Raw genomic sequence first — 127,234 nt, 5'->3', positions numbered from 1 at the left:
TAGGCAGACAGACAGACAGACAGACGGTTTCCCACCAGAAGTTCTCCCCAGATGTTTGACCAGATAATGCTCCCTTTGCCCATTGCTGCCATTTGCCCAGCGGGTAGGGGCCAGAGGAAGCGCCAGTTTCTGATAACGTGTAAATACCAGTTCCTGGGTGCAGGAGGAACAGAAGGAGGATGGGCAAGGAGGGCACCATTTTCTCACTTTTTGGGATCTGGCCCTGGAGTGTCTCTTGTTTTCCTGCCGAAGTGGTCTAGTTTGGCACTCACGTGGACGTTTGTGCCCTCGTGTGTATATCTTCTACATTTAACAAATGTAATCGAGCTGTCTTTGTGCCAAGCAGCGTGCCAGGCTTGGGGATATAGAGACCTTGTCATTGCCCTAAAGGCATATCTAGTTGGGGGGGGGGTGGGCAAAGGGAGAAGACAGATATAGAAACAGATATTGTATTTAAATAAGTATTTAACGTGTGTAGTGTGTCCCAGGGGTGCACACCCAGGATTTGGTGGGTTTTGGAGAAGGTGCTGACTTCAGCCTGGGGTGGGATGGGGATCAGGAAAGGCTTCTGGGGAGCAGCGACACAGGGGCTGGTGAGTCATCTGGTAGACATGTACTGGAGTGGGGAGGCATTGAGGAGATTGGATTTAAGGTTGGGGGAGGTCCGTGTAAGGAAAGTCATGAAGACCAGCAATAATTGGGGGAGTAGGACCCACGAACTGGTTGTAGCCTGAGCCTAAGACTTGGGGGAGGCCTGTGGGTCTGTGAATGTCTGGGGGACCACCAGGAGGTGGTGGCCCAGTCCGATGGTAGCTACCTCCTCTCTGGCCCGGAAGTGCTTTAAGGGCCAGGGCTCAGTTGGTTCATTGCTGTGGTCTGAGACTCTGCCTGGCGTATTGTAGGAGACGAATGGGTGGCTTTGAGAGGGTCATTCCAGATGCACCAGTACCCACCAGTGCCCTGTGCATGTTCTCCCGCCTCTTCATCCTTGGCTAAGGCTTCTCTGATCTGCTCTCAAATGAGCTTCCAGAGAGGGTGTGTCTGGGGGTTAGCATGGCTGTCTGGGGATGGGGTTGGGTGGAAAAGAAGAAGACAAGTAAATGAGATAGTATGGTCATTCATTCATCACCTTTAAACAGACCCTGAAATATGCAAAGCACCAAATAGGTGACTTGTGTGTGTGTGTGTGTGTGTGTGTGTGTGTGTGTGTGTGTGTGTGTACTGGGTTACAGGGGACAGATAAGAGAGCCAGGGGAGGCACAGAGGAAAATAAGATAGAGATTGTTTACTCAGAGAGTAAACAGATGTCTTTTTGAGTGTCTACTGTGCTAGGAACTGACGGGACGAAAGTGCACAGCCAAGGCCTTAACTCAAATAAGTATATTATAGCATGGAAGCTGGTCACGGCCGAAGACCGCCCCCCAAACACAGCCACCTAGAGGGAGGAGTGAGTGCTTCTCATTGTGGAGAACAGGGAAGGCTTCTGGAAGAGGTGTCCTTTGTTTGAGGCTCCGAAAGGTGGATCAGATTTGGACCAAGGGGGACCGAGGAGAGAACTTTGGTGGAGGGAACAGCTTGTACAAGCACATGGACGTGGGAGAGGTTGGGGCCCTGTGGGGGAACGACCGACAGTGCAGTTTTGTTTGTTTGTTTGTTTGGAGGTTTTTTTTGTTTGTTTTTTTGTTGTTTTGCTTTTTATGTTTTTTCTTTTCTTTTCTTTTCTTTTTTTTTTTTTTTTTTTGCATTCTGGGGATGTGTAAGAGAAAGGGACAGAAAATTGCAGCCAGATTTCAAAAGGTCTGAAAGGGCTCCTTCGGTGGCAGGAAGGAGCACAGGACCACGTGGTAGGAGGCTAGACTCTGGTCCCTCCTCTTAAGCTGGAAGCCCAGGAGTCATCCACTGCTGCTGCTTTGTCTTCAACCAGCATATTCTAATCCAAAAGCAAACACTGTTCATTCTACCTCCAGCATTATCTTAAGTCTAAGTGACTTTGCTCCATTTCTACTGTTAGCACACTATCCACGTGCTCATCAGCAGTATAGACAGTGCACCCCGAGGGGAGGGAGTAAAATGGTCCAGCACATGGGACTCTGGAGTTAGACTGCCTGGATTTGAAACCTTAAACCCCTGCCCTGCCATGCAGTAGCTGTGTGCCCTTGGGCAAGTGACTTCACCTCTCTGGGCCTGGGTTCCTCCCCTGTAAAATGAGGGGGAAATACTAGCGCCTACTTCCCGGACTTGTTGTGAGGATCAGATGGGTTGGACAACATGAAGTCCTTGGAACAGTGTCTGGGATACATAAAGAACAGTGTGTGTTAGCCGTGAGTGTAACCGTAATCTCTCTCCCCACACCAGTTTGGCTCTTCTCTGCCCTGGTGCTAGAGGGATACGTGAATTGTTAAAACATTGATTTTCAAGTGATTTGGAATCTACAGAAGAGTGGCAAAGGTGGAACAGAGTTTCCAGGTGTCCTTCATCCAGCTTCCTTTCATGTTGATACCTGATGCGCCCATGGAGTATTTGTCAAAACCAGGAAATTAGCATTGGCATAATACTATTAGCTACAGAATTTGTCTGGATTTCTCAGTTTTCTACTAATGTCTGCTCGGTGTGCCAGGCTCCAATCCACAATTCTACACTGCATTTAGTTTTTCTTTTTGTTTTTTAGGTTTATTTATTTGGAGAGAGAGCAAGTGGGGAGGGGCAGAGAGAGAGGGAGGGAGAGAGAGAGAGAGAGAGAGAGAGAGAGAGAGGGAGAGAATCCCAAGCCAGTTCCACACCGTCAGGGCAGAGACCCACGTGGGGCTTGAAACGTGAGATCATGACCTGAGCCAAAGTCAGATGCTTAACCGACTGAGCCACCCAGGTGCCCCAATACTACATTGCATTTAGCAGTGGATTGTGTTCTAATGCAAATGAGCAGGACCCCATACGAGAGACCCCTTCCTTGGCCTGCCAGCCTCGGAGGCCTGTGTCAAATTCTCTACAAGGCCTGTGGGGCTGCATGTTTCCTCTGCCCGGTCTTACCTAGCTCCAGGGCTTTGAGTAGGAGCCACTGGGCTTTCCTGAAGTTTCTTGAGGCCATCTAGTTCGCCTCCTTGGCCTTTACTCATCTGCACCAATGCTCTTTGTCTTCCTTTCAGCCAGCCACTTATTTCTTATGGCTCAGTTTACATGTGTCGTTTCCCCAGAATGGTCCACTCTACCCTTTAGATCAGGCGAGTCCCCTTCTATATGTTCTCACAGCTCCCTCGCATGCTTGTAACCCTTCAGCAAGTGTTTATAATACGTGATTCTTTCCCCACTGGGTTCTCAGCCTCTCCAGGGCAGACCTTGTGGGTCTCATCTGCTCTATCCCTAGCATCCGGAATGTGCCTGCCACTTGGTCCGCACTCAGCGAAAACATGTTGCTTGACTAACTCACACCCTGTGCCACTTGCTAGCAGTTGCTTCTCCTTTCTGGGCTTCAGTTGTCTTCTCTGCAGCCTGAGGAATAGAATTTGTTCAGTGGTTTTCCAATTGCGCTTTGAAAGCCCTACATTTTCCTGGGTTCCCCACTTCCTGCTTCAATTAGGAGCCATGTTTAAAGAGCACCTTGTTTTACGCTCTTTAAACATGGGGCTTTTTGAGGAAGTTTCTTCCTAATGGATTCTGCTGCTTAAAACGTTTGACCCCCCCAACCCGACATATTATTGCATTATGTATTCTGTATCACATAGACGGTTGACTCTTGAACAACGCAGAGGTTAGGGGCACCAGCTTCCCGCACAGTTGAAAATCTGCATGTGACTTTTGACTTCTCTCAAACTTAACTACTAACAGCCTACTGCTAAGACTGGAAGGCTTATTAATAACATAAGCAGTCGGTTAACACATTTTGTATATTCTACGTATTATATACTGTATTCTTACGATAAAGTGAACTAGGGGAATGAAAGTGTTATTAAGAAAATCATGGGGCGCCTGGGTGGCTCCGTCGGTTAAGCGTCAGTCGGTTGGCTCAGGTCACGATCTCACAGTTCGTGGGTTTGAGCCCCGCATTGGGATCTGTGCTGACAGCTTGGAGCCTGCAGCCTGCTTCGGATTCTGTGTCTCCCTCTCTCTCTGCCCTCCCCTGCTCACGCTCTGTCTCTCTCTCTCTCTCTCAAAAAGAAAAAAAGAAAAAGAAAAAAATCATAAGGAAGAGGAAATACATTTGTAGCACTGGACTGTATTTACTGCCAAAAAAAAAAAAAAAAAAAAGCCACGTGTAACTGGACCCGTGTAGTTCAAACACGTATTTTTTCCAAGGGTTAACTGTAGTCACATTATTTTAGAACTCCTTGATTTATTTTTTCTGCAGGCAGCAGTGAGCCATGGAAGGTCTCTGAGCAGAGAAGCATTTATTGGGGGCTGCCGGGACTGTGGTTCAGGAGATGAATCTGGCAATATCACCGGCACAATGGTCAGAGGCGGACTGGTCAGTGAGGGAGGAGGGGAGTGTGGAGACAGGGTTGTCATGGAAGCCAAGCGAGGAGAGAATTTATTGGAGGAGGAGGTGGCCAGTAGTGTCTGATGTTGCAGAAAGCAGGTAGGGATCAGAAGGGGGTCTTTGGAAACAGGGGCAGAAACACCAGTGGCCCGTTGGAGTCATGGTGATGGCCCAGTCGGGGCAGAAGCAAATGGAAGGTGAGCCAGCAGAAGCAGCAGGCGTCCACCCCCCTCCTGAGAAGTTTGGTAGTGGTCGGAATGAGCGAAATGGCTCAGAAGCTTGGAGAGACTTGGCGCGACAGAGACCAGGGGGCTTATGTTCCCCTCTTTGCTGGGAAATCAGAAGCTACTCTGAGCCACTTGCAGGCAGTGAGAAAAGAGCTAGTGAACAGTGAGATCTGGGAAACAGGTGTAAGGTGTGAAAAAGGGTGCACTTCATGGAGTGGGCCCTGGGCGAGGCACGGGTGGTGGCACCTGGGTGGAGGAGGGATCAGCCTTAGAAAAGAAGGGACTTCTCTTCTTCTGAGCCTGGAGGGAATGTGAAGAGGGCAGTGAAGACGGAAGTTTTGGGGTGGCGATCGGGGAAGTGAATGATAAGGCCGTTGCAGTGAGGTAGGAGATGGAGTTACCTGCCCAGAGATGAGAGAGGTGGCTTCAGACCTCACAAAGGAGAAGGGCCAGAGGAGGGGGAAGGGAGGTGTGGTTAGCGGTCTTCCAAAACCCAAAGGGAAAAGGAACAAACGTGGTCTGCGTGCCTTCGTAGAGAAGAATCAGGACCAGTGGGCATATGTGGGGGGGGAAGTAGATTTTGGTTTCTTCTGGGAAGACTGTTTAGGGAACTGAAAATGGAATAAATTCCCTGTCTCTTTTCCCACTCAGGCCTCAGGTCCGTGTACCGGCATTGCTTGCTGTATACGGGAACCTTGCCCCGGGGTGGAGAGTGGCCCATATGAATTCCATGTTCTCTCCTGGCTCTGAGACTGATGGCCGCAGGAATAACACTCAAAGGACAGGCACGTGAATTCACCTGTCTCACCAACCCCGTGTCTGGGGCCAGTGATCACACAGAGATCAGCTCCGAGGAAGGTGCCATCACCAGGAAACTGTCCCAAGGTCCCCCGCCCCCCCTCAGCCTCCACAGGCTCTTTCATAGAGACAGCTGTTGGGCTTGGAAAAGACCCAAAGTCAACACAATAATGACTTCCCCTCCCGGCCATATTCCAGGCCCCTCTGTGTCATTTAGTAATTGGCTAATAAAGCTCACTTTGATGTGCGGGGAGCCCTCTTAAGAAGTCCCCAAGATTCCCCAATACCCCAAAATCTGTTGACAGAAGATAAGCTTGAACATATATTAGAATGGTATGCCGAATGGGGGTCACCCTTCCCTGTGACCCTGGTCCCAGGTCTAGGGTCAATGGAGGCTGAGGGCAAGGGGAGAGGAGAGGAGGAGGGGAACCCCGTAGAGGAAGTATGGCTAAGCCCTAGCCAGCCCCAGAGAGGACCCACTGGCGTGGGTGCCCCCTTCCCTAACCTGACAGGCCAACCTCACCCCAGGCAGTGGGAAACCACAGCACCTAATTACTGTTATCACTACCTTGGTAGCTGTGGTGATTATGATGGTGCCTGTGTATCCCACAGTGCTTAGAAACGTTTAATTATTGTTATTCTTACAGAAATCGTTGCAGAGCCTCCCTATTGCCACGACTGCCATTGCTCTTGGGGACGACAGATCAGCTGAACACAGCTCTGCCCCAGGTACAATGATGACCAGGTCAGAGCGGTACCAAGATGGCTGACAGACAGCCAGCCTCTCCCTTGTGGGCCATGCTGTCCCAGGGATCTCCACACCTTTGGGAGCGAGAGCTCTGAGCAATGATAGAAGGCCCCAGTTTCACCTCGAACCACCCAATTCTCCGGAAGGAAAGGGCCCAGAAGGCAAATTGGTCTACACCCTGGCTCTGGTTAGAAGGCCCTCAGTGCATTGCTGTGAATCACCATGTCCAAAGTCCTAGGGGATTCTATTTATTTTGAGAGAGAAAGAGAGAGAGAGAAAGAGAGAGAGAGAGAGAGAGACCCCAAAGGATTCTAGATGTGAGTGGAGGCACCATTTCTGATTTGGGAATACCTAAAACTCAACAGTGGTACGAAGAAGAAGCTTCTGCTGAGGACCTGCATGGGCCAGGGAGCTTCGACCAAGACATGGGAAGGGGCTGAGAAGGTTTCCACCTGCAGCATACCTGATGGGGAAGGCCAGAGGGAGGAGAGCGAGGACGAAGACCCTCGGCCTCCCACCCACACTCCCTTTTCTTCACTGGTGCCTTCAGATCGGGGGCAGGTGGGGGTTGTGGTCAGGATAATGATCAGGATGTACTACTTGTCTAGAGGAACCAGATTTTTTTATTTTTTATTTTTTTGAGAGCCATGTGGAAGTCAAGAAGTGGACTTGATCTTAAGGGAGGAACAGAGATCCTGGGTCAACCCAAGCCTCGTAGAGAAAGCGCGTGGTGGACATTCGCCCTGGGAGCCGGGGGATGAGGCTGTTTGTTCTTCTCCGGAGCACTGTGGAGTGTGGCTCTTGAGCTCTTTGGGCCTCAGACCTCTTCAGGATCCGGCAGAAGCTGTCTCCCTCTGCCCTGCCGGCCGCACACATGCACGGGACAGCGATTACACGGCAGCCCCTCAGAAGCCCAGCTGGGCCCTGCGTTAGGAAGGAGTCCTTCAGGAAGGGGACAGCCCTGAGCCCAGGCTCCCTGGTATCTGGGCTAATGAGGGATGTTAATGACACGGAGGGTCCAGAATGAGGAAAATCGAAACCAGATTTCTATCGCGTGAGCTAAAAAGAAGCACGACACACGTCCCGCGTTGCAATTTTGTAAAAAAGATACACCGGTAAAGAGAGAACGGTGAAGGCCGTGTGGAGAAATGAAAACGATTTGCAGGTAAAGTGGTGTTTTTTTTTTAACTTTAAAATTTACTTTAACATCATTATAAAGTTATTTTATGCTAGATTTACTTTTTTTTTTCCCTTCTGTATCAGGTACAGTGCTTTTCCTCCAGAAATGAGGTTCTGAATTATATTTGATTTAGGTTAATATTAATGCCCTGTATTCCTTGAGTACATGCTTCTGGGCACAGCTCCTCCAGGAGCGTGTCAAGTGGCCTGGATGTGACATCCGAAGACAATGCCCACGCGAAGTCACTGAACTTGGAGGTGGCCTGGGAGGCAGCTGAGCGGGGAGGGGTGTGTGTATGATTCAGAGTCAGGAGTCCCAGGTTTGCGTCCTGGATCTGCCACTTGAGGACCGTGGACAAGAAGGGGGACGAACTGTCCCAGTTTTCCCGGGACCGAAGGGGTTTCCCAGGACATGGGGCTCTCGGTGCTACCACGGGGAAAGTTCTGGGCAAACTGGGGGATGGTCATCCTGTTCACGAGCCCTTTACCTCTCTGCGTCTCAGTTTGCCCAATCGTAAGATCGTGTTGTTGACTTCCATTTGTAGAAGTCGGGGATGGGGATTATTGCCGTTAAAATGGGATGAAGGAGAGGGACTGGGGAGAGGCCACAGTTCTCAGCCCGGAGATCTGAGACACCCAAAGCCGTACAGATGCACGCTGTGATGAAACGTGGAGAACTCAAGGGAGCCACTCTCTCACAAAAGGCTTTAGCAGCGATTCGTTAACAAGTATTTATGGACCACCTATGACCGGGTACCACGCTAAGCGTTGGAATAAAGCCATGAACCACTAAGGCATGCTCTGCCCCTTCCCGGGGCCCGAGTCAATGGGAGAAGAGAGGGCGAATAAGGAAGCGGGATACTAGGGGAATCTAGGGGCCTACAGGAATGTCGGGGGTGTGGGGACTCTTCCCTAATCCGGGTGGTCAGAAAGGGCGAGGGAAGCATTCCTGTGGAGGTGAGCTGAACCTCATGGGAGCCAGGACTGGCCAGCCAGGGATGTTGCATGGAGAAATCAGACAGGGGAAAGGCAGCGAAAAGACCCATGGGTCCCAGCGCATCTTAGGACCGCGAGTAGTCTAGTCTGCCTGGTGCGGTGCAAGGAGGGGTGGGGCGAGAAGGGGCTGGGAGGTAAGTGCCAGGTGTGGGCCTTGTGCGCTGCCTGAGGGAGTTTGGACTTAATCCCGAGAGCAGCGATGAGCCACGGTGGGCGTGCAGCAGAGCAAGGATGTTTCACTCCTGGCCACTGGGCAGCCACGACCGGTATTATGCTAAGGTGGTAGTCTCGGGCCGGGCCCTGGGTTCAGCTTGTTAGAGCCAGGTCGTCTGGACCTAAAGGTGCCAGCTCTGTCTGTCCTGCTCCCAGGGCCCCTGAGCCTGACCCATCTGCTGAGCACTCCTGCGGCTCCAAGTCTGGTGTCGTCAATCTGTGCAGTTCCCCGGCAGGGGCCCTGCTGCCTGGCACAGAGTGTGGCTCCAGAGAGCAGAGTGGCGCCCCCCTCCCAAGCAGGCTGCTGTCACCACAATGTGTGTGTGGGCTTGATGGCTGCGTGGCAGCGAGCTCAGGGCAAGCAGGGGGCTCACGTAGCCCAGGCAGCTGATAAATAACGAACAATTGCACCAATCCGTCCGGGAACAGGGAGGTGGGTGTGCACCCGTGTGCACGCGCGTGCAGACACGTGCATGCGCACATACACTCAGATTCACTGACATTTAGGCCCACACCATCACTGACCCCCGGGCAAGCACATGGAGGGATTCCCCGCTGCCGGTATGCCACGAATAGTCACACGTTCCGTTGCATTCCTCCAACACTGACATGCGTATGTTGCAAATGCTCTGCACACCTATGCGGACCCACACCCCTGTATCAAGTGCTTAGCACAATGCCCGGCACTCAAGATTATTGTGTTATTATGTATCAACGTGGTATTCTATGAAGATACCGGAATGTGTGCACATGTCCCCATATACTCATAGACACCCATACCTTGCCCCGTACATTCCTGTATTTTTTAAAAAATGTTCTTAAAGTTTGTTTATTTAATTTGAGAGAGAGAGACAGAGCATGGTGAGCAGGGGAGGGGTGAGAGAGAATCCCAAGCAGGCAGATGCAGCGCTCGAACCCACAAACCGCAAGATCATGACCTGAGCCAAAACCAAGAGTCAGACGCTTAAGCGACTGAGCCACCCAGGCGTCCCTGCCCCATACACTCCTTTAAATGCAGGTGCAGGGGCGCCTGGGTGGCTCAGTCGGTTAAGCGTCCCACTTCGGCTCAGGTCATGATCTCGCGGTTCGTGAGTTGGAGCCCCTGCATCTGGCTCTGTGTTAACAGCTCAGAGCCTAGGGCCCCTTCAGATTCTGTGTCTCCCTCTCTCTCTGCCCCGTTCCCACTCATGCTCTCTCTCCTTCAAAAATAAGTAAACATTAACAAAAAAAAAGGCAGGTGCAAACACTAGAACTCCATCCTTCCACAACACAGGTACGTACACTCCCGTGTGCAAAAACAGGCTTTACTCTCAAAGATGTACAGGTTGCTATCATTTGCTCTCCCAGCCGCACCTACACAAAATCACAACAGCAATAATAATAATAGCAAAACTGGCTTGGGTGATTGCTTTATATTTTTCAAAGGGTTTTCAAGCCTATAATCTCATTTGATTCTCACAGTGGCCTGGTGAGGCGGGTGGGTGGAGCAGGCTTTATTACCCCAGGTTTATGGTTGAAGAAGCAGAAGCCAGGAGAGGTGAAATACACCATCTGGGAGGCGGCCTGGAACCCAGATCTGACTTCTCCGCAGCGAGCTTCCACGGGGGGGCCCCCAGGCCTGTTTGACAACTTCCAGCATGCACTGTGGAAAGCAGCAAGCGGGGCACTGGCTTGCTGCTGGATTCTGGATTCCTGGTCAAAACATTTCCCCGAGTCAACCCTGGCTGAGAAGTGGGAATTGGAGGCTGATAAAGGGAAACCGCCATCATTAGGAATCCCATAAAGTCTCATTTACAACTCCAGTCAGATGAAAGGAGCAATTGACTGCGTTGGAGGGAAAAGCAAATACCGAGCTCCTCGAGGACGAGGACGGTGGCCTCAGACAGCTGATCCTGGGGAGGGCACGGAGGTCCTGGGGTGGGCGGAGCCTGTCCCATCTGGGCGCTCCCCTACTCTGTGCACTTCCTCTCCCCTCTGTCTGGGCTGGCCTCGGGGGTCCTTGAGCTCTGGTTCTTGGAGAAGGGGACAAAAGGACAATAAAAGGTCTCTCCCTCCCCCAGAGCCCCTCTCCCCCACGCCACTGCAGAAGCCTCCCTCTTTTGCTCAGTCCTGAGCCTTCGGGGCATCCAGCACCGTGCCTTCTATTGGCTGGGGCAGAAATGCGGAACAGGCTGCCAGTCCCCTTACACCTGGCCTGCCACAGCCACGGGGGCCAGACCCTTAGGCTTGAGATCCAATTACTCGGAAAGGTGACATAGACAGTTTTCTTCAGAGGCCTGGGCTCTGTGGGGAGGTGGCCTGATGGTAAAAGGACAGCCAGTGTGATCATCCTTTGCTTCTGCCGCTGCTGCTTCACTCTGGTTTCATCATCACTGGTGCCTCAGTTTCTGCGTCTGCAAAATGGGGATATTAAGACCACCCTTACACTGCTGTGGTGAGGGCCAGATGAGATGAGGTGTATAAAGCCCCCTGCACAGTGCCTGGTGTGCTGCTGGGCTCCATGGTGTCAGTCTCCCGGGGAGGGCCTCCGTGGCCAGGACTGGAGGGGTGGTGTGGCAAGAGGCGCTCCCCCAGCCTCCTGGGTGTGCCGGCTCTGGCTGGGAGGGAGGGAGGGGCAGGGAGGGGACATCTGTTTGACACTCTTGTCAGCATCCGTTACCTGGTGTGTATTTTCCCAGGAGCTGATTACATTACAGCATGTGTTGATAAACATTGGGAGTCGGAGCGGAGTGGAAACTGAGCGGAATGTTAAGCGGGTGGAGGTTTGGTCAGGAGATGCCGAGAAAGGGCTGGCTGTGAAGAATGGGAGGTGGTGATGGGGGGGGGGGGCGGCAATCTGGTGACTTTTTAGCCTGCCCTGCCCCTTTCTCGTTCTCTCGCTCCCCTTCTCTGTTCCCTGCCTCGGCTTCCAGCAGGGCATCCAGACAGGGTCCCAGAGGCAGTGCTTTATAGAAGAGGTGTGGGATTTGGACCCAGGCAGTTGTGGGTTCGAAGCCCAGCTCTGCCACAGGCTGGCTCTTGGCACCCCGGGCTAGTCCCTTAACTTCCCCAAGCTCAATCTTTTCCTCTGTAAAGTGGGCTTAACCTACACTCCACAGAGTGAAGATTGAGAAGTGAGGACAAGAGACACCCCAGCCCTGAGTTTGCTTCGGATGTTAGGCAACTTTTTCTTAAGTCTACTTTGGACCAAGGGGAAGGGGGCCCGTGTCTTCCATAGGACAACTTCCCCACCTCTGACCCTGGTTAGGACTGGTCAGATGACCCGGGGTGACTGGAACATTCCACCCTAAATCTTTATATACCTGTGTACTTAACAACAGCTGCAGTTAATTATTTGTTTAGTTATCTCCCTGATGTCTTTCTCCCTCACTGGTCCACAAACTCTCTGAGGGCAGGGATTGTCACCTGGTCACAAGTGAATGCTCAGAGCCTCAGTGGGTGCCTGGCACCAGAAGGAATGGGCGACTCTCATCCGTCCCATTGGTTCGTAGCAGAATGTCAAGGTAACCCCTCTCAGAGGTCTGTGGTGCCTTATTCTGTGGTTGTTTCTAGACGGAAAGCACTGGCTGTACTTCTCACTTGGCCTTTGTAATAACTTTTCCCATGGGTATCTCTTGTCGCTGAGGCTGTGTGAGCTTCCCCAGGACTGGGGTGTTTAGACTTTTAAGATTCAAGAGGACAGGCAACTGAGTGCGGCAGAAATCCCACAGACACGTCTCAATGGAGGATGCTGCTCCTATCCCCCTCCCCCACCCCTGCGGGTCCCTGCCTCGACACCTGCCACTCCAGCCCACTTCCAGGTGCCCCAAGCCGCCTGGCGCCTCCGAGGCTGCTGGGGCTGCCGCAGACACGGGTCGGAGGAGCACGACTGCCCAGCGCCACCTAGCGGGCGCGGGGCCGGGGGAGAGCGCGTCCGGGTCTTCCCAGGCCTGCGGGAGAGCGACCGCCCCCCAGCGCAGAGTAGGGAGGCCAGGGCCACCGCCCCGCTAGACCCCTTTCTCTACGTCCAGAGAGTGCAGGCCCTCCGGGAAAGCGCGCTCGTCCCAGGTTCCGGGGAGCCCTGGCCCCGACGGCAGCAGTTGGGGTCCTGCGCGTCCTGCCGTCCTCAGGACGGCCTTCCACCCCTCCCCCCGCACTTCGCGTCGTCGTTCCCGTCTTTCGGCAGCCACAAAGAGGCCATTGATTGGGAAGAGTAGCCGGGTTGTGGTAGAAAAGCTGGAGGGGACGCGCGCGCGGACACACACACACACACACACACACACACACACACACACGCCCTGCCTCCTGCAGCGCCCAGCACTCTTGCTGGGGGCGGGGGTGGGGGCCGCGGCGGCATGGGGCTGGACGACAGGGCCTGGGGAGAGCTCTGCGCCTCGCCCACTTCTCCTTCTCTGCCCTCTGCGGTCCTTCCCCGCCCCCCCCCCCCCCCCCCCATCGCACCTCATTTCTGCACCCATGATCCACCTCTGGACGAATCCGCAGCGAATGGTTCATCCCCAGAGGCTGGCCTAGCTCCCCATCCTCCCCATCGGCCCCCCAGATGTGGTCTCCTCTCCCAGATGTTCGGGGCACTTAGGGGCCCTTTTTAATACCAGGCGAAGCCAGTATTGTTAGGAACCAGGAACCGCTGTCGCTGCTGCTGCGAAGACAAATAACATGCAGTAATGCATCCCGGGCTGATAGGAAGGTTTGACCATGCTGCCGCTCTGGTTTATCAGCACTCGGTCCTCTCTGTAGAATGGCTAATAGAGGGCACGCAGCACCCAGAGGAAGTGTTGGGGGCGGGGGGCGGGGGATGGGGGATGTGCCAGGCGGGGTAGGAGACCGGAGAGGGCAGGGGCAGGAATAGTTCTGGAGCAAGGATTCCCTGAGTCTCTCTTATCCTACTCCTCGAGGGCGGAACTACGTTTGAGCCTTGGCGTGAGGCAGGACTTCTGACCCTTCTACAAACTCCTGCTTTATCAACGTCTGTGAAAAGGAAACCGCCTCCGAATTCTGGGCACCTTGACCCTTTATAAAGAGGCCAGGGCTGTCCCAGGTTCCCTACCTTGCGAGGCTCCTGGTCCCTGCCCCCATCCTGTCTTAGAGCTGGGTGCAGTGGAGATGGGGAGGGGGGGATGCTGGCAGTTGGTGCCTGGAAATACAGAACTGGGAGTGGCAGGAAACAGGCTCCTTGAAATCCCACTTGGTGCCTCCCTCAAAGCTTCTGCTTGCCACCTGGATACCTGTGTGCACACAGGAATTGGCTGGGTGCTGGGGGAGGGGCTGGCTGGGGGTGCTGGCTTGCCTGCTTTGCAACACTCCTTCCTAGTCCTCAAAGCTGATGTGGAGGCTGTGCCCTTGTATCTGTGCCCCCATTTGTTGGCGAGGCTGTGCCCACACGGGTGCCTAGAGATGTGGGTTTTTTTCACATATTCACAGTCTATCTGGGTTTGAAGGGACTTTGGAAGAGCTCACTCTCTGCCCCACCCCCTGCCCCATTCTGCCCCCACTATGCCGAGCGCTCATCTGTATTCTGCTTGATTGCTCCCACTGACAGGGAGCTCACTACTCTCCAAGGCAGTCCATCCCTGCTCTGGCAGTTGGAATACTGAGATGGAGACTCTGCCAGGCAGCCTAGACAATGTCCTTTCCCACCCCCACCCCTGACTGCAGGAAAACAGGACCAGGACAAGGTGTGAAGAGACAGCAACCCAATATATTTACAGCCAGTGTTTACTGAGTGCTGGCTATCAGCCAGGCCCCGTGCTAAGTATTGCACATATATTGACTCTCCTAATCTTCATAAAAATCTATGAAGTTATGTCTGTTGTTACCTAATTGAATGGAAGAGGAACCTGAGGCACAGAGTAGTTAAGGCACTTGCCTGAAATCTCATAGCCAAGAAGTCGGAAAACCAGGTCTCAAAACCAGAAAGTCTGGTTCTGCCTGAGCTTAATCACCATATTATAATGGTAGGCACCACCCAGAGAGAGAGAGAGAGAGAGAGAGAGAGAGAGAGAGAGAGAGAATGTGTGTGTGTGTGTGTGTGTGTGTGTGTGTGTGTATGTATCTTCACCTTCATTTCAGGTTTAGCAGTATTAGAGGTTCGCGGTAATCCTGGACAAGAAATTAAGGCATCAAGAATTGCCTTTCTTTCTTTCTTTCTTTCTTTCTTTCTTTCTTTCTTTCTTTCTTTCTTTCTTTCTTTCTTTCTTTCTTTTTCTTTCTTTCTCTCTCTCTCAATGTTTATTTGTCTTAGAGAGAGAGAGAGAGAGAGACAGAGGGGGAGGGGCAGAGAGAGAGGGAGACAGAAGATCTGAAACAGGCTCTACATTGAGAGCAGAGAGCCCGATGTGGGGCTCGAACCCACGAGCTGCAAGATCATGACCTGAGCTGATGTCAGCTGTTTAACAGAGTGAGCTGCCCAGATGCCCCAAATTGCCCTTCTTTCCTTTCCTCTCCTTCCCTCTCACCCTTCCCCCCACCCCCCACTTCTTCTTCATCACCATCACCCTCCCCTTTGTCTAAATTAAAAGCCATCTTCTGAGCACTTGTGTGTTCAGGGATTCTCCTGAGGCAGTAAGCATGGTCTGAGAGTCTCCAGGCCAAGACAGATGTACGGGCCTAGAGAGACATAGGGGACATACTCACAGTGAAGAGGTGTGGGATAAATGTGGTTGGTGGACAGGAAACAAATGGGGACGATCTGTATTTATGTTCCACACCAGCCAAGGGTTAGGTGGTACTCAGTTCAGAGAGTTTTATGTTCAATTTTATGTCTAGACAGAGTTTGGGATGAGGTTATCACTTTTCTTCTAATTAGTGCAGGAAGGCTTCCCCAGGCACCGCTTTCAGGAGCTCTCTGGCTGTCTTGGCTTTGCCATCTGTCCCCAAGAGCGAGGCATGGGTAGAGTAGCCGAGGGAATAAGCAGCAGATTGGGAGTCAGGGCACCTGGATCTTTGGCCTTGGGTCTGCCCCCAGCTTGGTGTATGACCTTGGATAAATTACCCTGCCCTTCTCCCCGTTCTCATTTCTAAAATGAGGGGTCTATCAGACCCCTAAAATGTGGGTCTATCAGACCCCTACAGTGGGTATATTCTGCAGCTGTTCAAACGGGGCTGCTGTGCACAGGTGGGCAGGTTGTGCATCGTGCAAGGACACTTGGCCAAGGGGTGGATGGGGGCTGAAATCTGCCCTAGGCTGTTCTCACCAGGCTATGCATGGGTGGGGCCTACGTCCACCTGGGGAAAGAGGCCCTTTTCCTAATTTGCACAGAGGTACCACATGGGTCCTCGGCAGTGACCCTGCAAGGTCCCCACGCAGATTGGGCCCCTGTGGTTGGTCAGAGTTGGGGTGGTGGTGGTAAAGGGAATTTCTGTATCAGAAGGTGAGGTTATGGGCTGGGGGGCTGGAGAGAGGAACAAAGAGAGGTTCCGTGGCCCATGAACTGCCCGCCAGGAAGGGGTGGGCAAGTGTCTGTAGGAAGCTAATCTTTAGACAGAAAGGGAGTTTGAGGGGCTGGGGGTGTAGGGAAGCAGGTCTCAGCCGGCAGTAGGTGACCACATGGGATGGGCTCCTTGGTGAAGGGAACGGGTGTCCCTGGGAGCAGTGGCTCTCCCTGTCCCCTCAGCCTGCCTCACTCCCGTCTCCAGTTACCTCCAAAGCAGCTGGTCTCTTTGAGGTGGCTCTTTGTGCTGAGTTCCCCTGGTGAGCGAGATGGAAAGGGGTAAGGTTTTTTTCCAGGGCCTTCTGAGAGGGCTGTACATTTTTAGACGTGTTCCCTTACCCAACAAACGGAGGTCCACTCCGGGCCAGGCCCTATGGCAGATTGACAGCGTGAACCCTGTCCTCAGGGAACTTCCAGTCTAACGGTGATTTGCCCATGAGTCTAAGAGGAAATGGCCTTTGTCCCGAGAGGCCTGTCGACATCATTGGGCAGTCTGGTACCTGCACTGGGCTTAGTCTGGTCGGAGGCTGAAGGCTCTGAGAGGGATCACAGGGCCTCACTGACTTCCTGAGAAGAAGGAGATCTAGTGGGGACAGATCTCTGAGGTCTCTCAGTATCCGGGGAGAATGTGCGGTGTCACTGAGGAGGAAAACTGGGGGTGAAGGAGGAAAGGGAGGTACATAGGCTTGGGGGGTGTGTCTGTCGGGGGAAAGCCTCACTTTCGCTTGGCTGGGGGAGTGACTGCGAATGAGGGGTGTGAGCCCTGAGGGGAGCTTGTTCTGTGAGGGCGACCACTGCTGATCACAGACCAGGCCTCTGGAGACCATCCGTCTCCCTCCCCCATCCCGCCTCCATCACACAGCTGCTCGGAAGGATCCCGGCAGATGCTGCGGTACCTGGCGTTGATTCGCGGGAGAAAGTCCCCCCTTCCGTCTGGCGAAGTCATTCCTATTGTGGGTCCTGCCATATTCCCACACGCACAGCAGGTGCAAGTTTTGGGTGCCAAGCCGCTGGAGTGGCCAGGCCTCTCCCGCTGTGCGTGGTTGGAATGGGGAGCAGTTAAGCCCCGGAGCTGTCATCTCTCCAGTGACAATGTCGGGGTCAGGCAGGCCCACCCCCCTCTCCCAGGGGGCCCCCCACGGCTCTTCTTTAAAACAAAGGGATCACAGGGAGGCCAGTCATCTGCCTCTTGCTCACAGGGAGTGCGCCAAGGGACATTGTTTTGAGGATGTTCCCTACTCCCTGACTGCCTTGTACTTACTCTCCAGTGCTTAGCTGAGTGTGAGTCCGGCTTGGAGAAGCTCACACTGGACAGGCGGCTGCCGGGGGCGGGGTGGAGGCAGCAGGGTGTCTCTGCCCTGGGCCATAACAATGGTGGTGGTGATGACAGACAGAGCCGACATCGAGTTCTGACTATGTGCTTACACACCAGTATGTGTGAGTTTCCTGTTGAAGCTGTGACAAGTGACCACAAACGTAGTGGTTTAAGGCAACGCGAATTAATCTTGTGGTTCTCTGTGGGTTAGAGGTCTGACGCAGGTCTCACGGGGCTGAAAGTCAAGGTGCAGGGAGGGTCGTGTTCCTTTCTGGTGATTCTAGGGGTGCTTCCATTTTCTTACCTTTTATAGCTTCCATAAGCCTGCATTCCTTGGCTTGTGGCCCTTCCTCCGTCTTCAAAGCCAGCAATGCTGCCTCTCTCTGGTGCTTCCTCCAGTCGCACGTCTCTCCCTAACCCAGCCAGGAGAGATTCTCTGCTCTTAAGGACGCATGTGATTAGGCTGGGCCCACCTGGATAATCCAGGATCATCTCTCCATCTCAAGGGCCGTACTTTAAATGCCTCCACAAAGGCCCTTTGCCGCGTAAGGTGACATTTTCATAGGTCCCAGGGATTAGAGCGTGGGCATCTTTGGGATCCATTATTCTGCTATCTCGGCATACTCGTGCCTTTTCATATAATGGACCCGTGAGGTAGGTAGTGCTGTTACCCCCATTTTAAACATAAGGAAACGGAGGCACAGAGAAGCTCAGTAGTTGCCCAAGATTACCTTGCCTGTGCTAATCTACTTGGGATTCAAACTGGGGCAGCCTGACTCCAGAGTTGTACTTTAGTTACTGTCACAAAAGCAGAACCAGAGAGCAGGAGGCAGAAGATGTCCAAGCTTCCAATGGCATAAGGCCAGGTCTCCTTAGGTCAGCCAAGCTGTGGAGCAACATGTGTTTATTGAGCATCTACTACGGGCCGGGCCCTGGGAGGGGCTCCTAGGAGGATGCCACAGGTCTCTAGCCTGAGCCCTGGTTTAAGCCCCTCCTCTTTCCACTTCCTATTGCCGTGTGAAGGGATGGGCCCTGTCCTGCAGAGGTTAACTGGGAGAAAGGATGGTGTTCTAGTGGGCTCGGGCCCCGGGGGCTCTGGGTGAGCCCTGGTGGAGGACTAGGTTGCCCTGCACCCCACAGGACCCTGCTGGATCACGGGAGCTGGCTCACCAGGCCCACTATTCCTGCCCATCCATCACGAGGGAGACCGGGCCCTCGGTGAGCCTGGGACCTGCAAATCATGGAAATTAAGACCAATTAGAGGGGGAACCAGCAGCCCCTTGGCAGGCCTTCCGGCCTCAGAGGCGGCTCGGGAACTTTATGGATGTTTCCTTCTATTTTGTGGTCCAGCTGGGAGGCAGAAACATGCCAGCTCAGCACAAGGCCTTGTCTAGATGCTTCTGAGCAACTGGGAGGGAGGGCGCCACCTCGCCAGGGTCCGTGGCTCCCTCTCCAGCTCCCCGAGGGTTGTGCTCTGCCAGCCCCAGGGAGGCGAGAGCCGGCGTCTAGTCTGTGGGGCCTTCTTCGCTGCGCACCAGGCTCCTTTCTCTACTCGGCTCTGTCCTCCACACAAGGCCTCTGGAGAATCAAGCCCCGGGAGCTGGAGGAGGGAGAGCGACAACGACAGGTCACCTTGCTGGGCAAGCGGTGTGCTGCCGGGCCCTGCCCCTGCTCCCCCCTCCCCTCCCTCCATGCTCCCACGTCTCCCAGCTAAAGGCAAGGACTTCCCCTCCCCTGCCACGGGCCCCTCCCGAACAAACCCTTCCCCTTGGTTTTTTCCCCAGCAAAAAGGAGACTGAGCTCTTGGCAGGTGTGCAGACTGAAGTAGCAGGGACCTCATGGTCCCCGGGAGCAGCAGCAGGATGGCGCTATAGGCATGGAGACACAAGCAAAATTAATTCTCCAGCTTCCCCGGTCCTTTTTGGGCTTTAACTCCTGCCCCCTTGCCCTGGCCCCTCACCCCGTGCCCTGTGATGAAGGCAGAGACAGACCTGTGCACTGTGGGGAGGGCCGGCCCTGAAGGGGCCCAAGGAAGGGGGGCAGGGTTGTCCGGTACAGAGGTGACACTGCAAGGGGCACCCCTTGTCCCCACCCTGCCCTGAGGTCTGTCTTATTAAAAAAATTTTTGTTTTTAATGTTTATTTAATTTTGAGAGAGAGAGAGAGACACAGGGTGCAAGTGGGGGGGGGCAGAGAGAGAGGGAGATAGAACCGGAAGCAGGCTCCAGGCTTTGAGCTGTCGGCACAGAGCCCCACACAGGGCTCGAACTCACGGACTGTGAGATCGTGACCTGAGCCGAAGTCGGACGCTTAACTGACTGAGCCACCCAGGTGTCCTGAGTCTGGGTTTTTAGGATAGGCCCATTGTGCTGGGTTGAGGCCATCTTCTGGAAGAAAACCCAAGCGGAAAGGAGGGGCCACCTTGCCCCAAGGCCTCTGAGCCGGCCATCAGCTGACCCTCTTCCTTCACTGGCTCAGCTATAGAGGGAGCCTCGCGAGAGGGTCGGCAGGACCTGGGGGTCACGGGGAGACAGAGCCGGACAAGGCAGATAAGGCGGTGCCTAGGCCGTGGCCAGCACGGCGAGCCAGAGGGGGTTGTGGAGGGCAAGTTCCCAAGGGAAGCGGAGGCCCCTGGATACCTGGAGACAGATGGGGGAGAGAGGCAGCACGGGGAGCGTCAGGGGATGTGGCCGGGCACGGAGTGGCTCCACTACGACGTCCGTCCCTTCCTCTGGGCCTCCAGCTGGGGGCTGCCGAGGTCATGCTCAGCCCCACTGTTCTGTGACTCTCATCTTGGTGACTGTCCCTCAGGACTCATCCAACTGGCCTTGGGCCCCTGGCTTCACTTAACCTCTCTGTGCCTCAGTTTCCTGACCCGTACCACGAGATTAACAATAGCATCTCCCTCAGAGGGTTATTTTTTTTATGGGGGTTGAGTGATTTCAAATCACAGTGGGACCTGCCCCATAGAAAGTGTTGTAAATATTAGCCATTACAGGGGCACCTGGGTGGCTCAGTTGGTTAAGTGTCCGACTTTGGCTCGGGTCATGATCTCGCAGTCCATGGGTTCGAGCCCCGTATCGGGCTCTGTGCTAACAGCTCAGAGCCTGGAGCCTGTTTCAGATTCTGTGTCTCCCTCTCTCTCTGACTCTCCCCTGTTCATGCTCTCTGTCTCAAAAATAAATAAATGTTAAAAAAAATATATTAGCCATTACACGAATTATCGTTCCTCATGTTATTAAAAAGATCATACGATGTCGCTGTAGGGTCTGGAGTCGAGCAGGCCTAGGTTGGAGTCCTAGCTGTTCCACTACTCCTAACGTATGACTTTGGGAAAGTGGCTTAACCTTTCGGAGCCTCAGTTTCTTGATCTACAGAATAGGTATGAACAATGAGAGCGACACCGACTTCACAGTGTTGCCGCGGTGATTAAACAAGACGGCTGAATAAATCTGCGATATAAACTGTAAAGTACCTAGCACAGTACGTTGCTTTGTCTTCCTGGCTGAAGACCAGATTTAGGACAGCCTGGAAGGGAGAAGGTAGGACTCCTGACAAATGGCCGTGACCTTCAGAGTGGCCGGATTGTGCCGGGAAATTCCGCAGGAAGAGTGCCTCCTCTTGGTTGGACGGAATGAGGGATCAGAGCAGGACTTCTGGTTCTATTCCCAGGCCACCCTAGGTCCCGAAGTGGGGTGGCAGTGGCAGGCCAGGCGAGGGGGACTCGGCCCTGCCTGGGCTTCTCACACGGAGGGGGAGCAGATACTCCGCTGCCGCCAGACCCGTGAAGGGCACAGATGGGCTTTGTCCTTGGTGGGTGCCGGCTGCCGGGCATGGCGTACCCGGGGTGGTCAGACTCAGCAGGGAGGAGTGAGATAAGCATCACACCTGAAAGAGCCTTCCCTGACCCAAGAATCTGTCGGGTCCCCTGTGGTATGCTCCGAGTTCTCTATTTTTTGCCTTTATTGTCTCTCATTACAATTTGTAAGTAGACTTTTTTTTTTTTTTAATTTTAGTGATTATTGACTGTCTCCTTCACTAAAATGTCAGCTCCCTGAGAGTAGAGACCACATCTGGACGGCTTGCCTGGGGTTTGAAAGAGCACCTACAATGTAGTCAGTGCTCAGTAACATTTTGATGACTGAATAAGTAATAACGACAGCAAATACTTACCCGGTTTTTTAAAATGTGCCAGCCATTAGCCCAAGCACTTGCCATATATTAACCTATTTAAACCTCACAAGACTCTTATGAGCTAGTTATTCACATCATCCCTATTTTACAGGTGAGGAAACTGAGATACAGAGAGGTTAAGTGACTTCCCCAAGGCCACACAGCCATCAGCTGGTGGAGCTAGGATTTAAGCCATCCGGTTTGGCCCCAGAGTCCACACTCTTAGTGACAGCGCTGTGCTGCCTTTCAGAAGGCGCGGGTGAGGGAGCCACGTTCCACGTTTATCATGTGTGCTGCATGTGGGCAAGAGGGTTTTCGGGGAGGGAGCGAACGGTGTGATTCCTATAGACTGGGCCATGTGGTCCTGAGGAGCAGGATACAACCGGCCCCCGTTTATCTGCAGAGGGACAGGAGGTCCTGGGGGGGACTGTGGGCCCATCGTCCGCCCCCTCCCCAGTCAGGTGCTGAGTGCATTCAGGGCCCCCTGACTTGCTGTAGTTCCGGGTTCCCTCTGCCTAGCATTACGGAAGTGCAGGGAGACCAGCACGGATGTGTGAACCCCTGAATTCCCTGTCCTGGTGTCTGCCTCCTCCCAGGCCTCCTGTGTCCCTGGAAGCCCCGTGGACAGAGTGGCGGTCAGGGGGCTGCTTCGTTCCTGTCTTCCAGGAGGGGATCTGTTTTGGCACAATCCCGCCAGCCCTAGCACTAGGTGATCCTGTTGGCCAGGACAGAGGTGTATTAAGGACACAGAGCCAGAATAAAGGGCCAGATTTCTAGGCTCCTTGGCACTGGTCTGTGCCACAGAAATATCATGGGATGGAGAAGCCTGCAATAACTTGAGATCCTTTCCTTTAGGGAGAGGGTGGCGTGTGGTTGGGGGAAATCCTTTGATCACTTACAATCGGTGGGGGCTAACCCACCGATGGGGGACGCATGAGAGGGGCCACAGATGGGCACTAACCTGCCTTCGAGCGACAGTGGGGTGGGGTGGGGGAGCAGGGAGGATCCAGTTCTCTGCAGAGCTTTTGGCTTTGCTAAGTGGGAATGCAAGTCGGGGGCCAGAGCAGAATTGCACAGAACTCTGGAAGGAGTCATGGCTCTGTCCTGCCGCGTCCTCCTCCCCTGCCCTCTGCCCGGCCCACACCCCAGGACTCAGTCTTACCTCCAGACCAGTGGGAACAAACCTTCCAAGAATGGCACGGTGAAATCCTCTGGCTCTGGCTGAAGGCAGAAAGCTGAAGGCTGATGGTAGTAAAGTGGGAGAAATGTATTCTGGTCTTGCCTCCAGTATTAACACAAGTTACACCTCTGTGAGCCTCACGTCTTCACCTACAACACGGGCATGTGGTGGTGCTTGGACCTCCTGACTTCTAAGGTCACTTCCAGCTTTAGGATTTTAAGGAGGTGGTGCAACTTGGGAAGCCCCTGGGGCTCTGAGACAAAAACCTACCCATGGGGGCTTGAAGCAGAGAGACTGGAAAATACTAGTAACTACTTTATGGTTGGCACAGTGCCAGGGGCTTCAAGAAATATCTTATTTATTTCTCACAGGAACTCTATTCTCTTTTTTTTTTTTTTTAAACGGAAGAAACTAGGGCTTAGAAAGGCCTGAGTAACTTGTCCAAGGTCACACAAATAGAAGAGGGAGAGACAAAATCTGAAGGTGGGTTGTGCAACTCAGGGCCTGTGTTTGGTGCTCTGCTCAGGACAGAAGCGGTTGTGGGGGCGGGCAGGTGTTTTGTGGCTTCTGGAGACTGTCACATGCCAGGGACATGCAACCCTGGGGAGGAAGGAGGAGACTCCTGGGCAGAGGGGCGGGGTGGCAAGTGTGGGAGGTGAAGGCAGGAGAGGGTCCAAGTGGCAGCAGAAGGAGGCTGTCCGAGGAAGGGGACCCTGGGGGCCAGCCTGGCCCCCAGAAGGGTGAGTGCACATCCACGAGTGGGCATCTGGTCCTGGGGGCTGCTGGCTGTGGGACACCGTGGCCTGCCTTCCTCATTCTCCCCCCGGGCCCCTGCGGCAAGCCCCAGTTGCACACGTGCACCGACACGCTCTGTTGTCCTTTGTCACACACCCATCAGACACAAACAGGCCTGCACCCTGGCTTGTTCTGACGGTGCTTCACTTCCTGGCACTCACCTTGGCTCTCCTGTTCCCAGCCTCGCCCACATCCGGGGTGTGTGTGTGTGTGTGTGTGTGTGTGTGTGTGTGTGTGTGTATGTTCATCCGCAGTGGCTTCTCTTGGGTTTGTGCAGACATATGCACAGTGTCATAATCCCTCTGTTGTGTCTCCTTCACACACACACACACACACACACACACACACACACACACACACACACTTCTGTCTATCCCCCTGCTTCTCCGCTGATCTTTGTTTCTCTCCAATCCGGGCACATCCCTGGGTCCCAGAGAACCCCATTAATCTTTAACGGGTCCGGGCTCTTCCTCGTCTTGTTTTTCTTCTCGCTGCTATCTTTGCAGGCTCCTCCAGCAGGACTGCAGGGCCGGGCGGGCCCCCTCCTCGAAGTGGCATCCACAGGAACAGCTGGCCAAGGAATGGCTATGTGGGTGGGGGCAGGCAGGGCCGGGAAGGGATTTATTTGCCTTGGATGCTTTTCTGCGAACATTTTTGTCCATTTGCCACGATGTTTCATGGGTTTCAGCTGATGTCATTCTGGTGCGTGGGAGAGGCTTTGACACCCACATGGTGGAGGGTGAGCCCTGACACAGGAGTCGGGAAACCTGCTTCTAGCTCCAGAGGAACCTCGGTTTTCTCATCAGATGGACGAGGGCTTTGGAACGGATGACCTTTAGTTTCATTCCAAAACATTGACATTCTAGGAGACTTCTGCCCTATTTAGAACCTGTCTGCACCCTGATCATTTCAATTACAATCTCTCTTTCTCTTTCTCTTGAACTCATTTGTATGCACAGACATCATACATGCACGCATGAAGACACACACACATGCACACATCCGAAGGAAGCTTTGCTACTGTATGTTTTCCAGGAACTTCTCCAACTCATCTGGGCCCCAGGCCCTTTTCCAGGGTGGGGGCTGCAAGCACAGGTGTGTGTGTGTGTGTGTGTGTGTGTGTGTGTGTGTGCGTGCACACGGGTCCCACGTCACCCAGAGGTGCATCTCTGAGTTGAAATGTACCTCCCGATGGCGATGACCCAGGAACTCATCCGCTTCTCCACCTAGTCTCACAGCCCCTCCTAAGAGTCGGGACCCGAATCCTCAGCCGTGTTCTTGCTGCCCCCATCCCTGACTGTGAAGGAGAAACGGGATGAGCAGGGGACCCTGCAACGTCCGAGCTGGAAGGGCTAATCTGGTTGACAGGTTTTCAAACACTTCACCTAAAGCATGGGACCTCGGTTCTGACCAACTCTTACCTGGGCACGAGAACAAACAGCCAACCTGCTGGGGGTAGGGTGGGTGGGGGCTGGGGGCTGGGGGCCAGCCAACTCAGCATCCCCCAGCCCCCATTACCACTCCCACATGCCCCTTGAGGGAGCGAGCTTGCTGCAACCCCTTGGAGCTTTGACAAATACAGCTTAAAATCCAGCCAGCCAGCCCTTGAGTTCTCCACTGTGGTCCCGGAAGCAGCAGCACCACCTGCAAACTTATTAGAAATGCAAAGTCTCAGGAGGCCCCTCCCCAGTCCGGCTGAATCCGAAATCAGAGGGTGGGGCTAGTGATCTGTGCTTAAGCCTTCCAGGTGATTCTGATGCGTGTGCCAGTTTGAGAAGCGCTGGGCCGGTCCAACCCCCGTGCTTTACAGATTTGGAACTGAGGCCCGGAGAGGGGCGTGTCTTACCCAAGATCTCAGCAAGCGGCATTAGGTTCAGGCGATGACTCTAGGTGACCTGTCTGTAAACATCTATATGATGTTCCTGCCTCTTGCCTCTCCTTCTCCTGGGCTCCTGGGCTGGCATAAATACTCAGGGACAGGTTAGTTTGGAGCACTTTTTCTTTAGGGAGGCTGCTCTGAGTGGTGGGCAGTAAGGGCAGCCCCCTGGGCCGGTATGAATGAGGGGGGCTGCGTATTCGGGCCCCGCTGAGGACAAAGACTTAGGGTGTGTGGTTGGTCATCCCCCGCGTGGTGCATCTAGGGAGTCTTCTTGGAAGAGGCACACAAGACTTTAGGAACCAGAGGTGGTGGTTTTGCACAGGCCAGTGTGAGGGAGTGGGAGGGGTGGCAAGGTTGGCCCAGAGGATGAGACCCAGGACGGCCCCGGGCTGGGAGCGTGCTGGCAGGGGAGGGGCTGGCACCGGATGGAGGGGCTAGGAGGAGTGAAAGAACTCAGTTTGCCAGCCCTGCTGCCAGTCCCCCAGAAGCCCGGGGACTTCACCGAGGAATTAGGGAGCGTTTAACATCTCTGGCTAATTAGCTGCCGCCTGCTACCGAGGAAGGAGGAGAGGGGAGTTGGAGCCAGGCAGCTTTGAAAGGCAATGCTGCTCCTTGACAAAGCCGGCCTGGGGAGGTTTCAAAGACAACTTCTGAGCAGCCTGCACGTTTCATGTTCATTAGATCCTCGCTTCCCAGGCTCCAAAGACAAACAGTGGGATTTAAGGGTTTTCTTCCCTTTTTGGAGACATTTCATTCTGAGCTGTGAGCTTTCAGCTGGGGAGGAGGCCGAGCCGGCTGAGCTCCTGCTCCTCCAAATCCACAGCCTAAGCAGAGCCCGGCTTCACCTACTCTGCACACTAGAAGCTTCCCAGGGGCCCCCCAAAGCTCGACACCAACCCCCCTACCGAGGCTAGTTGAGCAGGTGCCGTGGGCACTGAGGGGTACTGCTGGACTTTATGCTCAGTGAGGACAGGACCCAGAATTTTTGTTTGTCTTTATCTCCCCAGCACTTGGGTGCTCAGTCAATGTTGGCCGAAGGAGTGAGTGAGTGAACGAATGAATGAGTGTGCTGGTCCTTTGTTGCTCCCAGGTCCATTTCCTGCCTTGCTCGGTCTTGTTTGGTGGCACAGGGAACTACATTTCCCAGGCTCCCTTACCTATGGGCAGGTCCAGACAATCAGAGGCAGTGGAAGAAGGTGGAGGGTGGGAGGAGGGGAAAGGCCAGGGTATTTCTTGCCTCGCTCAGTTTCCAGCCAGGTCTCTGCAGAGTCTGTGTCTGCTCTTTGGCTCCTGCTGAGCAGCCGGCACGGCCCAGCTCCCTCTGGCAGGCCTGCAGTGGTTCCCACTTCTGTCTGGTGGCCTGAGCTCCCGGGACCCTAGAACACAGCCTTCCCCTTGCAGCCCCAAGGAGGTGGTGGCTAATCTCTGGGTTGTCCCGCCTCTTCCGTTACCTTACAACCAAATCCCTGATGTAAATCCCTCCAGTTGAAAGGCCTAGAGTGGTTTGTGTTTTCTCCGTGGGCTTCATGAAATGAATGACTAAATTGCTGCTTATTCTGTTCAGAAAGAAGGCTCTGTGAGACCAGCCAGGTTTGATGTGCCTGGGACCTGTTGGCCTACAGAGCTGGCAGCCTTTCTTCACTGCCAGGGCACATGTCTTGAGGACACAGGTGCAGCTCTAAGCCCAGGAGACGCCTCCCTCCTGTCCCCCCCATTGTTCTTTCCCTCTGAACTTGGCTCTGCTGCGTGATGCCCTAGTGGAAACCTATGGCGTAAAAGGACAGTAAGGTGGAGAGGAAAAAGCTGCCTACTGCCAGTGGGACCCTGTGCAGCCCTTTATAGTCTCTGACTCCTTGGAGGCTCACAGTGACGCTGCTGGGTAGACCATCTTGTCCCCATCTTAGGTGGGCAGAGCCCGAGACCCTTAAGAGCTTATGTGGCATCGCTCCTCTTTCACAACCGCATGGCCACTTAGTTCTGTGCATTCAGGGTCACTTTTGTCCCTCTTCTCACCCACCTGCCCGTCCTTGCTGTTTCTGCTCCCCTTAAACACTCAGGGTCCGTCGCCAGCCTCCTAGCTGGTCTGCCTGCCCCCAGCTCACCGTCTTCCATGCAACCTCCATAGCCCTGCCAGGGCCATTTTCTACAACACAAAAAATACCCCCTTAAGCACCCCACTGTTTAAACCCTGTTATATAGCTCCTTATTGCTTAAGGAGTAAGGTCCAATCTCCTCAGGTGGTAGCAAGGCCCTCTGAGATGTGGTCCAGCCCCTCCCCAGCTGTGTCTCTGGGGTCACCTAGAGCTTTTCTAATAGAGCTGGTGGTTCACACCAGGGCCACGCTCTCAGCGCCGAGGACCCCCATCTTCTTGGGAAGCTCCTGCTCTTTCTCCAAGATCTGTCTGTGGCATCCCCCTCTCTGGGACACCGTGCCCAGCTCCCCTGCTCCGGGCGGATCCCTTCCCCCATGACCCGCGTCTTCTTGTTCCTGCTGTGCTCATCACACTGAATTGCAACCATCTATCCATGCCTCAATTCCCCCTCCTAGGCTGCAAGTTCCTGGAGGGTGGGACTATGTTTCATTGACTCACTTATTTAAAAATGCTTACTGAGGGGCGCCTGGGTGGCTCAGTCGGTCGAGCGCCCGACTTCAGCTCAGGTCGTGATCTCGTGGTCCGTGAGTTCGAGCCCCGCGTCGGGCTCTGTGCTGACAGCTCGGAGCCTGGAGCCCGCTTCGGATTCCGTGTCTGCCCCTCCCCTGCTCATGCTCTGTCTCTGTCCCAAAAATAAATTAAAAAAAAAAAAACATTAAAAAAAATTTTTTTTAAAGCCTACCGAGCACGGACTTTACACCCAGCACTGTGGCAGATGCTGGGATACTTGGTTTGTATCTTGGAGTATATGGTCTAGCGTGGAGTAATCGCTCATGCCAGGGACACCAGCGATAGAGGGTCACACTAACATGTATACGATTATAGGTCAGGAAGGAAAAGGAAGGAGTGTGACAGCTTTGGTATCTGGTACCGGGAGGTGTTCCCTAAAGGCTACTTTTCTTCCCCGGCCTCAGCCCCAGGCACCAGGATGTGCATTTATGGCTGTATTTATCGTGCTGTCCCCACAGTGGACTGGGTACTAACCCCTGGTCTGTGAGCTCCCTGTGGGAGGGATTCGGTCCCTTTAACTCCTCTCTCCAAGGCCTGATGGCATGTAGTGGCCATATGACGAATGTGAGTTGAGTTAGAAATAGAGTTGCATCCCTGTATATGAGTCGGGATGGAGCCGAGGCCACCGGGCAGTGGGGTCAGTGCTCTGGACGTGATCGCCCTTCCTCTCCCTGAATATGGACCACAGGAAAAGGGGAGTCCTTCCACCTCTGTGACTTCCTAGCTGTGCGACCTCGGACAAGTCACGTAGCTTCTCGGAGCCTCATTTCCTTCACCTGTAAAATGGACGTGATGATAGTACCCATCATGAGCTCACTATGAGGAAGCTTAAACACACAGAAAGTGTTAGAGTCAGGCCGGGCACAGAGTAGGTGCTCTGTTAGTCTGCGGCATTATTATCACGATTATTATTGTTACTACCATTTCTACGGCCGGTTCCCAGTGAATGACCTACTGTCTTCTGCACGCGTCTCCCCAGCAATCCCACACCCGGCCCAGCCCCCTCTGGGTCTGGCACGCGACTGGAGTCCCATCTTTCCTCTTGCTAGGAAGCTGTGGGTAACTGGGGCTTAATTAAGCATGCTTGACTGGGGTGCGATTAGCAGCTGCTGTGAGTCAGCAGAGGCCTGAGCTGGGGGGGCGGGGGGAGGACAGAGGAGGGTGCAGAAAGCTTCTGGTGCGTGGGGCTGTGTTTCCAGGCCCAGTCAGCCCACGTTGTTTGACAAGTGAGGGGGACAGGGTGAGCAATCCTTCAGTCTCTCCGATTCCTCTGGTAGCTCTCACCAGCCAGCTGGCCCTTGCTAGAGCTCTGTGGTTGTTATCATTCATTCATTCATTCATTCATGCGTTCATTCAGCAAATACTGCTTGCTTCCTATCTGCCAGGCATTGTCGTAGGTGCTGAGTATGATGCAGTGAAGATCATGGGCGTAGGTCATTGCCCCCATGTGACATGCAGACAGGAATAGAGATTAAAATATGTTGTGGAAGGGGTGCCCATATGGCCCAGTCGGTGAAGCGTCAACTTTGGTTCAGGTCATGATCTCGTGGTTCTTGAGTTCAAGCCCCCACACTGGGCTCTGTGTTCTGAGCACAGAGCCAGCTTTGGATCCTCTGTCCCCTCTCTCTCTCTTTCTGATCCTCCCCCACTTGTGCTCTCTCTCTCAAAAATAAATAAACATTAAAAAAAATAATAAAATAGGATGTGACATCTGCCTCCGTGGGGTGGGGAGGCAGCACACAGGAAACCCAGGAAGAGCTGGGGTCTCCCTGCTCTGGATGCCCTGTCCTGCACAGCCTCCCATCCAGTGGCATTACTTCCTTATCTGACTATCTTGCCCACCTACTGTTGGCAATCTTAAGCCACGGCCTAGGTGACATTCTCGGTCCCTCCAGTTCACAGCACAGTGCTTGGGACATAGCAGGTGCTCAAAGAATTGGCTGGTTTGTTGGCCGAATGAACCCCAGCTTAGGAAGCAACTTAGGTTGTGTGACCCCACCCCTCCCCAGAACAGGGGTTGGCAAACTGTAGCCTGCGGGCTCTATGCCCCCTGCAGCCAGCCTATTTTGTAGAGCCCTCGAGCTGAGAATGGTGCACACATTTTCGAAGGGGTGGGTTGTAAAAACATAAAAAAATTATCAAAGGATAATATGTTGCAGAGATGTATGTGGCCACAAGGTGTAAAATATTTACTCTTTGGTGTTTTACAGAAAATGTTTGCTGATCCCTGGTCTAGAAGCCCGGCTCTGCACCTTGCTCTCCTCGTCTGTGTAATGTGGAATCCGAGTTAAGTACCGCGAAAGCTCCTTCCTGGCGTGTGGTGGAGTCATTCTGCATCCCACGGTTCTCGCTCTGCCCTTGAGGGCCCGCGTTGCACACATCTTTGTGTCACTAGCAGCCCCGTGATGCCTGCACCGAGCAGGTGCTCAGGCAGCATCAGCTGACTGGTGTTAATGGTGGCAGGAGAGGGAGCTCAGAGCCTGGCCCTGTTGCCGCACGGCTGTGTGAGCTTAGGCAGCACTTTGAGTCTCTGAGCCTCAGTTTCCTCACTTGAAAAATGGGCATAATGACTTAGCACCGACTTGCTAGGGTTGCGATGAGAATGAAGGAGATAAGTACCCGGGAAGGTGCCTTGGGAAGTCTTCGGTGCTGTCCAAATGCTAGTCACTGTTGTTCCTGGGCATGTCACACGTACTCGGCTTTGTTGCCTAGTTCCATTTGGCGTGCTTTAACTCATAGGATGGTTTCCCTAAGGATGGTTGGGTTCTTGAGGGTCAAGGTGATTCTAAAGCTGCCCATCAGAAAGGTCCCAGGTGAGTGGTCTCAGTGATGCGATGTGTGTGGCCCTGGGGCACCCCCTGCCTGACCACTGCTTGCCCCTTTAGTGGTGAGGGCAGAGAAGGACTGGGAAGGGATAGTTTATTAAGACTTGGGGAGGGTGGACCCCCCGAGTCTCGGTCCCTGACCATTCCCAGGGCGGGGGAGGGAGCCAGACCTGCACAGTGGGCTCAGTCCTGCCGCCACAGCCACCTCTGTTCATTGAGACAGAGGATTGGGCCCTCCCGCCCAGGCTGCCTGCCCCCTGCCCGGCGGATCGTCCTGCCACAGAATCTAGCTTCATCTCTTGATAACCTTGACCGGCCTTTGTTTAGCATTTTCTTTTCAATGAGCTCTCCCACAGACATCATTTTGTCTTCCATAAGGATCCCATGTGGTAGGGATCCTCCTATCTGCCCCCCTTAGAAGTGAAGATGCTGAGGTGCAGGGAGGTTAAGAGGCTTGCTCGCGGTGAGTGTCCCAGCTGGGATGGGATCTGCATCCCTTAATGCCAGGGCTCTTTCTATCACACCAAGTTGCCTCTCTTCACCTGCCTCAGTTGTACCAATGAACCTGTCTTCTCCCAGTCCCTCTCCCACTCCTGCATGGCTTTGTCCCCCAGGCCTGGGAGAGTCCCCTTCAGCCCCATGCTGGTATGGAGGCTGGCCCCCTCCTGCAATGGAAGCCTAGTGTGACAGCAGGGGTTCTGGAACTCCCCTCGCCCGGTCCTGACCCCTGGGTCTGGCAGGGGGGTAGAGATGGCTAGGGAAGGCGCACACTGGGGGTGCCAGGGAAGACATGTCAGATTCAGTTACCATGACGCGGAATATTTATGCTGCCATGGGGCCCTGGGTGTCATACTGCATTAAGTGGGCACTCAGTGCCCACTCCCTCCAGCCACGAGATCAGCTGCCTGCCCCTCTCTCCCTTCTTCCTGCTGGATGCCATAGTCGGCGGCATTCCTGACCCCTGGGGATACAGTCAGGGCCTCCTGGGTGCCCAGCCTTTGGGAGGCGCCACTTCCTAGGGACTGAGGGTTTGACTGGGGGAAGGAAGCTTTGACCCCTTAACACATCATTCTGGTGTCTCCAGGGGGGCAGGCTCCTATTTCACGCTTTGGTGGGGAGAGTTCAGGCTCCGAGGACCCATCAGACCCTCTCTGTAAACTCAGCGCAGAGGCGATGCCCAACGAAGCCTGGATACAAGGGGAAGGTGGATACAAGCCGGGATGTCACGGGGAAGAAACTCCGACCTTGCCTCCCGAAAGGAGAAGACCCTGTTAGTCCTGTAGGGACACCCAGCAGGCCCCCGCCATCAATGTGGTTTCCCTTCTGCTTTGCTCAACTTCAGCTTTGTCTCTGCAACTCCCCCCCCCGCCCCTCCCCCCCCCCCCCCCCCCCCCCCGCTTTCCTCTGTACAGCCTGAGGTTGAAGGGCAGGGCTGGGCAGCAGAGGGAGAGCAGACAGGGCACGTAACCACACCCCCGAGGAAGAAAGCGGTTCGGGGGGTGGGTACAAGGCTCTGTGGGGTACCCAGAATAAGGAGCGAAGGGGGAAGGGGTAGAGAGCGTGAGCCTGGTGCAAGCTGAGCCCCAGGGTGCAGGGTGCATCCTCCCCTTCCCCCCAGGCCTTCCTAGCTACCCCCTCGGGGTCTGGCCTGAGCTGCCCTCTCCAGGTCTGTTACCCCAGACCTTGTCACTGTTTATCCAGACTCGAGGCCACTCTACAGCCTTAACCGGCCGCCATTGCATCCACCAGGCTAATGCTGACCGTTATCGCCTTCCTACCCTCGATCCTGCAGTAACTTCCCATCGCTGACAGCACCACATCTAACTTTTGAGCCTGGCGCCTGTGGTCCATCCATGGTTTAGCCCTGCTTTGCCCTGCAGCCTGCTTCTCCCTACTCCATACTCCAAGGCTGTCCTCTGGCCCTGGGAACGCGCACAGCCCCAGACACAGCGTGCTCGCTCCCATCTTGAACGCTGGGACGCGCTGACACTCTGCCGGGTTGGACCGTGACCCGACTTCATCCTCTAGAGAGATGCTCCCCGCCCTTTGTGTCTCCTCTCAAGATCCACCTCCACCGTGAGGCTTCCCTTGGCCTCTCCTTCCACGGAAATGCCACCCAGTGAGGCACACATCTCCGTTGTAACAACTATCTGCTTTTACTTTGGTTATTCACGGATGTTTCTCCCTGACTCTTGACAGGGAGTAACTGAGGGTTGAGACAGTGTCTGAATCACCTTGGGGCCCTCGGCAATCGCTCTGCGTTTGACCTACGTTGCCGATGTGTAGTAAACGGAAAACGCACCAAAAAACGTTTGGAAAATGCTTAGATTAGTAAACTAATCTGTGCCACGAGGAGTCCTCCCCGCTCCCTGTTCCTTTAGCAACGTCCCTCACGCCTCCCCGTGGGACAGGACGAGACGGGGCTCCGAGCCCATCGTGTTCTGTCCAAATTTCTGGCATGCAAAGCCGAATCCGGCTTCAGAGCCCAACACGCTAAGCCCATCTGATGAGCTGCATGTATTGTGGCAAATGTCAGCCTCGGCCAGCTCCAAACTAGGTCAGGCCCGGCTGCCAGGCACCAGGCGTCGGCCAGCACTGACTGCCCAGTGGTCTGGCCACGTGGTTGCAGCTTCTGGGTAGAGAGAGCAGGCGGGGATGCTGCTGAAATAGGAGGGTGGTAGCTGGGGGTGCCCTTGACCTGGAGTGGAGGAGAGGATCCGACACTGAGGCCAAGGCAGATTGAAATGTTTCCCTTGCTCCGCATTCATGATTTAATTAGTGAATTCGCCATTCATTCCTTCACTTATTTACTCAACATACATTTACTGTACCTGCCTGGTGCCAGGTACTGTGCTAGGTGCTGGGGTAGGAGGAAGAGATCTTCGGGCAGAGAAGGGAGGCAGGAATAACCAACCACAGTAAGTTGAGCTGGAGAGACACCACGGTTTGTACTGGACACACTGGGCTGCCCAGGGGAGGGTCTGTGGAGATCCGAGAGCCACCATGTCCCGAGGGCCAGCTGCTTGCACGGATGCAGGAGCCGGCCTTGACCTCACACCCGGCCCGTGAGCATGCACTCTCCACCCCCGCCCCTTGCCTGGGTGGCCACTGCCCGGACTTGAGCCCTCTTTTGCCTTTCACCATGAAATAGGATGTCCGCTGCATTATTGTGATTATGCATTTTTGTAGGTTCCCTTCATCGGTTTGAGGAAGTTCCTTCCTTTTCTCTGGTTTGCGGAGAGTTTTTCTCAAGAATGGATGTTGGATTTTTGTCCAATGCCTTTTCTGCGTCTTTTGAGAGGAGCATTATGGCTTTTCTTTTGGAGTCTATTAACACGGTGAGTTACATCAATTGATTTTTGAATTTTAAACCAACTCTGTATTCCTGAGATGTGCTCCCCTTAGTTGTGATGTGTTGTCCTTTTACTATATTGTTGGGATACATTTCTTGAAAGTTGGTTCGGAAGTTTTGCATCTATCTGTCAGCATGAAACATATTGGTCTGTAGTTTTCTTTAAAAAAATTTTTTTTTAATGTTTATTTATTTTGAGAGAGACAGAACACTATTGGGGGGGGGGCAGAGAGAGAGGGAGACACAGAATCAGAAGCAGGTTCCAGGCTCTGAGCTGTCAGCACAGAACCCAACATGGCGCTCGACCTCATGGACCGTGAGATCGTGACCTGAGCTAGAGTCGGACACAATCGACTGAGCCACCCAGGCACCCTCGTAGTTTTCTTAGAGTGTCTTTGTCTGGTTTTGGTATCAGAGTAATGCTGGCCTCATAAGATGAGTTTTGAATGATTCCTCATTGTAATTTTCTGGAAGAGTTTATATAGATCTGGTAATATTCGTTTCTCCAATGTTTGGTAGAATTTACCAGGGAAGCCTGCTGGGCCTGGAGTTTTCTTTGTGGGAAGATTTTTAACTGCAACTCCAATTTCTTTCATAAATACAGGGGAATTCAGTTCACTTCGTCTTAAATGAGTTTTGGTAGTTTGCCATTGCTCTATTCTTTGCACAGCCCTTTACACTGTATGATACGTTCTTGTTTATTTCCTTGATTTTTATATGTTGTTTCTGCTTTTCCCCTATAAAACTGAGCTCTGGGAGGATAGAGACTATGATTTTGCTTTTGTACTGGGCAGAGGATAAGCTCAATGAGTCCTTGTGGAATGAGTGGAGGTTAATTTTAGCCTAAGAATACTGTAACCTGGGTATTCCCATTCTACACCTGTGAAAGCTGAGGCTGAAAAGAGGTTAAGTAAATTGTCCTGTAGCCACCGCATCACCTAACAAGTGGATCAAACATCTGATCTTGCTTCTAGATGGTTTTCTTTCTGGGTAAGTATTGACTTGGTAGCAAAGCGTGAGAGTAACATCCACAGAGAAACTAGACAGCGGGTCTCAAACTTCCGTGCATGAGAGTCACTTGAAGAACGTGCTAACCGGGCAGGGAATCCGTATCCTCACCAGCTTCCCATGTGACTCTGGTGTGCATCACCAAGAGGCCACGCTTTGCGGGGCTCTGGCTCAGCCCGTGCAAATGTGGGGGAAGTGTAAGGTCTGCTCTGCTCAGAGAAGGAGGAGATGCTTGGTGCGGAGCCCTAGAAGCACGGGGGGTGGGGTGGGGTGGGGAGGGTGGGTTGTGAATTCTGAGCGTCTGGGATCCCTGTCTCCGAGGGTGGGGCACTTGTAGCTGCTTACATACAAGCAGCGAAGGTGCTAAGTCAACTTCAGCAAGTCCTTTTGCAGAGCCGGTGGCTTGGGATCCAATTCCTTTCCACTCGTGTGTTTCTCCAGTGCCCAGAGATAGGACCAGTGCTATGTCTCTGCTTTCAATAAAAGAATAAACTCTAGGGGTCTTCCAGGCTCTTCTTGGATGAGGTCCCAGAAACCTCACTGCCCATCTAGCCCTTGGGGAAGTGAGGACCAGGATGGGAAGGGAGACAGGGAAACAGAGGAGTCCTGGGCTACTTACTAGGGAGAACTTAAGTGTCAGATGCCTCTCTCAGGGGCTTGGGGACAGCTGTCCTCTTGGCAGATTCAGGGGAGGGGCACGGGATGGATGAAAAGATTCTAGGCCCTAGGAATGTGCCATAGGATTTGCTCATCACTGGAAGGTCTCCTGGCTCACTATCGACCTGTGTGAGTCAGGGAAGGAGTGGGGTACACGTGGGGATGTGAGAGGGTTGGGAGGGGTGCTGAGACAAGGGGGGATGGGGCCTGTCCTCCACGCTCATGCCTTCCTAGGGCCCATTCCAAAACCTCAGCTGAGTTCCCTGTCCCCTTGCCCTCCGATGTCACATTGGATGAGGCTTCTGCTGCAGTAAGGCAGAAGTGGCAGGCAGAGGCACTAGGGGCTGGTGCCCCATGGGGCAGGCAGAGAGGAGGGCAGGAGGGAGAACACGGAAGGAGGAAGGGCAGAGGGCCGGCGACTGCACTAGGTGCCAAGGTGTTGTGTTACGGGGGGGTGGGAGTGGGCACCCTCCTGGAGGCAATTTATCTAACGCATGGCTTGGCTGTCAATTGGCCTGGAAGCTAATGGAGTCATTTGCATGCCATTACCAGATTGGCTGGGAGAAATAGAAGGGCACTTGTCCCCTGGGGTGGCCTCTGCCATCCCGTGTCGGCACTGGTCTGAACAGATGTCATCGCCTTCACGTGGGAGGAGGCAGCACCTCCCTGGGTAGAGTAGCCCTTTGTCTTTGCGGCCTAGTCTCAGTGACTGGGGTCAGAGGGAGGGCTCTTAGGCAATTCCAAAACAGCCGAGGGGGCAGGCCACTTGTGCTTGGCATTGGAGTGGCATCCAGGCAACACCCTGTTAGGAGATGCTGGTGTGATGTTTTACCATCTGGTTAGATATTTCTGTTCACTTTCTATAGCTCGGTAACAGATGACCGCGAACCTGCCAGCCTAAAACGACCATGAGATTTTATCATCTCGTGGTTTCTGCGAGGCAGGAGTCCAAGCCACCCTAGCTTGGTCCTTTGCTCGGGGTCTCACAGAGCTGAAAGCCAGCCGTGGGCTGGTCTGTGGTCCTTTCTGGAGCGCAGGATCCTCTTCCAAGCTCATATGTTGGAATTCGGTTCCTTGTGGCTATAAGACTGAAGTCCCATTCTCTTGCTGGCTGTCATCCAAGGGACTCTCTTGGCCTCCAGAAGCTGCTCACAGTTTTCCTGACCTGTAGCACTGACACGGGCCCACTCACTTCACAGTGGCTTACTTCCGCGAGGTCTCTCTCTTCCTGGAAAGGGCCCCTCCCTCTATTATGTGCTTTCACCTAATTAAGTCAGGCCCACCCAGGACAATCTTCCTTTTACGTAACTCAAAATCAACTTATTTGAAACCTCAATTGTCTCATGATAATCATGATACAGGAGGAGGCAGGAATCTCGGGGCCACCCTAAAATTCTACCCATGACAATATTTAATGGGAGGGGGCGCTGAGAGATGGAGACAGAGAGGTATTTAGAGGTTTATAGATGAGAGGGAATGATGAATATAGAACACAGGAGTCCTAAAGAGCCCACCTGCAATTCTGTTCTGCTGTGCTCTGCCCTCCCCTTCCTTACTTATAATGAAAACAGTTGATAATTCAGAATTTTAATTATAAACAGTGGCTGTTGCATGGATAGGAACCAAAAAGAGCATTTGCTGTATGTGCTCACTTCTTACAGGGAATTGGTGGGAGCCAGCTCAACCAATGACTATTGCTATTGGCCATCTGCTGGGACGTGCGGATAGCTTATAGAATCTGAGAGTCACAGCCTACTGGAGCCAGAGGGGACTTTGGGGATCTTGTCATCCAACCTAGTCATCGTGCAGATGATGGAACCGAGGCCCAGAGAGGGGATGTGAGTTGCGTGCGGTCACACAGCTAGTTGGTCGCAAGGTTTGCCAGGAACCAGCTGATGCCCATTCGTTCAGCAAGCAGGTCTTGGGGGAGGATTGGAGAAGGCAGATGGGTCCTCGGTCACCTCGTGCACTTTCCACTACGCCAGTTTGCCTCATTACATAGTCCCTGCCCTTCTAATGCACCTGGCTTCATAGAATTCTTAATGTGTAAAATATTCAATAGTGGTTGCCTTCCTTGTCCTGGTTGGCCATGGGGAGCAGGCAGAGGGGGCTGCAGCCTGAGCACAGATGGGGTGGCAGCAGGAGGAGGGGGTTCTGCAGGCTGCAGAATGGCAGTGTGTGTGTGTGTGTGTGTGTGTGTGTGTGTGTGTGTGTGTATGTGTTTGTGTGTGTGTCTCCAACTGAGCTTAAACCCTGAAAGCAGGACTCAACCTTGCCTCTCCCTCCCCCATGCAATCACATCCCGCCTGTGACTTTGTCATCTCCATCCCTCCAGCCTTTATCAGTGTCACAGGTGCTGAGTCACCAGACACAGGTTACCAGGGAAGGTGATTAATGATGGCAGCTGTGGTCCTTCCTACTCTCCCAGCCTCCCTGACCTTGTCCTTCCCCTCTTCTTTCTAGTTTCTCTTACCCCCACCATCCTCTAAGAAAAGAGATACACATTCAGTATCTGAGAGGGGAAGGAAGGGACATTGGACCCTTCTGGAACAGCCACTCTGGGTCAGGCACCGTGCCAGGCTCTTTCATTTGTTCTCACTGCACAGTGTACGTGGAGAGATGCTGCGGGGCGTCCTGGGATGCAGGGGAGGGCTGTGTTCTTCCCACGTCACCAGAGAAGGCAGTGCCAGGCTGATTTCCTGTAGACGCATTTGCCACCCTTTGGCACATATGTTGCTCATGTGGGCTCTGATGTGCATAGTTGTCAGCTTGCCAGGATCCAGAGGACAAGCCCATGGAACCCCGGAGCCTTCAATGTCAAAGCTGTCAGGGACCTTAGCAATCGCTGACTTCCCTGGAAGGGTGAGACGGAGGCCCAGAGGAGAAATGACTCGCTCAAGGTCAAAGCCGGTCTTTCCCGATTCCCGTTCCAGAGTTTGTTCTTGCATCCAGCTTTCATTTCCCCTGCTGTACTTGTCTTCTCCGGAAGCAGGGACATGGTCACTGAGAGGTTCAGAGCTGTAGGGTGAAGGGTGAGGCAGGGTAAAGGTCTCTAGTGAAGGATATTTAAGGCATGAGGATGGCCTCCTCCAACACCCAGCTCTGAGCAGCTTCACGCAGCTCCCTCCTTGAGTGATGGGTCCTGTTGTCACAGTGACTGGACCGGACGGCCTGCCCACTGACAGGGCCTGGGATGTGACGGAGCCTCTTACACTGAGGCCATCTCCATGCAATGTTCTCTGTCCTTAGTCCTTGCCATTGTACCCGTGTATGTAAGTGTGTGTGTGGGGGGGGTGCCTGGGGGGGCGTTGCAGGTAGAGGGCTGCAGACTGTATAGGGAGGGCTATAGTACTAATACACATACAGAACCCCAAGTCCAATTTCTGATTTGTGGAATACGAGAGTGGGTCTTCACGTCCCCTTACGTTCTTGGGAGTCCTGAGGAGTCAAGCAAGTGGCTGACAGAGTACAACTCAGGAGGGCCTGGGGTGCTTTTCCTGCTTCCGTTGGCTTCCTCTGGGTCAGGCTGGGAGGGTCCGAGAGGGGGCTGGGCCCAGCCCCCACCTTTCTGCCCTCTGCAAGCTGGTCCTTCGGTGAACTTGGCTGAGGGAGAAATGAGATCAGAGGAGACAGGACTGGGAACTCAGGTCTGGCCGATCGGGGAACACGAGCTAAACTCCAAGGGCCCTGTTTTCTTGAGAAGCGTCTGGGTGGGTAGTTGACTCAAGTGGTATCTTCCCCCTTGGGAGGAGCCAGGCCTCTCTGTGAATGCAGAACCTCGGACGGGATCCATGACGGGGCCTGTGAAGGTAGGAAGGTCCTTCATACCTTTTGGTGCCCCTACTAGGCCTGTGGGCCTGGTGGTCATGGGTGTCAGACACCCTTGGCTCCTAGCAGATCAGGATCTGGGTCCCCAGGCTACTTACGGGGTAGGCTGGGCTTTCATGACTGGACCCTCAGAAGACTGGACTGCCTAGGAGTCACGGAGCTGGGGCTGTTCCTTCGGGTGGGGCGGGAGCGAGGGGGGTCATGGACCCGCGGCCAGGATAGTAGTTGCTAGAACTGGATTTGGGGAGGTTAGTGCACAAGCACTGGTACATTTTTATCTCTTTGCCTTCTCAACGTTGTGAACTCAACGTTCTCCGTCGTTGTAAACTCAACGATAGGAACCGAGTAGGTCTGGTCCATTGCTGTGCCCCCAACACCTCACAGAGTGCCTGGCACACGGTAGGCGCTCTTCAGCGATTGGTTACTGAATGCGTTTTAAGGAAAGAGGCCACGGAAAGTGAAGTCTGGATTGGGAGCTCAAGAGGAACAAAGACAGGACCTGGGGTGGGCCTCTGTGGGGAGACATCGTCCCTGCCCTGATTCATTTTCTACTGCTGTCACCAGGAAACGCCTTCCTCAACCTCCCAGTCTCCCCAGTGCACCCGACTCCCTATACCACGAATGCCTCTTTGCTCTCGATATTGGCCCACTTTGGACCTATCCTTCAGGGCTCTTCCCAAGGCCACCAGCCATTCCTTCCTGACCCTTCCCTCACACTGCAGAGGGCTCTCTCACTCCTGAACCCCCAAGGTTCTGACTCTCTGGACCCCTAGCACTAATAGGGAATTTGCGTTCTGCCCATGCGTGCCTTCGTTCTGTGCTGGGATGCCGTGGTTTAAACAGTTGTTTTAAATTTAATCATATATTTTATATAACCCAATAGGATCATTTCAACGTGTGCTCAATATTACAAAATTATTAACGAGATGTTTTACACTCTTTTTTTTTTAACTTTTTTTTTTAACGTTTATTTATTTTTGATACAGGGAGAGACAGAGCATGAATGGGGGAGGGTCAGAGAGAGAGGGAGACACAGAATCCGAAACAGGCTCCAGGCTCTGAGCTGTCAGCACAGAGCCTGACGTGGGGCTCGAACTCACGGACCGCGAGATCATGACCCGAGCCGAAGCCGGCTGCCTAACCGACTGAGCCACCCAGGCGCCCCTACACTCTTCTTTTCAAATCCCATGGTGTGTTCTGTACCTGGAGCCCTTCTCATGTCCCCTGGCCGCATTTCCAGTGCTCCGTGGTCCCAGGTAGGGTGGACAGCACATCTAAACAACTTTTGGCACTGGGAACGGGCCACCGGAGTGCATGTGGCATGAAGCACCAGCCGGGCCTCTTCCATGGGGGCCAACAGGTCAGAGAGCCCCCCGCAAGCCAGGATCTTGGGTTCCCGCTCCATCCTTCCTGTTCTTTGCTCTGTAACTGTCAGCAGGGGCTGGTCCTCTGTGCTTCTGTCACCTGCTCCTGTAAACGTGGGGGATCATTTCTGCTTCCTCTCTGCAGCACCCGAAGGCTGTAACTTGTTATCTCAGGTTTCCCACAAATAGAAGGTGCTATATTTCCTTCCGCAGAAAAGATTTCAGCCTATATGGCCCTACATTCTATTTTGTATCACCTCTTCCTCTCCCTGCCCACCCCCCCCCCCAAGCTGTCCTAGAATATTGAGAAGCTCTCATTCTAATGGACTTGCCCACTTACCGCTGGCATAGGTGACTTGACTGGTCCTGAGCTCCCCATTACTGAAGGTGACCAAGACTGTATACTCTTCCCTTGGGCTAATGTGAATTCTGCAGGAGCGAGAAGTCAAGCAGGAGAACTTCAGGGAGCCACTTCTCACGTCGAGATGCCACAATTCTATCAAATACGTGGCACAAGTGCCCTAGAGGACTGGATAATGGGAGAACAGAGGGGCCTGTGAATAGCATAGTGTGGAGGTGAGCGTGAAGGGTGAGGAGTAGTGTTGCCTCCACAACACTCGCTGATGCCCAGGCTGCTGTCCGGGTCCCCCAGCGCTGACCCTGCACACTCCCTGCACAGTAGGCAGCCCCACCGCCTGCCACTCTAGAGCCTTCTCCTCTGTGGGTTAAGGATCCCTGCTCCTTCTCAGCTGTCTGTGTGCGGGAGGCAGCGGCGGTGGGGTTAGAGCACGATTCTGGAGCCAGATCTCCTGGGTTTGAGTCCTGACTGCATGAGGTGCCTGGGGGTTGACCTTGAGCAAGTTAATTAAGCTCTCTGCACTTCAGTTTCCTCATCCCTGCCAGAGGGCTGGAAATAGTGCCCGCCTCACACGGTCATCATGAGGATGCAGGGAGTTAGCAGTGTGCAGGGATACAGCATTATAGAAGCATTTGTAAAATTAACTACAGGACATGGCTCCCTCCACCCCTCCCTCTTATTGTCCCCCTGTGGAGGTGACTTGGTTGTCAGTGACCCTTCATGATGGGAGACCCAGGACTGAGCACAGAATGTCAGGAGCATGAGACCCTGACCTCCCTCCTCTGGCCACTGTTCTATCGGCACAGCTCTGCCGAAGGTACGCACGTTGAGATGGGTCAGTGGACCCATCGTGTTCTGGTCTCATCTCAAGCTGGTTTTCAGCTACACCCGGAGTCTATTTTCCACATTCTGCTGCAAAGTGGGTTCCACCCCATCTTGTACTTGTGCAGCCAGACTTTGCCTCTAAGACCAGAAACTTCCCTTTCCCCTCTATCTGCTATTGTCCCAGGCTTTTCCAGGTCCTTTGGGGGTCTGAGTCCTTGTACTGGACATATGCATGCTATCTCTCTGCTCAGGAGCACTTGAGGCCACTGCACTCGCCATGGTCTCCGATAGGGAGAGGCCTCTGGGATGGGGGGACACTGAGAAAACAGACCTGGGTCTTGCGCCTTCCCTTTGGCCTTGGCGGTCTGACTCTTCCTTTGCCTTTGACCTGAGCCTTTGCTGGAAGGCCGAATGTTCTTGTGCGTATGCCTGGTCCCCTCGAAGTCTTTACGGCAGGTGCTAACCCTCATCTGCTTGTCTGCCCTCCCTCTTCCCAGCTGCTGGGACTTATCTCTGGGCCCGATGCCAGTCTGAGCTTCCTCTTCGCTTTCTGGATGGTTCTTGTCTCTGCCATTAAAAAAAGGAGGTCCCTGAGGGCAGCAGGCACGTCGCCTTCTCTTTTCTCACTATCACTCTTTGCGCACAGCACCAGTGACCAGCTTTGTCCTCTCTACCGAACAGATTACCAGTTCTTAGACAGTGTTTCGGAACTGTGGGTGCTCCCTTCCTTGGATCCATGAAGGGTGTCCCTACACAGGACCCTCAGTTGGAGTGATGCCACCAGAGAGAGGCAGATACAAGCAGGGAGATGCAGGGGAAGACAGAGAAAGACCGAGAAATACGCAGGGCCTCTCACCGTCGTGCAAACCAAAGAATGGAGCACGAGACAGAGAGGGCCAGGGGGAGAGGTCAGGGATAGAGTCATGGAGTAGTGTTCTTCCTTTCCAGATTCACAGAGTCCGAGCTGGGAGGGACCTCAGGGATCTCCTAGTCCCATCGCCTCGCTTTGTAGATGAAGAAACTGAGGCTTGGTGGGGAGTTGACTCCAGTCCACGCAGCTAAATTTTCCCCTTGTGTTGTCCTGAGCAAGATTGTGCATGGATGGAGCCCAGGATCGCCTCCCGCTGTCTTTCCTACGGACTTTCCAAGATGCCTTCACACCGAGGGCTAGCAGCCCAGGGCATTTCACCGCAGAGGATGGGCAGCAGAGGGGGCAATTCTTCACCCACAGAAACCACCTGAGAGCGCCTACCCCACTGTCTGTGAGCCTGGCTGAGGGTGGTTGCCGTTCAGGGCTCTGGGGGAATACAGGGCACGAACTCATGGCCTAGGGGGACTGATGGTTTCACGTCCAAGTTCAGAATGGGGTTTCCTTCTGGGTCTCAATGCGAGCCGTGTGATGGTGGCCCAGTCACTCAACTTCTCGGAGGCTCAGTTTTCCCGTCTAATAGGCGGAGATAGTACTTCTCTCCTCCTAGGAAGAGTGCTTGGGGTTTCTACGTCGCGGCGGAAAAGGGGGGCAATATCGCTACTCTCTCCTCCCCGTTCCTTTTTGTCGCACTGCCTGACTCTCAGCTCTGAACGCTTCCTCGGGTTGGAGCATGGCCGCCGCTGCGGCCCCTTGGAAGAAGCCGCTGTCCCCTTGGCTGGTTGTGGAGAGACGCCAATCTTCCCGTGCCTCTTCATTGGCGCAGTTTCTTTCTTTCTACCCTCTGCTGAGTCCCAACCAGCCCTTCTCTTGATCTTCCACAGCCAGCAGCTTTTGGGGGGGTGGTGGTGGGAGGGAGGCTTTGAGCCCCCAGCCGAGAGCCTCCCCACACCAAGAGAGGGCAGTGGCCGTGCCCGTCACCGTCCAGCAGGCCAGCCCGGGCACAGAGGCAGCGCAGCTCTTCTCTTGCTGTCCCCGGAGGTGGGCATCGTCGCGTCTCTCAGACCGAGTGGCCGCAGCAGTGCACGCAGAGAGAGCCGACCACCTGCTCCCCGCTGATGCCGACGCGCGGCCCAGCCATCTGCAGAGCTAGGTGCGTGACTGAGCCCTCAGCAGGCTGCGGTGCCCGAGGCTGTCAGACGGCAGATTCTCATCTGGCCTCCTGAGGTGTTGAGGAAGCACGAGATGCGCCACCCAGCCCACACCGTGGTGGCGAACGTGGCTCTGCCATATGCCAGCCTGGGGGCGCTCCTGTCCGTGCACCCTGGGTGTGGTACCCACCTTCCAGGTGGGAAGACGCGATGCCCGCAGGGCAGCCGGAGATGGGCGGGGACACCTGGACGCTTCCTCCTGCCCCTGGCTCCAGGAGCCCGGGCTCAGGGAAGGCAGCAGGGCCTCTCCCATGCCCGGGGGTGGGGGGAGGGACACGTCCAGATGCCAAACATCTGCAGGGCCAAGCGGCTACGGAGCACAGTTGTCCAGGGCATGCTGTTAAGGAGACGCTGACTCGGCATGATTGTGGCCTGGTGCGGGGAGTGGGGGGCGGTGCGGCAGGGGGATGGAAGGAATGACCTGTCAGGGCACCTCCTTGAGCGAGGCACCCAGCTGGTGGGGCCTGGATCTGCCCTGCTTGGGGACTAAAGGGTTGTGGGACAGACAGCGAAGCATCTTCCTAGGACAGCACGTCTGCCAGCTGAACACTGTTCAGAGGCAAGTTGACACGGATTTATGCTCCTACACGAATTCAATAAACTCTACAACCCCCGCGCTCCTGCATGCAGGCTGGCAGATGGCTGCGGAGCCCCACGGCCTGTCTGCGAGGCTGAGGGCTCAGTTGGGGTGAATCGGGGTTCTGGAGACCCCGATGGAAGGGGTCGTTTGAAGGACCCAGGACGCAGCGGGGAGGGGGCATTGGCTCCTGCCTTTGGGCGTCCCATGCGTGCCTCCCCCCGGGCGCGTGTCTGGCGGGGTCACCGGTGCTCTTGCCTTCTCCTGACTTCAGTGCCAGGGTTTGTACAGTGAGGGGGTGGGACAGCGTGGCCTCTAGGCACTACTTTGATAGGCGCCCTGGGTCCCTGAGTTCCGCATCCACTTCCTTGTCCTCTCTGCACCCTCGCAGCCTTCTCTGCTCCTGGCTGGGCAGGACAATGATGTCCCAACCATGCCAGGAAGCCCATCCTCTGGGCTTCTGTTCTGGAAGGGGACACTGAGTACCGTCCCTCTTTTGGGGCCCGGCTCCGCCCCAGCCAGGAGTCCTCTGCTCTGGGATGGAGGGGAGAGGCTGTGGCCAGGGCCTCCAAAGCATCCATCACTGCACCTGGCCTGCTGCTACCCCAGTGTTGTCATTTTACATAGAGCCACCAAGGCCAGAGAGGGAAGGTCACTTGCTGGAGGCCCCAAAGGTGCCGCAGAGTGATACAAATGGCTTAGAAGGCAGGCCTCCTGGGTCTCAGCGTAGTACAGGTGCACTGTCCCAGGCCGCCTACTATAGTTCCCACCCTGGAAGGGACACAGGGAGCTCTCGGTGCAGCTCTGCTTTCTACCAGAACAGAGAAGTGGGGGACAGTAGAGGCGACAACCGTCGGTTCCCCGATTTCAGTGGGCGGGATGGGCCATCTGTGTCCTGCTCTTTCCAGCTCTTCGGTGCTCACCACCCTCTAGCCCGGGGCAGCACTGGTCTGTAGTCCCTCCCCTTTTCACTGGGCCCCCCACCCCCCAACATCCGAAGTTGGCCACTTACAGAAAGGCCTGCAGGGAAAGGAAAGAGTGTGGATGCTAACGGTGGGGTTTGTGGCACAGTAAGAAGCAGGTGTGGAGGCAGTGCTTTGGGGAAGGGGCCTGACTCCCGGATGCTTCTGGGGCACCATGGGTTTGGGACGGCATGACCTCAGGCTCCAGCGTGCTCCCGGAAGCTGCTCTCCCCATGCCCCTGCCGGGCTCCCCTCCGCCAGCTCGAGGGCCAATAGCTTCCGATGTCACAGCTGCTGCCCCTCCGGTGCCCCTCGTCCGCCACAACTGATTGCAGTGTGTGCCCTTCCATTTTTAACAGCTCTGCTCGGCCCAGGCTGCCTGAACCGATCCAGAGGCGGGCCCACTGTTGATTGCAGTACTAAAAATACCAGCATGGCTTCTGATGAGAGCAGGGGGCTTGGCTACCCCTTCACCCAGCACCTTGGCTCTTGGCTGCCTTCCTGAAGAGTACTTAGTGGGGCGAGTCTGGAGCCTGGGGGTAGAGAGGCCCTGTTACTCCCATGCCCTTTGCAAGCATCCAGACAAAAAGCAAAACGGCTTTCCAGATATTTGGGGGCCAGATGGCATCTGGGGGCTTTCTGAAGTTTTCAGTGGTTGTGCTGTGTAGACAAGAGTCCTTAAGGTCTTTTGTGATTCTAGGTGTGTGATTTGCTGCATCTATGCTGGGGAGGAAAGCTGGATGTTTCCCAGGCTTCTGTCCCTTTGTTCTCTCTGCTTCCTACTTCCAGTCAGTGGCCAAGTCCTATGGGTTCCTCCTCCTGTATAATCCCTCCCATTTCCCCCCCTCCTGCTCCTTTCCATGACCACCCTCTCTGTAGGGTTCAGGGCCTCCCCCAAGCCTTCTCAGGGCCACTAGGAGTCCCCTCTCACCCCCTTGCATGGTCCGGGCCACCCACTGCTGTCAGGATACCTTCCTAAGCTTATGGCTCATCAACCAGTCCTCTGCTCTGAAAGCTAACTTCTTGGCCCAGCAAGTAACATCGTCCACAATCTAACTTCGACGGGTCACTCTAGTCTTGTTTTCCTCTGAGGCACCCTCAGTACGGGTCACACTGGGCTATCCTCTGTTCCTGGCACGACTCACAAGGTTAGCTTGCCTGTGTTTCCCTAGGGTGGTCTGACCGTGGGAGGCTGAACCCAAACCATTTCAGGGAAATCGCAGGTTAACATAGTCACAAAGTTTTATTGGCCCCTTTGCTGAGAAGTAGACTTTGGAACAGAACAGTAGAGCCTGTTCTGGGAGCCTGGTCTTTTAGAACATGGTGATGTGGCCTACTGGTGTCTTCGTCTTTCCTTCCTTCCTTCCTTCCTTCCTTCCTTCCTTCCTTCCTTCCATCCATTTATTTATTCTTGAGAGAGACAGAGACACAGAGTCCGAGCAGGGGAGGGGCAGAGAGAGCAGAGACACAGAACCCGAAGCAGGCTCCAGGCTCTGAGCTGTCAGCACAGAGCCCGCCGTGGGGCTCGAACTCACAAACCATGAGATCATGACCTGAGCTGAAGTCAGACGCTCAACCGACTGAGCCAACGTGGCGTCCCTCTTCTTGCTTTCAAATCTAAGTAAGCGACCTCACTGGAAACGAGGATGTTCTCCCTGAGGGCACCGTGGGCCTTGCCAATGTATTTAAAGTTCTTGGTCACAGTGTATGCTGTCATTTTACTCCTGGACCCCTGTCTGAAGGTCTGGCACCCAGGATTAACAGAACATTCACAGAAAGACAAAATGAGACTGAGTCTTACCAGATGGGGCTCCCCTGGGCTGGTCTAGGGGCAGTTGCCCATCTGGCCCAGGCAAGCTGTTGGGGAAACCACTGAATGCTATCAAGCTGTGTAAAAACTTCACTCCCCAACCTTCCCCTCCCCCCAGCACCTGCCACCATAGACTCTCTAATGCCAAAGCTGCTAAGTCAACCTCCCTCGTTGACAGATGGGAAACTGAGGTCCAGCAAGGGGAAGGGGATATTCTGAATTAATGACAGAATCAGAACTACAACCCAGGCCTCCTGGATTCTTGTCCAAGCGTTTTCCCACCAAAGTCTGCTGTCTCCTTCATTCCCTCATCCAGAATGTCCTTCTTTTGTGTGGGAATTCTGCCCATCTTTCCCATGAGCTACTAAGGGCCTCTTCCTATGTGTCATTGGATGAGTGTCTTCTATGGAAGAACTTTTAAAGCTCCAAGAACTTTTAAAGCTCCCCAAGGACAGGGATTGGGTTGGATTCAAGTGTGTACCCAGTTCAGGACCTGGTATATAGAAAGGGCTCAGTGAATGTTTGTTGGAGGAACTGATGCATAATTCAAAAGTCCATTCTACTGAACTTGCATTTGAAGGTGGATGTGGTTACTGTTGTCGGAATCGACATTGCTTTAAAACCAAATAATGCCCTCTCTCAGGGCGGCAGGAGCCCATGAACGAGTGAATTAGCTCTCCATCCAGATGCTGTCCTTCCCCTCTCCTTCCTACTTGCTGTTAGCGTCACTGCCCAGGCCAGAGCCAACATCAGCCTACGAAGCCACCCCCCTTTCTGTAAGCCTACTGTCTTTCCTGCTCACCTCTGCCCAGAGGGATTGAGAGAAAAACCATCCGCCGTGGTGTCAGACTTTTCGTTCTCATTGCTGCTGGGTACCAGCCACAGGAAGAGTAATAACGATGCCGGAAGCAAACAACAGTGCGTAAGTTGACTAAGTGTCTCGTTTTGTTTGTCTGGATTCCGCGGACTTAACAAGTGTGCGGTGAATGTGACAGTCTTGCCCAAAGGCTCTTCCTGGTAGGGTTGCAACAGGGACACGGCCCCTCTGTCTCCTCCTCCACCTTCAGGTCTTAGGCAGGATGGTCTGCCTAGAAAAGAACCACTCAAGCTTGCTTCAGGAATGGGGTTTACCATGAGGATGCAAGGGTGCCTCACGGGGACCCCCTCACCCCCGCCAAGAAGAACATCGGGCCTCGGGAGAGCTGAGAGGCACCCAGAACCCTGCGAACTGCCCTTCCCACCTGTTTCCCCCGCTTTGATGCCACGCCGGGTCGCATCCCTGCTGCCCTCCGAGCTCCATTTTCCTGCCTTACTCTGCAGATCAGCTTTCTTCGCTTGCTCATCAACACAGGGTCCTAAAATAGCTGCTCCCGCCCCAGCCTGCCTGGACCGCGTAACCTCCAGCTCCCAGCCGGCCCCACCTGACTCCCAGGCTCTGGACACCTTGGTGCCAAAAAAAATCTTAAGAGAGAGGATCTGATTGGCTGTTGGTCAGCCAATGACTTCTCTCCTGCTGGGTCAGGTGTCCACTTGTGATCCAATTGCATGAGGCCAGCAGGCAGGGGTAGGCGGTACTGGATGCTGCCTTCCCAGGATGGTGAGTGGGCAGGTATGTTGAGAAGGGGTAGCTGGGCAAGCCAGCCTTCACCTCTACAGTTTGAGTTTTGCCCCGAGGCCAGTCGTTCTCCAGGAGAAGGCAGTTTTCCTTTCCAAACCCATGACCATTGTTAAGGGTGTGCCCAGACATTTTCTGCAAGCCCTGCAGGAAGAAAGGAGGGCTCCTTCCCCTCTGCTGTAGGCGGGGGGAGGGGGGGGGATGCAGCACCCCAATCTCTCCTTTCTGCATGCGCTTAGGCTTGAGTGTAGGCAGCCTCCACCACACCCTGGCAGGTCACTCCTTCCTCCAACTCAGCTACTGCCCCAAAGCATCTGGTTCCCTTGGTTCTTGGTAGCCCAAGCCCTTGCGGGATGAGGGCAGGAGTCAGGGACTCTGGCTGGGGTGAGGGGGACTCTCTGGTGCCACGGCAGGGGCCTCTCGCATGCTGGTCCTGACCCCGTAGGTTGTCTCCTGAGTCTGTTCTGAGCACGCTCTGCCAGTCTGAGGGTGTTTAATCCCTCGTGGTGGCTTCAGATAGAGCCACGGATTCTTTAAAAGGTGGAGTCTAACTCTCCTTCCTTGAGCAACTTACAGGTTTGTTGCTGATAAATAGACTAAGACAGCAGTGACAGAATGTGAGTCCTAAGACTCGGTCAAAAAAGTGTTGTGACTTTCTCCTGGCTCTCCGGGGCCAGCTGCCATGCCATGAAGATACTCAAGCAGCGTAGGAAGCCCGCATGGGGAGGAACTGAGGCCTCCTGCCCAGGGCACATGAGCGAGCCACCTTGCAGGTGGGTCTTCCGGCCCCAGTCGAGCCTTTAGGTGGCCTCACCCCTTGACTGTAGCCGCACGTGGGAACTGGAGTCAGAGTCACCCCACCAAGCTTCTCTCAAATTCCTAACCCACACAAACTGTGACATAATATTTATGTGTTTAAAACACTGAGGTTGGGGATTATTTGTTACACGGCAACGGATAACTAATGCACCCCTGTGTTGGTCTTCCTCGGGTATTTGACATTTTGCAGGAAGAACTTTAATTCATGTTCCCATTTCTGCTATGGGAAGAACCAATGCCCAAGGTCATTCTTGGGTCCCCCTGCCATTCATCTGCTGTCACCCGGGAGGCTGGGATTGGGGCCTCATGTTACCATCTTGCCTCCAGTGGGTGTTATCTTCCTCCTCTCTACTCCCAGGAGCCTGTCTCCCAAACTTCTTTGGGGGAAAATTCTTTGCCTCAAGTCCAGTACCAGCTTTGGCCTCACCCCCATCTCCCAGGCTTGTGCGTAGTGTGACGACCGTCAGCCGTGTCCACCCAAATCCTGTCCTTCAGTTGAAAGAAATGGGCCTCAGCTCTTGAAGCCCCCACAAAGTCTTCGAAGTTTCTTGGGCTGCCAGGCCCCACGGTGGACCCAATAGATCCCATGAGGCAGGGATTTGCATGACAAAGCAGAAGTCCAGTGGCGGGGGCGGGGAATTCAGGCTCGAAGTCAGGAGGTTTTAATTCTGGTTTTGCATACTCGTGAAGTCTTGTGGGATTTGCACAGCTTTCTTTTACCCTTTTGGGGTGCTGTCATCGCGTCTGTAAAACGGGGCTAAAAGAATTTTTCCTGTATACTTAAGTGATTGTTATAAGGATGACAGGAGATCATAAATGCGGGAGGCTTTCGTACACAATAAAACCCTTTACCAAAGTGAAGACTAAAATGTGAGGAGTAAAGACAAACTGATCGAATGTAAGGTTTATCCATCATACGAGCTCGCATTTTTTGGGTACTTACCTTATTTAATCCCGAGGTTGGTATTCCTGTCACCGTTTTGGGATCAGGAAAGCGAGGCACAGCGAGTGGACCCCACTGGCCAGAAACCCACTCGTCCGCTATCTGCTGACAGTCCTCACGCCTGGGCCCCGACGTGACTACGCACTGAAGCATCCAGAGAACTGGTGAGACCCACAAATAGCCCTGGCTCTGGCCCCTGATTTCCTTTCACTGCCTCGTTCATCTATCTGCCCAGCTGCTCCTCGAAGGCCCTGGCAGCTCAGAAGGTCAAGATCCTGACTGCTTCCGCTAGGACATGACCCAGCCGAATGTGCTTGTTCTTGGGTGTATACTAGGGGGATGGGTGTATTCTCTACTTGGGCAGGGGATCCTGGTAGCAAACTGACTCAGATCCTCTCAGGAACAATGAACTGATGCCTGCGTGAAGGAGAAAAGGTTACAGAACCACAGGGGGAGGTTTGATCAGTGAGAAGTTAAAAGCTAGATTCGCTACAGATAAACTCTGGGTGACGACCCCGGAGGGAGGTCCGCGTCCATTAGCACTGGTGGCCCTGCAAAGCCTTCACCGTGTTTCCATTAGGCTGAAAGCCCGCCCCCCCTCTTTCCACCGCCCTGGGTTTCTTGTTTAGGCCGTGCTCCCTCTGAGGGCTCCAGGGGTGTGGACAGGGGAAGTACTTCAGTGAGTCAGGCCACGCGGTCCAGCGTCAAGAGGCCATGCTGCCTCAGTTAGCCCCTTACGTTCACGTCCCGCCTGTAAAGGAGCCCTCCCCCAGGAGATCCTGTGTTCACCCTCTCTCCCCTGTGTGGGCCTGACTTCTACACGCATGAGAAAGGATTTCTGAGAATTTCTCCCAGGCGTGCTTTACTCATGACCACAGTGCCCCCATCTCCAGCCTTGCCCTAGTGCTTTGTCTGCGGTCAGTGAGCCCATGTTCTTTTGGCCTTTTGAAAAGGAAGGTTTCTTTGCTTCTGCGCTGTCCTTCTGGGTGAAAACCACGCTTCTCTCCTGGCCTCAGAGGCTGCACACGGCCTCTGGGATGGGGTAACAACAGCCACTGTTGGGGAGCTTGGGGATGAGTGGCAAAGACGGGGGGTGGGGAGAGCATCATGTCTTTTCTCTGAGCCTGAGAAATCTCTTTTGCTGCTGCTTGTGGGCCAAAGCACAATGTTTTCCCTGGCTCTGGAAGTACCTAATTGCCACCCCTGCTCGCTGGGGCTGGAGCATTTGTCCCCACACAAAGGAAAGGTCAAGAAGCTGCTGAATTGCATTTTCCTCTCTCCTTGCCATGTGTCTCTGAAAATGAGTCATTCTCTTTCCTCTCCTGCCTTCCCGCCTCCCTCCCTCCCTTCCTCCCTCCCTCCCTCCCTCCCCCACCAGTCAGTCATTGGATCTGGGGTGGAATCACTGCCCAGCCTGGCTGCCTGGGCCTCTCTGTCAGGGCTGGGCTCCTCGGTTCCTCAGCAGGGCATGGGAGCCCCGTCCTAGGCCTGGGGGCCTTGGAGCTCAGCCTCCTTTATTTAATCTTCTGAAGTATCTGTTGAGCAACTTCTATAGGCCAGGTACTGTACCAGGCACACAGGAGAGATGAAGGGCGTGATTCCTGTACTCATAGGCCTACAGTTGAGTAGAGGAGAGGAATGTTACACACGAAATCGTGCAACATACACATAATCATATGTAATTCACACCGATATGGGTATTGAGGGAAAAAGTACAGAAGGCTTTGAGAGGGCAGGAGGAGAACCACATATAGATGAGGTAGGGAAGCCTCCCTGAGGAATGAAAACGAAGATAGCGCTTGAAGAACAGAGTGGGGAAAGCATTTCAGCACATACAAAGGTCCTGCGGTCCAAAGAAGCTTGGTACCGTAAGGCAATAGTAAGAAAGAGTGAGGTTGACATACAGTAAGCACAAGTAAAGGGAGGGGAAAAGACTGAAAAGAAGGGAGGGAACAGAGCATGTAGGGCCTTGAAGATCAGGCTAAGAAGCTCAAAATGTATCCTAAGGGCCAGTTTGGCACTTTCTTGTGATGTTAACTCCGTACTTACTAGGAATACTTACATACAGTATTTCTAGCGGCTTTACTCATAATAGCCCCCAAATTGGAAACAACCCAAACATCCATTATCTGGTGTTTGGGTCAACAAACAGCGGTACGTCTTTGTAATAGTAAACTATAGAACCGTGAAAAAGAACCAACTACTGAGAGATGCACGCATGGTATATGTAGCAATGGGGGTGAATTCTAAAACCGCTATTTTGAGTGAAAGAAGCCAGAAACCAAAGAGTACATAGCATGACTCCACTTCGTGAAATTCTAGAAAAGGCAAAACTAATTTACAGTGATTGAAATCAGATCAGTGATTGCCTGGGCGGGAGATGGGGGTGTAGGGTGTTGACTGGGTGGGGGGTACGACGGAACTTTCTGGGATGATGGAAGTGGAACGGGCTGATGGTTACATAGGTGTCTATATTTGTCAACACTCGTTATCTAGACACTTACAAGGGACGCGTTTGGTTTTACGTAAGCTGTATCAATAAAGTCGATTTTTGAAAAGAGCGCTTTGAAACGAGTATGGTTTCTGTTACCCAGCTAAAGGAACACAACACTTGCACAAACAAAACAAGACAAAAACGGGTTATGACGATTAGATCTGAGTGTTTCTTAAAGCCCTCTGGCTTCTGGAAGGAGACAGAACCGGAAGGGAGCAGGTGAGGAGGTAGGGAATTACTGCCTGGGTTCAGGCGAGTCAGGATGTCGGTGCTGGGGGGTGGGGGGGAGCAGCAGGAGACACATTGGGACGTGGTGCTTCCTCGGCAAGGTCGGCGGGCTCTGTTGGCCGCTGTCAGCTGGGCCTGGCCCTGGGGCAGAGATGCTGTCTAGGGTGAGAGGACCCGCCTGGCTGGCTCACAGACGCTCAGGTCCTGAGTTTTTCCCTGCTGTCACGCTCACGAACTCATATTTGGACTCACGCTCATTGACCCAAGCCCCATGCACACCCCAGGCCACGCACCCCAGAGCTTTGCATCCTGGAGGACCGGGTTTGAATCTCGCTTCCCTCAACTTGTCAGGTGTGTGATCTCAGCCCTGCGGCGGCCCCTCTGGGCCTCGTTTTCCTCATCTGTAATGTGGCAACGACAGCAAACGCGGCTGCTTTCGAGGTGGCTGTGAAGACCTGGCCAGATGAAGGACAGAAGGCGGTCTGGGCCGTTCCTGCGTGTCCTGAATGCCCTGCGATGATGATTCGTATTTCGCATTCACGCCTACTTCCGTTCACACTCCAAATTTAGCAGAAGGCGCGGCAGGAAAGGGAAATTCATTTCTCCATGGAATCGTTCACTAGTCCCCGGCACCCCCTTCCCGTCCTGGGGTCCCTGCATCTGCTGCAGCCCTGCTGCCCCTTCGGACAGCTTTCCTGGATCTGCCCAAGCGTCTAAGCTCACCTTGCTCGAGTGGGCTCGGCCTATCCTCCCTCCTGAGCCTGGGCAGGCGGGCGGGCCTGGCGGTGCAGAGTATGGCCTCCACCCCCTGGGGCCTGGCTCCCCCTCAGCCCATCCTGCCGCCTCACACCTGGTCTCCAGGAGCCAGGCCTGCTCCCAGCCCTCCTGGGAGGCTGAGGTAATTGGCTCAATTAATCAGTTCAATTAGCACCTTCCGGGTGAGCAGATCAGCTCAAGTCCCACCCAGCCTCTATCCAGTGGGCTCATCTGTGCCAGCCCCGAGCTAGGGACAATGGCGGTGGCCAAGGGGGCCTGGATGTCTCGTGCTTCCTTGGAGAGGCCCTGGGGCGAGGAAGGAGGAGTGCAGGGCTGGGGAGAGGGAGGAAGACGGAGAATGCTCCAGCTTTCATCCCTGTTGCAAACTCCATCCGTTTGCTAAGGAACACTACAACAGGGTCTTGAATAAGATGATCGTAGTGGGTCTGAATGAGTGGCCCCCAAAAGATATGTCCGTGTCCTAATCACCAGAACCTATGATTGTGCCCTGATTTGGGAGAAGAGTCTTTGCAGGTGTGACTAAGGTAGAGGCTCTCGAGGTGAAATCATCCTGGGTTATCTGGGAGGGCCCTAAATCCAATGACAAGGGTTCTTATCAGAGACACACGAAGGGCAGAGGTGGAGAAGGCCTGGTCAAGGCAGAGGCAGGGATTGGAGTCACGCAGCCCCAAGCCGAGGAAAGCCTGGAGCCACAGAAGCAGGAAGAGGCCAGAAAGGATTCTCTTCCTGAGCCTTAGGGAGACAGCATGGGTCTGCTGACACCTTGATTTTGGACTTTTGGCCTCAAACACCGTGAGAAAACACATTTCTGTTGTAAGCCACCTCATCTGTGGCAATTTGTGGTGGGTAGACAGCTAATGAAGTCATTTTTTTTTATAAGAGTTCCAATACAAAAAAAAAAAAAAATGATAAGAAATTCAAAGTGGCCTGTCCCAACAGATCCCAAGGGGTGAGTCTGTCACCGAAGGGAGGCAGTGGCAGAGGTGGGACCAGAACTGTGCCTCCCCCCCCCCCCCACAAAGCTGCCGCACCCAGTACTGATATTGTCAAAAGTCCCCTCTGTGGTCCGGCTGGGGGATCTTTATTCATTTCCCTCCGGGGTGGGGGGCAACTTATCATTTTCTTCTTCTTCTTCTTTTTTTTTTTTTTTTTTTACTGTTTATTTGAGAGAGAGAGACAGTGTGAGCAGGGGAAGGGCAGAGAAAGAGGGGGACAGAGGATCCGAAGCAGGCTCTGCATTGACAGCAGAGAGCCTGATGTGGGGCTCGAACTCAGCAGCTATGAGATCATGACCTGAGCTGAAGTTAGATGCTCAGCCAACCGAGCCACCCAGGTGCCCCCCCAACTTACCATTTTCTAAGTGTGCCTGGCTGGTGAAGAGGCTGGGAGGCCCTCCTCGGAGTCCTGACTGGACCAGTGCTGTAACTGGGCCCAGGCCCCAGGCCCCAGGTCCTCCCTCTGGTGCCCCGCATCCTTCTGGGGCCATTGGAGATGGGCCAGGGCTGGGAGAGAAACTCAGAGCCTTGGGGGGATTAGGGGGTGGGTAGAAAGAAGGGGTGGGATAGAGGACCACCTCTCTTCTGGTGGTCTTCTCAGAGACGTTTAGGGTCTTTCCGGACTCCACATACGTAGCAAGTACCCTAGAGACCTTGCTCTCTGCATTGTGGCACACAGCTTCCTGCTCAATAACGTGTGCAAGATAGGGTGTGGGGGGGGGTAGGGGGAAGCTGGAGGGGGGCAGACTGGTGGCTAGAACGTCCCAGACCCAGGTGGAAGCTGCCGGGATCTCTGGTCAGCACCGGGCACTGAGTGCTACCCACCCTCCCCGTGAAAAGGGGCTCGGAGAAAGGGGGAGCCAGGGTCCGCGCCCGGGGCGAGGGGGGAGACAGGGCACATAAGGGGAGAAACAGGGGGACAGGAGGCACTTCGGGGCGCCTCACCTGGGAAGCCTTTGCTGGCTGCAGCAGCCCTGGGGGCCCCTCCATTCGCCACAGTCACATGTGATGAACCCAGAAATGGCCACAGTGGCTTCTGCTTGGCAAAACCTCCTCTTCCTTCTGAGCAGGGTGCCCTGGACAGGAGGTCAACAGACACTGATTCTGGTCACCCCTCTCTCTGGTCTCAGTTTTCCCACCCACGAAGCCCAGATGACTTCTCAGCCCCCCTAGTTCATGACAGACACATCAGAGTACACATCGGCCGGGCTGTCCAAAGGTGCAGGCCTTGGTTCCCGACTCTCCCCACTCCGTGGCGCCGTCTTTCCTTTTCCAGAAGAGGGGCCCAGGACCCCCGACTTGCTGAAGGGCTATGACTGGGCAGGGGTGAAGCCGGCAGTGGGGAGATGCCGGGGGGAAGCACACAGCTCCTGGGCGAGAGCCAATGTTGGAGGGGCCTGCAGTAACACGGGCCCAGGAGACACCTGGGACACCCACGGGAACGGTCCCGATGTGTCTCTTCTCTCCCAGACGTGTCCTCCACCCTCAAATTGATGGCCCTTCCCAAACTCCAGAGATCCGTTCAAGCCTCAGGATCCAGAGGCAGCGCCGTGAGGATTTCTGGCTCCTTCTTCTTTTTCTTTTTCTTGGGGGTGGTAGTGTGGGGGCTGCTTCGGGTGAGTTATTTTTCATCTCCCGTGTCCCCAGGGCCCCGGTGCCCGGGTGCCTGTGGGATGTTTATGGCTCCCTTGGTTGCAGAGGGGGTCAGGTTGAGCTCACGGGCACCGGGGAGCGGGGGACGGAAGGGGTCCCCGCACAGAGCCTCGTTTCCTGACTGACTGACTGACTGATAGGAGCGACGGCATCTCTCCCAGCCCTCCCGGGGGGCCTGCTTACAGAGGAGTTCAGCCGGAGTCATCTCCGCCGTCAGACGCACCTCTCTGTCCTGTGGAGATAAACCCATCACTCTCAAAGGCAGGCCGGGAGGGCTGTCGAGGCAGGCGTGCTGAGCCTGTGCGGCCGCACACGCGTGTGCCCGCTTCTTGGCCCTGCTCCCATGCTTGGTGACTGGAGGGGTGGAGGCCTTGCCGGGAGGGCTTTCTTCTCCTCTGCCCTTCACGAAAGGCCGGCAGGATGGCTGGTGGGGGAGCTCCCCACTGCCTGAGGGTGCATGAGTGTGTTGGGGGGGGGAGTAGGAAGATGGGGTAAAGGCTGTCACTGTAGAAAGGCAGAGAGAAGTGGGGATCAGCTCAGCTCTGTGTGGGGCCACTGGTCTACCCCACTGGCCTTCTCCGCCTCCCCGGCTGAAGGTCTCGGCCTGTCCTCAGGACGGAGAGATGACCTTTCGGGGGTTCCCCTTCCCCAAACTGCAGACGGAACCAGGAATGTGTAGGATAGCAGTTCTCAGCTTTTTGGGGGGTCACAGACCCTTTGAAAATCTGAAGCAGACCCTCTCCCTCTCCAAAGGCACACGTGTGCGTGCCTGGACGTGAGCGTGTGTGCACATGCATAGACTCCTGCCTACTGTTTGTGGGAATTCACAGACCCCCCCTCCCAGCGCCCTGCCAAATGTCCCACGGGCCACATGGCATGCATTTGTGGGGTGAGGGGCCGCCAGGGACCTGCCGGAGCCATTTGCTGTGTGCTCTGCACGAGCAGGGGCTCTCTGTGGGAGCTGGAACAAACTGGCACGGAGACTGTCACTGTCCTAGGCATGTCCCAAATCTTGGCAAGACAGAGCCCACCCGGGCTTCTCCTGTCCTGCCCTGAGTTAGCAGATGACATTGCCTGGATGGACTGGATATTTAGGGGGGAAAAAAACCCTCCTGATTTCTTGAGCTAGAATCTGCATCATCTCCTGAATCCTTTACAAAGGGACAGTAATGAAAATGACCGGGACCGAATGCCATGATCTCATTTAATTCTTACAACATGTCCTGAGGTAGCTCCTACAGTGTCCCATAGACAGAAGAGGCTGGAGGGACGGGCCCCAGATCTCATGGCTAGAAGTTGTCAGGCAGAAGAGACCCAGGCTGTCTACCCTCTGTGCCCTTAATCACACACTGTCCCGGGAGCCTGTGTGTGGACGCCAGGGAATGACTGAGGCCACACTTGGTCACCCCACAAAGTAGCGCCCTCACACTGATGCTGACACGTCAGCAGAATCACGGCATCAGACTGAAGCCACATCCTAAGGACAGAAGGCAGAGCACTCTGTGTGTATGTGTGTGTGTGTGTGTGTGTGTGTGTGTGCACATGTAGGAAGGGACTGGACTTAGGACAGACACATGTGTGGGTACTCTGGCTTCCAAGTTCATAGGGGTTCCCTCCCTTGGGGCCCTCAAGGACATATGTGTGGACAGCAGTCGGAGCCCCCTGCTTGGTCCTGTCCAGACCCTGCCAGCCCTCCGACAGCCAGAGTCTGCATGTCCCCCACTGGGACAGTATGGGGGACAGCACATGGAGCTCTGGATTGCAGGCCACTGTCCCAACATCTGCCCACCTCACCCCCTGGGCACCCTCGATCCCCAGCAGGGCCCACCCCTGTTCCCTGGGCAGCAACCAGCTTCCCACTTTACCATGTAAAGGCTTCCTCCCCCTCCTCATGAAGGCATGGAGCTGTGTGTGTGTGTGTGTGTGTGTGTGTGTGTGTAAAGGGGAGAGGGAGATCAGAAGGGTTTGAGAGCTGCTCAGTGTGGGGACGCACCAGGAGAAAAGATCTGTGGATGCACGTGGTGGCCGGCGTGGGGGCTGGAGTGGCTCCCTTCTGTTTTCCCTGTCCCTTTCCCTGGTCTGGACTGGGTGCCCATGGGAGCCCTGCTTGGCCGCACGCGTGGAGGTCAGCCTGGCCCTGAGAAGCTAACTCTCACAGCCCCAGCCACTGGACAGCGCTTCAAGCCCCGCCCAGTGGTCCGAAATGCACCGATGCCCCATCCTCCTGCCTGGTGGCATGGACTGATGCTCCATAACCTGCCTGGATGCATCTGTAGCAGACTGAGGGGGCAGGAGGCCTGTGCGGAGCTGAGTGAAATCCCACAGGCCACAGCCCGGGACGGCCTTTCCCGCGGAGGTTCCAGGGCCTCGGAACCAGGAGCAAGAGTGGTGGGTCTCCTTCGTCCCAGGCCCTCTGCGCTGGAGGCTGGGGCTGGGATGGCTTCCCAGCTCAGTGGGTGGCTAGGAGTTACTCATCTTCATAACCGAGAGCAAACAGCAGCGGCTCAGCAGGGAGGGTGGAAGGGGCCTGGCCCACCCGGAGCTTGTGTTGCCAAATTTGTTTGTGTTTCTTTTGGTTCCTCTGCACAACGTGGAAACAAATGTGCGTGATACCGCTGCTGTTCCGTCTCTGCTTTTCATGGGGTGGTGACAAGCTGGGGGTGGGGGTGGGGGTGGGGTGGCTTGGCTCAGGCCTGCCCTTCCCTCCATGAAGAGACCCCCTTTCTCCTGCCCTGGGGCCAGTTCTTCAAGGGAAGTTGGGGGGGGGGCTGGGGTGCAGGGCTGAGAGGTGGGCAGGGGGAGAGAAGCCACGCAGTGGCTGGCACCAGGAGTTGGGAGACCTGGGTCTCCTGTTGCCTTGGCCATGATCATGGGTAACGGGGCTAGCGTTTAATGGGCACGTACTAATTACCTACATTCTTTCACTTCAAAGATACCCTTACTATCAAAAATACCTACTCTAAAATGATAATCATGTACTACCATGGGAGTGCTAATTATCACTACAATGGCAATCATATTACAATATATAACTGTATCAAATTAACATGCTGTACAACTTAAATCTATCTAATGTTGTATGTCAAATATATTTCAATTTAAAAAAAACCCCTACTCTCTCCTTCCTGGCACTGGGAGTACCGTAGGAACAGAAAAGGAAACATCCTCATCCCCACGGAGTGTACCTTCTGTTAGCTCTACGACATACATATTCTTTCCTCATTTTGCAGATAAGGAACCTGAGGTTCAGAAAAGATAAGTGCTTTCTTTGCCTGAGATCCCTTCACTTGCTCAGCAGTTCCCGTACCCTCCGAGGCCTCAGTTTCCTCCTCTGTAAAGATGAGGAGTCAGATTGGAGGCCCTCCAAGGCCTTCCGTCCCTGATGGTCTAGGCCAAGGGCATGGGATTTGGAGGGAGAACTTCCCTGGGGTACACACGCATGCCCGGTGCTTGCAGGGAAACTGAGGAAAGGCTTGGCCTGATTTGAAGTGGGTGGACGAGAGGCCGTAGGGAGAGGGCAGCAGTGTGTTGGGTCTGGGACGCTGCTTAGCGGCTTGCCCTCTGCGGGGGGGGTGGGCGGTGGGGGTCAGGCTCTGCGGCTCCGAAAAGGTTCTCTCATCCTCGGGTTAACAACAAAATGCTCCAGGAGAAAAGTGCCATGTGCATTCGGTCGTCTATATTAAATCCTGCAGACTACCTGACCGTTCAGCCGTGAGGGTCCAGGCCCCAAATTTACGGTGCTAGACCCAGAGGGATGAGCAATTTTCAGGACGTTCCCTGCTGGGGACGCTCGGCTTCCTCCTCCCAGCCCCGGCCTCCAGCCTGCAGTCGAATTGCCAGGGCATCTTTGACCTGAATTGACCTGACATGAGGGAACGGGCAGTGGGGGAGACACCTTGCTTGGAACCTGCAAGGCAATGAGTGTGTACGAGTTCCAGGTGCCCTGAGAACACGCAGGGAGGGCTGTGTCCACCAGGGCCCCGCCGCTGAGCCGCCGTGAGGGGACCCCGAGGGCTTGGGGAGGGCTGGCTACAGTGGCCCTCGGAGGCTGTGAAGGTCCAGAGCTCCTGTCTGAGGAGGAGAAAGCTGGGAGCTGGTGGGAGGTGTATGAGCTGGTGGGAGGCCCTGGAAGGTGAAGCCTTCGCTGATGTGCTCCTCAGGATCAGAGCAGTAGTTTGAGGCTATGGTGGCAAAGTCAGGCCGGATAAAGGACTTCCTAACCGAAATGCCTGTCGTGGCTGAACTGGGGGTGCTGCTTTCTCTGGAAGGAAGACTGCCTAACCTCTTGACACCTGCAATGACGAGAGGGCAGCACGGCCAGGGGCAGAGGGCTGGAATCAATGACCCCTTCCCTGCCCTCCTCCGGGATGCTATCAATCCCCCAAGTCCTAGGACCTTAGCCTGCCTGATATCAGAAAGGAGCCATGTTGGGGGAGATGCTCCTGTAGTGACGGGGTGCGATGGCCCTTCCTGACCCCCTTCCGTGGAGAGGCGCCCGAAGGGACCTTCTCATACCCCTCCTGCCTCTGCCTTCCCTGCCCTCCCAGGCAGCCCAACCTTATCTCAGCCCCTCTCCTATCCGGCCTTGCATGGGAAAGTTCTTCTTCAGGTCTGCCCTGCAGCCTGTGCTGACTGGTGGGGAGTCCCCCGGTAACAGCCTGCCCCCCACCTGCGGGGACCTGGGGAAATGTATTGCTTGTGGCAGCGTGTCAGTAGGCTCCGCGTGGCGCGGCTGGGCAGGGCTGACAGCGGAAATTGGAAGCTGGCTGCTGTTTGACAGGTATATTATTCCCGCTGCCCTCGATTTATTTACCAAACAGCATGCAAGAGCCCCAGAAAGCTCCCAGAAAGAGGGAGGGAGTTGAGGCCAGGGAGGCTTTGAAAGGGTGAGGTGGCCTCGGTGTGCCGACGTTGGCACTGTGTGGAGAGGGGAGTGGGGAGCCAGGCCGATGTGGGTGGCGGAGGCCCCAGGGTCTTTGGGCCGTCTGTGGAAACTTCCTCCACGGCCCCAGCAAGAGGGGCTTCCTAAGCATCCTGGGGGATGCTTAGTGGTTTGGGGTCAAAGTCAAATGAGAGCCCATGCCTCACAGGTGGTTTGGGGAGGGGTCCCTGCCTTGCCTGGCACACAGGGGGAAAAAGAGGGCTACGTTGAAGAGGGGGGCCCCTCAGGGGCTGGGTGGGTGGAGCAGGGCTGCCCCGTGTGGTTGTCCGGCTGCCCATCAGTACACAGGCGCCCAGGCCTGGGGGGAGTGGGTTCTGACCTTGAACCCACGCCGAAGGAGGCACCCTGCTACAGGGTCATGTCTGCCCGGAGGGGGCACCTTTCCCTACTTTGCTCAAGGGTGCCCCGGAGGCCCAGTGACAAGTCTATGAAGGGAAGCAGGATGTTTGGAATCAGACAGACTGGGATCCTGGCCCATCTGGGCCACACACAACCCACGTGACCCGGGGAAGGTCCCAGCTCCTTGCGTTCCTGCAACAAATGGTAGGAGTAAGAATGCCACTTCTGGGGGCTGCGGTGAGGAATAAATAAAATAATCCACACGAGTGCTTTGTAAGCTGTGAAACATACACGCGGTTTTTCAGGGTTTCTAAATGAAGAGAGGGAAAAGGCAGGGGGAGCGATTCCCGCGTGCGTCCCAAACGTGGAATGGTGAGTCACGGGGACGGGAATGTCTGCAGCGTGTTCGGGGTGGGGTGGATGTCGGAATGTGGGTGTGCCCGTGTGGATGTGCTCTGCACAAGATGAGGAAGCTCAGCCCAGGAGCCCTTGGCTGCCGCCTGCGAGTCTGTGCTCCGCGCCTGCGACCGCGTGCTGGTCTGTTACCCGTGTGCCGGGTAGGGTGTGGGGACGTGTGTGTGTGGCTCTGTGAGAGGCTTTTCTGCAATTCTGACGGAGCTCTGCACGGATGCACGGGGTGTGGCTGTGCACGAGGGTTAAGGTGCCGGGGTCGGCGCGCACAGGAGCGTGTGCAACTTGGCGTGCGTACACGCCCCTCCCCCCGCCCCCGCACAACGTGAAAGGAGGCTTGCGGTGTCTGCCGTACGTCTCCCGCTTCTGAACCTGATGCAAGATTCATGAAGCATCGGTTTCTAGAAAGGAGGAGATGGCGGTGGAGCGGGGATGACATCCCATCCTGAATGGTGAGTCACAGAACAGAGCGGGGCTGGATGTAAGATTCCTCCCTCTCTGGGGGACGCAGATGCCTGTGCGTCTATTTTTTTTTTTTTTTTCCCCTGGCTTCTGGTCTGGGAACTTCCCTTCCTTGGCTTGTGATAATGATGATCCCACCCCCCCCCCCCCCCACACACCGCCCCCACCACCCAGCACGCTGACTGTGGTCCCAGAGGTTGGCGGGTGCAGGCAGGAAAGCGAGGAGTGCTGGGGTCCTAATTCATGCGAGCCTCCTGTGCCCCATCAGATCGGGCGTCTCTGGAAGAGCGGGCAGCTGATGATCTGGGGACCACAGGTGGTAACTGGGAAGCAGCATCTCTGAGGCGGGCAGTCTCCCGGAAACCCCAGTCAAGTCTCCGTGTTGGTCCAGCTCCTTCTTCTCCAGGGTCACCAGACTGGAACTGAGACTCCCTGCAGCGGGTTCATTCGCATCTGCAATGTGCCCCTTGCACCCCATGAGGGGGAGGGGTTCCTGGTCTTCATAGGGCAGCAAGGTTTTCAGGCTTCTTATGCTGGGCCCTGGGTGGAGTGGGACTGGAAAGGCTGCAGAGCACCCATCCTTGCTCTGATGCTGGCACCCAGTTTCTGGTGATGGATATGGCTGTGATGTGGGGTGGGCTGGAAGGGTCCTAAGAGGAGCCCGGCGTGCTGACCCCTGTGGAGGAAGGTGCTGTGGAGGCTGGCAGGGGTGCAGATGCGTATAGCCGGGAACGAGACAGGGAGTCCAGAGGGGCAGGGACCTGTCATGTCCATTTATGCTTTGTGTACTGGAACTCGGCCCTCTGGGGAAGGAGGAGTGTGGGCAGGGGAAGGCAGTGCCAGAGAGGCTGGGGGGCCCTCTGTCCCCCAGTCCAGGCCAGGACATGCTCGTCGCCGACAGCCACACGGCCCTGCTCCTCCTGGGTCCCAGACCCGACTGTTTCCTGTGTCCTCTCCCTTGGGCCCCTGCCCCGCCACCAGGGAAGCACATGTTTGTGCCTCTGACCCTGCCTGTCAGCCTCGCCCCCTCTTTCTCTCTGCTTCTCAGCATCCCTACCCCCTTGTTTCTTGCTCCTAGTTCTGCACTTGACCTGCTTTCTCCTGAAATCCCATTCCCCATCCTTTCTTTGGATGCCCTCGCTCAGAGGGCTGGTAAATACAGAAAGAGCAGGCCGGGCTGGAGAGAGGCAGCGGAGCCTCAAACGCCCTCTGCCCTGCCGTCCCCAGATGGGTGTCATCACCCCAGAGAGGAGGGGCTCCTTTGCGACGTGCTGTTGTGCACACACGTGTGCGTATGCTCATGCGTGGGCACACACATGGCTCACACACAGCTCCATGCCTTCATGAGGAGGGGAAGGAGGCCTCTAGGCAGGAAAAGAAAGAAGTCAGAGTGACATTGGTGCTTCAAATGTATCAGGGCTCTGAAAAGAGAGTGAGCAAATGAGGGGAAGTGGGCAGGAGGCATGCACGCTGGCCTTGGCTTCTCTGGGCCTTGAGCTTCCCGCTAGACCCCTCTAGTGAGTGTGGCTGTCTACCTCCAGGCCTGCCGGCTGCCGCCCGGGACTCATCTGGGCATGTGTCCGAGGAGGTCAGCCCTCGAACTCCTGGGGGCTCCGTGCTGATCCTGTGGCCACCAGCCTGAGACGAAGTGTCGGGACCCCAGGAGACCCTGCGTGGGACCCTGCCCCAAACCCCAGACTCCTTGGCTGAGGACTCAAGACCCTTCACAGCCAGCCCCGCCTTTCTAGTTACCCACCTCCCCGTGCCCTGTGTGGCTTCTCATCAACTCCCTGGCGTAGGATACAGCATTAAAAACCCCAGCAATTGGGCGCCAGCGTGGCTCAGACGGTTAAGCGTCTGACTCTTGGTTTTGGCTCAGGTCATGATCTCACGGTTTCGTGGGTTCAAGGCCTGCATTGGGTTCTGTGTGCTGACCTTGCTAAGCCTGCTTGGGATTCTCTCTCTCCCTATCTCTCTGCCCCTCCCTTGCTCGTGCTCTCTCTAAATAAAGAAGAAATAAACATTAAAAAAAAAACAAACCACCCAGCAATACGCACTAACAACAACAACAACAACAACAACAACACAATAAAAAGAATTTGGAAGTTGGACCATCAGATTGGTCCCTGGGAGGGCTGCTTGATCTTGCTGTTTCTGGAGGCCCCACCACCTTCTTTGCTTCGGGTAGTCAGCTTTCTGGGTTTTTCCTTTTCCCAGTCTTTTCTCAGCTGTGTCTCTGAAGAGCTCAGATCACCCTGGCCACAGGGATTGGTCCAGAGATGGGGAAGTCAGCCTTAGGACGTTTGTTGGAAATTCTGGAAGGGGTTCTCTTTCCCCTGGCATGGCCAAGCTGATAGAAGTATACCCAAAGATGCTTCGTCTGTGCTCGGGGAGACTCTTCTGGAGAATAAAGCCACACAGGAGAGCAGAGTGCAGTGATGGAGAACCCATGTACTCAGTAACCTCAGTAGAGTGCCTGGATACAGCCACACCTGAAACACTGAAACCATACCTCCTCCCGCACAGTTCACTTCCAAGAGCCGGTTCCTTTTTTCTCTTGCTTGCTGAAGCCAGTTTGACTTGGGTTTCTGTCTCTCACAAAGCGAGGGGTTGGCCAGTATGGGGAGGGGACTTAACCTCTCTGAACCGGAGTCTCTTCATCTGTCAAATGATCTCCTTAGGAAACCTGAAAGGACTCGCCCTGAAGGGTGGGGCCCCGCAGGCCCGCCGGCAAGAGTGGGAATGGTCTTGCTACAAAAGCTCTTGCCACGGTTATCTCACCTGGTCCTTTGGAGAACTCTGTGAGGTGCTTAGCGACTGTAATGGTCGTGCTCCACTTGGAGGGGAGGACTCTCGCAGTCAGGGAGGTAGCAGGTACCAGATCGCTTTCGTTTCATCCTCGCCACCCCCCCCAAAAGAAATAAATAAAAACTTAAAAAGAAATCCCCCCCATTGGTGTAGGTGTCAGCCTCCACTGAGTGCAGGGTGGGAGCAGACCCTGGCTAACCGCTGGGGTCCTTGGCAGGTGGTCGTTGGGATAAGGCTGCCTGGGAGGGCGGGCAGCGTTTGCCCTAAGAGCAGGAGGACACTGTGGTTGTGAATCGTCCCGAGAAGAGGAGGGTCCCCGGACAGGTGGAAGCAGGAAGCCCTCCCTTGAACAGGGAAGTGCTCCCCAGGCACCAGGGACAACTTGTAAGGATCAGCAGGATCCTGGGGGTCTGGGAAGGGTTCCTGGACAGCGGGGGTTGAAGATGGCACGCGCCTCGTGGAGAACAGCAAAGGCCATCAGAAACTGAGCGTGAACCACGTACTCAGGCCCGGGCTTGGGGTTTCGATCCCGTCGCGCCGGTACGACCAGGTATTGTCCTCCCATCGCTCGGAGGAAGGACCAAGCGCTACGGGGATAACAGCTTTCTCAGATCACGCAGTTAGGAGGAACCTGGGTTTGGATTCAAGCCTGGGTCGAAAGTTCGTGACTGTAGCTCAAGTGGAGGCAGAGGGGACCAGAGGGGGGGAGCTTTGTGGTGGTCCCCACTTTGGCAATGAGCCACACCATGCCGTGGGAGTCCAACTCCTGTGACTCGGGCGGTGAGTCTTCCCCGGCTATCCCTGCACCCTTGGGCCCCTATGTGATTGAGCCATCGGGACCTACGGGCAGGGTCAGATGGGCCGCAGTGACAGGCAGCAGACCTGGCCTGCAGCCTGAGTATGGGTCAGCCGGAGACCCCAAGGGGAAGGTAAAGCTTGGGCACAGAGTCTGGCACAGGGTCAGCTGGGCACTGGCGTCCATGTGGCCCGCTTCTCCCACGGTCATTCCGGCACCTGACAGCCCCGGGCTGGGAAGGGAAGGCTCAGAGTGCCTGGGCTCGACGTGGAGCTGGCAGGACCCGATTCTCCATGTTCTCATCACAGAACTACACCTGGGCGAAGCTTCCAAAGGAGCCACCCAGGCTAGGCTTCCCTCCCCAGGGCTTTGGATGCCGGCACCCTCCCAGCCTCCTGTGCTCGCAGCGCTGGAGAAAAGAAAACGCGTGCCCCTGAGCCAGCTGCATGAAGGCGAAGGGTCTGTCCTTTGCTCCCAGACCATGTCAAACTACAGAGTTATAAACGAAATGGAAATACATTTCTAAAGTATCTGCTGCTTTAGCTCTTCTGTTCCAGGTTGAGCTGCCCGCTGGTTCCGGAGAAAGGACAAGAAAGCCCAGGGCTGTCCGGAAGCAGAGGCTGAGACTGAGCCTGGGGTCCCACCTTCCCTCCCTGGGGCCCTGCAAAGACTCCAGGTAAGGCAGGAGCAGCTCTTTCTCTTACTCTCTCTCTCTCTTTCCCTCTCTCTCTCTGTCTCTCTCCCTCCCTCTGTCTCCCTCCTTCTCTCTCCACCCACCCCGGTAGCCCAAGGGAGAGACTCTGGGTCCCAATGGGTGATGTGGCTTTCTGTCTTCTCAATCAGCAGCTCAGTGCACAACAGATCCATTTGTAGTCATAGCAGCTTTCCAGCCCCAGCACTGCCACCAGTGCTAACTCAAGGCTGGTGCGGGGACGGCCACCAACCCGCTTTCCTTCCCGCCTTCCTCAACTAGAGCTCAACGCGAGGCAGGGAGCAGGTGGGAGCCTGGGACCCAGGGGTCAACCGGCCCAAGGTCTCCTGGGCCACACCCGCTATGCAGGGCCCTCTCCCAGGGCCCTCTCCCATGGGCAGGGGGTGGTCCAGCCATGTAGAGGAGCATGAGGGTCGGGGATGCCAGGAAACAGACAAAAGGCCGGTGCGAGGGGCACGTGAAAGGCACAGGCGAACCGCGGGTCCTCCGCGTGGCAGGGACCCCAGAAGCCATCCAGCCTGGCGGTTCCTGACCGCTGCGGCACACAGAACATAGCAGGTGACGCTCCCCTGCTCCTCACACATCCAGCTCCTTCCATGTCACACTCACCCTCTCTCCACCCCACACTGCACAAGTGGGGTGATGCCCTGTGCACACAGAGAGCAGAGCTTCGGCAACCCCCGAGGCCACCCAGCGTGCCGTGGCTCCTGTCCATGCTGGGCTTCCCAGTTGGACAGACATCCAATAAATATTGGTTGAATGAAAACCTGCGTGCTTTCCACAATGCAGATGACCAGGCCTCACCCCAGCGCCACTGAATCAGAATCTCAGGAGTGGGAGCCTTGCATTTTAATAGTCTACAGAGCTTCTGGGTGGTTCCAACGAGGTGCATAGGTGAGAAACCGAGGGTAGAAACGACTTGCCCAGGCCGCTGCGCTCAGTGGTGAGATCAGAAGCCCGGCCTCCGAGGCCGAGTGGTAGGTGATGGTGGTCAGGTGGGCTTGGGCTCCCTGGAGGTAGTGTGCCTGAGCAGGGGTCACAGGTAGAAGGGAAGAGAGGAGGCCCGGTGGAGGGAAGGGGCAGGGGAGTTCTGGAAGGCTGGTGGTGACACTGAGCACATTCATTCCTTTCTGGAGAGAACCTGGAGCCGTGGAGAGAGAGGGAGCAGTCGCCCCGCAGCAAGTCTAAGAAGGCTTCCTTGAAAAGGAGCAAGTTGGGTTTCTGTGGCAGCCCAGCCCAGGAGAGGTCACACGGGGGGTGGATTTGGCATGAGAGAAGCAGCAGTCAGCAGACCTAGCCTGGAGTCCGGGTTCTGCCCTCTCCAGCCGCGTCCCCACACCACGCCTCAGTTTCCCCTGTGACCCCCTGATTGAAAAATAGGGGATAATAGCACCAATTCGCTTGTAGTGAGCGTAAAGGGACGACGAGAACACGGGGGTGAAACCACTTCTCAACGGGGACTTGCCAGACACACAGAAAGAGCTGGGGTCCGGAGTTTCACAGACAAGGGTCTGAATCCGGTGCTGCCACTTCCTAGCTGTGCCACCGGGAGACAAGTGACTTAAGTGTCGTCTTCTGTAAAATGAGGATAATGAACCTCTGCATCACAAGATAAATATGAGCTGTCAGCGAGGGAATGTGTCCCTGGCACATAGCGGCTCAATTAGCGTCTCTGTTCCTTTTGCTGGGGGGGAGCGGTGTGGCCTGGCAGAAAAGTGACATTCAGGTCTGGCCCCTCCCCTGCCCAAGTGGCCTGACCTCGCCTCACCTCTGTGAGCCTCAGTTTCTGCACGCACGGGGGGAAGTGGAGTGTCATCCGAACCTCACCGGAGGACTTTGCAGAGGAGGAGTTTACTGGAGGGGTTCCCTAAACGAGGGGGACCTGCTGTCAGCCAGAACGACCAGATAAAAGCAGCCATGAATAATCAAGGGCCACAGAGCAAAGGGGCCGGGAGAGGAGGGAGGTGATGGGGGTCACAGGTGGCCAGCACCCAGCCCCGCCTCGCAGCGCCCAGCGCACCCGGCCTCGCTCCAGCCAGAGAGCAGCTCCTGGCGCGCTCCGGTCTGGCCCGGCCCGAGGCCAGTCTGCCGCCCGCCCTGCCTGGCATTGATGGATGCTGGGGCTGCAACAGCGGGCTGGAGCCAGGATCAATACTCTAATCAACACCACACGGAACCGCCAGTGCTTTTCCCCTCCCCGAACTTGGTGTGCGTGGGGTGGGGGGGACGTTGGGGGTTGCTGAGAAGGGGGAGAGATGAACTCCAACGCTGAGAACTCGCTAGATGAATAATTGAATCAGTGGGAGAGGAGGAGGGTCGGGCAGCCGCACCGGAGCTACCCCGGCTGCAGTTGGGGGCCCGGAGGCGGGGGCCTCGTGGACCCCCCTCCCCTGGCCAGGGGAAGGGATTTGGGACAAAGGTGCAGGCTCGGGTGGGGGATGACACGGTCATCTGCTGCTTTGCAGCCCGTCTGCTGCGTGCCCCCACCCCTGGGATGTGCCAGCTTATTATCCTCACCCTGTCCCCTTCTCCTTTCAGGCATCCTGCAGGACCCGGGATCTGAGGCTCCCACACAGACTCCAGAATGGCCTTTCCTTCCACGTCTGAGTTCCCTTCTGCGTGGGGTCCCAGGTCTTCCTCCACCCCATGGGCCAGAACCTTTTATCTGGGAGCCCAGGGCTCTTTTCCCGGCCTTGCCTTGGGGGAGGCGTCTGAGTCCCGGAAGCTCACCTGCCGTCATAGCTTTTGTCCACTTGCTTCCGAGGCACCACGCCTCGCTCTCCTGAGCGCCCAGTGCCGTGATGAGTGTCGAGGGTGAGTTGAGGCCTTTGCGGTCCCCCTCCAGCCCCTGGTGCCCTGCTCCACTGCCTCTGTGGTCATCCTAGGGCCTGTGCACCCCACTGCCCTCCAGGGAGGAGGTCTGGGCATCTCCCACTTGCCCACCCGCCCCCCACCCTCTACCCGGCGTCGAGAGCCTTGCAGGTGTAACATCTGAGCCCCACGGGAGGCTCACGGGGGAAAGGACTCGGTCCTAGTTTATGGCTCTGCCAGGGTTTAGCTGTGTGACCTTGGAAGCATCACTTCATCTCATTGAGCCCCACTTCACTCAGCTATACAAGGAGGATAATCGTCTCTGCCCTCCCGGCCCTGTGAGGTTTCTGAGGGGAGAAAATGCAATAATGCTTCTTAATGGCCCAGGAAGGCTCAGCCAGGAAGGGGCAGGACGGGGCTCAGGCCGACGCTGCTGACTCCACACCCCGTGATATCAATTGGCCAAAGCCGGCCGTTTCCTGGTGGGGACACAGTACAGGAATGCAAGCATCGGATGCATGTGGGTGGACCTTGTGAGCAGTTGGGGGGTCAGGGATAGGACCCCACACCTCATCTTTTGTCATCTGTCACCGGTTCCTGCGTACCAGTCCCAGGGGTCCACGGAGATCTGTGCTCAGGGTCAGGGCTCTGGGAAAAGGAAATGTGACCCCAAAGCCTGGCTGAACCAGGGAGGGTCTATGGTCAGCAATACTGTCCCTGGCTGGCCCCCTTTATTCCTCTCCCCAAATCACCTAGAATGTCACAGCCAGGAGAGACCTCCGAGACTTTACAGAGGAGATCCCTGAACTGACTCCAAGGCCACTGCTCCTTGCGGGGAGATTAGTGGTTTGCAAACTGGGTTCCTGGGGGACCCCGGGCCTGTGGAGATTGCCGTGGAGGCGCCGCGATGGGGGTGGGTAATGGAGGTTGAGTAAAAAGGGCTTTGCCTCCTCTCCTCTAGCTCCATTTGAGAGCCACTCCCTCCTCTTTGATCTGTATGTCACTTCCTTGAAAAACGTATGAAAAACAGTGTGAATCTTCTACCTGGCGTCAGTCTCCTGTGCCCAGACTGTGCACCACCCCCCCCCCCCCCGCTCTGTCCCTCCCCTGCGGACTGCCCTCATCTGTCCCTGTGTGATTCTGTGCTTTTTTTCCAGACCATGATCCTCTTCACCTCTGTGTGCCTCTCTAAAATCAAAGCCAGTCCTCTAACCAACCAACCCGGCCTCTGCTAAACAGACCATAGCAGAGCCCTCCCACGTATCGATGTGTATTTCAACCGGGGTCTTCTGAAGATGATGCCTCCGTTCGCTTTAAAGATCTCGGGGTAAGCCAGCCGAGGAGACGCTTCTAGTCAAGGAGGTCTTTCGGGGCTTCTTCCCCCACAGCGAAACCAAATCCCTGCCCTGCTGCCTGGCCGCCCAAGGTGCTCCTCGGGGCACAAAGCTGAGTCTTGCTGCTGAGACCGGGCAGCCAGCGGGAGCGGCAGAGTCTGTGGTGGGGCGGAGGGAAGGAGCACAGGGTCCGGAGCCTTCTAAGCCTGGCTCTGCCCTGATCTGGGGCAAGCACTGTGCTTCCATTCCCTGCTCAGAACTGGGGGTGATGGCCAGAGCATCACCTCCTAGGGTGGGCATGAGAATGCCAGGATGGAATTCACGGGGAGCCCTAGAACGGTGCCAGGCGCAGAGTGCCCTTTGACCTTGTGTTTGCTGTTATGGGTAAGGGCGGGAGCAGAGGCAGACCCAGCTGCCCTGCAGGTGATTCATACCTCTGAAGTCCTTCCATGCCCCACACTCCAGCTCACGTCATCCCCACGATCATCCCAGTGCCATGTCCCTATTTTGCAGATGTTGAAATGGAGGCTCAGAGCAGGTCTGTAAACCTTCCCCCAGGGCCCCGCATTATGAGGGGGCTGACTCCCAACCCATCCACCTCCCTGCATTGCACTTAAACTGCTGACGGCTGCCCGAGTCTGCCTGTTCCAACATTACATTCGCACCCAGGGCCCCCTCCAGTGTGCACTGCACTGGCCGCTTCCTGAAACTGTCCCATCTTCCCAGGCAGCCACACCCACCCTGTCCCCTCTCCATCTCTCCCCTCCATCCCCTTCTCCCAAGATTTGGTCTGCTGAGCCGCTGCATCCCTCCATCCGTTCTGTTCATCCTCACTTTGGCTCGAGGGCCTGACCTAATTTACGGGTGGCTGGTTAGGGGAGGTTGTGTGTGTGTGTGTGTGCACATGTGTGCATTTGCATGCGTACATGCGTGCATATCTGGGGGACTGCAAAACAGAGGAAGCGTGTAGTGGGGGGGTAAAGAGTACCAGGCTGGGGGAGCCGAGCTGGGGAACTTCAGCTGGGCTCTGCAGATTGCTGGCCAAGTATATGACCGGCAATAGGTACTTAATAAATGCCCACCAAAGGGATGCATGTGTCCCCAGCACAGACTCTGGAGGGCAGTATCCAGAGCAGGGCTGCAGTGAGGCTTTCTCCTCCCAGGGCAAAGTGTCTGTCATCTGTCCGTGGCTGCCCTCTGTGGCCTGGGTGTGTGGGGAGGGACCTCGAGCTCCCCCGTTCATTGTCCAGTGTGTAGATTCCATCCTGGACGTAGAAGCCCCCTCCCCTTGCCCCTGCCCCCTGCTACAGAAGCCGTGGTGGAAACGAGCAAGCGGGACCTTGGGGACAAGTCCGGCACCGACCGGCGCTTGTCAATGCTAGGAGACCTCCGGCAAGTTGCCTAAGCTCTCTGAGCCTCACTTCCCTTTGGTGAATGGAGGCTCCTCCTCTCTGCTGTGATGGTCTCTGGGAGTTAAGTGGATGCAAGGAGACTGCAGGGGCGTTCTCACGTGAGGACTTTCTCTTGTCTATACAATAGGGATATTTGGCTCTGTGTCACAGGGCCAGTGTGCAGGTTCCTCAAGATGGCTCATGTAGAGCTCTTTGCACACTGCATGGCATGTAGCAGGGGGTCGACAAAAGCAGCTACTTCTAGGAAATAAGCGGCCAGCTCTCCCCCCAGGCGGGTCAACCCCCAGCTTACTTCTTCCCCTGGCAATGCAATGCAGATGCCAGCAGCCAAGCCCAGGAACTCTCTGGGTGTTCCATCTTCCAGGGATTTTTTTTTTTTTGTCCCAGGCAAACCAACCACTGATGAACTTCCTGCCTCTGGGACAAAGTGGTCCCCAGCATGACTGTCTGGGGGTCCTGGTGGGGCTGTGTTCCTGGGCTGGAAGAGGGACTGTATGACCTTTGGCTCTGGGGGTTTAAACTCAGCCCTGGTCTCCACCTGCCCTCTGGCGTGGGCAAGAGGAGGCAGGGTTCTGGGCCCAAGAGGCCTGGTGGGAAACACATAGCTCGCTTGGCTGCTGGTTGGGAAGGGAGGAAAGCTCAGGGAGCAGGGGCTTGGCCTGGGGGAGCCCCATCTTATTCTCTCCCTGGCGGCAAGAGCTGGAGCCCAGGCTGGAGGGCAGGCTGTGGGTCAGGACACCTGAGCTCCATCCCTGACCTTTCTGGTAATCCGTGGGCACGGTGTGAGGTCAGTCTGGGCATGGGCTTCCCCACTTGTGGACTGCGGTGCCCCACAGCACTCTTTCCAGCATCATCAAGGGACTGATAAGATACCGGAGACAGCAGACCCCTCTGTGAACGGCAGGTGCCACCTTGTGTGTCCTCTGGGCAGGCTTCTAGCCCTCTCCCTGCCACCCTCCCTCCTCCAGCCTGTCCGGACAGCAGCCGGTGGCCCATGGGCAGAGCCTCTCCCCAAGCTCCCCGTGGCCTGGCCGTGGCCTCACTAGAGAGCACATTTCTGCTCCATTAGCCGGCCATGAAATGTGTTCAGAGTTTCCTGACGGGCACAGAAGCTGCCACCACATAAAACAGGCAGAAAATGAAACGCTCATCTTCCTCCCGGACCTGGTATAGGCGGGTCAGTTCTGTATGATCAGCCCTCAGACCGTGGGCTGGAAAGACGCAAGATCCCAGCTCTGCTCACCACCCTGAAGAAACAACCTGCTTGTGGCAAAAAAAAAAAAAAAAAAAAAAGGAAAGTTGAAATACAATCACAGTTTAGTTCAAGTTGGATATTAATAGCTTCAGGGGCAGGGCTCAGAAAGAAAGAGGGGAGGGCAAGGAGAAGGGGAGAGGGGGCTGTGAACACCATCAACATCCAATTTCCTTGGAGAATCAGGAACCTGCAAGGCTCTGGTCTGGGGTAGGGGAGGATGGGGTGCTGCTGCCTGGGCACCGTGGGGGCCCCCAGCCTCTGGCCCGCCGCCTCACCGGCCCGGACACCTGTCTCCAGCTCCAGCTGCCCCCTTTCCATGACTCGGTGCGCAGTGCTCTCTGGCCGGTCCATACATGCCCGGGGCTGTGGGCTCTCACATCTGTCGGAGGCGGGGCTGGGGCCACACCTGTGGGGATGCTGCTGTGACTTACCCATCCCTGGCTGCGTGAGCGTGGGCTGCTGACGGCTCATAGCTGCCCCTTCTGCAGAGATCTGCCCTCTGGGCAGTGGGTTACCTCTAGCGGCTCCTCAGGGCACCCACCAGCCAGCCAATGACGGGCTAACGCAGGGAACAGTGGGCTGAGCGCCTTGCCAGGAGTGGAGGTAATATTCTTGGCTGATTTATGTTCCAGGGTGACCCATGCAGTGACTTGCCCTGAGACCCTCATGCCCTTCCCTCTGCTGCTTCTCTTACTTTTTTACGTGTTTTGGCTGAAGGGGACTCCCTCAAGAAATCATGAATCCCGAACCCCTGCCTCAGGCTCTGCTGTTAAGAAACCCACGCTTGGGGCGCCTGGGTGGCTTGGTCGGTTAAGCGTCCGACTTCGGCTCAGGTCATGATCTCACGGTCCTTGGGTTCAAGCCCCGCGTCGGGCTCTGTGCTGACCGCTCAGAGCCTGGAGCCTGTTTCAGATTCTGTGTCTCCCTCTCTCTGTGACCCTCCCCTGTTCATGCTCTGTCTCTCTGTCTCAAAAATAAATAAACGTTAAAAAAAAAAAAAAAAAAGAAACCCACGCTTAAGAGCAGCTGGGTGGCCTGGAGCAGGTCATCGGACAATCTGAGCCTCAGCGCCCTCAACCAATCCCTCGGGAGGTGTTGCAGGTAGGTAGGTAACTTTCAAATTCGGTGACATACAACACACACTTATCATCATCCCACAGTTCTTGGGGGCAGAAGCCCGACTGGGGTCTCACGGGGCTAAAATCAAGGTGTCGGTGGGACTGCATTCCTCTCTGGAGGCTCAGGAGAGGGGCTGTTCTGCTTCTGGAGGCCTCTCCATTTCCTTGACTTCGTGGCTCCTACTCCCCATCGTCAAAGCCGGAAGTGGCCAGTGAAGTCTCCCTTGTGCTCTGTCACTCTGAGTCCAACTCTCCTGGCCCCCTCTTTTACTAACAGGGACCCTTGTGATCGTGTTGGGCCCACCCAGATAATCCAGGATAATCTCTCCATCTCAAGATCCTTAGCCTAATCATCTCTGCAGAGTCTCTTTTGCCATGGAACGGAGTATATTCACGGGGAAGAGGAGGGAGACACTTGGGGGGCATTATTCTATGTACTGTATACCCGGTGGATCTCAATCAATATCTCCTCATTTCCTCTCCGTAGGCATGTTATCGCACCCCTATGAGACTATTCCTACATCCTTAATTTAAAGATCATGGTGGGGGTTAATAGGGATCAACGGGGTGTGTGGGGGGGATTGCAGACGGGCATAGAGAAGTAGAGGCTAGTCCTATGGACTTATTTTTTTTTTTTAATTTTTAAAAGTTTATTTATTTATTTTGCAAAGGGGGAAAGGGCAGAGAGAGAGGGAGGGAGAGAATCCCAATCAGTTTCTTCGCTGTCAGTGCAGAGCCCACGTCGGGGCTTGAACTCACCAACTGCAAGATCGTGACCTGAGCCGAAATCAAGAGTTGGACACTTGACCAGCTGAGTCCAGGTGCCCCAGTCCCACGGACTTAGTGATCTCCCGTTATGGTCCCCACTCCAGACTCCGTGCCCTGTGTGTTCTCCTCTGAAGGAAGGTCTCCTTGCCTTCCTGGGTGCTAAGTTTTCTGGGGATACCTCTGTAGGAGAAGAACCCCGAGTTGCTCTTGAGAATGGGATAGAGAGGGGAGGGCTTCTGAGCCTGTTGTGGAGAGGGGAGAGAGGAGGGAGTGCTAAGCCCATTTCTTACCCACCGTTTGCCCGGAGCGTGACTTCTTGGTGTTGGATATTCGAGAAGGGACGGGCATCAAGATAGAGAGTGAGGAACGGCTGCAAATGGACGGGGTTCTGTGAGATATGCAGGCACTTGGGATTCAGTTGACGGTCATCGCAGGACCAGGATCAGAAATCGGGCCTGTCGCAGCCAGACTGCTGGTAATTTCCCTTATTTATGCTCTTTAACTTCCGGTGAAGTTCCTTATGAAAAGGCCACCTGGGTCAGTTGTGTTGAGGAGAAGAAAAGGAAGGGGTTGTGCTTGAGGAATGCTTGGGGGTGGGAGAAGGCCCCCAGTTGGTGGGGCAGCAGAGGTGGATGTGGGGACCTCCAAGAGGAGGCAAAGGCATTCAGGGGCATCACCTCCTCCGGGAAGCCCTGCCCGGGCTGGGTTGAGAACCCTCGACTTGTCTTGCTGCTCCATTGTAATGATCTGGTTAGGGGTCCATACACCATGCTGGACTAAGCTACTAGGGGATGGGGGCCCTGCCCTGTTCTTCCTGAATCCCAGAATCCCGCTGTCAATCACCACTCACTGAGTCAAGGGACCAAGGCAGGAGCAAGTGACTGCCCACCCCCATCACACCTGCCCCGACGGCAAGTCTGTCATGGCAAAGAAGCCCGGTCAAGATGGGGGCCGAGTCTCCCTAACGCTCTGTAGACCAAGTCCAGCCTTTCTTTTTCTTTTTAAATTTTTTTTTAATGTTTATTTATTTTTGAGATAGAGAGAAACAGAGCATAAACAGGGGAGGGTCAGAGAGAGGGAGACACAGGATCTGAAACTGGCTCCGGGCTGTGAGCTGTCAGCACAGAGCCCGACACGGGGCTCGAACTCACGGACCGTGAGATCATGACCTGAGCCGAAGTCGGACGCTTAACCGACGGAGCCACCCAGGCGCCCCAAGTCCAGCCTTTCTCTGGCCAATTATATACTAAGAACAGAAGCTGCTTGAAATGTTTTCACTCGGCTTGACAACCATGGTGTGAGTTCTGGCCACGAAGACAGATGTGAGATCAGTTCTCTAGTCTGTTAGAATTCTCTGACAGACCTTGGGCAAGTCACTTTCCTCTCGTGGACTTCCTTCTCTCTCCCGCCCCCCTCAGTCTCTCCAGGGGTAACTGACAAGTAAAATTGGAAGATATTTAAAGTGTACATCATGGTGATTTGATATATGTATACATTGGGCTAGGATCCCCCCATCTAGTTAATTTTTGCAAATGCATCTCTTGTTTGTTTGAAATGTGAGAACATTTCAGTTCTACTCGCTTAGCAAATTTCAGTGATGCGATACACAGTGCTCTCAACTATGGTCACCATGCCATATGTTCGATCTTCACATCTCACTCACCGTATAGCTGAAAGTTTGCATCCTTTTACCAACGTCTCCCTATTTCTCCCCAGCCCCAACTTCTACTCTTTGTTTCTGTATTTGACCTTTTTAAATGTTTTAATGTTTTATTTATTTTTGAGAGAGAGAGAGAGAGAGAGCAGGGGGAAGGGCAGAGAGAGAGAGAGAGAGAGAGAAAACGAGGATCCAAAGCATGCTGTGCTCTGACAGCAGAGAACTCGATGTGGGACTCAAACTCATGAACCTCAAGATCATGACCTGAGCTGAAGTTGGTGCTTACCTGACGGAGCCACCCAGGCACCCCTCTATGTTTGACCTTTTTTTTATTAAAATTTTTTTAAAACGTTTATTTACTTTTGAGAGACAGAGCACAAGGGGGGAAGGGGCAGAGAGAGAGAGAGGGAGACACAGAATCCGAAGCGGGCTCCAGGCTCTGAGCTGTCAGCACAGAGCCTGACGCGGGGCTCAAACTCACGGACCGTGAGATCATGACCTGAGCGGAAGTCGGATGCTTAACCGACTGAGTCACTCAGGTGCCCCTGCTTAATAATTATTTTGATCTCGAGGCACTTGAGAAACAGCAGATGCAGGAAGGGCTCTCTGACCTCCCCTCTCTACCTAAAAGCAGGTCCCAACGTTTCCCGGGAGAAAGATGCCCTCCTTGTACCAGGAAGAAGAGAACGTTCTCATCACCAGAAACTGAGAGTCAATACCGAGAGGGTTCTGTGCAGACAGACTCCCCAAAGTAACTCTGATCTCCCATCACTAATCACTGTGCCACAGTTACTGGCCCTGGTCTAAGCACGTCTGTCTTGTCACGTCCCCACAATTTATCATTCTTTATTTAAAAAGGATATGAACTTGGGGCGCCTGGGTGGCTCCGTCGGTTAAGTGCCCGACTTTGGCTCAGGTCATGATCTCATGGCTCGTGGGTTTGAGCCCCGTGTTGGACTCTGCACTGACAGCTCAGAGCCTGGAGCCTTCAGATTCTGTGTGTGTGTGTGTGTGTGTGTGTGTGTCTGCACCTCCTCTGCTTGTTCTCTCTCTCTCTCAAAAATAAATAAGTAAACATTTAAAAAATAACAAAAAATAAAAAGGACATAGGGGCACCTGGGTGGCTCAGTCAGTTAAGCATCCAACTTTGGCTCAGGTCATGATCTCACAGTTTTTGAGTTCGAGCCCCACGTCAGGCTCCATGCTGACAGCTCAGAGCCTGGAGCCTGCTTCGGTTTCTGTTTCTCCTTCTCTCTCTGCCCCTCTCTCCCCCTCTCAAAAATGAATAAACATTAAAAAAATTTTTTAAGTGATAAAAACAAAAAGGATATACACTCTGGAACCTAATGGTTTCTTTGGGTCTTCATTTTCCTTTTGAAGATTCTTGTGTACAAGTACAAATATTAAATAAGGTGTGTATACTTTTTTCCTGTTTTTTTTTTTTTCATGTCTTATGTCAATTTAATTCTTAGGCCCAGCCATGGAACCTACGAGGGTAGAAGGAAGTTTTTCCTCCTCTGCATCATATCCATCACGCCCTAAAGTTTCTTCCTGCCCATTGGGAATCCCTCCTTCCTGCTCCTCCCCTCTTTAAAGCCTGTGGTTCTAAAGTGAGTAGACGGCTTCCATTCTGATGGCAGGAATGAGGGTTTACAAACTGAGAGGGTTCCCTTCTCAGACTAGGGAGAAGAGGTGTATACAGCTAGGTAGTTTCTCTGCAGGGCTGGCGTGGTGGGGGTTTGGGGAGAGGGCTGGAGAGGTGGCTTAATTGGCAGGGCTGGGAGCTCTGTCAGGTGACAATGTCACGGGTGCTGATAAAGATGAAAATTCTAATGCATAAGAAAGGCCCCTCCTCCCCTTCACCCAGGTGCATGGACCTGGAGGACAAAGAATGGGAGAAGAAAGGAGGGATTGGTGCTGAGCCTCAGTGGAGCAAGGAAAAAGGGACCTGAGAAGAGGAGGAGGGTGTATCCAGGAGAGACAGGTGGAAATAGGGTTTTCTGGACCCAAGGGTGGGCCGGGGCAGAATAGAAAGTAGAATTCTCCTGGCAAAGGTGGGGCTGTCAGCTCTGGTTCCTTCCATTCAAGTTGGTTTAAAAAAAGAAAAAAACATATATTAAGCACCTACTATGTTCCACAATATGGATGGACCTGGAAGGTATTGTGCTAAATGCAGTAAGTCAGGCAAGACAAATACCGTACGAGCTCTCTTACAGGTGTAAACCAAAAAGCAATAAACGACAAACAACAATCCAGAAATCTCAACCCATGGATACAGCGGACAGATTGGTGTGGTGGTTGCGAAAGGTAGGGGAGAGGGTGGGGGAAATAGGTAAACTGTTTTTTTTTTTTAAATCTATTTTAAATAAATTTGAATTAAATTTAAAATTGAATAAAAAATTCCTAAAAAGCAGATTTGGGACCTGTTCACCTCCCACTCACCCCACTCCTTACCTCCTGATTTGGAATTTTAGAGGGGCCATGCGTGATTCTAGAATCCCAACTTAATAAGTATCCAGGTATCTCTTTTTTAATGTAAACCCTTAATTAAAGAATGCATGCGTAAACGTGCAAAGTCATAAATGTGCAACTTGGTGAACACAGCACGTCTGGAAACGGAACCTCACCAGCCCCTAGAAGTCCCCTTTGCCCTATTCCAGCCTCACCGCTCCCTCCACCAAGGGTAAGCCCCAATCTGGCTTCTAGCTAAACTAAATTTGCCCTTACCTTTCCGACTTCCCAGAAATGAGACCATAAATATGTACTCATTTGCGTCTGGCACAATTTCCCCGAGCAGTAGGTGAATCTGGGTAAAGGCTTTCTTCCCTCTGCACTACTTTAGAGATTGATTTCTATTGCCTATGGCCGTCACTCGTTCGTTCTTATTGATGTCTCGCATTCCTTTGTATGATTATGCACGATTTATTTATCCGTCCTTCTGTTGATGGGCATGTGGATTGTTTTCAGGCGTGCTGTTGCGAACGGCGCTGCTGTGAACATTCTTGTACGAGACTTTGGCGCCCGTCTGCGCACACTTCCGCTGGCGTGGACTGCTAGGCCAGCGTGCGTGCTTGTGCTCAGCCTCTGGAAATAGTGCCCGTGGCAGCAGCTCCCAGGATGGTCCCATTGATCCCTGCTTCTCGGTGTTCACGCTTGTTCTGGACCGAGCGTTTGGGTCCCGCCCAAATTCGTATGTTGAAGCCTTAGGGCTTCCCGGGGTGGCTGTATTCGGAGATGGGGCCTCTGTGGAAGTAACGAAGATTAACTGACGTCCTAAGAGGGGGGCCCTGATCTGATAGGATCGGTGTCCTTATAAGAAGAGATCAGGGAACTAGCCTGCTCTCTCTTATTTGCTTTATCGTGTGTACTCTCTCACCACGCTGCCCCACTCCACGCGCACACACACACACACACACACACAACGCTTTTCTGAACCTTGAGAGTAAGTTGTGTACATGATGACCTTTCACTCCCAAATGATTCTGTCTGTATTTCTTAGGAACATTCCCGTCCATGATCACCCTGCAGCTACCAACTTCAGTCTGCTTAACGTTGCCATAATACTTCTATCTACCTTACTATCTGTATTTCCATTTTTGAAGTTGATCTAATAATGCCCTTTGTGGCGTCTTCCCTCTTCCAGTACAGAATCCTGTCTAGAGTCAAGCATTGTTCTTACTGTCACGTCTTTTCAGTTTCTTTCAATCAGGAACATTTCCATGGCCTTTCTTTGTCTTTTATGACATTGACATTTTCAACAATACAGTCCCTCCCCCTCTTCCCTCTCAGATGGAACGTTCCTCATTTTGTTTGTCTGATACTTTCTTATGATTAGAGGAAATATTGCTTTGCCGGCTGGCATCCCGTGCGAGTGGTCGCCGGGTCTCGCATCTGGGGCCACACAGTTTCTCTCTGCTCCTCGTTAAGGATGCTAATTTTGATCACCTACCTGGTCCAGGTGGGGTTCAGTGATATTTTTTCCCTGAAACTGATAAGCGACCTGTGAGGACATTATACTGTGAACAGGAACCCTCTTTTTGAAGGTAGCTTAATTCAATGTAGTCTAACTTACTGGCTTTTTCCTTTATAGTGGATGTCTTTTGTGTCCAGTCAAAAAAAAAAAATTTTTTTTTTTCTTTGCCTAGCTCAGCATCTAAAGGTATTTTTCTGGTTTCTCCTAAAAGCTTTATTATTACTAGACCTTCGACATTTAGATCTGTGATCCATCTGGAATGGAGGTTTTTTGTGCCTGATGTAAGCTAGCGGTCAAGATGTGGAAATCCAAGTAATCCAGATGTTTTTATTTACTTATTTATTCTTTTTTTTTAATGTTTCGTTCATTTTTAATGTTTTGAGGGAGACAGAGTGTAAGTGGGGGGAGGGGCCGAGAGAGAGAGGGAGACACAGAATCTGAGGCAGGCTCCAGGCTCCGAGCTGTCAGCACAGAGCCCGACGCGGGGCTCGAACTCAAGGACCGCGAGATCATGACCTGGGCGAAAATCGGGCACGTAACTGACTGAGCCACCCAGGCGCTCCAATCCAGAGGTTTTTATTAATAATTTTTAGTTCCACAAGAAATGCATGACTATGTACCCTCCCCCTAAAAAATTACAGATAATGCTAACATCCTCTTTCCCCCACCCTCCCTAAATCTTTTCCCTGCTCCAGAGCAGGGACCATGAAAGTAACCCTTGTTATCAGTTTATTACATCCTTCTGGAGTTTTTTCCCTAAAAAATAAAATACCTGTTAATTACACACTATTTTCTTCTTTCCTCCCATAGCTCACCTTGTATGATCATTCTGCAACTTGCTTTTTTTCACTCAGCAACATGTCTTGGATGTCTTTCTGTGTCGACACGTCCAGATCTCCACGATGCTTTTAAACGGCTGCGCTGGATTATATGCTATATATGACACATGTCATAAGCTGTCAAAGTACAGCCTGTCTAGTCATGGGATTGGTTCGTCATGGATTTTTAAGTCGGCCGTAATACTTTGTTTTGCTTCCACGATTTTTATTCATACTGTGTCTGTATCATACTCTATTTTTATTCCTACTGGATTCAAAGTCTACAAAGTACTCATCGAGTAGTGCTGCCCTGAAAATTGAGGCATCCCAAAGGGGCGCTGCTGTCCCAACCCCCCTGAGAAGTAGATGAGGTTAGACCTGGGGTCTGGAAGGCACTGGGCTCGTCCCGGATTCAGGACAAGCGAAAGAGCTCAGGCAGGGTCTGGTGACCGGCCCGGGCTCGTACACAGCAGACCCCCCAGGCCTGCTCCTGGGGCCGCCCTGTTCTCTCCCTGCTTCACCTGCCTTCAGAGCTGGACTCTGACACAGGCCACCGTGCGGGTGTCTGTGGGGGTCTGCTCCCTTCCCACCCCTGATGCCCGGGGGTCTCCCCTGCTCTCCCCCTACACCTGGGCTCTAGAGCCCTCCCTCCTCTGAACGTCCATTTGTCGAAAATCCTCTGCCTTCCAGGATGGCCTTGCGGGACAGGTGCGAACACATTTCGAATCTAGAGAAGCTCCACAGCCGTTAAATCCCATGTTGGGTAAAATAATCAAAGAATCTCCCCCAAATTTGTCAACGGCGGCGCTGGGCCTAGCGGTTCCGTAATGACTCCCACTTGATGACAGATCTCGAGAAAATGCGTTTTGGAAGCAATCAGTATATGCTGAATAGAATCCTATTTTACAAGCGTTTTATCTACTCTTAAGGACATGGGAGATGAGGAAAACAGATAAGCCTCTCTATTAATATTGATTAGACCATTATATATCTGAAAAAGAGATTTTAGTCAGAGATGATTGCACCTTACCAGTACAGCCTCCCGTCTTGAATGGAGTCATTTAATCCGCCGCTCAGCGCTGGGGGCGGGGGGGAGGGGAGGGAGGGGCTCGCAGGCTTTGCTGCCTCACGCTGGGCACAGGAGGCAGGACAGGGACGCTGGTGAGAGGACCGCGAGGGCACTTGCACACTTTCTTACCAATCCCACAAGGGCCCGATAAGAGGAAGATAAAAACAGCAGCGGCAGGAAGGATCGAGGTCAGCCTTCAGCAACAACGGTTCCGTTTTTTGGTTTTTTTCTCTAGAAGAGTCCAGAAGTTGGAGCTAGAACACCTTCTTTTCCCGAATAGCTTTAAGAATAAAGACAATCACCACAGGTTAGAAATGGGTCTTTTACTATGGACTACACGAGGAGCCTGATAAACACGACGTCACTACGTCACCAGTAATCAGATTTAAACAATGAGATATTACTTAAAATTTTTTTCAATATTTATTTTAGAGAGAGAGAGAGAGAGAGAGCAGGGGAGGAGCAGAGAGAGAGGGAAACACAGAATCTGAAGCCGGCTCCAGGCTCTGAGCTGTCGGCACAGAGCCTGACGCAGGGCTCAAACTCACCAGCCGTGAGATCATGACCTGAGCCGAAGTCAGATGCTTAACCGACTGAGCCACCCAGGCGCCCCATTTTTGCCGTCATGTTAGCAAAGATTCCTATTTTGCAAAAAAGGGCATAATTCTCAGTGTTGGTGAGGATGTGGTGACCTCCGCTTTCATGCATTACTGGTGGAAGGGTAGGGGAGTACGACCTTTTTGGAAGACGACACGATGATATTTATACAGAGACCAACTTTCTGTTAAGTTGGATAGGTTAGGAACTGGGTTAGGAACTGGGTGGATAGTAGTGAGTGAAACTAAGTCCTTGCCTTCACAGAGCGTACCGTTTAGTGCAGGGAAAGTAAAAACTAATAAGTAAAAAATACAATTAAATACAGTAAGACCTTGGATTGCCAGTAACTTGTTCTGCGAGTGTTCTGTAAGGCAAGCAAAAATGTATAATAAATTTTAACTTGATAAAGGAGCGACGTGTGGCCCTACGAGTAGTACGTGGCACTGAATGTCACATGACCACCACTGAGCCAATGGTTCTTGAAATTTACTTTGATGTACAAGTGCTTTGGACGACAAGCGTGTTTCCAGAATGAACTATGCTCGCAAACCAAAGCTTTACTGCATTTACACACGTGAAGGACCTTGAAGGAAATCAAAAGGGAGCTGGAGACAAAGGAGGGGAGGTTAGTGAAGGCATTTCCAAGGAGGCAGAGCCGGGCGGAGTCACGGCTGGTAAGAAGACGTGAGCCATCAGAAGAGGGACTTCATGTGCAAAGGTCCTGTGGTGGGAGAGATCTTTGATGAACCGAGAAGAGACCAGACAGGACACAGTGGGAAGGGCAGCTGGAGAAGTAATGCCCGCAAAGCATGAGGGGAGTCCTGTTTTCAGGGGAGGTGATACCACCTGCCATTACTGTTTCACGAAGAGGTTCTGGCCGCCGTGACAATGGTTTGGGTTGAGTAAGAGGAAGCAGGAAGGACACTTAGGAGCTTCTGGAAGCAGTGTGGGCGGTAGGTCGTGGTGCTATTCCGAGCGCCTTGGCAGGGGGGTGGGTATCAGACCTCACAAAGTTTAAACGCTGTGGACCAGCAGTGCCCCATGGGAATTCATCCCAAGGAAATAATCAGATGCGCACAGAGATTTACATACAAATAAGTTCATTATGATTTTAGTTACAAAGACAAACACTGGAAACAGCATAAATACCCCCCACGATAGGTTAAGTGGTGGTACATCCACACAGGGCAGCCACGCAGCTATGAAAATCCTTGTTTGAGAAGAATATTTAATGTGCAAAAAAAAAAAATCAGGATACAAAACAATGTATGTTAAGGTGCCGGTTTTTAAACAAACTGCCTTTTATCTTTCTTTCCTTCTAAAATAAGTGTCCAACCTCTACAGACGACTCTCTGGGTGACCTATGAGTGAGTTTAAACTTTTTCTACCTTTCAGTGTAATGTCTGATAATAAGCATATGCTTGTACGGTTTAAAACGCACAAACAATATTTGGAAATGAAAAGGTAAGTCTTTCGAAGAGGCGCAGGCAGGTGTGCAAATGTGAAAGGGAGGGGTGTGGGTTGGGGCAGAGCTAAGGGGAGCCTTCAGCGAAGGGTGAGTGCAAACCCAAGTGACCTGTGCGGCATTCAACCACTGCCCCCTCGTCACCTGGGGCCCCCCTGTCCCTGAAGGTGCCCTCCTAAAGCCTGCTCAACTCTTCCGTCATCCACCTCCTTGCGGATTTCCTGAAGGTCTCACTTGTCCAGCCATAATGCACAGCCTTCCCGGGGTCAGGTCCTCTGGGGGCTGAAGCCGCGTCCCCTCCTGAGATGCTCCCTTCTCCCCCTCCCGTCCCCCTCCCCTCTACCCCAGTCTTCTCTGCCTCCCTAACCCGCTCCACCTTCCTCAACAGAGGCTGTGAGCCTGTCTTCCAGGAGTGTGGACTCCGGGTTGGAATCCTGGCTCTAGCTCTTTTCTGTGCCTTCAGCTGTAAATGGGGATTATCCCAGGACCTACTTGACAGAGCTGAGGAGACTGAGTGACTGAAAATATGTCTAACCTTGAGAACGGTGCCTGTCACACAGTCGGCACTATGTAACTATCATCTTTCCAGTTAATCAGGCCCCAAACTTAAGAATCATTCGGGATTCCTCCTTCCCCTCATTCTATCATTTTCAGCCACCAGCAAATGCAGAGTCGGTCTGTTTCCCAACCCCTGCACGACTGCCCCAGCCCAGGTATATGCCCCGCTAGGACGGCTACAGTAGCCTCGCTGTGGTCTCCCTGCCTCCGTTCTTGTCTGCCTCCAGCCCGGCATCCTCGCACCAGCAAGCCAAACTTCTTGAAATGAAAATCGGATGATATGACTCCTCTGTTGGGGTTTAGGATAAAACCCGAACTCCTTACTATGGACTACGAGGCCCTACAGAATCTTCCACTAGAAAAGACATGGAAGTGTAAACAATAAAATTGTTTTGGCCATTGGATTAGAAAAGATTTTAAAAATAAGAATAACACCCAGCGTGTGTGTGTGTGTGTGTGTGTGTGGAGTGAAACTTTACTCTTAGCCTTGGAACCTCCTGTTGGTTCAGCATTTTGAGGGAAGAGAATGTTTCAAGAAGGAAGGTGGCCTTTGGGTCAAAGGCTACTGAAAGATCAAATAAAGTGAGGACAGAGAGCTGACTGTAGCTTTGGCCAGAATGGTTCCAGGGGAGTGATGAGTAGGGCAGCCATATTGCAAAAGAAGGCAGAGAGTGAACCCGGTGAGTGGCAATAGCAGAGAGAGAGGGTGGTGGAGAGAGAGAGAGAGAGATGGACAGTGAGGAGACATGAGCCTAAAGAAAACTCTGGAAGAAGCAGAGAGCTCTCTGGGGTGGGAGGGGCGCTGGCTGACTGGGGGGGTCCTGAAAGCCCAGCTGAGGAGCCAGTAGGCAGCAGGAAGTGGGAGAGAAGGAACTTCAGGAAGCCTGATATTTGCTAAATGTCCCAAGGGGATGGGCCCCAGCTTAAAACTCATTAGAAAAAAAACACAGCAAAGCACCTGAGTTTGAGGAGTTTGGTTCTCCGTGGCAATTCCTGCTGGAGCCTTCTTAATTTCCTTGGTAAGTCAGATTGCTTTGATGACTGCCTTAGAGGAAACGCCATTCTGATAAGGGATGTCTGGTTGTGTATCTGTGTGGGGATTTTCCACAGGAAAATGAGCCGGTGATGCCAGGGCCCACAAAGGAGAAGACGAACACCTGTGTGTGTGTGTGTGTGTGTGTGTGTGCGCGCGCGCGCGCGTGGGTGCATGAACGTGTGTGTCCTTTTCCAATTCCAGTTGGGAAGGTAGGAAGGGAGCCTAGGCACTTGTTTTTGAGCCTCTTGGATAGGAGAGCTGGGTAGGATCGGGTTGGGACTATTGTTTGGGGCTCAAAGAAAGCACAGATACTTTGAGTGCTGCTGTTTCAAAGCGTGGGCATGTGGGGACCATATATAAGAAAACCTCTCTTTCTGCCGATCTGTGTTCCACTATTCCACTATTCCCCCACCGGCGGGAGTTCTTCCTAGTGGGACTTGGGGAAGGTAAAGTTTTCGTTTGTTTCCTTCATGAACTTCTTCATTCATTCATTTTTTAAAAATTGATTTATTCATTAATTCAACCCTGACTTATTGACTACTCAGCCTGAGTCACTATAATTGGCATTTGGTCAGAAAATGGGAAAGTCTTAGCTCTAAGAGTGATGTTCGACCTGTTGGGATGAGCACTGGGTGTTCCACTATTCCACTATCCCACCGATACTGTGTTCCACATCCTGCTTAGAGCCCGCTGCACTTGCAAAGCCTTCTCTCTCACCCTTACTCCTGGTACGACCAGTCCCTGCTTTCAGCCAGATTTGTGTCACTGGACCGAGGATAGATGCTCACACTCCAGCATCTAGAGCAACCTCACTTCTCTGGGCCTCGGTTCCATCATCCCTACATCAGAGAGGATGAGGGCAAGCCTGACTCTTGGGGTGTCCTGGTCCTAAGTGTCCACAGGGAGCATAAGGGTGGGCGGGGCAGACAGGGTAAGCAGACAGCCCTGATATCTGCAAACATTTGTTATCCGCAGGATGTTATGATCTGCCCTTTTCATGCATGGCCTCCTTCAATTTCACAATCCTATCAAGTCAGGAACTACTCATATCCCTATTTTGGCAGAGGAGGAATTGGAGGCTTCCAAGGTGTCAAATGAGTTGCCCAAGGTTGGTGTGGCAGGCAGTGGCAGAGCTGAGTGGGAGATTGCCACCTGGCCTGGGCAGGGGGCCTGGCCAGAATCGGGGCAGGGGGCCAGGCAGAGCTGTGGCCATTCTCCAGGCGTTAGCAGGGACTCTAGAGGTCACCTTGCCTCACAGATCTCTCGCTCTGCTGCCCCTGTGTTCTCTAGTTCTCCTAGCCTTGGAAACTCCGGGGATCAGAATTGCACACCACCTTTTCTCTAGGTCAAGGACTGAAAAATTAAATTCCTAAGGGCCAGGCGGTGATCACGCGAAGTGGCACATGGCTGGAGTAAGTGCAAATGTCAACTGTAGCCCCTAAGGGGAAGATCTTGCTTTTCGGGAGCTCCTCAGCTCCAGCTGTCTCTTACCTCCTGGCATCAGGGCTCAGTGTCGTCAGAACCTCCGATCCTTCAAGAGGAGCTAAAACCTCTCGACTCTTAAAAGTTGGTTCAAACCTGTTCTGAGCAGTATCTTAAAATAAGTCAATAAACAGACAACATGCATTTAAAGATAGAATGGAGCTCTGTCAGGTGGCGGAAGTCTGATCGCACCCGTGCCTTGCTCCGGGCAGGCTCGTGGTTGGTGAGTTTTCCATGTGGTGGGATAGAAGTCTCTCCGAGGAGTCTTCTTCCTTACACCTTCTCCCTTCCCCCTCGCCCCAGCACACGTCAGCACATTCCAGGAGTGGAGCAGACATTGACAGGAATGAGTCCCAATTTCCGCTCTGTTGGAGGAGTTTTCTCCCTGGACTTTGGATAATAATGTGAGCTGACACCGTGCTGGCAACAGCAATCCCTTGAATTCTCATCCTTCACTCTCAAGTTTCTGTGAGAGGTTTGGAAACATGGTAGCTGGGGCAAAATGAATGTCCAACAGACATTCAAAGATGACCAACACACGGGGGAATAAGACACCATGAGCAAGAACCAGGAGAAACAGAGGCAACACAGAGTCACATGGACTCCAGATGTTGGAAGTATTGTCAAAGACTATAAAACAGTTGTACTTACAGTGTTCAAAGAAATAAAAATCCAGCTCAAACACTTCAGCAGAGAATTGGAAACCATAAAGCATACAACATTTTTGAAAAAGGAATTCTAGAATGACAAATTCAACATCTGAAATTAAGAACCTGATGGATGGGTTTAATGACAGATTAGATACAGCTAAGAAGAGAATGAATCAATTGGAATTTAAGTCAGAGGAAATGGTTTAGAATATAGCACGGAGGGGCAGAAAGATGGAGGTACAGAAAGGACAACCAAAGAACAGGGGCACAAAGTGACAAGCTCTAATATATGTCTCCCTGGTGTCTCAGAAGGACATGGGGAAGAGGAGAGAGGGAACACAGAAGAAATGTTTGGATTATCCATTACTGAGGTCCATTACTGAGGAGAGACATCAGCCTGTAGATTCAAGAAGCCTCCAGAGACAGCTGGTTTGTACCAGACACAGGAGGGCTCAGGCACTCACTCGCTCAGAGGGGTCGGGAACCAATACATGGCAAATCCCTGAGCCTAGATGGGAATGGGGCCCGAGGACCGCCCCCACCCCCCACCCGTGGGAGTTCTTCCTAGTGGGACTTGGGGGGGGAAAGTAAAGTTTTCGTTTGTTTCCTTCATGAACTTCTTCATTCATCCACTTTTTAAAAATTGACTTATTCATTAATTCAATCCTGATTTATTGACTGCTCACCCTGAGTCACTATAATTTGGCATTTGGTCAGAAAATGGGAAAGTCTTAGCTTTAAGAGTGATGTTCGACCTGTTGGGATGAGCCCTGGGTGTTGTATGGAGACCAATTTGACAATAAATTTCATGTTAAAAAAAAAGAGTGATGTTCGTGCTTGGATGAAGCAAGATGTTTAAGGCAATTAGCGTCTGGGTGCTGGAAGAAAGATGGCTCCTGGAGGTCTATGATGATGGGGATCAGAGGCTGGTTTTGGGAAGAGAGGCGGTGCTATGGGAAATAATCCAAACTAGTGCCTAGGAAGTTTTTGGACCATCTGTGAAGACAGGAGTTATTTCAGGAAGAGATAATTTGGGCCCCAAATAAATTCTCTGATACTGTGAGTGAAATTTGTAGGGTTTTTGAGAACCCGACCAACTTAATGTTATTTGCAGCGTATTTATTCTCCTTTGTCGGTAAAATTTGTTGTAATCTAAGGAGCCTGTGTAAACTCTACTAAAAGGAAGAAACGGGTTTGCGTGCTGGTGTGACCCATGGAGGAAGGAGGCCCTGAAGCCACCCCTCAGACGTACTGGTGGCAGTGAGCACGAGCGGGGGCAAGCCACGGTAACCCTTTCGGGGGGCAAGGCAGGACTATTTGAACAGCTCTCCCACCTGGAGGTTTGGGAAGGCTGAGAGCACTTAAGCCACGTGCAGACTTGAACATTGGCTCCCTCTATGGCTCTCAACTCTTTTGGGGTCACAGGCCACTTTGCGAACATGACAAAGCCCAGTCCCAGAAAAGTGCACACACAGGCAACATTCCCTGTGCAGCTTCAGGGGATTCGTGGATTCAAGTCAGAAATCCTTTGGTCTATCCACTCCTTCATCGTAATTTGGGGAAACTGGGGTCTACCTTGGGGAAGGGATTTGTCCAAATTCACACAGAGAGTGGCAGAGCAGGGACTCTATCCCAAGCGTCTGGACCTTGGTCTGGTGCTGGTCCTGACTCACCCCCCAGCAACCTCCAGGCTGTGCAGGGTGGCACTGTACGTGTATGGGGGCAGCTCTCTCTCTCTCTCTCTCTCTCTCTCTCTCTCTCTCTTTCTCATGGCATTGTGGGGGGGCAGGGAGCTTGTCTGATTGCTTGGGGTGGAATCAGGGTCATGGGAGGGGTCTTGGAGGTCAGTACTAGCTGCTTCTTTTTTTTTTTTTAATTTTTAAAAATGTTTATTTATTTAAGAGAGAGACAGACAGAGTGTGAGTAGGGAAGGGGCAGAGAGAGAGAGAGGGAGACACAGAATCCAAAGCAGGCTCCTGGCTCTAAGATGTCAGCACAGACCCCGATGGGGGGGCTCAAACCCACGGACCGCGAGATCATGACCTGAGCTGAAGTCGGACACTTAACCGACCGAGCCACCCAGGCACCCCAGTACAAGCCGCTTCTTAACCCAGAAGGCACTGGGCAGGAGCAAAGGCTCATGGATAGAATGACATGGTGATTTAAGTGTTACCGGAGGAAGGGATTCCTACAGTCTATTCTCTCCTCTCTCATATCAGTCTCTGGAGCGACCCAGTGCTCTGGAAACAGCTCGAAATTCCCAGGGTGACCTCTGCCTGGGCTCGCCCTTCCTCGAATCCACCAGAGCACCGCTTGGAGCCTGACTCCAGCCTCATGGGGCTAAGTCCCGTCTGTTTTTCTCTCCTCTCTCTGCTGTATTTCCCTCCCTCTCGCCTTCTTCCCCCTCCGCTGCAGGGACAGAGGAGGGAGGGCACAAGCACCACGCACTAAATTCTCATTTTCTTTCAAGAAAAAATTATGATTATTGAAGATTTAATCTTTGAGTCTAAAAATACCTCCATGCAAATGCCTCTGTTCCCCCAATCCTCTTTCCTCCCCTCCCGTTATCGTTCCCTTTGTTAATCGGGCCCGGTGAGAGTTGCACTGGGGCCAGGTGTGGACGCCCCTGGTATCTCCACGGCACAGCCGAGAAGTGGGGGGCCTGGAGGGTTGTGGGGAGGTGCGGTCAGCGCTAGTGAGGCTGCAGGAGAGGGGTGCTGGGGTCTGTGATGTGTGCTGCTTGCTCTAGTCCTTGTGTGCTGTGGGTGGGGCAGTGAACCAGCCTCAGCCTCTCCCTCCTGAATCGGTGAGCAGTTTCCAAAAACACCGAAGCTCTGAGGCAGACTTCTCCCTCTTCCCGGCGAATGTGTGATTTGGAGCCTATTGATTCCATTTGCCAGAGCATTTTCCTTAAATATTTTTTGAGTCTAATGCACACCGTCCGTGCGCCCGTGATGGCCCTAGCTAGCCTTGTTTTTCTGCGGAACCAATAAAGCAATTTGGACGAGCTGAAATTGAACTCCGAGGCATCAGGAGAGGGTAGCTGGAGATGTGGGCAGGGAGAGAGGAATGGGCTCGAGGTAGAGGAAGGGCCAGGAGGGGGGGGAGGCAGGACTGAGGACACAGACGGGGGATCCCCTGTGGATACAGATAGATGGGCAAGAACGGAAAAGTGGAAGGAAATTAGACAAGGAAGCGGATAAGGAAACACAGCAGGGAAAGAGGGAGAAAGGAAGGCAGAGGAAAGATGAAAAAAGGTATTATGACCAGCTTGCAACTTTGTGTGACCTTGGGGACTGGGTGAGTTAAGTCCACGGATGACTCAAATTACTGCGGAGTTTCCAGTTCTAATCTCTTCCGGCTCTCAGGCAACCTTTCATGAAAAAGCAAAATGGGCATGTGTGGGACAGTGCTGTCTGCTCCTCCAGCATCCTGTCACCCCTCTTGCACTGTGTACAGCCTGTCACTCAGGTAGGACGGAACTCCTGAGTTGGTAGGGACCAACTGGCTTAAGCCAACCACAGTATTCCTGCCAATCCCCAGGACTGGCTGAGGAACAGGCATGCCACCCAGGACCACGCCCATCAATGCATAGCATTCTCCTGGCCTTGGTGATTGGCTCAAGGGCTATCTTGTCATTGAAGTGGGTCCAATCAGAGAGAAAGTTGGAAGTTTCGTTAAAAAGTAGGGTAGGAAAAGCCTTTCATCTCCTCCTGGTTTATGAAAAGGGAAGCATGGCATCCCAGAGCTGTTGGCAACCATTTCACCACCATGAAAGGATTCAGTCTGGGAATGAAGCGGCTATATTAGGAGGGCAGAGTGGAAGGAATCCCAAAGAGATGGACATCCCATGGGCCATCACAGACCTCTGGATCAAACTCGTCCTGGAGCCAACATTCCCTCTGGACACTCCAATAACCCGAGCCCATAGCTCCTTATTGGTTCAGTGACTTTGAGCTGGATTGTCTGTTACATAGAGTTGAAAGTATACTAACCAATGTAACAACTGAATTTGATCCCTTCTGTTCTTCCAACTCATGAAAAGAATAGAGACTCCACCTCCTGGATGATCAGGTCCTTCCTACTCAGCAAGGGAAACACATCCTCTCCTGATGAGCCCTAAGAGCAGCTTTCGGCTGCAAGTACAGGTTCCCCAGCTTGGCAACCCAGACTCACCTTCCACTGCCTCCCTCTGTGTCCCCCACTGCTAGCCAGACTCAGCCCCTCGCCATTCTCTGAGCGTGCCCACACCTCTCCTTATCTGCACGCCCGCTTTTAGATGTCCTCTTTGCTTACAACACCCCCTCTCACTTTGATCTGTTTGTGTGTCACTCATTTTTCAAGCCCTGCTTCCGGGCCACCCATAGAGCGTTCCCTGACTTTAACAAACCATTGGACCCATTCCTGGTAAGGCTTCATCGGAATCTACACGACGTAGGAGTGGGAAGTGGCCAGGGAGAACGGGTGGTTTGAAAAAATCATAACCCGCGAGCGGGCCAACGTTTCTGTACATAAAACCGCCGAGAGTGAAGTTGAAAAACTGTTCTTGACTGGCGGAATTATATGGTGGGTAGCAAGAGAAAGCATTGTTGGGGTCACGGGTTAAAAATTATGTTGAGAACTAGCAGGCTAATTGATGAGTCTTCTTTCTTGGTTGACCTTCCAAGGGCCTTCGTACCTTTCTTGTGGCACTCTCTGGGTCCTGCCTCAGGCTGCAGTTATTTGTATATTGACCTCGTTCCCCTGCTGGGTCATAGACCCGTTGGCTGCCCGGGACCCTGGGATGTCGCGGGCCGCAGAGATTTACCACTTCTCCATGGAGAGGCACACCAGCGATGGGGTTCGTCTATACAGTGCGGTTCCAAGATTATTTTTAAAAATCTGGCTTGGAGAGCTGTCGCCCCTCACCTTTCTTTTCTACTCAGGAAAACGCAGAAGGAAAGGAATGACTTGGAGCAAAGAGGTCATCGCATGGCTTTTTACAGACCTTAGTAAACTGTGGTCTTGGCCGCCTCGTCTGTAGAGATAAAACGCTCCTCTCCATTTACGAAGCAACTCTTTACATTTTAAGAACAAAGCTTGGAGGTCTGCGCGTGCACAGAGTTTAGCACAGGGTGCGGTGGGGAGACATACAAGAGGGACCTCCCTGCCCCATAGGAGGGAGACAAGGAAGGCTCTCTGGGCTCTGTAGGAGGGGCGCAGGGAGCCGTGAGCATCCCTCATTCTCCACGTCACTCTCCCTGGGGTCAAATCCAGAGCAGGATGGGTGACGGAGAGATGTTCCTGAGAAAGTGTGGGGAGCCTGAAAATACCAGGGTTCATGCCCTGCTTTCCAAGTGCAGCCCGAGGAGAGGACCAGCCTTCCAGAGTCTGGCTGCAGCTTCCGTCCAGGGAGGTGTCCGGGGTGGGTTTGAGTCAGTGCTCCCGGTTGGGCGTCCTGTGTCCGGTAGAGGGTCTCAAAGCAGCGCGTTGCAGAAGTGCAGAAAGGATTGATGGTAGGAGGCCTGAGGTCGGGATGAGGTGGTCACATGCCTGGAGGTCATGGCAGCAGCCTGGGCCTTCATCGGGGAGTGCAGCTGGGATGTCAGGAAAGGTCAGGTGGGGCCAGGGGACACTTGGTTGAAACCAAGGACAGGTGGCCTGGAGGTTATCTCACGAGGCTGGCAATGACCCAGAGGACAGCAGGTGTGTACTAGGAGCCCCTCCCCCAAGGCCATCTAAGGAAGGAGGATGGAACGTGGAGGCTCTTTGAAGCAAAAGAAATGGTTCTAAAAGGGGCTTTGGTTCTCGATGGACTATTTAAAAGAGAAAGTTTTAAAGACTTAATTTTTTTATTATCTGTTTAATGTTTATTGATGTAAACATTTTTAATTTTATTTAATTTTTAATTTTGGATGTTTATTTTTGAGAGAGAGAGACAGAGCGCACGCGGGGGAGGGGCAGAGAGAGAGGGAGACACAGAATCCAAGGCAGGCTCCAGGCTCTGAGCTGTCAGCACAGAGCCTGACTCGGAGCTTGAACTTGTGAATTGCGATGTCATGACCTGAGCCGAAGTCGGGCGCTGAGCCACCCAGGCGCCCCTTAAAAGAGAAAGTGTTAAAAGTAGTTACTACTTCCTGGTATGTTGATCTCTTCTACCGCCCCTCCGTCTCACCCCCCAACCCCCAGCCCTCCAACTACCAACAAGAATGGAGAACGTGGATCAAGAAGCAATTGGGGAGGAGTAACAGAGTTACTTGGTTTTGCCCATTGAGTTGTTATAAACACCACACTTTGCTGCCGTAATCACAGTTTTGGGAAGAGATATGCAAGAGAAAGTCGGGGTGCTCAGGGAATGTGTGTTGAGAGATCTGACCTAGTTTGGGACATCAAAGAGGGCTGCCTGGAGGAGGTGAAACTGCCCGGAGTTAAAAGTGAAACTCCGGGGGCGGAGGTTTGGTAGGAGTTAGTGGGTTGCAAAAGGAGGGCAGTGTTCCAGGAAGCGGGTGTCCCTGGCTTCTTCACCCCATGTGAGGGCTCCACCACTCCCCTGGGGCCGGCTGCCTTAGTCAGTTGTCTCCGCCTCCTGGCCACAGCCTGGAGAAACGGGATGTCTCCCAAAGACCCAGGGGCCTGCTTGAAGGCCCTTTGCCAGAAAGGCACTCAGGTGCAGAGAGAGCCTAGGTCTGAGCCTCTGGCCAAGCAGCCTGACTGCTTGTCCTCCTGGAGACTTTGGCCCCAGCGTCTCAGCCGGCCACAGCCCCCAGCACCCTGAGGGGGCTCCCAGGTGCCTTTGCTTTCTGAGCAGGGCTGGGGCCGGGCACCTCGCAGCCTCCACACCCCCTCTGCCAGTCCATATGCAGGGCTGCTCAGCCGGGAGCCAGTGCGTGGTGTTGGCTGCTCCACTTAATGGTCAGGGAAGGAGGCAATCGTGTACCCATCTGCCAGCTGGGAGCTTGTGTGGAGGAAACCCATTAGTGGCCGCTGCTCAGGTGCCAGCCTCAATTAGCCCGAGTAGGAACAAAAGGCAGCAGGCAGAGTGGAGCTAAGGCTTCCTTTCCATGGCCCCGGGGGGATAGATAGCGATTTGGGGGGGGGGGGGGCGGCGGTCCATGAATAAGACAAAGAGAAAGGCAGGTATTCAGCCTTCTCCTTGCTCCTGGTTTGAAGGGAAATGTTCTAGATCAGAATCAAAACCACAGGACAGGAAGTTCTCTTTCACTGAAAGCATCTGGACCGAGGCTGAGAGCAAATGGACTGTCGTTAAAGAGGTTAGAGGAGGGCTTACCAGGAAGCTGATTCTCAGAACGGTAGGGTAGGGGTGGGGTGGGAAGATGGCTGAGGCCTGGACTGGCCTCAAACCTTCAGGGGCCAGTCCTGCTAGTGAGCCTGGCTGGGAGAGCAGGGGGAGGGAGTTCTGGAGAGGGAGCCGCCATGCTGATGCCTCGTGTAGGGTGTGTGGGAGTCAAAGCCATGGCCCAGGCTTTCCTGGAAGAACAGAGACCCCTAAACAGACCTTCCAGAGCCCCGTGGGCACGTTAGAAACAGCAGGCTGGGTCCTGGCTGCTGGGGACTAATTTCCCCCTAGATTAGCATCCTTTTCAGGATGCCTACCCCTCATAGAAGGTCCAGGGACAGGGCTGCCAGACAAAACGTAGGATGCCTGGTTAAGTGGGAATTGCAGATAAGCAATAAATAATTGCTTAATGTAAGTCTATCCCAGCAATGTGTGGGACAGACTTATACTCAACCATTATTCATCCTTTATCTGAAATTCAAATCCCACTGGGTTTTTTGTGTTTCTATTTGCCAGATCTGGCAGACTTTTAAGGGGTTTTGTGTGTTTGGTTGGTTTTTTTTCCAGAGAGTGATGTGAGGGTCTGCACCCAGTCTTAGGGAAGCAGGCAACAGTGTTCTGACTCCCAGTTCTCTCCCTGGGCCTATCCTGGGGGCATGTGGACTGTGGGATGTAACCCAGGACCCTGGCTGTGGTCACTGTGGGGAAATGGCTTCATCAGCTATATGTTCTGAGCTCAGGCTGGCAAAGGAGGTTTGGGGGAGGAGACGCTGAGGCAGGAGTAGGGGAGAGGCCCAGGCCCCTTCCCCAACCCGGCAGAAAGGGAGTCAGAGCACCTTTTGGATTCCTCCGGCTCCTTGCTGGGCGGCTCTCCCCTCCATTAGCTTGTCTAGCCTCCCTGAGTCGGAGAGAGAGGAGGTATTATTCCCAATCAGACTCCTTTTTACTCTGATGAGGGGAACACTCAGCATCTCTCACTGGGCTCTTATAAGCTCTTATAAGCAGTGGCGTTGGCCTTCCTGGCATGGGGGCCCTGGCCTCCAGCTTCTAAATCTTACTTCCTGGAAGCCCGGGAGCCTTGTGGAGCAGGAGTGAGACAGGATAAAAGGAAACATCAATATTCCAGTGCTCTGCCCCTGACACATTTCGAATGGGGAGCTGAGTGTTTCTGAGTGCCCTGGCTGGGGCACTCTGGAAACTTGTTCTTTCTCCTTGGCCCCCCATCTCCCTAGGGCAAAGGCTGCAATTCATGAAAATAGGCCACGGGGCTGGAGACATGGGGTTGGAGTCGGGCAGCTCCTCATCAGGCCTCTGGAGGAGACCCCTCAAGAGGGCTGATGATGCCAGGAAATCACAGACCTGCAGAGTTCATTATACATCCCATCGGGGTCTGCCCCAGACGCACTTAAACACATGTCTCTCCCTGGGGCCGCTCCCTACGGTTCATGCTCTGGGCTCTGGCCCATCTGGTTTTAAATGAACAAAACGATGGGACCACAGAATCTTCCTCGGGAGAAGATTCTGGAGGCAAACCGCCCTCAGCAGGATAGGTTTGCTCCTGACCACCAGCAGCCACTCTTTGTGATTTTCTTTCTTTTTTTTTTTTTTTTTTGGATCCTACTTATCCTTTCCTGTCCCCAACCTGGATAAGCCTCCTCTGCCTCTGGGCCAATTCCTAATCCCCAATTTCCTCCAAACTGCTAAAAATAGATGTCTTTTGTTGCAATTGTTTGAGGTTAGCTACACTTGGCTGGGGGGGGGGGGGGGGCGCCCCTGCCCCTTCCACCCCACCTCCCTCAGCCCTCCGACCCCGGGCCTGTGGATGTTTCGGGTTTCCTGGGTGTGTCTGCTGTTCCCCTGGACTGCAAGTTCTCCCTGGAGCAGACCAGCCACTTCCTTCCTTTTCCCTTTGTGCTCACCACACGGCTCCTTTCTCAGAGGGCATTTGTCGTTCCTACAAGATGTCTTACGGTCTTTTGATTTGACAATCTTTCTTCAGTGCATGCCCTCAGCTCCACTTTCTGCCCATTTCCATATCCTAACTCAAATGGCCAGGTTGCTCCGGGCAGCCCCGGGGAGTATCACTCATTCATCGTGACCACACGTTCTCCGAGAACCAGCCGATTGGAGGGGCCCTAGGTTTATCGACACTCAGGGTGGGTCTGGATGGAACAGAGAAGTCAAATTGTAGCGGCCACCCCCACCCTCGTGTTACCGATCCTGGGGCGTCAGCCTAAACTGGGTGCTACTGGAAATGCGTGGGCTACACAGAGCTTCACCGACTGAGCCACCCAGGCGCCCCGGGCTACCGAGAACCGTCTGGAGCTGACAAGTACACCCTGTAGGCAGTAGAAGCCCATGGCCACATACACTGATCAGCTGCTTGGGGTCTCGGGTGAGGCCTCAAAAGGGTATGTTCAAGCAGCAACTGCTGACCGATCCCTCGGTCACCTTTTGGGGAGGATGCCCAATTAGCTGCTGGCCTCTGGCTTTGCTATGTGGGGATGGAGTGTGCATTTGGGGCGGGAGCTAGAGGAGAGGCCAGGCCGTGCCCTGGCCTTAGCTCTCAGTTCCTCCCCCACGCAGCCCTTGCCGTTACCTCTAAGTGCGTCAGGAGCACATATCCGTTGGAATGAGTGACAAATGATGACTGCCTGGGGCACCTGCAGATTTCTGCAGATCTCTGGGGATTCCAGTGCCCCACTTCCTTACTGTGTAATCTCGGGCACCCCTTTTTCCTCTGTTGTCTCTGCTAGGTCCAGGAGTCAGGCAGGCTTCAAGAGAGAAAATCCTCCCGTGCCTGGACACCCTCACCCGCCTGCCCCCCCGAGACACGCCCCCACGCATGCCTCCCTCCCAGCCAGCCACAGCAGCCCCCAAGAGCCGCCTGCCAGGGCTGCTCTCCCCAGGTCCTTGTAACCCTCTCCGGTTAAGGGCAGTGGGTGCCCTGGGGCCCTCATGAGGTCTCTCTGGAAGCATGGGACGTGGTGGCCCGTCCCTCCACTTAAAACCTCTTGTTGAATAAACGTGTCTTTTGATTCTCTTCTTCCTTCTGTGGCTGGACTCTCTCTTGTTGACTCTACTGTCTATCCCTTGTGCGCTCCAAGCATCAGACATCGTTTTATACCCATTTACTCATTTGTTTATTCATTTGGCAGATAACTGAGGGTCACCGACGATGGGCACGTCCTCTTCTGGGGCCCGGCTGTAATGGTGAGCAGACCCCGGCTCTCACGGAGCTTACGTCTAGTGCGCGGGTGCGTGGGAGGAGTGTGGGAGGCGTGCAAGGAGCAAACTGATGTGCGCGAAAAACGCGGATAGCCAACAGCATTAAAATGCGGCAGCGCGATAGGCTGCCGAGGGGCTGCTGTCGAGGGTGCTCGGGGAGGCCTCTCCACCGAGTGACACTCCCATGGAGAGCCACAGGGCGAGAAGGGTGAAACCTGGGGCCGTCAGGGCGCAGGAGGTTCTGAGACCAGAGACCAGCAAGTTCCAAGGCTCGGAGTGGGGAGCTGGGGAGGCCGTCAGAGAAGCAGAGAGAAGGCCAGAGTAGAGCAGGGCAAGGGGGCGGCAGGGAGGTGTGCTGAGCAGGGGGTGCTCACACAGAGCTTTGCAAGCCGGGCGAGGGGTGGGCATTCGATCCTGGTGGGGAAGAAGAGGCACTGGAGGGTTTGCTGCTCTGTAGAAACGGGGTCTGGTCACTGCGGGGCGGGCAACGTGCTGTGGGAAACGGGGAGCGGGCAGGAGCGGGAAGGAAGCAGGCTGCTTCTGGAGAGACAGCCAAGGGGCTCCGAGCAGGTGGAGAGGAGAGGGCACCCGGGCCTGCCTGGCGTGGAGACAGGGCCCGCAGGCTGACCTGGATGGCCTGGATGGCCTGGAGGTCTCGCAGGGGAGGGAAGATTTGGGATTTGCCGTAAGTCACAGGACAAGTGGCTAGGCCACTTGTGAGCCCAGAGGAGGGAGGGGGAGGCAGGGAGGGGGAGTGGCCTCAGTCTATCTTCACCCTGAAAACTGGACGCACCTCCAGCCTGTCGCTTCATCCTCGCCATGCCCCTGACCTCCGCATTCGTCTCTCCAGCCACCCCTGGCCTTCTTGAAGCGCCTTGTCCACAAGACCCTCAAGTTCAACCTCCAGTGGCGGAGCAGGAAATCACTTTGGGATCCAACTTCACTTCCTCCATCTGACCCCCCTTCCCACACCCAGGGAGTCCCTGCTTCCTGTCTATTTGAGCATCTAAGTGCTCCTGGGTTTTGAGCCCACTCCCCAGCTGCCCCGCCCACTCCCACCAATTCCCTTGCCGGGTCACAGGCCAAGGGATTCCTTTTTTTTCAGAGCACAAGCCTGACCATGCCATTTTCCTTCTCAAAACTCATCAGTGACTCTCCTTGACCTTCAGGATGGAGTCCAAACTCTTCAGATTCCCTGCCCCATGCCTGGCTCTCCATCCCCACTCCTCACCTCGCTTGTGGCCCACCGCGCCCCAGCCAAGCCCAGCTACACAAGTAACCTAAGCCAGCTGCCTTGTGCCTGCCAGACTTCGCCCAGGACCACGGCCCTTCCCCGGAGCTCTCCTCAACTAACTGTACGCCTCCCTCATGTTCCCATCCTATCTGCCTTTCAGCAATAAGCTCAGTTAAGAACCCCTTTTTCTGGTTTATGTTTATTTATTTTTCGAGCGGGGGGAGGGGCAGAGACAGAGGGAGACACAGAATCCGAAGCAGGCTCCAGGCTCTGAGCTGTCAGCACAGAGCCTGACGTGGGGCTCGAACCCACGAACCGTGAGATTATGACCTGAGCTGAAGTCGGACGCTTAACCGACTGAGCCACCCAGGCGTCCCAGGACCCCTTCTTAGAAGCCTTCCTGAAGCCTCCTCACCCTGTCCTAGGGAAAACCCAGCCCTGGGATAAGCTGAATGCGCCCCAAATCATGCACTAGAAGGGCTCTGGCTCCTAGTCACCGACCTCAGGTAACGGGGCGGGTAGAAACCCCTACTTCTCTTCCGCCTCCCCGGGCTCTCCACCATTCAACCAGCCAGCGAGGTTGACTAATTCTGACTCCTAAGTTCGTTCCAGGCAGCTTCTGTTTCTGTTTTATAGATGAGGAAACTTGTTCTGCCCGCTGACACTTTCCACGGGTGCACACGCCCCCCACGGTCATGAAGCAATGATTTGCGCAGTTGAAAGATGTCTGCTTCCCTTTCTCGACTGAAGGTTGGGGAGAGCAGGACTGTGTCTGCCTGGGGGGGCCGCATGTCTCAGGCACCCAGGAGCGCCTGAACGCGTACGCAGGCATGCTGTGTTTTCTGGATGAGCACGCATGCCTTTCACAGGCTTGTTGCATCTCTGAGTCCCTTAACGAACGCTCCAGGCGCCTGCTTGTCCTCCTGCCTCTCACCCCTCACCCAGTTACCGGTCTCTTAATGCTTCAGCATTAGCCCAAATGCCCCCTCCTCCAGGCCGTCCTCCTTGACTTTCCAGTTAAGTCAGCTCTGGTTATACGCACCACAGCGCTGTATAATTTTCTGTCCTTGCCCTTACCTGAGAGGACTTGTAAATACCCCCTTCTCTGACTGTTTGCTCATGTCTGTCTTCACTAGGCTGTGAGCTTCATGAGTCCAGGCACTGTGAGTGTTTGGTCACCCTGTGCTCTCAATGCCTGGCACAGTGCCTGGAGCACGGCAGGTGCTGAATAAATATTTGGTGAGCGAGTGGACAATCGAGAATAATGGATGAGGAAGGGCTTTGAAAACTGTAAAGTTCTGGGGCGCCTGGGTGGCTTAGTCGGTGAAGCACCTGACTCTTGATTTCGGCTCGGGTCACGGTCTCACAGTTAGTGAGTTGGAGCCCCGCATCAGGCTCTGTGCTGACAGTGTGGAGCTGCTTGGGATTCTCTGTCTCCCTCTCTCTCCGTCCTTCCCCTGCTCTCTCTCTCTGACTCTCAAAAATAAATAAATAAACTCTAAAGTTCTACCGCTGTTTCCCAACCTTTCTTAGGCCCCCTGTCTATAACACTGGCCCTACATGGGGGTGATTCTTAAATTTGTAGGGATGGGAAGACATAGATGGCAGTCTCTTGGCAGGCAGGTGTAATTTAGACATGACCCAAAGTAAATCCGATACCTTCCCCTCCCTTGCACACACACATACAGAGCTGGGCACGCGTGCACATGCACACATCTGGGCTCTCTCTGTCACACCCAGAGGCATGGGATCTTTCCGGGTTTGTGTGATGCTGTGTGGCAATATGTTCTGTACGTGTGTATTACTTTCTGCGGGCTGATCTTACATTGTCAGCTCCCAGAGAGAAGGAACTGGTGCCTACGAGAGTCTCTGTAAGGCTGTGAGTACTTAAAGGAAGTAGACACTGAATCCGTGACCAGCTAGTAAATTGCGTTCAAAGCCTTTTTCCGTGGAAGGCGGGCAGGGAGAGTATGGATGTTACCTTGGTAGCGGACGGGGGAAGTGTTCAAGGACTTCGGTCTCCGGAGGGATCACTCCAGGAAGGCCGAGCGGAGGAGGTGAATGCCCTCGGCACTCTCCACCTTGCCTCTGTGTGGGGGACAAGTGCAGATGTGACTGCTGCTGTGTCCCCCTCCCGGAAGTCCTGATGTTGGACGATCCCTCGACATCGCGGCTCCGTTTCCCTTCCTTCCGGAGCTGGAGCTCGTCCAGCGGCCTCCCTGGCAGATTTCACACCGTCAGCATCAGAAAGGGCCTCGAACACTGAGGTTGTTCCCCAACTCAGCGTGAACTCTTCCAGAGATGGGGAGCTCACTACTTTGCAGGGCAGCCCCTCCCACTGTTGGCAGCTCGTGGTCATTTCTCCTTTTCCTGAGCCAGCCGTGCCTCCTGGCCACCAGCACGTCTCTCTGAGAACCTGCATCTGTCTGCCTCTTAGAGGAAGAAGGGGGTTACTCAGCGGGGTGGCCAGCAGCTGGAGGTGACTGTGTGCGGTGCCTCCCTCCCCACTCCCCACTCCCCACTCCCACTGTAGGGGGGTTCCTTCTCTGTGCTCCCTCAGGCCCCGTGGTCCCTCACCCAGCTATGACTTACCTAAATGTGCGTCACCCAGAGGATGGGTACATTTGATTGCTGGGGAAAACGACTTTTTCTCTTATGCCTTTCAGAAAGTAAGTCATGATTGGTCTAAAAATAGCCTGTGGAAATCAGAAGAAACAAACACACGCACACAAAAATGATACTAAAAATCCAGAGTACCTAATTATAGGAGAAAGGAAATGGTTTGGCAGTGATGTTTTCATATTTTCTCTGAATCAAACATTGTGCAGGGAGAGTGAAATACATTAAGCATTGTTAATAAATTTTCCTACCCAGAGACTCAAAAATCCCTCTGTCAAGCTATTTACAACCTCCATGGGCATTCCTGAGTTTGTGGTATTTAGACTTGCTTGCCTCTCTGCTTTTTCCCCAGGCAGCCTCTGCTCACCACCATAAACCTCACAACATGCATAATCAATCAGGCAGCCTGTCACAGTTGCTCAGTCCAGACACTGAGCAAGCACCTTGGGTGAAGAAAGCTCCGTAGAGGGCACTGAGTAAAAATTATCGACTGGATGGTTCATGAGTCTATAGGAAAAAAAAAAAAAAAAAAAAAAGGAGAGATCACTAGGAATCATCCTGGGTTCACCAAGCACAAGTCCAGCCCAAACAACCTCCTTTCTCCAGGCTGATTGGTTGTCTAGACTGGTGGATATGGTGTGTGCTATGAACGTCGCATGTGTGGATTCCAGCAAGGCCTTTTGTAAAGACTTTGATGTAATCCTCGGGGACAAGATGGAAAACTGTGGATTAGACAGTAATAGAGTTAGATGGATTAGCAGGCAGAGTGCAAAGTGAGCCAACGATGGGGGGAAGGAGCCAGGAGAGCTAATGTAATCTTGGACGATATCAATCGAAGCACAGAGCCCAGAAAAGGGGAGATCGCGGCGTGTGCCTCTGTGCTTGGCAGTGGCCAGACCACATCTGGAGCATCGCATTTCATCCTGGGAGCCATAGCTGAGCGAGGACGTTGACAAATGGGATGGCATTTGGAGCCGGGGGGCGGGGATGCCCCAGGGCCTACACGCTACGCCACGTGAGCGGTGGTTGAGGGAGCTGGGGACCTGAAACCTGGAAGAGAGAACATCTAAGTGGATCCTGACAGCTGTTTTCAAATATTTAAAGGTCTGCTGTGGAAGACAGAGCGGAAATATCGGATGCAGTGTCAGAAACACAGCACTTGACTGCAAGGTGGATTTCGGTTTGGTCCGTAGCACGTCGACAAGAAGGGTGCAACTCTGAGCCGTGAAAGGGGGTTTTCTGCGCTTGGCCACCTGCATGGGTTTCCTTCCCTGGAGCAAGACCGGAATGTGGGGCTTGGTCTGTGTACCCTCTTCATTTCTCTGGCTCACCAAAAACACACCTAGCCCTGTGCCGAGCCTGGAGGAGGATGGACGGACACAGGGGTGCCTAGGACATTGGCCTTGCCCTCCAGGGCTTACGTTTGAGTCGGAGAGATAAACACAGAAACAGCTACTGTTCACACAAGGATTTCCCTGCAGTTTAGCAGGAGGAGCCTTCCTGTTCGGCTGCTAACTCGCTGTGTGACTGGGGCAGATTATAGTACTTCTCTGTGCTGCAGGTGGGTCCTAGGTGGATCCTAGGGCTGGTCTTCTGCCTTTGCAGCGGGCGCTAAGCAGCTGGGAAATTTGTGTAAAAAGGCAGGCTTCTGCCCCACCGATGCAGTGGTTCCGGGGTGGCCAGGTGATTCCAATGCTGGGGGCGCACGGATCACTGACAAATACTGGCGGAATTTGGAAATAACGTGGCCCCTAGAAGAAGCGTCAGTTTTCTGCTGAGAGTTGGGCTGGAAGGGAGTCCAACCAGTAGGAGGCCGTGGCCCTGAGCGGAGGAGGAAGGAACGCCAGCCAGCCTCAGGGCAGTGAGAACCGGCACACAAGGACGGTTCTCAGTGGAGACACAGAAGTGGCAAGTCTCGCCGTGTGGGACAAAGGGGGAGACACGTTCAGACGACTCTCCGGGATAAAGCTTTATATTTGTTTCGCAGATAGACTGCCCTTGAGGCTTGGGATGGTGAGTGGCCACGGTCTCTGGACTGTAGCTTCTGACCACTGGCCTGGCAGCCTGAGGATGTGCTGGGCCTGGTGTGCAGAGGGCGGTCCCTGCTCTTAAGCAACCTGGAAGAGGGACAGGTGCGTGTCCCGCCCCCCCACCCCCAGGAACCCAGAAATGGAGGCCCCTGGGGGAAAGGATTCTAGCCGCTAGGTGCTTGCCCATGGCAGATCCAGTGGTCTCCTCCCCCCTCCACTGCCCTTCTCCCTCTCTCCCCTCTGTGCCTTCTTCCCCTTCCTCCTCCAGGCAGCAGGGCCAGGGAAATAATGAGGTTGCCCAACTGGCGGTGCACGCGCCATCAGGGTGTAGAATGAAGACGGATGACTGTAGCTAAGAGACAATTTGAAAAGGGATAAATACAGGCAACAAGTTATTCACCACAGCAATTTGTAAAGAGCGTTAAAAACCTGCAGATGGGTTGTTTCACATCATCTCCTTTTCCATTTGCAGGCTGACAGGCCCGTGTAAACGACAGTGATGGATGGCCTTGGGCCGGGCCCCTTAATCTACAGCTCTGCCATTGATTAGTTTGGCTCGCGCCGCACCCCGGGGTGGTGGACGTGACCCGTCTCCTAGAATCGAGGGCCTGAGCAGGGCAGTTGGACTTGGAGGGGACTCCATGGGGGAGAAGGCAGACAGGCTGGCGAGAGGAGTGGGGGGTGTGGGTGGGGAGCAGGGAGGCCCCCGAGGGCTTGGCCCTGGAGACCTGGAGGTTGGCAGAGAGCAGCCGGAGGTTTCTGGGGTGTTCGGTGGATTGGAGGCAGAGGTAGGGGGTGAGAGAACAAGCAGAGGTCGGGAACCTGGAGTCCAGTCCTCCAGCCCAGCCTCCATCAGAGGCTGGGTCCCCTCACGGCCTCATCGCACTGCCTGGTACTGACTGGTGATGAGCAGAGCTCTTTCGTGAAGTGCTTTTGGACTCTGTATCCCAAGTGCCTAATGAAGTGCCTCTCTACGAATGAATCGGCAGGTAGCGTTTCCCTCTGTTATAAGTGGGAGGCTGGAGATCCCACGGATGAGGGGTCGTAGTCGGCTCGGGTGGTGAAGGGTAGGCTGATCCCAGGCTGAGTTAGGATGTCCAAAGCGAACAGAGTGTAGGCAGAAGGCCCCTCGAGATGGTACAGAGGCAGGAAGGGCACAGGCAGGCCTGCTGCTGTGGAGGGGATCAAAAGATTACAAGGCATCAAAGACTACAAATTTAGGGCAAGGTGAGAATGCGCGATTCCCCGCAGTGCCTAAGAAATTAGGGAAAGAAGAGAGATTTGGGGAAGGGCTGTGGCGCTCTATTGGAAAAAGCATTAGGGCAGGATTTGGGGGGGCTTTGGTCTTGCCTCTGCTCCCATATGACTCACCGTAGGGTGCGGGGCAATGGCGGGAGCCTCCCTGGGCTTCTGCATTCCGAAATTAAAAAGAGAGGTGCGGAAAAGAGTAGCAGCTCATACCTGTAGTGTGTTTTGCCACGGGCAGAAGTGTTCTCGCCATCGCGGTCCCTTTTGATCCTCTTAATAACCCAAAGAGAGGCAGGAAGGCAAGCTTTGTTGTCCTCGTTTTAAAGCAGAACGAATTGAGGCTCAGAGAGGTTAAGTCACTTGGCCAAGGTCACACAGCTTACAAGCGTGAGCTCAGATTCAAGTCTCTGCCCCAGCTACACCGCATGGCTCCATGGCATGTGGGACTTGGGCACTTTAGAGAGAAGCAGGCCTACTGAAGGGCACATCAGTCAGGTTTTAAACAAACCCTCATCCAATTTTGAAGCTTTAGAGCAAAATATGCTTTTCTAAAAACTGGGCAATCCTTGCCTGCTGGTCCAGGAGTCTGAGAGCCCCTGAGATCCCTCAGTTTTGCTGGAAGGATGATGAGAATACATATCAGGACTGGTTTCCTTAGAAACTGGCTGACCTCAGAATGAGGTGGCCAGTTCTGGGGGCTGGCATCCTTCCTAACTGCTCCGGATCCAAAGCCTTACCATCCATGCGAGTCTGGTTCAGGGCCCACCTCCTCCCTGAAGGCCTCCTTGATAACCACACCACAAGGAGGACTCTGTCTGCTGGGTGCTCAGGGTGCGTGATCATATATTGCCTTTGTATCGCCAGTTTGGGAGGGGGGGAATCTGTTGAGGAAATGGGGTTACCTTGTGGTTCTGTCGGAGAGAGCTGAAATCAGAGACCTTCTATAGTCCCCTGCCCTCCCCCAGGTGATGACCCCCCCCCGCCCCGAGTGAGTCAGAATTAAGGAGTTGAGACCTATCTGGGCAGCTAAGTACCTGTCTGTCCTCGGACTGCCCACTTTGCTGGACGTGGGTCTATGGTTCTTGCCTGTAAATTCAGACGCGACGGTGTTAGAGAAAGATGGCCCAGGTCAGGGCCTCCCAGCCCTGGCCATCCATCAGAATGCTTGTGGGACTTCTGAAATCACAGAAATCTGGGCCTGCTTTCAGCCCTACTGAATCAAAATCTCGGGGGAAGTGGCCCAGGCATCCGGACCTTTTCTTCCCAAGCTTCCCATCTGATTGTGATGTCCAGCCAGGACTGGGAAACAATGACCTTCACGGAAGATGGTAACGGCTGTCATGACCAGAGGCCTCACTGTATGCCAGGCACTGTGCTAAGCCCTGTGCTTACCTTACCACATTTAACTGACTACAACTTGGCTACTCCCTTCGGTCCCCTAGGAAAAAGACTCCGAGGCAGGGATTAGTGCCCAGGAGGCTTTCTGGGGAGCACTCCCAGAGAACAACACCTGTAAGGCAGTGAGGGAAGAAGGATGGGGCAGGAGAAGAGGGTGACTGTGACGTACCTACAGTAAGACCCGAGCCACCCCCGGTGCTGAGGCCGAGATGGTCCTTCAGAGTTTTCTCAAGCGTAGGGAAGGGGGTTGTCCCTCTGTACCCCACATGGGCGAGTCTTTGGTTGCAGACTGCCTCTGGGGAAGGTGCCTAACCTTGGCAGGGGACAGCTCCTTTCTGCCAAGGACGTTCCTGGCGAGGGACTCAGGCGCGGCCGTGAGCAGGCAGTGTCCAGGCGGCGGGAGGGACTGAAGGCCTGGTTCTGGCGGATGGAGTCTGGGCCGCCTCTGCTATCCTACAGCACCCATTTATGCGAGCAGAGACTCAGAGGTTGACTTGTCTGAGGCCACGGTCTTGGTGTGGGATCCTAGGTCAACTCCAGATCACACAGTCTTTCCACATGGCTCAAAGCTACACAGTTACATTTAAAATATTTGCGTAAGATGTGGAACCTTAGCTCCATATCCCCGTCTCCCACCCAAACGCATGAACACACACACACACACACACACACACACACACACACACACAGAAAGAGCATTTACCATGTTTGCCATCAAATGATTATTCGTTTACATTTTTCAGAGTAACATGCTTTACCGTTCGGGCAATTGTCAGGCCAAAGTTAGGTCCTAACGACCCCACTGGAAGCCAACAGTTCCTTTGTCCCCACCTGTCTCTTTCTTCCAGGGACCCCCTCCCCGCGCCCCGGTCTGAGGGGCAGCCACACCAGGCCGGTCGGGTTGGCAGCTAACTCAGGTGCCCTGATGTGGCTCTCGATGGCAGCTGCCCGGCACCCTGGTTCCTCCTTTGCCAGCAGGCCCGACTTGGCTGGGTCTCAGCCCAAGATGGCGGGGACGGAGGCGGCACTGTGCGCTCCCACTTGGTTCCAGGCCCCAGAAGGCAGAATGGGAAAGGCAGCAGCTGTGAGCAGAGGGAGTCGTCAGGGAGTGGTGCAGAAACACCGAAATAGACGCAGTGGCGGGGGCAAGGGAGGAGGAGGAAGTCTGAACGCTCACCTTGGGGACAGCCAGCTCCCAGGGGGCCCGAAGGAGGAAGAGTTGGATTGCGGAGGGTACAGACGGGTGAGGAGCCCCTCTGTCCAGGGGAGCCCTGTTGGGACCCTCAAAAGCCCGAATACCTGTGCCCTGTCTGGTCACCTATTTACTTTCTCTCCATTTACTCACTTACCCCTCACGGACGCACTCCTGTGTCCCTTCAGACGCAGGGTTCGTGAGCATGGGGTCCAGTCTGTTTTAATGTCCCAGGCCTCGTCATCACTCAACACAGTGTCTGGCCTGCAGCCTTGAATAAGTGTTTGTTGAATGAGTGACTTTCCTCCTTTATGTGTGCCTTTTCATGTATCAATCTCATATTCATGCATTCTCCGTAAAGCGTTGGAGTCTTTTAAAGGCGTAAAGAGAGCTCCCAAAGGCATGTAGAATGTGAATGTTGGCTTCTGGTGGTCATCACCTAGTTGTGGAGTCAAGAGTCCACCCACGAGGAAGTCAGAGGTTGAAACGAATGATCTGGACAGCCTGGGAGTCAGGGCAAGGGAGAGAATGCCAGGGGCTGGCCTGGTCTGGGGACTTCTCCCTCATGAAGCCGCACTCTGCAGCAGGGAGGATTTGGGTAGAGTGAGGGGCAGGGAGTAAAGGAGGAGTCAGGGATGAGCGAGAGAGGAGGTAGACCAGGGGAGAGGAGCAGTGGGGGCAGGATGAGAGCCATAAGGGGGGGCATGTGCTGTCCTCGCTGGCCTTCTGGAACGGATGACAGTGCCTTGACCTCTGTAGCCTGCAAGCTTGACGTTCTAGCCTCCGCTTGCGGGTAGGCTAGGAATGGGCGTGTCCCCCGGGCTCACCAGCTGCCAATCGTCACACTTTGGACCCTGACATTTTTCCAGGATCGCTTTCTGGCGACCTCAGAAGGCAACTTTGGACCAGATAAAAATGACCTCCTCCCAAAGCGGAAGAGAAACCAGCTGGTCCCTCAGATCCCACCTCTGTCCTGGCCCATCAGACACGCTCCACCCTTCATGTTCACACAGCCTCTATTAATCGGGCCCTATGAGAGCCGGCTCTGACGCAGCCGCGTCGTGGAGCCCCCAGACCTCTAAGGATCCTCTAGCCCCACGCCTGAGGGACCCTACATCTCACGCAGGAGGCCCCCGCTAGAACTCACCTGTGTCTAAGCCATTCCCAAGGCACAAGTGAATCCTGACACTGCTCAGGTGAGGGACTCAGGGGTTCACATCCTTGTCCCCTCCCTGTTCCCATCTCGCCCACCTTCTCAGGAGGAGGGAGCCCTTCTCGGGTCACAGGGAAGAGGGTGGGGGATCCAGACCCTTTTGCCCCCCTCTATTCAGGGGCCCTCAGAAAAGGGCAGCTTCCTCCATTGGCTTCTGGGGAAGTGACTGCTCTTCCTTAGTAAACAGGAGAAGCAACCAGAAAGGAGCTTGTATCCCAAGCTCTCAGGTACAGCTTTGCAAAGGACTGGCCCTATCCCTGGGCCTGTCTCGGCCTTGCCAGGATGATGCATGGACGAGGTGGCCCAGCAAAGGAGGAAGCCTGAAATTCCCAGAGCCTGTGGGAATCCCAGGGTCTGTGGAAGCCCCTCTCAGGGCAGGGGTAGGGGTCTGTCACTCTCTCTCTGCCACAGCCACCCTGCCCCACTGCCATTTCTCTTCCCCCAACCCCACCCGCTGGCTGAGACAGCAGTTTCTACCTAGGGCTGAGGTCATCTGGCCACCAGAGGGGGGTCAGCATCATTGCCATTGCCTGTGTGGGTTCCTTTGACAGGAAGTCTTGCCATTGGGGCACCCACCCCAGAGCATCACCTGGACCCTTAGCCCGAGGGGAGAGGCAGAGAATTTCATCCCCAGGGGAAAGGCCACCCTTGGCGGGAGGGGAGGGAAGGGGCAAGGTTTCCGGGACACGCCATTCCGAGCGGCTTTCGCGGTTTTGAAGGTCACTTTTTTTCCCCTTCCACGAAAGAATTTAATTAGGCTTCCATAAAGCAGTCAGATTTAGGAGCGGAACATTTTTAGCTCCCCTGCTAGGAGTGCTCATGAATATTAAAGACTGGGGAAGGAGGCAAGAGGCAGGAGCTGGGCCAGCTCATACCCCTACCTGGCTCCCTGGGGACTGCGATGAGGCACGTGGGTGCAGGATAAAGGGCAGCTGTCTTCCTTTGCAGCGGGGGCTGGGCGGGAGGGGGGGGTTGTCGCTAAGAGTTGTCACTAAGAGTTGAAGTCATCACTTCTCCCACTCAGGCAGGACCCGGGACGGAGTGTCCCGTGGTGCCATGCATGCCGTGAGGGGGTTCCAGGCTGCAGCACAGGGTGGGAGCCCCAGGAATTGCCCCTGAGGCCCCACTCCAGGCCACCTGCCGTTGCTCTGATGCTCCTGGGTGGCCCTCGGAGGGTTTTCCTGCCAAGGTCAGCCCCCTCTCCAAATGGGGCACAGCTGGGTCACGTCGGAGAGCAGGGGTCGATCAAGTCCTAGACTCTAGAGAGGGACACAGAGGTAGACTGGATTGCCCTGCAGGGCTTTGCAGGGGAGCGAGGGGACAAGACAGGCTCCCGGAGCTGTACGAATGAGCAAGCGGACGGGCCCCAACGCACTGTAGACAATGGGTAGATTCTTAGCTCCAAGGAACACGGGTGGGCAGGGATGGTGGATGGAAAACCGCGCTGATGTGCGTCTCTGGGCACTGCCAGGTCCGGCTCTTCCGTCAACCCGAGGAGCCCCCTCCTCCAGCTCTGCTGTTGATCCCAACCACACCCCGCCTTCTCGTACCTTCTGACAGTGTGCTGTGCTTTCCAGGCAAGTTCATTCCTGTTGTCCCGCAGGAGCCCCACTCACAGGACCCCCGAGAAAGGCCTAGAGCGGGGGGCTCCTGTCTCCCTCCGTTTCACAGATGCGGACCCTGAGTTCTCATGAATACCATCCCTGGCCTACTCTGATTCCAACCCTTGCCTGGAGGTCGCAGAGCTGATAAATAGCAGGGCGGCCCTGCACAGTTTGACCTCAGCCGTCACCGTTCTGCTCACGGTCAAGGTTAAGGTCTTGGAGATAGGGCTCTGGGCTGCGTCAGGAGGAATTCGGGGGTGGTATTCCATTTCCTCTATGTCTCAGCCTGCTCAGGGTGCCGTAACAAAGTACTACACGTGGGTGACTTCAAAAACAAACATTTGCTTCTAACAGTTCTGGGAGCTAGAAGTCCAAGATCAAGGTGCTGGCAGATTCAGTTCCTCGTGAGAGCCCACTTCTTGGTTTGCAGACTAACACTTCCTTGCTGTGTCCTTACCTGGCACAGAGGGAGGGGTGGGGAGAGGGGGAGCTCTGACCTTTGCTTATAAGGACACAGATCCCCTCATGAGAGCTCCACCCTTGTGACTCATCTAAAACTAATCACCTCGCAAATGCCCCGCCTCCAAATACTATCACACTGGGAGGTATCACACTAGGGCTAGTATCACACTAGTATCACACTAGGGCTTCGACATAGACAGGTTGGGGGTACACAATCCCTATTAGAGTCCCACCTGTTGGCTAGCGCCCACACCTTGTTATAGACAGAGCTGAAGGCAAAAACTAGGTTCAAAGCGGGGCAGACCGTAATCAGCCTGATTCATACACCCATCAAACTTCATTTACTCAGCAATCCCTGAGCACCCAGTAGGGGACAGGCACTGTACCCAGCACCGTTAGATGGCAGGAAGACAAAGAGGCTAAGTGATGTGGAACAGAAGCGTAGAGCACCTGTGAGCCTGGGGAAGAGGAAAGCTTCCTAAAGGGGCCGCCGTCTGGTTCTTGGTTTTGGGTGCGCAAAGCCCAGGCCCAGCACGGGCAGGTGAGGCAACAGGACAGGAAGGGAAGAGAAGGGGAGGGGAGGGGAAGGGAGGGAAGGGAAGGAGGCAGCTCATTTCTGGGCTCAGAGCTGGAGCTGTCTCCCCAGGCAGCTGCCTCCCCATCCTGGTCTTGGTCATCTGCCCATAGATACCCTCCCAGTCCCCAACCTGACACAGTGTGGCAAGAGCCAATGACTGGAGCACTGGTCCAGGGGCTTAGAGAGCCATAAAAAAGACCGTGGGCTTGCTGGCTGCCATTCGTTATTCCGGCTCTTCGAAAGCTGAGGGCAGGAGGTCAGCTCTCCTTCTGCTGAGGCATGGGCTGGACCCTCAGAGTCGCTGAGCTGGCCAGGGCCTTGTGGCCCACGCACCGGCTGCAGCTCAGTGTGGCGTGGGAATCGTCCAATGAGTTCTATGGGTTTTGTTTTTGTTTCTGTTTCTATTGCGAAATTGAGGCCTCGCCAAGGTCTTGGGATGCCAGAGCCTACTCTATTCTACTCTTGGTGTCACTGCTGGTCTTGAGCCGGGATTCTTAACCTCTCTGGGCATGTTGTCTCTTAATGACAGGATGATGACAAGAGCCCCCCGGTGACACCTGCTTCCAAGCGCACAAAGGTGTTCTGCAGAGTCTCAGTATCATGATGCCAAAGTCCGGGCTGTCCTTGCTCCCGGGGCAGCCCTGCCATTCGGGCTCGGGAGCACAGGGACGGTCAAAGCTCCACCCAGGTCTGTGCTGAGGGTCATCTCTGTCCTCTGCATGCTCTGTGACCCCGCTAGGAAGGAGGCTTGCCCTTCAGGGTTTCTTTCTGCTCCCATGCCTGGTGTGGGATGGGCAGGGGCTACATCCGCCTTCGACATCCCTCTGGATGGCAGGGGAAGACGCCCACAGCTTGGGTTTGCAGACAGCACACACCTCCAGAGCCCAGAGAGCCCCCCTGGTCTGCCTGGAAAGCTTCCTGCCTGTCCCCCTGCCCCACAATTCAGCCCCTCTGCCCTCCTCTTGCTCCTGTTCACCAGCCGGGCTCCCTGGCCACCCATCTGTCTTGCCTATCGGAGAGCCCCCGGCACATGCTCCCGGTCTTGTCAGCTTGAAATTAAAGACTTGCTCCACGGAGCTGGGTCCTCTCCAGAGACGCTGCACTTTGATTATCCCCTCGGAAGGAGCGGCTGATTTGGTTTCTGCTGTGGTGCTCCCGGAGTGGTGACGCGGCATCGGCATCGGGCGGGCAAGGGAGGGGGCGAGGGAGAGGGGAGAAGGGTGGAGAAGCTTGTGTCTCCGGAGGAGAGCACCTTGCAGAGCCGAGGGGCCTGAAGACGGCTGCTGGACTCGCCCTGCAGGGAAACTGGTGTTTCCATGGCCATTGCACCAGCTCGGATGGGATGCAGGATACGCGCCAGGGTGTGTGATGAGGCTCCTTCGGATGGACCAGCTGGAGGGTCCCAAGGAAAGAGGAGGCGCTTGGTGCACGCGAATCTGCCAAGGGGCCAGCCTCCCTTCTTTGCCCCGATCTTGCCTGTATTTGATAAGTTTCTCTATAGAGAGAAAGCAGCTCAGTCAGGAGCCATCCCGTCTCCCCAGAGTCGGGCCCACAGCCCCACGATGGAGGGCCTCGCTTTGCAGTGCAATGTAAAGAGAGGTGGCCGGAGGGGGCACTTCAGGTGCCTGCAAGTGCTTCTGTCTATGTGAGGCACGCAAGTGCCAACGGGGACCCCCCCTGCACCTGAAGATCTGTGACACTGCCCTGGACCCTGGCTGCACATCCTATAAAGGTAGTGCTCTCTCCCAAGACTTCTAAGAATTTTCCAGAGGTGGGGCACCTGCGTGGCTCAGTTGGTTGAGCGTCCAGCTTTGGCTTAGGCATGATCTCACGGTTTGTGGGTTCGAGCCCCAGTTTGGCAGCTGACAGCTCAGAGCCTGGAGTCTGCTTCGGATTCTGCGTCTCCCACTTTCTCTCTGCCCCTCCCCTGCTTGTGCGCGCGCGCTCTCTCGCTCTCTCTCAAAAATAAATAAATAAATAAATAAACAAACAAACAAACAAACAAACATAAAAAAAAGAATTTCCAGAGGTGAGTCTGAGTCCCCCTGAGTACCTCAGAACTCAGGTTTCTGCTGAATTCGCTCGGTTTATGGCTATGTCTCCTGCGTCACATGCACTGTCCCAGTTCTGCGGTTTCTACTCATGCGGGATGCAGTTCCTGCCTTCCAGTTCTACCCCAAGATCCCTCACACAAGGCCTTCACACCTGTGTGAGACTTGACTGAGGTGTGGGGAGACGGAAAAAGATGTTCGGGGTGGGGGGCGGTCAGCACCTGTCGAAAGGTAGGGGAAGTTAGGACGTCTAAAAGCAAGAGAGACCGAAAGAATTGTATCCAATTGGTATAAATGACTTTTAAAACATTTGAACAGCTTATTGAAGCATACTTAACACACAAGGAACACATATTTAACATGTTCAGTGGGTTAGGTTTTGAAATTATCGCCACAGTGAAGTTAGTAAGCAAGTCCCCCACCTTGAGGTCCCTCCCCCGACCCCGTGCCCTGGGCAACCACTGGTCTGCTTCCTGTCACTCTGGATTGGTTTGCATTTCCTAGAGTTTTATATGAATGGAATCGTGTCGTCTGTACTCTTTTTGAGACAGAGAGGTTTTATATCCCAGAAACGCAAACAGCGTGTTGAATATTTGGCATATTTATTCTTAAAACAGGATTTGCCCACTCCACACCACTGGGCTATTGTATTTTCTGCTGCCCCGGAATTGTGTCTCAATTTTAATGCAGAACTGTTCAGCCGTCTTTTTGTTTCCTTGACTTGTGTTAATCCATATCCTTGGAGACTTATCAAGGTAATTTCCTGAACAAAAGAGACGTCCCTCCCTAAGATCAATTCAGGTACCAGCTGTTAGGATAAATTTTTCTATCCTCTTATGCCTTGAGTGTGTGTGTGTGTGTGTGTGTGTGTGTGTGCGCGTGTGTGTGTGTGCATGCACATTTGGGAGGAGAAACGTAGGTAGAGCAGAGGGGGACTATCTTTTTTTTTTTTAAACGCTGATGCCTCCCTTTACCGGACACCAGGCTAACAGTTTTCCAACATGATCGAATTTAGTCCTCTCTGCAAATACATGACACGGGAAGAAGAACGCCCTTGAACAGACTGGAAACTGAGGTCCAAAGAGGCTAAACAAATTGTCCACGGACAAAAGCAGAGCTAAGCCCCAAGTCTCTTGGACTCCAAGCTTGGGGCTCACTTCTCTGCACTGGGCGCAGTGATGAGGAGGTTAACTCTGTGCCGTCACAAGCCCAGGGGGGATAGCTGCCTGGTGGCCTGTGTTGACAAAGACAACCTGCTGAGCCTGGGCTCAGCGGCAAGACTGGCACAATTGATTGGGGATGTCTGTGGGTGTGGGGGTGCTGTCTGCGTGCCATCTTGCTTTATATCATGCTTCTTTGGTCCTTCCTGTAGTGCAAAATTGAGTTATTCTTCAGCAACAGGTGATTCAAAGCACTGATCTCCGGAGGAGCAGCCACAGGGTGTCCCTCGTCAGTTGACCCTCTTTGATGGCTTCTCTCCAGCAGGGTCTCTTTTCTGCTCATGGTCCCCACATTTGAGTTGCCGTCCAGGGGCTGCTACTGTGAGAGTTCTCCTCGCATTCTCTCCCCAGCCCTTCCTCTGTAGGAACCCAGGCCCCCCCAAGACTGCCATCTTGTTTTCTTCCAAGCATCACAATTCCCTGGCCAGGCGGCCAGGGCTCAGGGCCATGCCCGGTCAGGACAGCGCTCAGAACTCGAGTTGAGTGCTTTGCTTCGCCTCCCTCTCTCACCCCACTTTTGATTTCCTCTTTTGGCTCCACTGCCTTTCTTAGTCTCAACATCGCCATCTCTCATCTGGACAACAGAAGTTGCTTCCACTCTTGCCTCCGGACAGCCCATTCTTCCCAAGGCAGCCCGAAGGATCCCTCTAAGGGGCCCATGGGATCGTGCCGCTCGTCCCATCTCCACCCCTTGGTGGCTTCTATCCTGCTAAATTTACTCTAACTCCTTCCCGTGGAGGCCTCCGAGGGGGCCCTTCCTCCCTCTCTCATCTTGCACTGTTCTGTCCACTGGGGCGGCACCGGCCTTCTCTGCGTGGGATGTGACCACACCAAATGCAAGTTTGCTTAGGGCCTTTGCACCTGCTTGAAGGCCACCTCCTTGGAGAAGACTTCCCTAACCACCTCTCCAAGTCATGCTTCCTGTGGTTATGACCGCTTACCCTCATCTCCTTCAGAGTGCTTATCACAAGGTGCTAAGGTGCCAGATCTAAGCTCCATGGGAACGGGGGAGGGGGAGGCGTCTATCTTTCTTTGTTCCCACTTCAGCCTAGAACGACCCCAGGCACACAGAGAGCGCCAGATATCTGTAGAAAAACATGAATCCCAAGCATTTTATTATGAGCATACATTTTACTATAAGCCCCCTCCAGTCGTTTACTAAATTGGAGGGGACTCGGAATAACAAATAGAAAAGGCAGGAATATCTAGGCCACCTCGGGGAAGACACTTTGCCACTTGGACTTCAGTGTCTTCACTTGCAAAAGGGCCTGCGTTATGTCCTGCCCACCCCCACAGGGCCAAAGGGGCCGGTGACAGGGCACAGGAGGCACCATACCCAGGGCCGATCACCTTTAGGCATCTCAGGAATTTGCCTGGGCTTGAGGGGCAGTGACGACACGCTGTGCTCCGTCTCAAGTGCTGCCGCTTTGGGAGTCTGAGGTGCCTGTGTCTCTCCCTGTCCGGGGCCAGAACCAGAGACGGGCATGGCCTCTCCCCAGCCCCAGCTTCAACCTCCATCCCTCTTTCTCTCTTTCTCTCCCTCTGCCCCTATCACCTCCCCCTTCCCAATCCAATTCCCAGATCTAGCTGGGAGTACTTTCCCACCTCCTTTGTGTGCCAGAGGCCCTTCTTGGGAGCCCCAGAGCCCTCAAATCCAAGAGGCCCATCTTGCTGGCCCATCTAGTCCTGCTGGAGGAAGAGGGGGTGGGGGGTGGGGGACTTAGGGGAAGAGTCACCACCTCCTCCCAGGCCTCCTGGATTCTGCCTAACCCCCCCCCACCCCCCGCCCTGCCCAGAACACCTTGGTAGAGGCACATTCCTTCTCCTTCCAGGGTCACTTCTCTGCACCCTCTCCGCTGACCTGCACCCCCACCGTGCCCATCACCTCCTTCCTCCCCCACCAGCAGGAGGAGATAGATTCTATGTGACAGGTATAGGCTCTTAGGGAAACTGCCCACGGCATTCAGTGCAGGAAGGAAGCCAGAGGGCTGGGAATGGCTCTCTTCTGGGGACATTCCCAGATGCCGATGATTTTTTAGATGACCCCATCTTTGCACCGCGGCCGCTTGGTGTGGGAGGGGCCTCCAGAAAGTAGTCTGGGGAGGCACTCTGGCTTTGGGGGGGCTCCGCCCTCATTTCGCTCCCGCTGATGGGGTCTCTGAAGAGCGGCCGTGCCTCTACCAGCCTTGGTTCGTCTGCCTGTGAATTGGGCTGATGCGGCCTGAAGAGGCCAAGTGGAAAGTCAAGGGCGTGGGTTCCCCTGGTGGGCGGGATGGCCTCTGGCAACCTGCTGTCTGCCTGGTTGGAACTAGAGGTCTTGGGATGATACTTGTTCTAAGAGACTCCACCCTATCCCGGGCTGAGGTGCCATCGACGGTTCCTCGTGTCGTCCAGGTGAGCCGCTTTTTCTGCAGAATTCCCGGCTTCTTCCCCAGGTTCTCAGGGCAGACGGGGCCCGCTCCGGCTCAGCGGCGACCTCGTCATCGCCGTCCGCTGCCCTCCATCACAAAACCGCTGTTTGGTAGCTGTCTCTTGTCTTCCCTTGCTCCTCTCTGCGGGAGGTTAACACTTGCTTCGCAGAGGATGACACCGAGGTCCTGAGGCCGGGAGTGACCAAGCCGAGATTCTCCCCACAGCCGGGGCCCTGCTCAACCCCCCGGGGCCGGGCGGCACACTCCGCCCCTCTGGCTTCCTGCTGGCCGGCAGGACTGCAGAAATACCCACGGTGGTGACAGAAGACTGAGGGGGGTGCTCTTGCCTGGACACCCTGGGGAACGAGGCAGGCAGCTCCCTTTGCCTCTCCCAGGACAGTCGGGTGTTTGCAGGGATTCTGGTGCCGCGATGGAAAATGTCAGCAAGGGACGGACTTCTTGCCAGCCGTGGCGTGTTCCTTGGCAGAGCGAATGGCTAGCGAACGAGCACGATCCGAGGACGGGCCTGAACAAGGATAAACAACACGTTGGTTGGTGCGCGGAAAGCAAAGAAACCAGGCCGAGTAAATAAGGAGCCAGATGCTGAGCACGGGGCCAGGGGAGTGAGCGCACAGGAGGGCACGGGGGCCCTTTGATACAAGAGCAGGGGTACAGAGTGCATCTCTCTGCTTTGAGACGAAGGGAGATGGGGTCTCTTTTCCCCTGGAGCTTGCAGCTTCTCGTTCGGAAAAGCCTGAGAGCCAGAAATAGCCTGTGCTCCCCTTGCAAGCTGAGGTAGGGTCTCCAGCCACCCAGGCGCCCCCTACTCCCACCCCACGGGGGCCCATCACACAACAGACACGCACTGTCAACACGTAACGGCAGAGGGATAAAGGAGTTAATAACAAATCAGAAGGTAATAAACCAGTCAGATGGTTTCTCTCTAAGGCAGCTTTGCAAATAAGAATAAAATACACCAATCTAAAAATAAGTCTTCTTTATCTGGCCCCCACTGGAGAGGAAGAGGCAGCCAAGGCAGTGATGTGGGCCTTGTTTGCCTGGTGGGGTCTATGGAAACCTAACAGCACGCCGGGCTGGTTGCCCATCCTGCAGCCTTCGAGTCTGGGATCGTGCTGGGTGACAAGACGCCCCCCCAAGACCACTCTTAGGGCTCCAGCTAGAAACTGGAGAAGCCAGGGCAGAGAGGCTCTCTCTTCTTCAAGACGGCCCCAGGGTTCTCAAGAGGAAAGTGCCACCCAGAGCTCTCTGGGACCCCTCCAGGGACTGTGGGCTGGATGTCCGCAGGGGACAGGAATCTACGTGCCATCGGCTGTAGGTCTTGAGAAGACACATCCATCTGATAGCACTGCCGGTTCATTTGTATCTATTTGGTGTCCTCGTCAGATGCTGGGATTTATCTTCATTAAGGAGGGAAAGAGACATTTTCTGATGAGGTCTGAGAGACGATTTCACCTTCCTCTTGTCTCACCCCGAAGCCGGGGCACTGGGCAGGGTGTTCTTCTGAGCTCTCGGGGAGAGAGGGGTCCTTGTCCCTCTCTAAGAGGAGGAAAATGCCTCTGGACCGAAGGATGCCTGGGCAGAGGGTTTCTGGCTTTGTGCCCACTTCAGGGCGTTTTCTACTTTCAGGGGAAGAAACCAAAGACTATCCAGCCCTCAGCCCGAGGGATCTGTGTAGGAGGCTCTGAACACATTAGTGCCCTTTGTTCTGAGGACGGCGGATGTATTAGTTATCTGTTGCTGGGCAATAAATCACTCCAAAACTTAGTGACTTGAAATGACACTAATCATTTATTATCTCTCCCAGTGTCTGGCCCTCAGAAACAGCCTGGCTGGGTAGTGGCCAGGGTCTCTCGTGGGGTTGCAGTCAGGATGCTGCTGGCCTGCTGTCATCTGAAGGCTGGACCGGGGCTGGGGCCCCACTTCTAAGGTGGCTCTCGCATGGCTGGCAAGTTGGTTCCTCTTAGGCACGCTCTCCGTGGGGCTGAGTAGCCTCCTAGTATGGCGGCCGCTTACCCCAGAACAGGCAAGCCAAGAGACCGAGGCAGAAGTTGTGGTGCCTTTCAGGACCTGACCATGAAAGTCCCATGCTGTCACTCCCAGTATGTTCCACTGGACACAGAGTGCGGCCTGCTTCTGCGTGGGAGCGGACTATGCTAGGGCCTAATTCCAAGAGCAACGGTGAGGCCATCTTAGAATCTGGGCATCGCAGCAAGGACGAGAAGATGCTTAGGGTAGGGCTGGTATCCGGATGAAGGCTTCTCCCAGGACGGGGGAGCCTAGGGTATGGAGATGGCAGAAAGAGCACTGACCTCAGAGTCTGAAAGATCTGGGATTGGATCCCACCTGAGTCACCTGCCAGCTGTGTGACTTTGAACAAACAGCCTTGCCCTCTCAGCCTCAGCTTCCTTATCTGCCAAAGAGAGTGAGCATCCCGACCCTACTCTGCCCTTGACAGAGTGACATATAGTATGTGACATATAGTCAGGCTCAGGAAATGATCATTCCTTCCTTCCAGTGTCTTGTCCTCCCGATACCGTGATGAACCCCACAAGCTTTCCGGGTACCTGCCAGACATCTCCTAGGGGCCACTGACCAAGGCACACTCCTGGAGCTCCACCCACAAGGGTCTGAGGCCTGGGAGTAGAGGCGACGTGTCTTTTACCCTTCCCGGTCTGGTTGAAATGCCCTAAGGTTGTTCGCGGACCCCAAATTCTGCCTCCTTTGCCTCCTAGGTGAACCCTTGTCTGGGGTGATCACAAGCCCACCCTCCAAAATGCTGCACTTGTTAATGCCTGGAATGCTAATGCCTGCTAGAAACAGCTGCTTAAATAGCACCAGGAAGGATGTGCTGAACAGCCAGCCCCAAGGCGGGTGGGGGAGGGCAGAAACAATGGAAGGAGGCGGGCCGACTCCAGGCCCCGAGGTCCTGAGCTTGTGCCGGGCAGCAGGCACAGAGGAAGTCTGTGGCTTTGACTTCAGGGACCCTGGGTCTGAGTCCTTCCTCGCCCCTTCTATTTGGCTCATCTTCTCCGCACTCCATGGCCAAGATCCCAGGGAAGTTGCACAGTGCCCAGCATTGACCATGCGCCGCCTCTGGCTCCAGGGCCCAGCCAGAGGCAGCGCCCCCGGCAGAGAGAGCGGGTTGGTTCCTGGGGAACCTCTGCGTCAGGGTACCTGGAGGTGTGCCCAGACCCCGGCTCCAGACTTGGCTAAGTCTCCATGGTCCATGTCTGTGCCTCAGCAAGCTTAGTGCCTGCTGAAACTGTCCCCACTTTGGGACCTCCCTCCCTGGAGGGGTATTTGCCATGACCCAGAAGACTCCATTCATCTCTACCCAACATACTTTTCCCGAGGACTTGCTAGAGGAACACGACCCAGCTCGTTCTAGATGAGCCAGGTAGGCAAAGGGCTACCATTTTGAAACAAAGAATCGTAGGATCCCAGTGGAGAGGAAACTTCTCTCTGCCTCGAGAAGGGGGCTGCCACGGGTGGCCTCTGAGAAGTGAGAACATTTTAGTTGGGCCTTGAGCGAGAGGTGGAGAAGGGGAAAAGGGGGGGGGAGAACAGCATGAGCAAAGGCCGAGGGGGTGGAAGGGAATAGTAAGCGCCAGTCTGATGTGTCTGGAGTGTGAAGTCTGTGCTTCTGAGAGACGAGGCCGGGAACACGGGTCGGGATGAGGTTGTGAAGGTCTTCACCGCCAGCTAAGCATCTCATCCTTTGTGGGTGGGTCCAGGGGAGCTACAGGAGGTTCCCGAGCAGGGGAGGTCCAGCCTGGCCCAAGCTCTGCTTTGGAACAAGCCACACCAGGAGGGCCCGGCTCCGCTTTCTTCTCTGTCCCCCACGCCCGTCATTATTCACCTGCTCCCGGCCACCACCCAAACCCAGTGCCTCAGAGAAAGAAGGGCCGACAGAGCTGTACTCCCAAGTTTATACAAAACCCCCAGCACCGGTGCCACACCAGCCCAGGAGGGAGGCAGCCGTAACAAGAGAGGAAATTACAGATAAGAGAGGAGAAATGGCCACAGCAAGATGAAGGGAAGGCAGGAGCCGGCAGAAAACAAACCAAGGTGTCAAGACAGAATCAATAACCATCACCGCGAAGAGAAGAAGATGGGATTCATTACAGAGAGGGTAAAACAGACATTACCCAGCCTGCCCACGCGGCTCACTGCACAAGTGGTAGAACTTTCGACTCGACAAGTGCTGACGGTGGAAATACTTGACAACATAGCGACGTAGGAGAGACAGAGACAGCAGAGGGGGGAGACGAGTGGAGCAGAGAAGGAGACACGCGGAGGGTCTGAAAGACACAGCCAGGCACGCGGGCGACCACGGGTCAGCTCGGGGGGTGGGGGGGGAGGTACAGAGGGACGAATTCGCGGTGGCGCTGGCTTGATTTGGGCCCAGGTTCACCTCTGTCACCTTGTCTGATGCCAGGAGGAAAGGAATCTGACCCAGAGGGTGGGACTCGCGGAGAGGAGTCTCTGTGGCCGGGGCCAGGACTATGGTCCTCCTCTCCATCCTTCCTGGAGGCTTTCCCCCACACAGGCATAAGGAAAAGGGGAGAGGGATTCTAGGACAGCATTCTCTGCAGCTGCACCAGGCAGTGGGGCAGGGTTGGGGTCAGGGGCTCGGCCGCCCCCGGGGTGGGAGAGAGGTTGAGTGTCACAGCCGGCTGCAGGAGCCCAGCCAGGCAGACGTGCAATCTTTAGGCCGGTGATCACAAGCATGACTACTATGGATAGAGCGCACCCAGGATTGAGTAAGTAGCTGGTACCCTGACAGGCGGGCAGAATGATGGAGGGGGCAGCAGGCAGCCTCGGGGCGGCCTGGCGCTGGCAGCCAGATCCCAGCCCCAAGGAGGAGGTGTGAGACTCTGTGGGCAGAGGCCCAGGCCTGGAGAGACCGGAGTATCAGGGACCCTAGCGTGATAAGGCCTAGAACGCCAGGAACAAAACAGACCCTGCATTATCTGTCCCCAGAGCCTTGCAGACCGACACTGTGAAACCGGACCACAATGGTGAAACCCAGAGCTTCAAGCCAGAACTGCTAAGATCTGCCAGTCCTACAGCCAGCCCCGGGCCTGGGGCAGAGCCTGCAGGTGGGAGGAAGGGAGGGGGGAGTGCAGTGAGAAATCCCAGCCTTGGAAAGAGGAATGCTGCAGAGGCCAGGGCCCGGGCAGGTCCAGGGACCCGAGGCCCCACCCTCAGGTCTGCCCGGATCTTCTCCACCCCAGGCTGCCGAGGCTGGCTGGTTGAGAGCCTACAGAAGCAGGAGCAGGGCAGCTGCAGGCAGGGGTCTTGGCGTGCGAGAGACCAAAGGACCCGAGAGGGAACACAGGCCGGACCCTGTGCCCCCTAGGCACCCTTGCACCCAGCAGGCGGGCGCCTGATATGGCTTGCCTAGACGATCTTGGAAGCTTCACTTGGCGCTGGTGTTAAAAACATGTACCTGTCAGGGCCAATCTGGAGAGTAAGCGAGATGGAAGCTGGGAGAGCATCCAGGCCCCAGTGCACTCATACTGCGAGAGAGGACAAGGCCCTCAGCTACATGTTCCCTGTTCAGACACTGTCCTCCCAGGTAAGGAGGCCAGTGAATAACGGTAATGGTCACTGTGCTCAATGCCGCATGGGCTTTGTCTCATTTGAACCGCACAACTAATAAAGAGGAGGAAACAGGTTCAGAGAGGTGATGGCACCGGCCCAAGGTCACACGGCTAGAACCAGGATCCGAACCCAGACCGGGTGGCTCCAAAACTGAAACTCTTACCCCCCACCGGGAGTGGCCCAAGGACAATCCCTAAGCTCTTTGGATTTCTTTTTCTCAAAGATGTCTGCAGATGGCCCCGTGTGCTGGCCCTCGTCCTCACAACCCCAAATCTTCAGGCTTCTTGCTGTAGGCTGGAGGTGGTGGGCCAGCTCCCCCTCCAGGTCTCCCCACTCCTGGGTGTTCTCCCTTCCCTGGAAAGAGGGTTCTGGGCTCCTTGTGCCAGAGGGAGCGACAACCAGCTGGGTTCCGGGACCCCTCCCTGTCTCCCCACCTGCGTTCCACCTCTCCATCCCTCCCACGGTGGGGCCCTTCGTTCTTGGGTCTTCGTCTCTCTCCGGCATCCTGGCTCTCTTGCCTTTCTGTCAACCTTTCTCTTTGTCTCTGAGTTCCTCACAGCATCTGTACCTCTCCTTCTGTCATTCCCTCCTGCATCCTTCCCCATGTCTTGCCTCTGTCTTCCTATATTCTTTTTTGTGCCTGGATTTGCCTCCACCTCCCCTGTCATTCTCATACACCTTGCAGGAAAGCCAGCGCTGTTTGGGGTGATGCGCTTGAGAAATCTCCTACAGGCAGGGGTATCCTACAGGCTCTCCCCGATACCCGTGACCAGCTTCCTTCTCTTTCCCAGATCCTGGACTCAGAGCGGGCTTCGAGAGCAGGAACAGCCCAGCCAGGGAAGGCAGAGTCCTGGGCTTAGCACAGGAGCTCTCAGGGGAGCCAGGGGCTTTGATCCCAGGCAGTCAGCTTGGAGACAGCATCTTTGGCCATTGGGGGGAAAGTGATGGGCTGGGGAGGAACAGGAGGTGGTTAGTTGAATGCACGTTGATACTAACAAAAATCTGGCTAAAACAATGAACTGGTAAGATAGAATCATCGCTGCTTCCTAACAGCTTGCGATGCTACGGATGTGCCCTGTCCTGCCCCACAGTAAAGGATGCTCCAGCCCAGGCCCTGCCCTGTGTCTGCCATGATAGCAGCAAATCCAGACAAGCTCCTCCCCCGGGGCCCCAGGCCTAATGAATGTTCGCAGGGGCAGAGCCAGACTCCCTGGCACCTCAGGGCCTCTGTCCTGGCCCTCCACCTGCCTGGACCGCTCCTTCCCCAGATGTTTGCATGGCCTGCTCCCTCAAGTCCCAAGGATGTTTGCTGGGATGTGCATCCTGCCAGCCAGGCCTTCTCTGAAAACCCCATTTAAAATTGCCCCCACCTCGGGGCGCCTGGGTGGCTCAGTCGGTTGAGCGTCCGACTTCCGCTCAGGGCATGATCTCGCGGTTTGTAAGATCGAGCCCCACGACAGGCTCTGTGCCGACAACTCGGAGCCTGCTGCAGATTCTGTGTCTCCCTCTCTCTCTGCCCCTCCCCCACTCACACTCCATCTCTCTCCTTCAAAAATAAATAACCGTTAAAAAATTTTTTTTAATTGACCCCACCTCGCCATCCCTGTCCCCTCCCCTCCCCTGCTGCAACGTGCTTACTTTCTTCCACCTGTTTGATTAGGTTACTCTGTCCCCTCCCACCTGCATGTAACCCCCGCCCACCTCTTTGACTTACCACCTCCCCAGAACCTTCAGTAGAGCTGGTGCACAGTGGGCACCCAATAAATATTTGTTAAATAAATGGATACTCTTTCTACCTGGATTAAAAATTTCGCCATACCATGGGGATGGTTCGGCAATCTTTATGCATTCTTAAACGTTTTTGTCAAATTTTTTTTCAGAATTTGAGTTATTTCCTTTTGTGTGTTTTTTTTTCATTTCTAATTCACATTCAGCCTATTCTTGTTACTCCATACTGTTTAGATAATATAAATGGCCATAAAAAAGTTAGAAATAACCCAAATACCCAATAACAGAGATTAGTTGGATACCTATCTAGCATTACAAAATGGAATAAATGAGATATTCTATTTTTGTAAACTAAATCTGTAGATATAGAGATATTTATCTCTCATTATTTGGCAAAATGTTTTCTC

The 127,234-nt window shown here is 54.3% G+C and overlaps 3 long non-coding RNA genes across 3 annotated transcripts; all 3 read left to right on the top strand.

Annotated features, from left to right (window-relative positions):
- The first annotated feature begins 6,521 nt into the window (after positions 1-6,521).
- LOC113593212 (uncharacterized) lies at positions 6,522-71,778 on the top strand. Its single transcript, XR_003413300.2, has 6 exons — positions 6,522-7,409; positions 30,277-30,352; positions 34,081-34,229; positions 67,537-67,669; positions 70,244-70,519; positions 71,674-71,778. It is a non-coding gene; the product is annotated as an uncharacterized LOC113593212 (long non-coding RNA).
- Positions 71,779-75,521: 3,743 nt separating this feature from the next.
- Positions 75,522-84,215, top strand: LOC106974766 (uncharacterized). The gene is made up of 3 exons (XR_001430198.3): positions 75,522-75,618; positions 79,533-79,670; positions 81,028-84,215. It is a non-coding gene; the product is annotated as an uncharacterized LOC106974766 (long non-coding RNA).
- Positions 84,216-87,036: 2,821 nt separating this feature from the next.
- Positions 87,037-101,623, top strand: LOC113593213 (uncharacterized). The gene is made up of 3 exons (XR_003413303.2): positions 87,037-87,559; positions 100,143-100,197; positions 101,382-101,623. It is a non-coding gene; the product is annotated as an uncharacterized LOC113593213 (long non-coding RNA).
- The last annotated feature ends 25,611 nt before the right edge of the window (positions 101,624-127,234 follow it).

This window comes from Acinonyx jubatus, chromosome D1 (assembly GCF_027475565.1).
Source record: "Acinonyx jubatus isolate Ajub_Pintada_27869175 chromosome D1, VMU_Ajub_asm_v1.0, whole genome shotgun sequence".
Classification (NCBI taxonomy): Eukaryota; Metazoa; Chordata; class Mammalia; order Carnivora; family Felidae; genus Acinonyx; species Acinonyx jubatus.
Note: the sequence above shows the minus strand (reverse complement) of the source record. Positions and strands in the feature narration are given on the sequence as shown.